The following is a 144,179-nucleotide window of genomic DNA, read 5'->3' as shown; positions in this document are numbered from 1 at the left end:
GCAGTGATACCCTTCACTTACTTTCTACTGTGTGTCTGAAGGGGAAGCTGGGAGAGTTCATGACAGCATGCACCACTGAGCAACGCACAAGGGAGTTGCAGGAGGCCCTTGTGCGCAGACTACTGGAAGCATTCCCCCAGCCTTCCACCCCCACTGTAACGGATTTTGCAACCCAGCATCAGGTGCCTGACATCGCCACCAGCAGCACAACAACTACCACCAGCAGCAGCAACTGGCGCCCCGGAGATCTGAAGAGCCTAAGCAAGAGCCTGTATGCAATGCAGCAGCCCACAGCAGAGGTGCCAGCCACAGCATCCACCTCCAACCAGCACCAGCAGCGAATAACCAGCATGGTGGCTGACTACATGGGGTCATTCAGCGGGCTCAATGACACCGACAGCCCCATGGACCCCTTGGAGTACTGGGTCAAGAGACTGGACATCTGGAGGGAGCTTGCCCAGGATGCCCTGGAACTCCTGTCCTGCCCCCTTTCCAGTGTCCTCTCCGAGAGATGCTTCAGTGCGGCCGGTGGCGTGGTCACCGAGAATCGCTCTTGCCTCTCCCACGCCTCTGTGGACAAACTCACCTTCCTGAAAATCAACCAGGCTTGGGTGGAAGGTAAGTTCCTGGCCCCTATTGTCGGACACAGGGGTACAAAAGTAGCTGCTGCAATGTGTTAACCATGCCTGCCTTCGAACTGACCGACCGCTTTGTCCTCCTGACTCAGTCACTACTAGTACTACTCTGCGTTCACTCTGCCCGGATCACGGGGCGCATCTAATTTTTGGGGCAGCACTATTACACTGTGGTACTACTACCAGTGAGTTGCCATGGTCCTTCTGTGCTGCTGAACTGACCGGCCACTTTGTCCTCCTGACTCAGTCGCTACTAGTACTACTCTGCGTTCACTCTGCCCGGGTCACCGGACGCATCTAATTTTTGGGGCAGCACTATTACACTGTGGCACTACTACCAGTGAGTTGCCATGGTCCTTCTGTGCAGCCGCTTTGACCTCTTTGACCTCATGACTCAGCCGCTTTGACCTCATGACTCAGTCGCTACTAAAGTCTGCGTTCACACTGCCCAGGTCTACTGACAACGCTGCTGTTATGTCATTGCTAATTGCTGCAAAAAAACCCCCAACAAATTACAAAAACCTCTCTGGGCCTTTTTGGCGTCAGCCACTCATCCTCCTCCAGTGGTACCATCACCGCCAAGTGCCATTGGGACTTACCTTCACCTCTGTGATTGCTAAACGTGTATTTCCCTGTTTAAAACCACTTATTACCAATTAATAGCCCCATTTAAAGTGTTGATTTCACTTTAAAATCCATTTCTAAAATATATATATATATATATATATATATATATATATATATATATATATATATATATATATATATATATATATATTTGGAATTTTTTATGTTGAAGTTGTAGCCCCTTATCACCTTGATAATCCATGCAATTTGGGGGATTGTAGCATGCATGGGGGCTTTGCTATTAACGTTAAAAGAAAATCCGGATCCGGACGTGTATCCAACCGTGATTGCGTCATTCACGGCCGAAAATCCACGTCGTGCCGTGGACGCGTATCGAAATCCGGATCCAATTTTGGGGGGCAACAGCCGTGGTTGCCAAATTCGTGGATCAGGACATCCGAGCATCATTGGTGATGAAAAAACTTTTCAGGTGGACGATGACTCCTTTGTAAACAAATTGTGAGGCAGCAGAAATTTATTGAAGATGTCCACAAGTAAAGCCAAGGTTTCGGGACCACCGCAGGTTCCCTTTATCAAGGCACAAGGCCATAAGTAGTAGTGGAAAAGACTCTTAACATCATCACTGTGTGCAATATTTGCTGCTGATACTAAAACCAAGCACATCAGTACAGTGGGAGGCTATGATGTGAAATGTGTTTTCCAGTTACACAGTTACACTGACATTGATTTATTTTTATTTTTTTGCCTTGATGACGTGACCTTGTGGTGTTCCTGAAATGTTGACATAACTGTTGATAATCCTCAATAAAATGTATTTATTGAAGGAGCACTGTCCCACATCATGGCTTCACAATGGGGTTAAGGCCAGGGGCATTCGTGTTTGCATGTGTCATAGCACTTAGACATGTATTTTGTGACATTTGCTATCATGTAGCAGTGCATGCACCAAACCTATGCCAATAGTGCCATGTAACACCTAACCTGACTGCTGTTGTTGCTGACTTTTAATTCTGGCTAATTACCTGCTCTGTGGCTGAACCTTTGCCTGCCCGACAGCCAATCGATGCTGAACTTTCCCTGGCTGACTATCTGCTCTGTTGCTGATCACCCGCTTGTAGTGAAGAGCTCCAATTTTACAAAGTTGTAATGTTGCAGTGAAATGGTAATGCGAAATGTTAAACTATATCAAAATAATTTTTATGCAATGGTAATTATAATCTGTAATTTCGCAATGACGCTTACTTTTGTGAAATTATTCCTTTGCCATGTCCATATGTGAAAATGGTTTTTATTATATTCTAAAATGTTTTTTTATATCCAATAGAGTTCAATGCATTTGTGCAAAAATTACATGAAATTATGCAAATTCAAGATTTCCTACATAATCATAACTTTAAAAATTATGTGAAAATTCACAAAACCAAAATAACTCATTACGATCAACACTACTTGATCGTATGTTTGACTATGCGAATTGTTGTTGATCCCTCCTTGGCTGACTACCACCCTGTTGCTGACCCATGGGATGCTTGAACACTCATTCTGTGTCTGATCTCTGGCCTGTATGGCCGCTCTTCAAGTGCTTTTGCCCCATAACACTTTGGCTCCCTTTTCCAAATCCAAGGATCTAGGACATTATGCTACAAGGGAGTCTTTCCTCACCACTAGTGTTGGGCGAACAGTGTTCGCCACTGTTCGGGTTCTGCAGAACATCACCCTGTTCAGGTGATGTTCGAGTTCGGCCGAACACCTGATGGTGTTCGGCCAAACTGTTCGGCCATATGGCCGAACTAAGAGCGCATGGCCGAACGTTACCCGAACGTTCGGCTAGCGCTGTGATTGGCCGAACGGGTCACGTGTAGTGTTGGGCGAACATCTAGATGTTCGGGTTCGGGCCGAACATGGCCGCGATGTTCGGGTGTTCGAGCCGAACTCCGAACATAATGGAAGTCAATGGGGACCCGAACTTTCGTGCTTTGTAAAGCCTCCTTATATGCTACATACCCCAAATTTACAGGGTATGTGCACCTTGGGAGTGGGTACAAGAGGAAAAAAAATTAGCAAAAAGAGCTTATAGTTTTTGAGAAAATCGATTTTAAAGTTTCAAAGGGAAAACTGTCTTTTAAATGCGGGAAATGTCTGTTTTCTTTGCACAGGTAACATGCTTTTTGTTGGCATGCAGTCATAAATGTAATACATATAAGAGGTTCCAGGAAAAGGGACCGGTAACGCTAACCCAGCAGCAGCACACGTGATGGAACAGGATGGCACAGGAGGAGAAGGCCACGCTTTGAGACACAACAACCCAGGCCTTGCATGAGGACAAGAAGCGTGCGGATAGCAATTTGCGTTTTGTCGCCATGCAGTCATAAATGTAATACAGATGAGAGGTTCAATAAACAGGGACCGGAAACGCTAACCCATCACAGATGTTCATTGTTCATGTTACTTGGTTGGGGTCCGGGAGTGTTGCGTAGTCGTTTCCCATCCAGGATTGATTAATTTTAATTTGAGTCAGACGGTCTGCATTTTCTGTGGAGAGGCGGATACGCCGATCTGTGACGATGCCTCCGGCAGCACTGAAACAGCGTTCCGACATAATGCTGGCTGCCGGGCAAGCCAGCACCTCTATTGCGTACATTGCCAGTTTGTGCCAGGTGTCTAGCTTCGATACCCAATAGTTGAAGGGTGCAGATGGATTGTTCAACACAGCTATGCCATCTGACATGTAGTCCTTGACCATCTTCTCCAGGCGATCGGTGTTGGAGGTGGATCTGCACGCTTGCTGTTCTGTGTGCTGCTGCATGGGTGTCAGAAAATTTTCCCACTCCAAGGACACTGCCGATACCATTACCTTTTGGGCACTAGCTGCGGCTTGTGTTGTTTGCTGCCCTCCTGGTCGTCCTGGGTTTGCGGAAGTCAGTCTGTCGGCGTACAACTGGCTAGAGGAGGGGGAGGATGTCAATCTCCTCTTTAAAGTCTCCACAAGGGCCTGCTGGTATTCTTCCATTTTGACCTGTCGGACTCTTTCTTCAAGCAGTTTTGGAACATTGTGTTTGTACCGTGGATCCAGAAGGGTATAAACCCAGTAATTGGTGTTGTCCAGAATGCGCACAATGCGTGGGTCGCATTCAATGCAGTCCTAGGCCGAAGAGGTCATAGCCTAGGGTCACAAAAACCTGTTTATTTGGGCTATTTCAATGGTAGTGATGGTGACGTACATAACTCTCAGCCATGGCCGTTAGCAACGTCTGAATTTCACGAAATGTCTCATGCAGGTAGAAGACATATTGTTAGACTTGGATTCCAAAGATGGGGTCCCTACATCTCTGCAAACCAGAGTTACAGGGGTCCAAAATTGGTAAAATCCCCCATAGGCTTTCATTGGGCCTCCTATTTACAGTTCCAAAATCTCACATCTTTTCAAAGGGCAATTGATCAGCAGTGGCAAATTTTCTAGCATTGTAGGGACCCTTAGGGGGAACATGACTGGTGAGTTTCGGGCCCCTAGGCCGAAGAGGTCATAGCCTAGGGTCACAAAAACTTGTTTATTTGGGCTATTTCAATGGTAGTGATGGTGACGTACATAAATCTCAGCCATGGCTGTTAGCAACGTCTGAATTTCACGAAATGTCTCATGCAGGTAGAAGACATATTGTTAGACTTGGATTCCAAAGATGGGGTCCCTACATCTCTGCAAACCAGAGTTACAGGGGTCCAAAATTGGTAAAATCCCCCATAGGCTTTCATTGCCTCCCTATTTCACTTTCCAAAATCTCACATCTTTTCAAAGGGCAATGGCTCAGCAGTACCAAATTTTCTAGCATTGTAGGTACCCTTAGGGGGAACATGACTGGTGAGTTTCGGGCCCCTAGGCCGAAGAGGTCATAGCCTAGGGTCACAAAAACCTGTTTATTTGGGCTATTTCAATGGTAGTGATGGTGACGTACATAAATCTCAGCCATGGCCGTTAGCAACGTCTGAATTTCACGAAATGTCTCATGCAGGTAGAAGACATATTGTTAGACTTGGATTCCAAAGATGGGGTCCCTACATCTCTGCAAACCAGAGTAACAGGGGTCCAAAATTGGTAAAATCCCCCATAGGCTTTCATTGCCTCCCTATTTCACTTTCCAAAATCTCACATCTTTTCAAAGGGCAATGGCTCAGCAGTACCAAATTTTCTAGCATTGTAGGTACCCTTAGGGGGAACATGACTGGTGAGTTTCGGGCCCCTAGGCCGAAGAGGTCATAGCCTAGGGTCACAAAAACCTGTTTGTTTGGGCTATTTCAATGGTAGTGATGGTGACGTACATAAATCTCAGCCATGGCCGTTAGCAACGTCTGAATTTCACGAAATGTCTCATGCAGGTAGAAGACATATTGTTAGACTTGGATTCCAAAGATGGGGTCCCTACATCTCTGCAAACCAGAGTTACAGGGGTCCAAAATTGGTAAAATCCCCCATAGACTTTTATTGCCTCCCTATTTCACTTTCCAAAATCTCACATCTTTTCAAAGGGCAATGGCTCAGCAGTACCAAATTTTCTAGCATTGTAGGGACACTTAGGGGGAACATGACTGGTGAGTTTCGGGCCCCTAGGCCGAAGAGGTCATAGCCTAGGGTCACAAAAACCTGTTTATTTGGGCTATTTCAATGGTAGTGATGGTGACGTACATAAATCTCAGCCATGGCCGTTAGCAACGTCTGAATTTCACGAAATGTCTCATGCAGGTAGAAGACATATTGTTAGACTTGGATTCCAAAGATGGGGTCCCTACATCTCTGCAAACCAGAGTTACAGGGGTCCAAAATTGGTAAAATCCCCCATAGGCTTTCATTGGGCCTACTATTTACCGTTCCAAAATCTCACACCATTTCAAAGGGCAATGGCTCAGCAGTGGCAAAACTCACCAGTCATGATCCCCCTAAGGGTCCCTACAATGCTAGAAAATTTGGTACTGCTGAGCCATTGCCCTTTGAAAAGATGTGAGATTTTGGAAAGTGAAATAGGGAGGCAATGAAAGTCTATGGGGGATTTTACCAATTTTGGACCCCTGTTACTCTGGTTTGCAGAGATGTAGGGACCCCATCTTTGGAATCCAAGTCTAACAATATGTCTTCTACCTGCATGAGACATTTCGTGAAATTCAGACGTTGCTAACGGCCATGGCTGAGATTTATGTACGTCACCATCACTACCATTGAAATAGCCCAAATAAACAGGTTTTTGTGACCCTAGGCTATGACCTCTTTGACCTAGGGGCCCGAAACTCACCAGTCATGTTCCCCCTAAGGGTCCCTACAATGCTAGAAAATTTGGTACTGCTGAGCCATTGCCCTTTGAAAAGATGTGAGATTTTGGAAAGTGAAATAGGGAGGCAATGAAAGTCTATGGGGGATTTTACCAATTTTGGACCCCTGTAACTCTGGTTTGCAGAGATGTAGGGACCCCATCTTTGGAATCCAAGTCTAACAATATGTCTTCTACCTGCATGAGACATTTCGTGAAATTCAGACGTTGCTAACGGCCATGGCTGAGATTTATGTACGTCACCATCACTACCATTAAAATTGCCCAAATAAACAGGTTTTTGTGACCCTAGGCTATGACCTCTTCGGCCTAGGACTGCATTGAACGCGACCCACGCATTGTGCGCATTCTGGACAACACCAATTACTGGGTTTATACCCTTATGGATCCACGGTACAAACACAATGTTCCAAAACTGCTTGAAGAAAGAGTCCGACAGGTCAAAATGGAAGAATACCAGCAGGCCCTTGTGGAGACTTTAAAGAGGAGATTGACATCCTCCCCCTCCTCTAGCCAGTTGTACGCCGACAGACTGACTTCCGCAAACCCAGGACGACCAGGAGGGCAGCAAACAACACAAGCCGCAGCTAGTGCCCAAAAGGGAATGGTATCGGCAGTGTCCTTGGAGTGGGAACATTTTCTGACACCCATGCAGCAGCACACAGAACAGCAAGCGTGCAGATCCACCTCCAACACCGATCGCCTGGAGAAGATGGTCAAGGACTACATGTCAGATGGCATAGCTGTGTTGAACAATCCATTTGCACCCTTCAACTATTGGGTATCGAAGCTAGACACCTGGCACAAACTGGCAATGTACGCAATAGAGGTGCTGGCTTGCCCGGCAGCCAGCGTTATGTCGGAACGCTGTTTCAGTGCTGCCGGAGGCATCGTCACAGATCGGCGTATCCTCTTGTACCCACTCCCAAGGTGCACATACCCTGCAAATTTGGGGTATGTAGCATGTAAGGAAGCTTTACAAAGCACGAAAGTTCGGGTCCCCATTGACTTCCATTATGTTCGGAGTTCGGGTCGAACACCCGAACATCGCGGCGATGTTCGGCGAACGTTCGCGAACCCGAACATCTAGGTGTTCGCCCAACACTACTCACCACCAAGTCTCCCATTAGGAATGCCCTCCATCCCCAACTGTTTTCCTGTCTGTAAAATTTGTACTTCTGATTACCTTGTAAATTAAAGGAAACCTTAATAATGAGGCCACTCCCCTAACCTGGGTTTCATGGTGATATTGAGGCTTCAAAAGTATCTCAATGACCTACAACAAGTATGAAACCAATTTTTGCATAGTGGGATCAGAACATGTGATGTGCATACCAGTTTTGTATCGGGGATCCAGAAAGTAGTAAAATTACTAGATGCGGAGGATTAGCAGAACAACCAGGCAAGTAGCTTTAAGTCAGCAATGGCAGCCTCCACATTTGTCTCACTTCAGTTTGCTTTTAAATGTTTGAAGTGAACATGGTTTTATTTTAGTGCAGTTTCCCTATGCTATAACAAAACAATAACAAGGTTTTATTTAGTAGACTACTGCACACTGCCAATCAGTTGCATCACTTTTGACCTAGCTCAAATTGTGGCTATGCAGCCCTAGTGGTCAGACGTAATAGACAGTACCTCTCCAACTGCACTGTGCATTTATTCAGTACATGCATGAGAATGAGCTATGAAGCTCTGCTGACAGATGGAGGTCTATATATATGAGCATCTGTTGCTTATGGTGACAAACCAGGAGCTCCAGAAACATTTAGCTTGAGAAAGCATATGGACAGAGACATTTGGTGCCAAGCAATCTCCCCCATTATTTATAGAAGTAAACACATAGTATAATTGTGACTATGAAAGTAGAAATAATTATTGAACTAGAAATTCTTGTACTAACAGTTCATGCCTTGACAATTATGTTTTTTGCACACATTCTCTGTTATAAATCCTGCAGCAGAGCTGTTAGGTAAAACGGAAAGAGAATAAAACTTAAATTAAACCTGTGAAAAAAAGGCAAAAGTTAGATACTTACCTCAGTAGAGGGAAGCCTCTGGATGATCCTGAGGCATCTCTGATCCTCCTGCACCCCATCACTGCTTTCCAGGACCCTCTTGTTCTTCACGACTGAGCTCCCATCTGTGTACGAGCGTAGCTGCACTGCCCAGACACACTGACGGCTCACACCTTTCATTAGCACGGAGCTACCCGTACACAGAGGAAAAAGCTGTGCTCCATGCGCTCGCTCCATATGCTCGCTCATAAACAGACACAAGTGCAGCAACGCAAACATATTTGACAAGCCCTTGTCAAATATGTTCAGAGGGTCCCAGCGCTGGATCAGTGGAGACAAGGAGGATTTGAGAAGCCTCTGGACTGTCCATAGACTTCCTTTTAACCACTACAGGTGGTATTCCCCAAATGGACCAGAGCAATTTTCACCTTTTAGTGCTTCTCCCATTCATTCGCCAATAACTTTATCAATAGTTATCACACCAAAAAAATTGAGAATATAGGAAAAAATGCCAGGGATCTTCATACAGCCATATTGCAGCTGTATAGCGATCCCTGGCCAAAGCGATGCGGCTGCGTATGAACCCCTGGAAACCCCGTCAGGAAATGTATTGCTCTTTCTTTTGATACATGTAAAATTACACTACCGTTGCTACTAAAAGTGACATTTACCGCATTTAAAAGAATACTTTTATTCTTCAAAACTTTAAAATCGATTTTCTCAAAAACTGTAAGGTCTTTTTGAAAAATTGTAGTTTCCTCTTATTCCCAATGATCTCCTTAACATATCTGGCAAATTTAGGGTTTCTAGCATTTAAGGTGGATCTGCTATTAACCGTTAAAGTCGGCGGGTTTTTAAATGTGTATTTTTTTTCCTTTGAAACTTTAAAATCGATTTTCTCAAAAACTTTTTAAATTTTTTTCCCCTCTTGTAGCCACTGGGGGCCCCTACAGGCTCTGGGGCCCTGGAGCAATTGCCTCCTTTGCCTCTATGGTAGCGCCGGCCCTGCTTCTAACAGTATGAAAGCACACGTTTTTAGCACCATCTATTGGCCAGCACTACATTGAAGTTTTCCTAATGTGCCATGTAAATGCTCTATGCAATACCATTCTGTGTATTTAAAAATGCTCCAGTATTATATCTATTTCTGCTGTACTGTAAGTAAAAATAATACATTTCTTCCATCTTGTAAAGAGTCTTTTGGTGTATTTACTCTTATGTAACAGGCTAATTGTCTTTTCTTTACCTCGGGCTCTCCCCTTTGCGCTCCCCTCCAGCATTGAATAAAGAGTATGCAGGGGGCGGGGCAGTGGCAGATACATACCTTCCGTACGCTCCAGCGCGGATGTTTCTCCCTCTAGTGTCTAACGCGACTTCCTGTTTATACAGGAAGTCGCGTCAGAGGCTAGAGAGAGGAACATCCGCGGAGCGCACGGAAGGTATGTATCTGCCGCTGCCCCGCCGCCTGCATACACTTTATACAATCCTGGAGGGGAGCGCAGAGGGGAGAGCCGAGGTGAGGGAGGGGGGGGGGACCGTCCCCCCTCCCCACCGATGTGCCACCAAGCTCTCCCCTCATGCTGCGACCCCTCCAGCCCCCCAAAAACGGGCCCCCCAAAAGCCCACTCAGAATTTCTGCAGGGGGGCCCGGCAATTCCTAGTTACGCCCCTGATTATAGTCTTCCCAACATAAAAAGGCAGTATGCTGTATAGTGGGTGGAAATTTTGCATTACCTCAGAGAGACATATACTTCAATATCCTATATGGGAGATGAGCTAATTTCCTGACTTCTCTCCATGCCAAGATGGTGTCTCTCATTAGTAAATTATACTTAATTTGCACCGGTAAACTACTTTGCTTTGTATGAAGGAGACCTCTTAAAGTCCAGTGCTCAGCTATCGAGGCCTCTAGAAATTGGAATTGGAATTGGAAAACGTATTAGTGCTGTCAATCCATTCTTTAACATGTCTCAGCAAGCATGCTAAATTATAAAGTTGCAAGTTAAGAATAACTAGTCCTCCCCATTCTTGAGCTAATTCTAGTTTATGTAACGCAATACGATGCTTCTTTGCTCAGAATTATTTTATTCTAAATGCATTTTAATGGGAATAATAAAAAATCATTATTTCTCAGTTTTCAGCCATTATAGTTTTAACATAAAACATGCTACTGTGGATAAAACCCACACATTTTATTTGCCCATTTGTCTTGGGTTAATACAACATTTAAATTATGTCCCTACAACAATGTATGGCGACAATATTTTATTTGGAAATAAAGGTGCATTTTTTTTCAGTTTTGCGTACGTTTGAACTATATCACTATTTACAAACCCTTATTTGCAAAAGTAATAGTAATATACCCTCATGACATACATATTAAAAAGTTGAGTGCCTAAGGTAACTATTTATGTATTTTTTTTAAATGTCACTTTTTTATTATAAGTGTTTTATTTTGGTAACTATGGGAGAGCGGGGAGGCAAGGGGTTGATTAATGGGGGATTTTATTTATATTTATTTAATGTTATCAATGTAGGTGTAATTTTACTATTTGGCCACTAGATGTTCCCCACTGTATTGAGACATACAGGAAATGTTGTGTGTATGTTTTTACTGTCAGTTGTACTGTACTGTCAATTACCATTGACCACTGGTGACTCAGTGATCAGCTGGTGATCATTGATCAAACACACTTTGATCAGTGAATGGGAACATGTGGATAACACCGAGAACACGATCAAGTGCGGTGGGCGGTTGCATCGTGCTACGTATATCTACACCCCTGGAGCTAAGATGAAGTCTTAAGGGGCGTAGATATACTGAACCCGTTCCGAGAACAGGTTAAAGAACTAAGTATCTAGCCTTTTTTTTTTTTTTTTTCCAGACTCAGCGTATTATCATGCCCGGACTTCCATCAACATGACTTCACAGCCGTGCTCCTGTGTCCCTGGGCGCATCTTCACATCATAGTCTGAATCCACTTATATAGACATAACACAACAGCAACAACAACAACAAAAAGAAGAAAAATCACACGAGGAAAAATATTATAGTTGAATAGAATAAAATAAAAAGAAATAAATAAATGAAAAAAAAAAAAAAGTATCTAGCCTTTGCTTTTTTTTTCTACAGGTACACTTGTCTGGTTGAACTCGATGAACGTATGTTTTTTTTTTCAATCCAAATAACTATAACTTTAAACATTTTATAAAAATTGTAATAGGATTAGCTTTTGGGATCCGGTCTCCTTAAAGTGTACCCGAGGCGATATGTGACATGATGAGATAAACATGTGTATGTATAGTACAAATTTTTTTAATAATAAGGCTGTTTTACATGTTTTATTTTGCTGCATAAAAGAGTTCATTTCTAGACATGGAAGTGACAGCTTCTGTCTTGTCTGTACCTTGTCGTTAATATAGTAAACATCACTGATAAGCAAATTACAGTGATGGAATACAACTTCTGAGGGCAGGGAGAGGTACAATACATGAACTATTGACCTTTTTCTACCTCTGGGACACTTAATAGGCTGCCACTGATTAGAAACAGTAAAACAGTTAACCTACTTTGTAAATGTTAAAATGTAAAATAAAACCATGAGATATCTAAAAAAGTCATTTTTAGGCGTAAGAGGCTAAAGATAATTGTTTATCTCATCAGTTTATTTTCACCTTGGGTTCACTTTAAAGAGAACCCGAGGCAGAATATTATAATCTTAATGGAACTCAGAGGCATGTCATGTGCCCAATGACATGCCTCTGTGTCTCCCTATTGCCACCGCCAGCCCCCCCTGCGCTCTGCTGTCCCCCCTTAAAATATCGCCAAGCTAGCGACAATCTGCTTGTCGCTAGCCTGCTTTGTTTACCTCGCATGTGTCAATAATATTTCCAGCATCGCCTCACCACAGCGTAGCCACCCCCTCGTAATTCTTGTTATTACTGTGCTGCTGTAAAGGGTCTATTAGACCTATAACAATGCATGCACTTTAAATACGAAAATGCAAGTTATGCAAGCTATCTACAAGTTCTACAAGCTATATAGATAGCACCCTGTTGTCTGCATAGCATGTACAGAGCTCTCCATACTCTCTGCTCATACTCTCTACTTAAAGGGAACCTAAACTGAGAAGTATATGGATTTTTCCTTTTAAAGAGACTCTGAAGCCAGTTTAAAAATGGCTTTTTCCCTTTTATTCATGTGAGGCATGTTTGCCTCTGTTAAAACGCCACTATCCCGCAGCAGAACGGGGGTCTTTAGCCCCCAAATCCCCTGGGGCACACTCGGGGAGCGCTTCCTGTAGAGGCAGAGCTTTCAGCAGCAGTTCTGCCTCTCCACGGGTCTATCAGCGTGGATCCCCGCCTCTCCCCGCCCCTCTCAGTCTTCCTTCACTGAGAGGGGCAGAGGAGAGGCGGAGATCCCCCGGCTGATAGACGCGCATGGAGGCAGAGCTGCAGCCAAAAGCTCTGACTCCATGAGCAGCAAAATCCACGACCAAGAAAGTTGTGAATTTTGCAGTAGGGATTTGGGGGTAAAGACCCGTCGTTCTGCCGCGGGATAGAGGCATTTTAAAAGGGGCAAACATGCTTCACGTAAATAAAAGGGAAAAAGCCATTTTTAAACTGAGTAAAATTGAAAAAAATGGCGCTGGTGGTGGTATACCTTAACCACCCTGGCGTTCTATTAAGATCGCCAGGGCGGCTGCGGGAGGGTTTTTTTTAAATAAAAAAAAAACTATTTCATGCAGCCAACTGAAAGTTGGCTGCATGAAAGCCCACTAGATGGCGCTCCGGAGGCGTTCTTTCGATCGCCTCCGGCAGCCAGAACTAACACGGAAGGCCGCAATGAGCAGCCTTCCGTGTTTGGCTTCTCCTGTCGCCATGGCGACGAGCGGAGTGACGTCATGGACGTCAGCCGATGTCCTGACGTCAGCCGCCTCCGATCCAGCCCTTAGCGCTGGCCGGAACTATTTGTTCCGGCTGCGCAGGGCTCAGGCGGCTGGGGGGACCCTCTTTCGCCTGCGGCGGCGATCGGGCAGCACACGCGGCTGGCAAAGTGCCGGCTGCGTGTGCTGCTCTTTATTTGAGCAAAATCGGCCCAGCAGGGCCTGAGCGGCAGCCATCGGCGGTGATGGACGAGCTGAGCTCGTCCATACCGCTGAGATGGTTAAAGAGACTCCGTAACAAAAATTACATCCTGTTTTTTATCATCCTACAAGTTCCAAAAGCTATTCTAATGTGTTCTGGCTTACTGCAGCACGTTCTACTATCACCATCTCTGTAATAAATTAAATTATAATAGTACAGAATGCGCCCACCCACTCAGCTTTCCTAAAATTGGTTAATAAATGTGTCCACAATAAGTTCAGAGTCTTCGCTATCATCAATCCACAGACCAGTCTATTCATATATATGCAGACAGCGCTCCTCTTCTCATATCACAACCAGATGTAATCCACCTCACTTTTCAGGTGGGTCTCTCACATGAATCAATAAGCCAACGAACTAGCAGCTTCAAATCTTCAAAAGAGTTTAATCCAGATTCCTCTTAAAATCACAATAAAACAACAAGGCCAACATAGCGTAAAACCGTAAAACATTAGCAGCCAATGCCCTGCGCTAAAATGCACTCACGTCATATGGATGGGTTATACGCATATCAGGCTCGTATGAGCCTTGCGGTGTCACCTCCAATGCGGTTTCGGCGTCCCGTCTCCGCTGCAGCGCTTCCGCTCGTATGTAGCTTGTAGCCGGCTCGCGTTCCCCAGTTTGCTCCCAGTGACGTCAGGCACTCCAAGCTCCGCCTTACGCGTTTCGTCCGTCAAGGACTCATCAGAGTCAGTTGTACTGTACTGATGAGTCCTTGACGGACGAAACGCGTAAGGCGGAGCTTGGAGTGCCTGACGTCACTGGGAGCAAACTGGGGAACGCGAGCCGGCTACAAGCTACATACGAGCGGAAGCGTATAACCCATCCATATGACGTGAGTGCATTTTAGCGCAGGGCATTGGCTGCTAATGTTTTACGGTTTTACGCTATGTTGGCCTTGTTGTTTTATTGTGATTTTAAGGGGAATCTGGATTAAACTCTTTTGAAGATTTGAAGCTGCTAGTTCGTTGGCTTATTGATTCATGTGAGAGACCCACCTGAAAAGTGAGGTGGATTACATCTGGTTGTGATATGAGAAGAGGAGCGCTGTCTGCATATATATGAATAAATTAAATTATCTCTCTCTTGTCAGACTTGTCAGCCTGTGTCTGGAAGGCTGCCAAGTTCTTCAGTGTTGTGGTTCTGTGATGCATCTCCCCCCTCCAGGCCCCTCTCTGCACACTGCCTGTGTATTATTTAGATTAGGGCAGCTTCTCTCTTCTCTCTTATCGTTTACAAGCTGGATAAATCCTCCTCTGAGCTGGCTGGGCTTTCACATACTGAGGAATTACCGTATTTTCCGCCGTATAAGACGCACCTTTTCTCCCCAAAAAATGGGGAGAAAAAGTCCCTGCGTCTTATACGGCAAAGGCAGGGAATCCCCGACTTCCAAACGCCCGCCGATAGAAACCGCGACCCGCCGACACGTCGGGGATTCCCTGCACTGCCCCGTGTGTGCCCATTGCTCTCCGTGTGGTCCGCAAAACACCCGCCGCCGCTTGTCACTATGTTCCCTATGTGGTCCACAACTGCCGCGTATATGTCCACAAACACCCGCCGCTTGTGTACATGTCCCCCCTCTGTGGTCCGCAACTGCCCGCTTGTGCCCTCACATGTGTCGCCGCTTTCCCCCTGTGTAAATAGCTGGACCCCGCTCATCTTACCTAAGTCAGTGCCTTCTGCGGGGATCGGAGACCTGTCTTCACACACGCGGCTCCCCCAAGTGAAGGCTTCTGCTGATGACGCAGCAGAAGCAATTACTAGAGTGGAAGTGCGGAAGTGAAGACAGGTCTCCGATCCCCGCAGAAAGCACTGACTTAGGCAAGATGAGCGCGGTCCAGCTATTTACAGCGGGAGAAAGCGGCGACACAAGTGAGGGCACAAGCGGGTCTCCGATCCCTGCAGAAGGCACCGACTTAGGTAAGATGAGCGGGGTCCAGCTATTTACACAGGGGGACAGCGGCGACACAAGTGAGGGCACAGGGGGGACATGTACACAAGCGGCGGGTGTTTTCTGACATATACGCGGAAGTTGTGGACCACCCAGGGGGAACATAGTCACAAGCGGCAACGCGGGTGTTTGAGGACATAAACACGGGGAGGTACACGGTAGGCAAAATGGGGACACCTAGGGACAGAAAGACACACACTAGGGACATAATGAAGACAGCAGGACACGTACTGGGGACATACAGGGAACACCTGGGGACAGCAGGACATACACTATAGGGACAGCAGTGAACATTCTGGGGACAGCAAGACACACTAGGGACATACTGGGGACAGCAGGGTATGTACCAGAGACACACTGGAGACCTACTGGGGACAGCAGAACACACATTAGGGACTTACTGGGGGCAGCAGGGGACATACTGGGGACAGCAGGACACACATTAGGGGCATACTGGGGGCAGCAGGGAACATACTGGGGACAGCAGGACACACACTGACATACTGGGGACAGTAGTACACACACTTGGGACAGAAGGGGACACAGGACGACACCAATTGGGGGAGAACATCAACAAGACGCTCCTGGAACATGGACGCACCAGGTTTAGTATATTTATTTTTTTCCTTGTTTTTTGCCCCCTAAACCTAGGTGCGTCTTATATTCCGGAGCGTCTTATACGGCGCGAAATACGGTACATACAGGCAGAGCTGTCTGCACTCTGCAGGAAGAAACAGCCTGACACTTCAGTGGAAGATAGCTGCAGGGGGAAAGAAACACACAAATGATCTCTTGAGATTCAAAAGGAAGGGTGTATACAGCCTGCTTGTGTATGAATGTATTTTCTATGTGTGGACATATTGTACATCAACCTACTTCCTGTTTTGGTGGCCATTTTGTTTGTTTATAAACAAACTTTTTAAAACTGTTTTTAACCACTTTTAATGCGGCGAGGAGCGGCGAAATTGTGACAGAGGGTAATAGGAGATGTCCCCTAACGCACTGGTATGTTTACTTTTGTGCGATTTTAACAATACAGATTCTCTTTAAAAAGCTGTGTGTTAATGAAGGTTCCTCCAACCTTCTACATCAAGTATTGCACAAATAATATATCTATAAACGCGCTACACACCCAAATGGTTACAAATTTATGAACTTTTAATAGCAATTTAATAAAATGCAGAATTGCATGCAAGACACCGTTCCTGCTTGTCTCTCTCACACAAACACACCTCATACACTCACAGAAGCAATTTAATAAAAATGCAGAGTTGCATGCAATTTAAACATGATATCGTTCCTGCTTGTCTCTCACACACAAGCACATCCCATACACTCACAGAAGGGCCCTTCTGATCTATAATGCTGTGTTTTCTAGAAATGTAATAGTTTCCTAAAGGTAGCCATACACTGGTCGATTTGCCATCAGATCTGACCAACAGATAGATCCCTCTCTGATCGAATCTGATCAGAGAGGGATCGTATGGCTGCCTTTACTGAAAACAGATTGTGAATCGATTTCAGCATGAACCGATCACAATCTGTGAAGCTGCCGATGCCATCGCCCCCTTCCCCCGCATACATTACCTGCTCTGGCCGGCGCGTGTCCCCTGGTCTCTGCGGTCTTCTCCGTGTTCGGCTCCTCAGACTTCACTGAACTTCCTGCCGGGGAAGTTTAAACAGTAGAGGGCGTTCTACTGTTTAAACTTCCTGCCAGGACAGGAAGTTCGGTGAAGCTGGAGGAGCTGAGCACGGAGAAGGGACAGCGGAGACCAGGGGACATGTGCCGGCCGGAGCAGGTAATGTATTGCCGCTAGTGTCAGTCGTCGGGCATTCGAATGCCGCCATCGACGCACTCCCGACCCGCCGGCGATCGAGCGAAATCTTCCGCACGGACGGATCGATGGGAGTTGATGAGAACGATTGATTTTGGACGGAAATCGATCGTTCTGTCAGCGTTTTCGCAACAATTTCACAGCAGATTAGATTACAGTGAAAGAATCTGCTGTATAGCAGCGGGAAAATCGTTAGGTGTATGGGCCCCTTTACAGATATTGTCATTTTTGTATTTGTCTTAGTCTTACCACTGTTAATAATGTTTGGCTAATAGAAAATCCCCTGCTGTTATGCAAGTTCTCTGTAATTAATTCAATCAAGCTTGCTTCCACATAGAGATCCTGATGTTAATCAATATCACCATCGAACTCACAGTTAGTATGATAATCTCATGATATTAGAGGACTTTCCAATTCCAGTCTCTTGTTATAAAAGACCAAACACTCACCGCTGGATCTTTCTAATATAATCCTGCGTCTTACAGTTTAGTACTTCTCCGATCCTCGCCGTGCCTCCCTCTGCTGGCGGGCCTCTTGCGTGTTTCCCTGGTCGTGTGTTAGTCCCAGAGTCCCGCTCGGCTGGTTCCAGTCAGTGCTTTATTCAGGTGACATCACCACTCACAGGTTGATGGATTGTTGGATTCCAACAACCTGAGAGTGGTGACGTCACCTGAATAAAGCACTGACCGGAACCAGTCAAGCAGAAGTCTAAGAAGCAGGACTCTGGGATTAACACATGACCAGAGAACCACCGGCAGAGGGAGGCAGGGTCGAGGATCGCATTTTTAAACTGGCTTCAGTGTTTCTTTAAAATAATACCAGTTGCCTGACTCTCCTGCTGATCCTGTGTTTCTAATACTTTTAGCCACAGCCCTTGAACAAGCATGCAGACAGGGTTGCCAACCTAATTTCTATTTTTTTACGGACAAAAGGCCCAAAAAAGCAGGACACCCAAAATTTTGGACGGACGGGGGGCGGAGTTGGGGGCGGAGTCAAAAGCGCAGTTTTAAGTAGAGTTGTGGGTAGCGCTAAGCTCTGGGCATCATCATTATTTTTAGTATTTATATAGCCAGGGCTGTGGAGTTGGACTCTGGCAGTCAGGTGACACAGGGGAGAGATGAAATTACATCTTGTGATTAGTCACAGATGAGGGAGGGGGGATTAGACAGGCTAAACTCTCTAAATACATACAGTGAGCATTTCTCTCTGTTTTCCTTCTGTCCTGTGCAAAAGGTCAGGTCCACTTTAAGTTCCAGCAGTGTGCCTGTGTTGTTTATAGAAGGGGGAGCACTGTGTGTGACTGAATAGGATGCAAGCAGCTCAGTGACACAGAAAGCCCCAGGTTGCCCATTCTCTCACTGTCCCTCACCTCAGTATAATGGTGGCGGACCAGCATGCCATGCTTACCCTGTCCCCGCCCCAAGCCCCAACCAGTCCCATAGACTCCCAGGCTCCCACTCCCAGGCCAGCCCCAGCCCCCAGGGGTGCCTCTCTCCCTCAGAGACTCACAGTTAGTGTGCTGGCTCCTGGCCTGGGTCGACTCGGCTGTTAGTGTTTTTCTCCTTCCTCCTTGGCCTGGTCTGGTCGCTCCTCCTGGCTGCAGTGGCTGGACCTGGCTGGCAGATGGCAGCTGCTGGGCTGTGTGGGGGTGGGGCGGGCTCCAGTCTGCTCTGCTCTCTCTGCTGTAGGAGACTCACTCTGCCAAGGCTCTCAGAGCTCAGACTACTCAACTCGAGTCAGGCTGCTGATCTCCTTCTGTGGCAGCTCGCAGCCTCGCACTGCTGCTCGGTCGGTCCTGCTGCTGCAGCTGATCGGCTCCTCCTGAGTCCTGCCCTGCTGCGTGGTGGCTCGGCGGCTGTGCTGTGTGTGTGTCCCCTGAGTGAGTGTGCTGTCTGTGTGCCGTGGCTGTGCTGCGACCTCATCCGACCTGGCTGGCTGCCGCCCGTGTGACGCACACTCCTCTCTCCTCGTGACACTGACTCGACTCGCTGGCTGCTGTGGGCTCACTGGGCTGGGCCAGCTCCCTCCCGGCTGCATCTCTTATTGGGCAGAGAGTGGCACCAGCGCCAAGAAGAGGTGAGCTGATTGGAGCAGCCAGCAGGGGACACCCGGGGAGGAGAGGGCGGCCGAGGGGAGACTGAGGGAGGGGGGAAAAAGAGCGCGCGCATGCGCAGAACAGATTAGAGTAATTTATGCAGTTTTAGACGGACGACTGCCCAGGAAATACGGGCAGTACGGACAGCTCCATTTTGAGAGCTTTTGTACGGACAGTCCGTCTTTTGACGGACGCTTGGCAACCCTGCATGCAGATCAGGTGCTCTGACTGAAGTCAGACTGAATTAGCTGCATGCTTGTTTCAGGTGTGTGACCACTATTGCAGCCAAAGAGTTCAGCAGGACTGACAGGCAACTGGTATTGTTTAAAAGGAGACAACCATATCCCTCTCACTTTAGGTTCCCTTTAGGTGGCCATACACTGGTCGATTTGCCATCAGCTCAACCAACAGATAGATCCCTCTCTGATCCAATCTGATCAGAGAGGGATCGTATGGCTGCCTTTACTGCAAACAGATTGTGAAGCGATTTCAGCATGAAATCGATTCACCATCTGTGAAGCTGCCGCTGCTGCCAGACCCCCCCCCCCTGCATACATTACCTGATCTGGCCGACGCGAGTCCCCGGGTCTCCGCTGTCTTCTTCTCCGCTATGGGCTCCAGCTTTACTGTACTCCCTGTCTGGGGAAGTTTAAACAGGAAGAAGTGAAGCCTGTCGGAGCCCAGCGGAGAAGGAGCAGCGGTGGCAGCAGGGATACATGCCGGCCGGATCAGGTAATGTATTGCCGCTAGCGTCGGTCATCGGACATTCGAACACCGCTATCGACGCACTCGAGCGAAATCTTCCGCACGGACGGATCGACAGAAACGATCGATTTCGGGCGGAAATTGATCGTTTGGTCAGCGTTTGCGCAACAATTTCACAGCAGATTCGATCGCAGTGTTCGAATCTGCTGTATATCGGCAGGAAAATCGTTAAAGGAATACTATCGATTCACATATTTTTTTCAATTGACACAGGAATTGTTTGGGAAGTGCTGCTAAGTACTGGTGTATACATTTTAGTAGCAACTTCTTTGTTTACTGTTAGTAAAATACTTTCAAAGTTTACTGACGCCAAAACTGACTGACTGAGCCATGAGGAGAGGGGAAATTCCCCTCACACTTGATCAGTTAACTCTATGTGTAGCTCTGAGTGTGACAGAGAAGAGAGCTCCCAACAGCTTAAGCTCCTGTGTCCTGTGTTTCTGACTGAAGTGAGCAGAGGAAATGTAACTAATTCTCACACCTTTTTCATATTGTTTTTGCTTTCAGAGTTTGATATGTTTGATATTTGCTTTCTGTAGTCTGATATGCAACTCTGGCTGTGCATTGAAGCAGACACCCCTTCTGCAATTTATTTGTCCCAATATAGCTAAATCCTACCCTCAATAAAATACAGTTTTTGCCTCTGATATTTAACATGAAAAGTAGGAAAATGTTTACACAGCTACTTAGACATTATTTGCACACTGTCATTTTAGAACACTTGGGTATCGATAGTATTCCTTTAAGTGTATGGGCCCCTTTTAAAGGAAACCAGAGACAATAAAATAAAAAAAATGTATAAGTACCTGGGGTGCTTCCTCCAGCCCCATCCACATGGATCTCTCCCACGCCTCCGTCTTCACCCTTCTCCTGCTTCGGTACCAGGTCCTGTAACTTTAGCCAGTCGCGACCAGTCTGACGCAAGTGAAGTGCGCTCTCTACATACCTCTCCAGTGGCTGCCAGAGAGAATTGTAGAGAGCGCACATCTCTTGCACAGACTGGCCGTGACTGGCTAAAGTTACGGGACCTGGTACCGGAGCAGGAGAAGGGTGAAGACGGCGGCATGGTTGCGATCTGTGTGGATGGGGCTGGAGGAAGCCCCCAGGTACCTATACATTTTTTTTTATTGTCTCTGGTTTCCTTTAAGTAGAGAGTATGAGCAGAGAGTATGGAGAGCTCTGTACATGCTATCAGACAACAGGGTGCTATCTACTGTATATAGCTTGTAGAACTTGTAGATAGCTTGTAGAACTTACATTTTCCTATTTAAAGTGCATGCATTGTTATAGGTCTAATAGACCTTTACAGAAGTACAGTAATAACAAGAATTGCATTTGAAATAGTAAAATAAGCACTTTGTTTTACGATACATTACCATACAAAAAACCCTCTATAGATACATTTAAAAAATCCCTAATAGGCATACAACTGTGCCCTCACCCTCTGCTGGTTATGTCTGATATTGCATTCAGGGACACTTTCTGTGTGGCAAGCTTTTACCTCTGACATCACTTTTTACAAAAGAAAAAACTCTATACATTTTAAAAATCTCTAAAAGGCATACACCTTTGCCCTCTGATGGTAGTATCAGGGTAATACATGCAGGGACACTTGTGTGGCTACCTCTGACATCACTTTTTGAAAATCTGCTCATTCAGTACATTATCAGAGGTTGCTAAGCGTCCTGTTATTTTGCTGATTCATATGCAGACCAGAGAAAACAAAGGCAACTCTTAAATAAAATACTATACACCACAATATCAATACTGAATGGCTTGTATTAATCAGAAATAACCAGAAGGCAAAAAAAATATTAAAAACAATTAAAATTGCCTAACGTTGAGCAATACATCATTATAGTATAGTAACATGACCAGCACTTGAGAGGGCAATAACATACAGACAACCTGAGTACAACCTGACAAAGAAAAGATGTAAGGAAAAAACATTGATAAATATATGTGTAAACGTAAATGTATAAGGATTGGTTCACACTAGAGGCAAGAACAGAAATGGAATGAACCAAAGGACATTTTGATGGATTCTATGTTAGGCATGGGATCCATTCAGACATGTGGAGACATTTTGTCCTGGTGACCATTGCGCCTGGTGTCCATTGCAGTGACAAAACACAAAGTCCCGGACGGCTATGATTTTATCAGATGGAAGTCAAGGGTGTTGCTATGTAGGAAATGTCAGATGCAACAGACACAACATGCCTTCTGAGAACAAGGGGGTCGTGCTATGGACATTCACATTGCATCCACTGTCAATATGCACAGCAGGAACCCCTCATAGTGTGGGCCCAGCCTAAGGCTGCAGACCAGTGGTACATACTGTCCTGCAGTACACGATTGCCAACAAATCACTAGTAACTCTATGGAAGCAAAAGGTGCAAAAAGCTGACATTCAGTACAGCAAAAATAACAGCTATACCAATGTATACTTGCAAGTTCCTCATGATGAGGATTAATCAGGTAGTGGCACGTCATGGAAAGAAACTCTTAATTTTTTATCTAAGCACAACTTCATGTTGTTGTTGATCAATATAACCTTTTAAGTGCTGGCATTATGAAGTTTGCTATTTTGTTCAAGGGGTTCCTTTATTACAATAGCTTGCAGGCCTAGATTTACATCGCAGGAGCCTATAGGCACATATGTCCCAGCACCCTAGACTTCGGCCCTCCATAAACCTACAAACTCCCACCAAACTGCACCTCAATTGTGCTGGCTGTCCCAGCTGTCACTTCTCCCTTACTTCCCTTGCCCATCATAAGTAGCTACATGTGCCCCTTAGTATTAGGTAGCCAGAGGTACCCTCAGTATTAAGTTGCCAACTGAAGGGAGATCTGGTCAGAGGAATGCAGAGAGCTGGGTGAGTAACCTCTTATTTACTTTCTGATCAGGGCACTGCATAGGGAAGGACTGAGGGAGGAACTCAAGGAGCAGAGTGAGCCGCCTTACTATCATCAGGCGCCTGTAGGCACGTGCCTACATTGCCTTATGGTAAATCCGGCCCTGATAGCTTGCATTGCTACATTTCATCCTTTCAGGAATTAAACAATACCTTGTTTAGCTTGCTGGTGGCTGTAATGATCTGCTCAGCTGCCTGTGCAGGCAGGCAGCTTTTTGACCATTGTTCAGGTCTGCATTCTGCAGGTCTCTGGAAGAGAGACCTTTTGTCAGTTTTTCAGCTTGCTGCTGCTGAAGAATTTGCATATGTTTGTCATGCAAATTGCCTAGCCACATCCCTTGTAGGCTTGCTCTATATATACCATGTGATATCACAGACCTTGGCTGGTCATAAGGATTCTTCCTGTGAAACACTCTGGAGAGTGTCAGCCTTGCTCATTGTTTGAATATCAGCTTAGAGTAATTCCTGGGACTGCACTAGGCAGGTTTCTCTAGTGCAGTTAGGATTGCTTATCTGTTTTGTTTGTCTGTTGCGATTGTCCTGTCCCAGCGGTGGTCGACAGGAAATCGTTCTGTGTGTCTGGGTGCTAACCGGAACAGCGGTTGTTACTGGTAGCCCCTTCTGATCTGTCTTCCTGGATCGCACCAGCCTCTTGCGCTAGTGCTGTGGAACCTTCTGGTCTGCTACTCTGTACTTGGATCGCACTAGCATCTTGCGCTAGCGGTGTGGATCCTTCTGTTCTGTCTTCCTGGATCGCACTAGCCTCTTGCGCTAGTGCTGTGGATCCTTCTGTTCTGTCTGCCTGGATCGCACTCGCCTTGCGCTAGTGCTGTGGATCCTTCTGTCTCCCTGGATCGCACTAGCCTCTTTCGCTGGTGCTGTGGATCCTATCTCTCGCCTGTTCCTGTTTTCGTGTGTCTGTCTTGTCTGCTACGAACGCTTGCTGGAGGCTCGGTGAGGTAACCGTTAAGCAAGCGCTCGCGTCCTCTGTTTCATGTTTGTCTGTTGGTGGTTAGTTAGGCGTGCTTGTCCCTATTGTGCTTATCACGTGGAGACCGCGCATAAACGCGATCACTGTTGCGAATGAGTGCGGTGTTCGCGTTTAGCTAGCGTTTGTTATTTTCCGTATATCCTCATTGTATGATTTGCTGTGCCTTTGCTACTCTCGTGTTCTGCCTTGCTGTAGCCTTGTGTCACGTCTGGCGATCGCACCTCTCGCGATCGCGTTCCTACTTCATATCTGCTGTGGTGTGTGCACCGTCGCGGGTTGGCGACTAGTTTGGTGCACACACATACAATCTGTCTCTGTGCTCATTCTCAATCGCCTCTCTTGCGATTGCGTTTCTTCCCTTCGTACAATTCCTGTCTGGCGTGTGTGGTAGGGCAGAGGAGCTGTTCCTCTGCACTCCACAGCTCCACCTGCCGACAGGAATTTCCCTCTACAGGTGCAGTGCACCTTTTGCTGGGTTCCCGCAAATTATACGCTTGTGGAGGATTTCCGCAGTGTCAGCGCACGTCTTGTGCACTGATCACGGAGAGAATTCCACAATCGTTACAGTGGCACTGTGTGCTTGGATTGTGTTTGACCTCTGCTGCCTACAGGCCTGTGGCCTCCTGCAGAGTCTGAACAGACTTGGAGTTCATTGCTTCACCTGTTGCAAATCATCAGGAGCTTGAGTTTCTGTAAACTTAGTGTGTGTAGGGATGAGTGAGTGAGAATACAAACTTCTCAGTGAGAAAGGCCCAGTGATTCGCCATGCAGTCGCTTTCTCGTGGAACATTCACAGTCAAAGTGTAAGGATGTAAGATCCTTGGTTTTCAAGCGGTGACAGAACACCAAGACCCAGGCTGCAGCGTGGACTTCTGGGTCTCGGCGAGCCGCTGACGTCACTGGAGCGCAGAGAAACCCTCAGACTGTATTGGAAAAGCGGAGGATGCGTTCCCAGTACGCGCTCCGCAGATGTAAACATTAGTTCACGTGTGGCGGCGTTCAGTGATTGGTTTAGATTCAATTCTGCTTTGTGTTGATTGGTTAGTCCTTGTATTTAAACCCAGAGAGCGCCCCCAATGATCGCCCGTGATAGCATTAGCTGTGGCTTGTTGCTGGGTATGCGCTCTCTTCCTGATTGATTCCTGTTGCTGATTACTGCTTGTATCCTGACCTTGCTAACCTCTGATTGATTCCTGTTGTCGACTATTGCCTTGTATCCTGACCACGCTAACCACTGATTGATTCCTGTTGCCGATTACTGCTTTATTCTGACCACACTAACCTCTGATTGATCCCTGTTGCCGACTACTGCCTGATACCTGGACTTCGCTTGCTGGCTGCCTGGATTGACCTCTGCTTGGACACGGACTTGCATGAACGCTTCCTGTACTGACCTCGGCTTCCCTTGACTACGCTGTCCCTGGAAAGTATATCTGGACTGCCTTGTCACTCTGGAACATCTGTCCCTGCAGTCATCTGACTCATTCATCTGGATTTCCTCATCACCTAGGCCTCAGGTGACTATATACATATATAGTTGTGAATACTGTGCCCATTGCATGGCTAAGTTATCAGGTTCTGTTGGTGGATTACTATCTGTCAGTTTGTATGCTTCATCTACCTGCAGGGTGTATTGTAGTATTGTGTTAGGTAGGAGTTTTTGCAGGTGTTACGGGCTGGGCTATAGGTCAGTCATATGGGCATACAGCCTGACCTATAGTCATTGACCAGACAAGCCTGACAAAGGAAGTGTGGAGGGAGTTTTTTGCACTCCATCTTGGGTTGTCTGTGTGATAGTAGATAGAAACAGAGACAAGGAGAGAAGTGCATGCTTCAGGGAGAGATCGGATGGCAGTTAGATCTGTTTTACCGACTTACTGTGATTTGTAGGGCATGTTGTGTTTTGTGCAGAACAGTTATACGTAGGTTAGAACTGTGTGTGTGTTTAGTTACAGTTACAACAAGGTACTTGTAGTGCTACAGTCTGTTTGCTGTCTGTACACTGCACCTAGTACGGTAGGAAGACCTGTCTGCTATTGCATTCCCTGAGGCCGGTTTCACACTGTAAACTGGCGGCAGCTATGCGGTGCGTTGCTTCCGCCGCATCGCACCACGAGAAACAGGCCTTCGTTGCACACTTGGCATTGGGCCAAGCAGGAAGTGATGCGCGCTTGCAGTCACTTCCTGCTTCGGGGTATGCAAAAGTGCACGGAAACGTATTGTAAAAATAGTCTTCCACGTCCACACGCCACATCGGTTATTTTTTTAAAAATCCCTGTGCTGCTATAAACTAACATGACGTCCAGGCTGACGCAGATCGCTACAAGTCGCCATAAAAGACGCACGATAACGTAGTTCTGGATCTGCATTGGGGATGTGGCGAAAACGTCACTTCCGTCGCGTCTTGCCGTAACATGGTAGTATGAAAGTCTCCATAGACTTTCATTGCCCGGCAGTGGGGTGCAGTAAAAATACCACACCGCCCAGGTGTGAAAGGGCCCTAAGTGTTACTGTGCTGAGGTATAAGTTTGTGTACACATTGGTTAGGCATTGTACTACTGTAGGGTCATATTGGCCCACATTAACTTTTTCTTCTGAGTTTTCTCCTAGGAGAGATTTTTTCATCTTCTATTTAAAATAACTTCAGCACTTTGTAATTGAAAAAGTATCAAAAAGTAGGGGAAAAAGTACTTTCAAACTTATTTTGAGTACTTTCTTGCTTGCTGATAGTTTCAAAGGCATTTTAGTGACAAGTTTAAAAATATCACCTAGGAGCAGTGGCGTAGGGCCCGCGGTCGCGACGGTCGCCTTGGCAACCGGGCCCGGCTCCTGAGGAGGCGGGGGAGGGGCCCGGGGGGCCCATGTCCGTTTGGAGGGCCGTGTGGCCCGTGCGCGCTATTGGGAGGGGGAAGCCGCAGCCGCGGGGAGGGCAGCCCGACCTCTCCCTCCCTTCCTTCCTCTCCCCGGGCCCCCCCCCCTCAGATGCAGAGTGAGCACGCACGGAAGCGCTGTAGGCAGAACTCACCTCCCTGCGTTCCAATCGCGCTGATCTCCTCTCTGCATAGAAGCTGATACACACACTGCTTCTGGCTAAACATGAAGCAGTGTGTGTATCAGCATCTATACAGAGCGGGAGGAGATCAGCGGCGATTGGAACCAGGGACGGAGGTGAGTTCTGCCTACAGCGCTTCCGTGCGCGCTCACTCTGCATCTGAGGGGGGGGGGGGCCCGGGGAGAGGAAGGAAGGGAGGGAGAGGTCAGGCTGCCCTCCCCGCGGCTGCGGCTCCCCCCTCCATTATGGGGGGCACCTACCTACCGACCTACCTACCCTATCCTATCCTGGGGGGCAGCTACCTACCTAACCTATCCTGGGGGGCAGCTACCTACCTAACCTATCCTGGGGGGCAGCTACCTACCTAACCTATCCTGGGGGGGCAGCTACCTAATCTATTTGCCCCTACCTAACCTATCCTGGGGGGGCAGCTACCTACCTAACCTATCCTGGGGGGGCAGATACCTAATCTAACCTATCCTGGGGGGCAGCTACCTAATCTATCCTGGGGGGCAGCTACCTAATCTATCCTAAGGGGCAGCTACCTAACCTATCCTGGGGGGCAGCTACCTACCTAACCTATCCTGGGGGGCAGCTACCTACCTAACCTATCCTGGGGGGGGGCAGCAACCTAATCTATCCTGGGGCGGCAGCTACCTAATCTATCCTGGGGGGGCAGCTACCTACCTAACCTATCCTGGGGGGGGAAGCTACCTACCTAACCTATCCTGGGGGGGGGGCAGCTACCTAATCTAACCTATCCTGGGGGCAGCTACCTAATCTAACCTATCCTGGGGGGCAGCTACCTAATCTATCCTGGGAGGCAGCTACCTAACCTATCCTGGGGGGCAGCTACCTAACCTGTCCTGGGGGGCAGCTACCTACTCTAACCTATCCTGGGGGGCAGCTACCTACTCTAACCTATCCTGGGGGGCAGCTACCTAATCTATCCTGGGGGGCAGCTACCTAATCTATCCTGGGGGGCAGCTACCTAATCTAACCTATCCTGGGGGGTACCTACCTAATCTAACCTATACTGGGGGGCACCTACCTAATCTAACCTATACTGGGGGGCACCTACCTAATCTAACCTTATACTGGGGGGCAGCTACCTAATCTAATCTATCCTGGGGGGCAGCTACCTAATCTATCCTGGGTTTGTGTACACATTGGTTAGGCATTGTACTACTGTAGGGTCATATTGGCCCACATTAACTTTTTCTTCTAAGTTTTCTCCTAGGAGAGATTTTTTCATCTTTTATTTAAAATAACTTCAGCACTTTGTAATTGAAAAAGTATCAAAAAGTAGGGGAAAAAGTACTTTCAAACTTATTTTGAGTACTTTCTTGCTTGCTAATAGTTTCAAAGGCATTTTAGTGACAAGTTTAAAAATATCACCTAGGAGCAGTGGCGTAGGGCCCGCGGTCGCGACGGTCGCCTTGGCAACCGGGCCCGGCTCCTGAGGAGGCGGGGGAGGGGCCCGGGGGGCCCATGTCCGTTTGGAGGGCCGTGTGGCCCGTGCGCGCTATTGGGAGGGGGAAGCCGCAGCCGCGGGGAGGGCAGCCCGACCTCTCCCTCCCTTCCTTCCTCTCCCCGGGGCCCCCCCCCCCTCAGATGCAGAGTGAGCGCGCACGGAAGCGCTGTAGGCAGAACTCACCTCCCTGCGTTCCAATCGCGCTGATCTCCTCTCTGCATAGAAGCTGATACACACACTGCTTCCGGCTAAACATGAAGCAGTGTGTGTATCAGCATCTATACAGAGCGGGAGGAGATCAGCGGCGATTGGAACCAGGGACGGAGGTGAGTTCTGCCTACAGCGCTTCCGTGCGCGCTCACTCTGCATCTGAGGGGGGGGGGGGCCCGGGGAGAGGAAGGAATGGAGGGAGAGGTCGGGCTGCCCTCCCCGCGGCTGCGGCTCCCCCCTCCATTATGGGGGGCACCTACCTACCGACTTACCTACCCTATCCTATCCTGGGGGGCAGCTACCTACCTAACCTATCCTGGGGGGCAGCTACCTACCTAACCTATCCTGGGGGGGCAGCTACCTAATCTATTTGCCCCTACCTAACATATCCTGGGGGGGCAGCTACCTACCTAACCTATCCTGGGGGGGCAGCTACCTAATCTAACCTATCCTGGGGGGCAGCTACCTAATCTATTCTGGGGGGCAGCTACCTAATCTATCCTGGGGGGCAGCTACCTAATCTATCCTAAGGGGCAGCTACCTAACCTATCCTGGGGGGCAGCTACCTACCTAACCTATCCTGGCGGGGGCAGCTACCTAATCTATCCTGGGGCGGCAGCTACCTAATCTATCCTGGGGGGGGCAGCTACCTACCTAACCTAATCTGGGGGGGGGGAGCTACCTACCTAACCTATCCTGGGGGGCAGCTACCTACTCTAACCTATCCTGGGGGGCAGCTACCTACTCTAACCTATCCTGGGGGGCAGCTACCTACTTTTACCTATCCTGGGGGGCAGCTACCTAATCTATCCTGGGGGGGGGCAGCTACCTACCTAACCTAATCTGGGGGGGGGGGGAGCTACCTACCTAACCTATCCTGGGGGGTACCTACCTAATCTAACCTATACTGGGGGGCACCTACCTAATCTAACCTATACTGGGGGGCACCTACCTAATCTAACCTTATACTGGGGGGCAGCTACCTAATCTAATCTATCCTGGGGGCAGCTACCTAATCTATCCTGGGGGGCAGCTACCTAATCTAACCTATAATGGGGGGCACCTACCTAATCTAACCTATACTGGGGGGCACCTACCTAATCTAACCTATACTGGGGGGCACCTACCTATACTGGGGGGCAGCTACCTAATCTAACCTATACTGGGGGGCACCTACCTCATCTAACCTTATACTGGGGGGCACCTACCTCATCTAACCTTATACTGGGGGGCACCTACCTCATCTAACCTATACTGGGGGCAGCTACCTAATCTAACCTATACTGGGGGGCACCTACCTATCTAACCTATACTGGGGGCACTTACTTATCTAACCTGTATTCGGGGCACCTGGCTAGCCTATACAGGTGGCAACTATACTGGCTACCTATATTGGAGGCACCTACCTAACTAACCTATACTGGGGGCACCTACCTATCTAACCTATGCTGGGGGCAACTATTCTGGCTACCTATATTAGAGGCGCCCACCTAGCTAACCTGTACTGGGGGCACCTATCTATCTAACTTATCTAACTTATACCGGCGGTGCCTGCCTATCTAACCTATACTGGGGGCAACTATACTGGCTACCTATGCTGGAGGCACCTACCTGGCTAACCTATACCGGGGGCAACTATACTGGCTTACCTATGCCTGGCTACCTATACTGGGGGGACCTATAGCTGGCTATAGGGATTCGGATATGTGTGTGCGTCGGGTGTTGCCGGGGGAGGGGGGGCTGTTGTTGCCGGGGGGGCCCACATCCAGATTCCGCATCGGGGCCCAGAGGTTTGTAGCTACGCCACTGCCTAGGAGAAAACCCAGGAGAAAATGTTAATTACATATGTCAGAGAACTGTCATTCCTAAAAGTTAGTGAATGCTGCTTAAGCACATATTTACTTACTGTACAAGTCCAACACAGAATTGTGTTATACTGTGTCCAGTGCCCACCCAAATAAAAATTACCTTCATTTCATTCCATTTTTAAATTTTTACTGAAGGTGACTGACTGTTACATTTTGAGGCTTTTAGGCCTCTTTCACAGTGGGACGTTGCGTTTGATGCTTCGTTAAAGTCGCACAACGTGCCCCTAACGCAGCACATGTAGGTTATGAAATTGGACATTATTTTGCACTGCGTTATGTGTCTCTTGGTGCGCATTTTTCGTTGCATACTAATGGAACGGAAACAGCGCATGCGTTACATTTAAAAAAAAACAAAAAACATTACTGAGCATGTGTAACACACATAACGCAGCAAATTTATTGCTAAATGCACAGCATGCAGCACTTTCTAAATATTGCTACACGTTACACACAACGCAACGTGTGCACTGTGAATGTCGCACAGACTTTGTATTGCTGTGCGTTAGTCTGCGTTATAATTTTTTATAACGTGCGACTTTAACGTCCCACTGTGAAAGAGGCCTTAGTGTTTTACAGATTAACCCCCAAATATAACACCTCTGGCAGGTGTTAAAAAAATACTGCACATTCATTTATTTCAATGTTTAAGACACAGACATGTTAAGCTAAGTAATTCCCCGGTCACGGAAACGACAAGTGAATGTTGCAGTTGTATAGTGTTGTACCAGCATTGATCGCACCAGACAAGTCTTTGAAAAAATTATACATTTATTTATTTTAGGGCTAGTTCACAGCAATCTGTTGTGTTGCAGAATAATTCTGCATGTCACCTGACTGCCCATACAATTTTATGGGGCTGTTCACTAACTAGGTAAAACAAACAATACAAATTCTCTGCACTAGAAGGAGTACATATATATATATCCATGTGGGAAATATATAATCGTAGCTCCACAAGATAACTGAACTAGAAAGTAACAAGACCAGGAATATTATTCACAGTATCAAAGGACCCAGTAACAGCTTAGACAGAGCTGAAACTATGATGAGCGAGGTCTAAAAGGGGAAGGCAGACTTTTATGCTGGCATCAGCCAATGGATGCAAGCATGCAAATCTCCACACAGCTGAATGGTAATCATTCAATCCTGAGCTGGCTTGCTTACCATTTGCTAGCTGAAAGACTATCTGTACCAATGCATGCAGTCCTATGCAACAACATGCATGCAGGAAATCCAGGGCTATCTGGCTGCAGCTCAGCTGTAGTAAGCCATTGGTGGAATGATGACAGCATTCTGAGCTGCCCAGAACTGCAGAGCAATTGCAAATGACAATGTGACTCATTGCGAATGCACAACCAAATGCAGGCTGACAAACCAGAACTGTCCGTTTGCGGCTCCACCGCAATGGACAGAACACGCCACAGGAGGAATCCTTACAATACACTTGTAAGCAATCAACAATAGAAAGCTCCTAAAATCTGTCTGTAGCAAAAAAACAAAATAGTGTCTTGTAAAACAATATTTGGCATGTCTCTCGCTGTTGAAAAAAAATGTATATTCATTGAGTTCAGGCTCCATCTCAGGTCCTCCATCTTTGGACCTAATGTCACGTGCTACTTTTAGACACTTTTATGGGTGGCATTCATTCCAGATGTCCTGCAATTCATGATGCCAGCTAACACAATATGGTCTCCTGTTGTATGGATGGCAAAGAAAGACTGCTACTAGTGGGATGAGCTGACATGTAGCACCTCTGTTTCTCAATCTCAGGTCCTGCTTCCATGGCCTAATATGTTCGCTGCCTTCTTTACACTGTCCATCATGCACAATTTCTATTTGCCTGTTGTCACTATAAAGTGGACCTGAACTCTTGCACAGGACAGAAGGAAAACATAGAGAAATGCACCCAGTATGTATTTAGAGAGTTTAGCCTGCCTAATTCTCCCTCATCTGTGTCTAATCACAAATTGTAATTTGATCTCTCCTGTGTCAGCTGACTGCCACGACAGATAAGCTCATTTGAAAGCACAGGTTGTTAACGATATGTCTACTTCCATGAAAGCAGGAAGTAGAAAGTAACACTGTAGATTTATTGTAGAATTTGTATCGGCTGTAACAAAGACATTTTTTTTAAAGTTATTATGCTGTTGCGTATCTTTTAGAGCAGAGAGGAAGTTTTGAGTTCAGTTCTGCTTTAGGAATTTTCAGTAAAACCCACAAGGTCTTTTGGAACTTGTATTGCCACGGCTCTCCTACACATAACAAGCAAATTTGGCAGTTCTAACATGTATAGGTGCTTTGCTATTAATTTTTAAAATCAGCCCATTGATTTTAATGGAACTTGCAAATTGGCTTCAGTGCAGAAAAAACGAAAGTTCAAGGACATTTTTGAGAGACTGCCAGAGGCATTCTCGCTCCTCCCTACTTGTATCTGTCCATCTGTAGGGATACCCCATTATCCATGGGATTCATTATGTAACATCTGTGGACCACTTACATATGGCCTCCTTCATACCTCAGAAGTTACTAGAATATTCAGTTGTTTGGTACTGAGTTCTAGACAACCTGCTTCTGTACCCTAAATTTATCTCTGTCACATAGCTTACCTGGCTCTGACCTTTTATTATCAGATAAGTACTGGTAGTAGTAGTAGTCAATTAGTTGTTGAGCCCTGTCCAAAAAGGTCCATCAACAGCAAAAAGAGATCCAACAGCAGCGGAGGGTTACTTTATTTATTTATTTATTTTTAAGAGGCTAACGGTGCAAAATGCCATATGACTGTCAGTGCAGTGTTCATCTCATTTAATTTTCTTGCTTTCCAAACCCCATATTTTTAATAATAACCTTCATAACGTACGGTACTTCTTGGGCACCATAAAAACCATAAGCATATTGAAGGAATTCCAGGAACACTTTGTGTTGGGAAAAGTCCATGACCTTTGGGCAGCAATCTATGAAATTTAGTTTGTGTAATGGCAATATGTTGTCCTTGTCAGGAGGGCTTTCATATTTAGCTCTGCACAACAAAAATGTCCCTGTAGATCAATGGATTTGTTGGTGGAAAATGTCTACAGCAATGAGAATGCATATAATCCATAGGTTTCCTCACAGTGCAGCTTTTGCATGATTGCTTATACAGGGCTGCCCATAATTATTCATATTCCTGGCAAATTTTGACTCTAAGTTACTTTTATGCAACCAGCAAATAATTTTTTGACATGAAATGACATAGGTGTCTCCCAAAAGATAATAAGATAATGTACAAGAGGCATTATTTTGGAAAAAAAACAATTTCTAAGCTTTTATTTATATTTGAGCAAAAAGTGTCCAGTCCAAAATTATTCATACCCTTCTCAATAATCATTAGGAAAGCCTTTATTAGCTATTACAGCAATCAAACGCTTCCTATAATTGCAGACCAGCTTTTTGGTCTTTTTCACAGGTATTTTTGCCCATTCATCTTTAGCAATGAGCTCCAAATTGTAACGTTTGGGGAATAGATTTCGCGGCCAGCGCACGGGATGCACACTGACACAACGAAAACCCTCCACAAGCGTATAATTAGGTGAACCCAGGCTAGGTGCAATGCACCAGCAGAGGGCAATTTCCGACCGGCAGATGGCGCTGTGGGGTGCAGACGAGCACAGCCTCTGCATGGCCACAGATGCCAGTTGGGAATTGTACAGATCTAAGGCAATGCAAGGCTGAACAGCCCTTAAAGAGAAGAGCACAGAGATAGACTAAATGTGTGTTCCCCAAACTAGTCGCCACCCAGCGACGGTGAACACACATTCGCAGAAACAAAGTATGAACGCGATCGCGAGAGAGGCGATCGCCAGAAGTGACACAAGACTGATCAGAACAGAACACAGGAGTAGCAAAGGCACAGCAAACAACAATGAGAAAATAACGAAAATAACAAATGCTAGCTAAACGCGAACACCGCACTCATTCGCAACAGCGAACGCGTTTACGGGGCGGGCCCCGCACGAAAAGCGCAACAGAGACAAGCACGCCACCCTGACTAACCAATGACAGACAAACACGAAAAGAAATAACGTGAACGCTTGCTAAACGGTTACCTCACCGAGCCTACAGCAAGCGTTCGTATCAAACAAGACAGACAAACGGAAAACAGAAATATGAGAGGAAAGATCCACTGCTCTTTCCACCAGAGCGAGTGCGATCCAGGTTCAGGAACAGAATAGAAACGATCCACTGCTCTTTCCGCCAGAGCGAGTGCGATCCGGGAACAGGAACGGGATAGGGAAGATCCACTGCTCTTTCCGCCAGAGCGAGTGCGATCCGGGTACAGGGACAAGAAAGCAGTTCAGAAGGATCCACAGCCGCTACCGCTAGAGGCTAGTGCGATCCAAGCAAGACAGATGAACAGAAGGGGCTACCAGTAGCAACAGCTGCTCTGGTTAGCACCCCAGACAGACAGAACGATTTCCTGATGACCACCGTTGGCGACAGGACAATTGCAGCAGAGAGGCAATACAGACAAAAACAGATAAGCAAGCTAACTGCACTAGAGAAGCTGCCTAGTGCAGTCCCAATAATTACTCTAAGATAACTTTAACAACCAACAGCGAAGGCTGACACTCAAGGAGTGTTTCTCAGTAACAAACCATGAAAGGATGACCAGCAAAGGATTCTGGGAAAACATGGGCTTTTATACTGCCAGCCTTCAAAGGAGGCAGCTAGGTGATTTGCATAACCAATGTATGCAAATTCCTCAGCAGCAGAGCAGATCAGAAACTTGCAAAGGAAAGACAGGTCTCTCTTCCAGAGACCTGCAGCCCACAGACTAGAGGAATGGTCAAACAGCTGTCTGCCTGTGCAGCCAGCTGAGCGGATCATTACACAAATCTTTCAGGTTGGAGGGTCTTCTTGCCATCACTCCGATCTTTAGCTCCCTCCACAGATACTCAATTGGATTCAAGTCAGTACTCTGGCTGGGCCTCTCCAAAACGTTAATGTTGTTGTCTGCTAATCATTTCTTCACCACTTTTGCTGTGTGTTTTGGGTCATAGTCATGATGAAATGTCCATTGGTGGCCAAGGCCAAATTTATCTGCAGATGCCTAATGTTGTCATTGAGAATCCTCATGTATTCATTTTTTTTCATGGTGCCGTTTACAGTGATTAGGTTCCCTGGTCCAATGGCTGAAAAAACAACCCCAGAGGAGTAGGTTCCTACTACCATGTTTCACAGTGGGGATGGTGTTCTTTGAGTTGAAGGCTTCTCCTTTTTTACACCAAATTAAGTAAACATCATTGTGACCAAACAATTCAATTTTTGTTTCACAGAAGACCAGAAGTCTTCTTCTTTGTCCAGATGAGCATTTGCAAAGGCCAAGCAAGGTTTTGTGTGCCTTATCTGGAGAAGAAGTGTCCTCCTTGTTCTGCATCAGTGGAACCCGGCAGTGTGCAGTGTTCGTTCGATTGTCTGCTTTGAGACATTGCCACCAGCAGAGCCCAGATTCACCAGGAATGGCCTTGGGTTCTTTATCACCTCTCTCACTATCCTCCTGGCCAGCACAGGTCTCACTTTTGGCTTCCGACCACGTCCTCTGAGATTTTCCACAGTGCAGAACATCTTGTATTTTTTAATAACACTTTGCACTGTAGCCACTGGAACGGGAAAACATTTAGAAACGGCCTTGAAGCCCTTTCCTGACTTGTGAGCAGCCACAATGCGCAGCCACAGGTCCTCACTGAGCTCCTTTGTCTTAGCCATGACTATCCTCAAACCAACTGCAGAGAGCTGCTGTTTTTCACCTGTTGAATTGATTAAAACAGCTGTTCCCAATTAATAAGTGTAATTAAGATGCTTTAGAAGAGCTTGGGCTATTTGGAATGGTATAGAACTTTGGATTTTCCCACAGACTGTAACAGTTTGTGAAGGGTATGAATAATTTTGGACTGTACACTTTTTGCTCAAATTTAAATAAAAAATGAGAAATCTTTTTTTCCACAATAATGCCTCTTGTACATCTTCTTATTATCTTTTGGGAGACACCTATGTCATTTCCCATAAAAAAAAATTACTTGCTGGTTGAATAAAAGTAACTTAAAGTCAAAATTTGCCAGGGGTATGAATAATTATGGGCAGCACTGTAAATGTAGGTGTTAGTGGTTTATCTGCAATATAAAATGAGCGCAGCAATAAATGTATTTTGTGTGTGTGTGTCATTAGCTATAAGTATATAATAAATAAAATAACTTCTATGTGATTTTTTTCCAATCTCAGTCTTATTATAAGTCTGTATGCTATACCATGTTAGAACCTGTCCTTGAGAACACTTTATTTTTGTATATTTGTATCTGTGGTTCTGACATCAAGAAATTGTTTGATGACCACATTTATACTATTTAGCTATGGTGTTTGTACTTTTAACAAAAACCCTTTTGAACACTAAACATATATCTTTTTTTTAAGCGGATACATAGAAAATAAAACTGTGGAATGCTAAGAAAAAGTAATTTTTAAGAGTAGGAGAATAGATACTATTGATTATCTCATCTGTTTATTTTAGATGTGACTGCTGAAAGCACCGTCATCAGAAGTTTTTAGGATGTGGAAGCTGGGACAGAAGAGTTCCAACTCCCAGCCCCCAAAAAACAGTAATTGTGAAACATGGGCAATTGTGAAACATGATAACCAAGGGCTGGTGCACACCAGAAGAACTTTTCTGAGCGCTTTGTGATTTTAAAAGCTCCTTGCTAATGTTATCCTATATGTGTGTGCACACTGGAGCGATGTGATTTTGTAAAAATCCCCCTTAGCATTGCATTAGCAAGAGCTTTTAAAATCTCTAACGTTTAAAATGCTCGTGTGGTGTGCACCAGCCCTAAGAATTGATGTAAAATAAGTTATATGTATAAATTAATATATCTTTTTTTAATCTGTGCTGTCCATAGAGAGGCCACAGAGAGGTGCTTGTGATGTAATCTACCCTACTTCAGATGCAGCACATTTCTTTCCAGAGTACAAACAGCTCCAACAAAAACTTAGGTGTTGCTTAGATTGTACCTGCAGGTCTATCCATTGTCTATAGCAGTGATGGCTAACCTTGGCACTCCAGCTGTGACAAAACTACAAATCCCATCATACCTCTGCCTCCCTGAGTTATGCTTAGATCTGTCAGAGTATTGCAATGCAATGCCTCATGGGACTTGTAGTTCCACCACAGCTAGAGTGCCAAGCAGGCTCGGACTGAGCCGCCGAAGCACCGAGGAGGTGGAGAGGGGATCGGAGGGGGGGGGGGGGGGCAGGCTGAAACTTTCGTGGTGGGCCCTTAGTGTCCCAGTCCGACCCTGGTGCCAAGGTTAGCCATCACTGGTCTATAGGTAGCATAAAGCCTGCAGTGCTGATGCCTATTTCCAGAGTATATATATCTGGATTGTTAAAACATAATGAGACCAGACATTTTACGGTCCATATGCGTGAACGTTCTGTTGGCCTGATCCTCTCCACTCCTGTCAGAGGTAATTCCATTCATGACTTTTAGCCAGCAATACAGGACGTATAGGGAATACTGTACTATTCTGCAGGCCTCTCAGCTAATGTAAGTGGCCAGTCAGATCATCTTCTGTTGACAGATGCAGCAAAATCCCATTTTCTAATCTCATTTTTCTGTTATTGGATCTTTCTGTTTTTCCTTTTTTCCTCCAGCGAATAAAATGTGAGTGCTTCCAGCACAGATGCCACAGCGTACAGCAGCCTGAAGCATCAATTACTCTAATTCATGTTTTGCAAATTCTGCCTAGAAGTTATATTTCAATGCCAATTCCATCCTGACTGAACTTGAACATTTCTCAACCAGGCAGTTAAGCTTATGAGGCTGCATGCAAAGACTATTCCTCTTATAACATCCCTCAAGACATGCAAATCACTAAGGTCAAGGTCCCAAATCACTAAGGTCATAAGTACCCTTATTAATGCACATTATAATGTGGGTTTTTGCATGTGTTTTCACATGCACTTACATGCATTTGCATTTACCGTATATCATCATTTTTCTGCAAAATAAAAAACATTTTGTATTTATTACATAAGAGTGAGGCACCTTTCACACTGGGGCGGTGCGTTACCCTGTTTTGCCACAAGGTAATGCTACACCAATGCAAGTCTATGGGACATTTTTCGGGCCTTCTTCTTTGCGGGGCGCATGAACAGAAGTGTATTTTTTCAATACACTTCAGCGCAATTTTAATTCCGGCCACAGTAAGTGAGCGCTAGAGAGCCTCACATCCTGCTTGGATTGCAACCAGAAGGGAGATTACCGCGCATTGTCATTGTAATCTCCAAAGGATATTTTTAGTGTTGCGAATTGCGATGCAAGTCTGATCCCAGCCTGAAGGTTTCACAAAGCAGATGCGCAGACAATTTCCAAAAAACACTAGTTACTAACTAGTAAAGTTCTTTCTGACAGATACACTGAGATGGCACTTAACCTGCACAGGAAACTTCAGCACCTACTGTATACAAATGACACCCTAATTAAACTGATACTCACTAGACTGTAAGCTCGCAAAGGCAGGGCCGGCGCTACCATAGAGGGAAAGGGGGCAATCGCCCCAGAGCCTGTAGGGCCCGACAAGGTGTCTCTCCCCAACTTAACTGTTGCTCCCCAGGGCCCCTACACAGTCTTTGGCAGAGTCAGGGGGTGTCAGCCTCTGGCTCAGGGGTCCTATGGGAAAATATGGCTGTAACAAAAGGTCTCTACTGCTGCTTTTTGGTTAAGGGGTGGGGGGGGGGGGTATCTATTTGGGGGCCCCCAGGTTAATTTTGCCCAGGGGCCCCATTGTTACTAGAACCGGCCCTGCGCAAAGGCATGGTCCTCCACCTAGTGTTTCTCATTTATATTGTTGCTATCTAGTTAGTTATATTGATGCTATCAAATGAACATGTACCTATAGAGCTGGATTGCCCATAACACCACCAAGGCAACTGCTGTGGCTTTCATAGGGTCAAACTGGGCAATTGCCAATGGCTCCAAACTCTTTAGGGTCCTTACAAGTCAGGGAATGTGGAGGTCACAAGTTTAGCTCTGGCATTTGTAAGCCTACTGAGATGTTGAGACTTGTGCTTCCTTTCTTGCACAGCTGGGGATTGTGGCTCCTTGGCAGTTGGAATCTGGAACACTCACTTAGAACTCCCATAAACACACCAAAGCTGCCTGCAGCTCTCTTAAAGAAAATCTGTAACTTAAAAAAGTTCCCCTGGGGGTACTCACCTCGGGAGGGGAAAGCCTCCAGATCCTAACGAGGCTTCCCCCGTCCTCCTGTGTCCCACGGCGGTCTCGCTGTACCCCTCCGAACAGCGGAGATGTAAATATTTACCTTCCCGGCTCCAGCGCAGGCACAACATCAGCCTTCCGCTCGGACATAGGCGGAAATAGCTGATCTCTGTCGGGTCCGCTCTACTGCACATGCGCAAGTTTCCTGCGTCTGCGTAGTAGAGCGGACCCAACAGAGATCGGCTATTTCTGCCTATCTCCGTGCCTAGAGCCACAACAGCGCCCCTGCTGGAGCCAGAGAATGTAAATACAGTATATCAAGCCTTGTCAGGCTTGTCGAGCCAGGATTGCGGGACGCTTCGGGGGAGCCAGCGCTGGATTACCTGCAGATACAGGGGAGGGGGAAGCCTCATTAGGACCATGAAGTTTCCCCTCCCAAGGTGAGTACCCCCCAGGGGAATTTTTTTTGTTACAGAGTCTCTTTAATCTGCTCCACATATTGCCTCAAAGTTTAATTGTTTTGAACCTTCAAATACATCTGTGAGCAGATAGGACCCAAAATACAGAGGAATCGTATTTATCATGTCCCTGGTAACAGCTAGAACCCATCAGAAAATGTGGATCAATGGATTGCTGAGATTTAATGTACCCATGACCCCTGACCTGGTCCCCGATACTTTTAATATATTTTGCTCCTGGTGCTGTGTGACTAGCATACAGCACCATCCTCCCCACTGCAGCGCCCCCTGCGACACCGTTCTGACAATAAATATGTGCGGGGAGGAAGCCAAGCTTCAATAACTGCTTCTGGACCATGCTACCGTATATACTCGCATACAAGCCGAATTTTTGACCCCCGAAAAGGGGGCCAAAAGTTGGGGGGTCGGCTTGTATGCGAGTCGTGGGTGGTGGTCCGTGGTCCGCGTCCCCCGCCCGCTCCCTCCCTCCGCGGCCGCCTCTGCTATTACCTGCTTTAGGCAGCGGCCGCTTCCTAATCCGGGTTCCCCTCTTCAGTATGCGCACACCGTAAGTGTATCACAGCAGCGCGCTCGGCGCTGCTGCTGTGACGATGCAGGGGGCAGGAAAAAGCGGTTCCCCTGGTAACGGCGATACACATTGCCGTTACAGGAAGCCGGGCTCTTTCCTGCCCCCTGCATCGTCACAGCAGCAGCACCGGGCGCGCTTCTGTGATACACTTACGGTGTGCGCATGATGAAGAGGGGAACCCGGATTAGGAAGCGGTCGCTGCCTAAAGCTGGTAATAGCAACGGTGGCCGCGGAGGGAGGGAGCGGGCGGGGGGGGCGCTATACTGGGCACTATACTGGCTATACTGGGCACTATACTGGGCACTTTACTGGCTATACTGGGCACTATACTGGCTATACTGGGCACTATAATGGGCAGTTTACTGGCTATACAGGGCACTTTACTGGCTATACTGGGCACTATACTGGCTACTATACTGGGCACTATACTGGCTATACTGGGCACTATACTAGCTATACTGGGCACTATACTAGCTATACTAGGCACTATACTGGCTATACTGGGCACTATACTAGCTATACTGGGCATTATACTAGCTATACTGGGCACTATACTAGCTATACTAGGCACTATACTGGCTATACTGGGCACTATACTGGCTATACTGGGCACTTTACTGGCTATACTGGGCACTATACTGGCTATACTGGGCACTATACTGGCTATACTGGGCACTATACTAGCTATACTGGGCACTATACTGGCTATGCTGGGAACTTTACTGGCTATACTGGGCACTATACTGGGCACTATACTGGCTATACTGGGCACTATACTGGCTATACTGGGCAGTATACTAGCTATACTGGGCACTATACTGGCTATACTGGGCACTTTACTAGCTATACTGGGCACTATACTAGCTATACTGGGACACACTGGGGGGATCACGCGCCTGCACCAATCCAGCATTCCCTACCCCCTGGCTTATATGGGGGTCAATCATTTTCCCCTGGTTTTTTAGGTAAAAGTTGGGGGGTCGGCTTATATGCGAGTATATACAGTAATTGAAGTCTACGCCTTGTTTGAGACCGGTTATCCCTTCCAGGTTGTAGATTTCAATTAGCCCGCCGCACACACCCGCCGCTACCGCACCTCTTCTGCAACTGCAGCCTACTCGCCCTGCTGTCGGTATGACAGCAGAGCTCCGTGAGATGGTCAAGAGCTGATTTCATTGGCTCCTGATCCCGTGATCACTGTGAGCCAATCTCATTGGCTCACATTGATCATGGGACCCTCTCCTGACCGTCTCAGGAAAGATCTATTCAGAGCCATATAATGGATGCAGAAACAACCTACTGCCATGGGCTGACCTCAAGGCAAATATTGAAGAAGATATCTTGGACATCCTCTTAAACCTTCACCAGACTACTTGTGACCATTACAAGCAGGGAGGTTTCTCCCCTCTCTGAAAGAGGCAATTTTCAGAACCCTACTGAAGAAACCATCCTTAGACCCAGATGCTATGAGCAGCTACAGACCCATCTCCAACCTCTTCTTTCTAGGAAAAGTTACTGAAAGGGCAGTCTATCTGCAACTTGAAGCCAGAAATAACATCTATGACCCGGGTGGGTGGTTACATCAGGCTACCTAATACTATTTGGGGCCATATTTGTCTACCTAATACTGCTATTAGGGTTAAAGGGATGGGTGGACTTACAGGATCATCTAATACTGCTAACTGGAGGACACGTATAGCTATCTAATACTGTTACTTAGAGGCATACCTAGCTACCTAATACTACTTTTAGTTGGTGATGGGGACTCATGGACTATCTAATACTGTTAGTTCTGGTAACAACCTCTGCACCTTCTATTGTTATGCCACTTATGCCAACTTCCTTGGTTTTAAAGTGCACCTATAGGTGATAAAAACCATTATACTTACCTGCACAGTTTGTAAGGTCTCCAGATACTGCATGAACCCTTACTGTGCCAACTTCCCCTCTGTTATGCTGTCGTAGGCTCCATTCCCATCTGGATTGTGCTCCTGGACAGCTGTGCAGAGCAGACATTACAGAGAGTGGCCTGGACACTCCTGGCCGAGGTTGCTACACACAGCCCTGAAGACGAATAGAGGGGAAGCTAGAGCCAAATTAATCCATGCCATGCACTGATGAGGATCAAACAATCCGAAACAGTCTGTATGCATGTTGGATTATTATGGCTCTGTACAAATTAACAAGCTGACACATCATTGCATTCCAGCGGTTCTGGAGGTGTGTTTAGCTTCTTAGGGTACAATGGTTAATTTGCATATATTCAGCAGTGTTGCTCTGGGAGACATCTCAAGGTCACTCCACCCTGAATTATCGCAAATTCTTTCTGTTTTAGGAAAGCAAACTTTTGTTTTTCTTAACATCTTAGTAAGGGGGCTTTTAGGACCATTGTAGTCCCTTACACACTCCAATGAGTTCTGGGTCACCATGAGCTTGCTGGTTAGTCTGTGCCTCTCGGATTTACAAGCCCTACTCCATAGAGCCAAATTAATCCATGCCATGCACTGATGAGGATCAAACAATCCGAAACAGTCTGTATGCATGTTGGATTATTATGGCTCTGTACAAATTAACAAGCTGACACATCATTGCATTCCAGCGGTTCTGGAGGTGTGTTTAGCTTCTAAAGGTACAATGGTTAATTTGCATATATTCAGCAGTGTTGCTCTGGGAGACATCTCAAGCTCACTCCAACCTGAATTATCGCAAATTCTTTCTGTTTTAGGAAAGCAAACTTTTGTTTTTTTTTGGGCACAATAAGGGAAGCCCTTATAGATTATGAAGGTATGTATAACTTTAAAAAAAAATCACCTCAGTTTTACTTTCAGGTACAGACCTGTATGTCAGACATTTGTCTCAACCCTATAGACATTTTGTCCCTAGGGAACAGACTAATGCTCCTTGTGTTAATGTTTTTTGATTTTTTTTAAATATATATATTAAAATGCAAATATTATTATTTGACTGGCATGTTGGGGCATCAGTCTCTGGCAAGTTTGATTACAGTCATCTAATCTGTCAGGAAAAATCAACTTGTGTATAAACACCTTCAGGGCTTGTTCACACTAAGGGCCTTTTTTCCAGTGCAGGCGATTTTCAAAATCACCCACAAAACGCTTGTGCGATGATTCTCTATGAGAAGGTTGATATCAACACGTTGTGTCTGCTTTGCGGTCTGCAAAGCAGTGCCTGTACCATTTTTGGGGCGTTTTTGCTATAATGGAAGGTATAGGAAGAGTGCTAAACACTCACAAAACCGCTTTACATGGCAACTGCATTCACGTTTTTTTAGAATAAATACATTGTAGTTATTATTTTCTGGGACAAAGAGTTCACTTCCTGACTAGTGTCAGGGAGTGAATTACAAAACTGCTCTGGAAAAGCGCTTAGAAAAGCACTTTTACCAAAAACGCAGCGCACAGTAGAGCGCCAGGAGGGGGAAAAAAAACAGTGCACCAAAACGCTTGCGTTTGCGTTTTTGTTTTTAGGTGTGAATGAGGCCTATCTCCATGAGAAAGCCAGACCAGTCTATTGTTAAAGAGTACTTCCCGTATAAAATAAAAGGCCATTACTCTTCCCAATAAAATACCTTAAAGAGAACCCGAGGTGTGTTTAAAGAATGTTATCTGCATACAGAGGCTGGATCTGCCTATACAGCCCAGCCTCTGTTGCTATCCCAAACCCCACTAAGGTCCCCCTGCACTCTGCAATCCCTCATAAATCACAGCCGTGCTGTGAGGCTGTGTTTACATCTGTAGTGTCAGTCTCAGCTGCTCCCCCGCCTCCTGCATAGCTCCGGTCTCTGCCCCGTCCCTTCCCTCCAATCAGCAGGGAGGGAAGGGATGCAGGCGGGGACTGGAGTTCTGCAGGAGGCGGGGAGAGCAGCAGACTGACACTATAGAGATAAACACAGCCAGCTCTGACAAGCTGTTTGTCAGCAGCGTGGCTGTGATTTATGAGGGATTGCAGAGTGCAGGGGGACCTTAGGGGGGTTTGGGATAGCAACAGAGGCTAGGCTGTATAGGCAGATGCAGCCTCTGTATGCAGATAATATTCTTCAAACCCACCTCGGGTTCTCTTTAATGTAGGTTCAGGGAATATAAATCACCCATTTGCTAGGACATTACCATAACTGTTAAACTCTGCCCCTTTGTTGCAAAAAAATGACAGTTTTTGCCTGAAGCCTGCCGGAAATTCAGGAGCTCTGTGGCCATCTCCACTGTGTTGCTGCATCCCGTCCCTGACTCGGCAACCTAATATGCAGCCATGGTGGTGCGGAAACACAGTGTGGGTTTGACAACATAGCTTCAGAACCTTTAATGGAGCGGCTTCAAGTTTTCAACCAGGAATGAGAAAGAGGGGGGATTACCAATTATGGTAATTTCCCAGAAAACAGGTGGTTTATATTTCTGTTCATTTGTGGAACTTACATTAGGATACTATATGGGGAAGAGTAATGGCTTTTATTTATATCTCCAATTTCACTTTAAAGGGTACCTGAGACGGGCGTTATAGCTGTATTAATACCTACCTGCGGATTCCTCCAGCTCCATGAGGTGCATGGGGTCCCTCGCCGCCCTCTCCTTTCTCTTGCAAATCCTCCCAGTAATGCGGCCATTCATGCGCTTCTGCATGCATTACTCGCCATGCGTACACCGCCCCCGCTGCGGGAGCACTATGAGAGTGCATGCATGGCTGAAGAGCGCTGCCAGCCAGACTACCAGGAGGATTTACAAGAGAATGGAGAGGCCAGAGAGGACTGCGGGGGACAGAGCAGTGCTTTTAAGCGCAGGAAGATTTGGGCAGAGTCGGCGCCACCATAGACTGTAATAGGAATTACAGCTATAGCGGCGCTCAGTGAGTAATGCTGAAGCTGCTTTTAAAACACAATAACTCGGCCTCCAGCAATAGCTGGAAGACGAATTATATCACTCCCCAGCATCCATGGCGGCCTGTAGGGGGAATAATAATTAACACGGCCGGGACTTGTGCAGGAGCAGGATAAGCCATATACCGGCTGTATCCTGCTCCCATGTCTTGCCGATTTCAAATGTATGCCGCGACTCGCAAGGGACCCCACACACCTCATGGAGCTGGAAGAAGCCCTAGGTAAGTATAAATACAGCTACAATGCCCAATCCGAGGAGAGAGGAATATGAAGGCTGATATATTTATTTCCTTTTAAACAATGCACATTGCCTTGCTGTCTTGCTGATCCACTGCCTCTAATGTTAAGTACACAATGCCATACCTCCCAACATTTTGAGGTAGGAAAGAGGGACACTTAAGCCACACCCCGACACACCCCTAGTCACGTAAACCATAAAGATTTTATAAGAAAAATATTTGGTTTTATAATTCATACCTTCTATCCTGGTTGTTTTTCCTTTATAGTAACACATGAAAATAAGAAATATATCATTTTAAAGGATGGGAATCAAGTTTAGAGTCAATTTAACAAATTTTTCAGTAGAAAAATACATATATTTACATAGGTCTTTACATCAGTCCTGAAAGAGGGACACATGAGGAAAAAAGAGGGACAGTGGGACATGGATCCCAAAGAGGGACTGTCCCTCCAAAAGAGGGGCTGTTGTGAGCTATGCAGGGCCGGCGCTACCATTAAGGCAAAGGAGGCAGCTGCCCCAGGGCCCAACAGCTTGTAGGGGCCCCCAGTGGCTACAAGAGGAAAAAAAATTTTTCAAATCGGCCTTATAGTTTTTGAGAAAATCGATTTTAAAGTTTCAAAGGAAAAAAAATACACATTTAAAAACCTGCCAACTTTAATGGTTAATAGCAAATCCACCTTAAATGCTAGAAACCCTAAATTTGCAGGATATGTTAAAGAGTAACTGTCAGGCTGCAGAAGCTAATTTAAACCTCTATTCTCCTGTGTTAAACAGTTTAGAAGGAAGCCATAAAGCAATTAGTGAAGATAAAAATCTCAGTTACCTTTGATGTGTGCTTATCAGAAAGGCTGTTATAGAACCATAAGGACGCAAGCCGCATACTAAACTGCAAAGCATTCTGGGGCCCTCCCCTCGGCTGCTAATGAGACGGTACAGGAGCTTCTAATCAGTCCAGCGCGTAGCACTGATAAATATCCGGGCAGAGTACACTGCAGGAGTCAGCTATTGTTCCTAGCCACATGGCTCATTAATATTCACTGCACACTGTGTTGTTCAAGTAGGAGCTTTTCTGTGATCAGGAAGCAGGCAGGACATGACGACACATTTGACAGAAAAACATGGAGCCTGCCATGAGCTGTCAGGAGCATCTATCTCTGCATATACTATATACAAATTCTGTGAAATCCAAACGTGGACAGTGAAATGCATATGTAATGTAAGTACAGCCAATCTTTAGCTACTGATATATGTGTTTATTTTCTCTGAGACCTTATACCTAACAGCTCCTCTTTACGGAGATCATTAGGAATAAGAAGAAAAAACAATTTTTCAAAAAGACCTTATAGTTTTTGAGAAAATCGATTTTAAAGTTTCGAAGGAAAAAAGTATACTTTTAAATGCGGTAAATGTCACTTTTAGTAGCAAACCTAATGGTAGTGTAATTTTACATGCATCAAACGAAAGCACAATAAATTTCCTGACGGGGTTTCCAGGGGGTCTATACGCAGCCGCAGCGCTTTGGCCAGGGATCGCTATACAATAGGGCTGTATGAAGATCTCTGGCATTTTTTCCTATTTTCCCAATTTTTTTTTATGTTTAGAGTGTGGGAATTAAAAAAAAAAATTATGTGGGGTCCCCCCTCCTGAAACTTTTTAACCCCTTGTCCCCCATGCAGGCTGGGATAGCCAGAATGTGGAGCTCCGACCGATTGGGACTTCACACCCTGACTATACCAGCTGCAAAAAAGGTCCCCTAATGCCGATTTTTGTTCCGGGGTATATGTTGGGGGGGGCAGGTTTATTTTGCCCTGGGGCCCCATTGTTGCTTAAACCGGCCCTGGCTATGCACAATGCAATTTCCCGTCATTAGTTCTCCTTCATTTAAAGTAAGAAATATATCAATGTACCGTAGATATTTGCAGTATAGTAAACAATTTTTTTCAGTACAAAAATACATATATTTACATGTATATGTAGCCCTGAAAGAGGGACACATGAGGAAGAAAGAGGGACAGAGGGATTTAGTCCCCAAAGAGGGACTGTCGCTGTGAAAAAGGGACAGTTGGGAGCTACATATGTCCATATGTCTCTCATCTTTGCCTTAGCGGCCCTTCCTGTCTCTTTTTCCTCAGATTGTTACTAGGAACTAAAGCTTTAGGTCACTTTGTGGGAGAGCTCGTTTCTTAGCTGCACAGTGTAACCTGGGAGACAGAGGGAAGCTGCATCTAGGACTATTTAATGCGAGTGGAAAGGGAAGTTATTGTTCCTGGTAAGTCTATGGTTTGTTACGTGTGCTGCTGTGTCTCCCCAGTGTCAACTCTGCCTCTTGTGTGCTGGGAGCAGCAGGAGCTCTTCATGTGTGACTGCAAATCGAGCAGTGTTCTCCCCAGGATTTTTTCCCAGCCGGGTGGCATGAAAAAGTAGCCGGGTGGGGCAGCACGGGGAAATTTGGCGGTGTGGAAAATTAAATATGCACTAATTATGTCCCACACATGCGCCCATGTGTACGATGGCAACCACGTGGGGCACGCATCCCGGAGCTAGCGGTGCACACTGACAGGTAAAGTATAGGGGCGGGGGGCACATTGCACATTAGGGGGGTAGGCGGCGGATACTTACAGGCTTGAAAGTAGGGTCTGTGCCCGATGACAACCTCTATGCGTTCCTCTGCAGACTGTCCGCTTAGCCTCGGGCGCTGGTCCTGCCTCTTACTACCACTGAGCCAATGACTGTACAAGCTCGCCGGGAAGCGCTGTGCAGATTCGGGAGCAGCGCGTGCGATAGCCGGCCACACGGTGATGGCAGCTGGGAACACAGCCAGCCGGGCGGTAATTGATTTTACCCGGGAGGCCCGCCCACTTGATTGATCCTGGGGAGAACACTGCATAATCCCCAAAAGAGATCAAGCACTTCCAAAAAAAACAGGAATCCAGAGACAATACAGCCCAAGTATGTGCTACCCATGTTTCCTTGGGCCACTTCTGTTTACCACCACATGCCAAAACATGCTAATATGGTAATTGGTTCCTTCACCTACATTGTGGTGGAGATATCAGACTGGAACATTAGATTGTGAGCTCCACTGAGGCACAGTTTGTAACATAACCATGGGCTCTAATTTAAAGTTCTGCAGGTAAATTCACTTAATACAGTAATATACGAGCACTGCAGAGATCAAACATCTCTGCTGTAACACCATTCCATTGAGCATCATTTGAGTAGGAAAAGCAATATTGCTTACATTGTGCAGTTTGTATGCAATCTTTAGTATAATTGAACATACAGCAAGTCAGTGGATTAATTAATAGATTTTTTTTATAACAATGCAAGTTCAATTGAACTGTTAGATCAGTTTCTTTAAACTAAAAAAACTGAAATGTCAGTCATAACATAAAAAGACAAGTAATGAGACACGTGGTTTGATTCTCAACCTCAAAGTCCATTGAGAGAAACTAAAACTATCCAGAGTAATATTTGACTGGTTTTCCTCCTCCTATTTACACCAGATGACTACTGTGCTGTAAGTATATACTGTACAACTCACTGGGATCTCCAATTGTATAGCTATATAAAGAGAAGGCAAATGTTCATAAGACAGACAGTGTAAAAAAAAATTCTGAAGCTAATCAAAGATCTTTCAATTGTATACTTTACATCTACAATTTCTGGGGGAAAAAAATCACACAAGTGATGAAAATATCCACCCACCGCTCCTCGCCGTTCGGGTTCCCCTGCTTTTGCCTGTCACCTGCTCACCGTGCAGTGAGCTGAGATGTCCCGCCCCCTATCCTCGTCCCCCCGAGTTTTCAAACATCCCCCGGCAGAGCAGAGTAGCAAATTAGTCCTTACCGGTAGCATACCGTGTCCGTCCCTTTCCTGCGCATACAGGCTCCATTAGCAGAGTGAACGGCGGAAGCTTTCACTCACCGCTCCTCGCCGTTCGGGTTCCCCTGCTTTGCCTGTCACCGGCTCACATCTATGACACTATGCAGTGGCGCCTCGCCACTAGAGGGCATCATAGATGTGAGCCGGTGACAGGCAAGCAGGGGAACCCGAACGGCGAGGAGCGGTGAGTGAAAGCTTCCGCCGTTCACTCTGCTAATGGAGCCTGTATGCGCAGGAAAGGGACGGACACGCTACGCTACTGGTAAGGACTAATTTGCTACGCTGCAGCGCTGCTCTGTGCAGATTCGGAAGTAGCAGCACGTGAGGTTTTTGCAGCGATAGCCGGCCACGTGGTGATGGCAGCTGGGAACGCAGCCAGCCGGGCGGTAATTGATTTTACCCGGGCGGCCCGCCCACTTGATTGATCCTGGGGAGAACACTGTCGAGGCTGCAGTAACTGTGTGTGCCTTATAAATGTTACACGCACATAACATGGTATATAATACAGGATAGATATACTGTATAAATAAACACAGTATACCTTAGCTCCATTACAACCTAAATGTTACAAGATAGCATTTAAAATACATATAAACATAGGAACATACCCCAGGGCTGGGCAAATCCTAGGAGGAGCCAGGTAGCTAGTTCTTTTATGGAGACAATGATTTGTTTACTTAGCACTTCAATAGTTCTCACAACTTTATGAGTGAAAACATAATGGTGTAAAAGACATGCCCTCCTCTCTCCCCAACACCCTCAGCTCGAGTCACACCTTTAGACCAGCACTTTCCTCTAGTGAATCGCTCCGAAAAAGCCTCAGATTTCACGTTTGCGATTTCAGCCTGTGGCCTCCGCCCCATTGACTTCAATTAGCCTAGCGCTTTTTGAATTACAGGCTAAATGCTCCCTAATGGGCTAATAGCCCTTACTGCTGATATTTAGGTGTTTATTACCTTACATTTTAAAAAAATATTTACCATACATGACAGGAACACAGGACAGGACAGCAATATCCTGCTATTAGCTGCTCTGACACACTCAATGTTGATATTTGTGTGTTTCTTTCCCTTACATCTAACAAATATTTAGCTAACAAGAAAACAGGACAGAACTGGTGCCAACATTGAATGCCCTGTTCTAATGAATAAAATAATACTAGTAATTTAGCCCACTACTTAACAAGCTACCCCGCACACAACTGCGCCCACCCCCACATGCTGGCTTGCGCGTCCTGAAATAGATGCAGATTGCTGGGCTTTTATTAGGTAGGATAATATAATATCTAATATAATAATAATTTGCCACTAATAGCAGCAGTGATTATTGCGTCCCGGTCGACGGACATAAGCTCCCCAAAAATGTATCTTCAGTTTTCAAATTAGACCAGTCCTTACTTTAATTAATAATTTTCCTTAAATTAACAAGATTTTTTGCACCATACCATTCTGTACAGTGTACCGCATATGGTATGCGATCTGCAATTAAATTAAAAAGGTCATACGATTTACATTAAAGTGACAACCTTACTAAGCATTATGGACACAACTGCATGCATTTGTACTGCTGTGTGGGGACTGAACCGTGGAAAAAATGTGGGGCCCGATATTGTTTCTCCTTCTAAGGCCCCCCCTCCTGTCCCGGTAGGCAGAATAACTGCAGTGATGGGATTTGAGGTGGAGCACCTTACCTCCTTTATTATAATTATTATTTAGTATTTATATAGCGCCGACATCTTACGCAGCGCTGTACAGAGTATATTGTCTTGTCACTATCTGTCCCTCAAAGGAGCTCACAATCTAATCCCTACTATAGTTATATGTGTATGTATGTATCATGTAGTGTATGTATTGTAGTCTAAGGCCAATTTAGGGGGAAGCCAAAACCACTTAACGACCAGCCAACGCCCATAGGCGTCAGCAGGTCTTAAGTGGGTTACCATGGAAACGGCCGCTCTATCCCATGTCAGTTCACGGAGGGTGTCTCCGTGAACAGCCAGAGAGCCGCCGATCGCGACTCGCCGGCAAAATGTAAACACGCGGGGAAGAAATCCCCGCTGTTTACACTATACAGCGCTGCTGCGCAGCAGCGCCGTAGGGCAGATCGGCAATCCCCGGCCTCTGATTGGCCGGGGATCGCCGTCATTTTATAGGCTGAAGCCTATCCTACAATGCGCAGGACGGATATCCGTCCTGCGCACTTCCCAACCAGAGCGAGAGGGCGGAAGAGGTAAGGAGGGCGGAAAATGCTGCGGAGGGGGGCTTTGAGGAGCCCCTCCCGCTCGGTCACACAGAGCGGCGGCGATCAGACCCCCCCAGCAGGTCATCCCCCTAGTGGGGAAAAAAGGGGGGAAGTCTGATCGCCCTGCTGTATTCACGATCTGTGCTGCGGGCTGCAGAGCCCACGCAGCACAGATCTCTAAAACACAGCCCGGTCCTTAAGTGGTTAACTTATCTGTATGTTTTTGGGATGTGGGAGGAAACCGGAGTGCCCAGAGAAAACCCACACAGACACGGGGAGAACATACAAACTCCTTGCAGATAGTACCCTGGCTGGGATACGAACCTGGGACCCAGCGCTGCAAGGCAAGAGCGCTAACCACTACGCCACCGTGCTGCTCCTTTAGCACTGTCTCCCATCCCATCCATCATCTTTGGGTCCACTCACTCTCTGCTTTCTGGTTCTTCTGCATGTCATGTGATTACATTATTTAAATTGTCAGTTGTATTTAAGAGACGATCTTATTAAATGTTTTCATTTTCTTTTTCTCTAAATACATGCACGCTTTCCATCTCCTGTTGTGATTTGCTGTATAAGTCCACTCTTTGCGCACATTTGCAGAATGCATTTAAAAGCAAGGGGCCATATACCATTTTCTTTTTTACCTGAGTTTTCTCCTAGGAGATAATTTTTCATCTACTATTTAAAGAGAATCTGTACTCTAATATTCTTACAATAAAAAGCATACCATTCTATTCATTATTTTCTCCTGTGCCCCTCTGTGCTGTTTCTGCCACTCTCTGCTGCAATCCTGGCTTGTAATTAACAGTTTTAGGCAGTGTTTACAAACAAACTAACCAGCTTCTAATAGGCTCAGCTAAGCATAGTGTGTGAGTCATTCATAGTATGCAGGGGGCCTGCAGAGGGTGTGTATCGCTTCTACCAATCACAAGCAGCCCTGCACATTCCACACAATCAAGCTTTAGCCCGACAAACAGGACAGAGGAAAGATACATTGATTTATTACAGAGACAGTGCAGTTAGGAAAGACCGCAGTAAGCCAGAGCAGATTAGAACAGGCATAGGAACTTATAGGATAGAAGAACTAAGGCTGAAAAATTTGTTACAGAGTCTCTTTAAATAACTTTCCAGCATTTTTCAACTAAATAAGTACCATAGAGCAGGTGAAAAAGTACTATCACAATTATTTTGAGTATTTTCTTGCTTTCTGGTGGCTTAAAAGGCATTTTATTGACAAGTTTAAAATATCACCTAGGAGAAAACTCAGAAGAAAAAGGGAATTGCATATGGGCCATGGGCCCATATGCAATTCACTTTTTCTCCTGAGTTTTCTCCTAGGTGATATTTTTACAACTTGCCATAAAATGCCTTTTAAGTCACCAGAAAGCAAGAAAATACTCAAAATAAATGTGATAGAACTTTTTCAACAACTTTTGGGTATATTTTCAATTGTAAAATGCTGAAAATGTTGTTTACAGAGAAGATGAAAAATATCTCCTAGGACAGCGTTTCCCAACCGCTGTGCCGCGGCACACTAGTGTGCCGCGGCATGTTGCCTGGTGTGCCGTGCGTTCCTACTGTATGTAGAACGCAGGAGGGGGAAAGCAGCGCTAGAAGGAGGGGCAGTGGAGGCAGCGGTGGGGAGGGGGGAAATATCCCCCCCCTCCCTCACCTGGGACCCCTCCTTCTGCCTCTCTCCCCCTCCATTTATGGGTGGCAAGTGCGGGGTCGGCGGCGGGGAGGCACGCGGAGAATTACTCACCACTTCCGCGTTCCAAGCGCCGGCAGCGTCATGTCGTCAGATCTCCGCCTTCAATGCCGCCCACTGTGCTTCCGCTAATCAGGAAGCACAGTGGGCGGCATTGAAGGCGGAGATCTGACGACATGACGCTGCCGGCGCTTGGAACGCAGAAGTGGTAAGTCTGCGCATGTCTCCCCGCCGCCGAGCCGCCCCGCACTTGCCACCGATAAATGGAGGGGGAGAGGCAGAAGGAGGGGTCCCAGGTGAGGGAGGGGGGGGGATATTTCCCCCCTCCCCACCGCTGCCTCCACTGCCCCTCCTTCTAGCGCTGCTTCCCCCCTCCTGGGCATCTATACTGGGGGCAACTGTACTAGCTATACTGGGGGCAACTGTACTAGCTATACTGGGGGCAACTAAACTAGTTATACTGGGGGCAACTAAACTAGCTATACTGGGGGCAATTAAACTAGCTACACTGGGGGCAACTAAACTAGCTACACTGGGGGCAACTAAACTAGCTACACTGGGGGCAACTAAACTAGCTACACTGGGGGCAATTAAACTAGCTATACTGGGGGCAATTAAACTAGCTATACTGGTGGCAACTAAACTAGCTACACTGGGGGCAACTATACTAGCTATACTGGGGCACTACCTACCTATACTGGGCACTATGCTAGCTATGCTGGGCACTATACTAGCTATACTGGGCACCATACTAGCTATCTGGGCACTATACTAGCTATCTGGGCACTATAGTAGCTATACCGGGCACTACCTACCTATACTGGGGCACTACCTATCCATACTGGGACTATACTAGCTATACTGGGGTAACTATACTAACCATACTGGGGCAACTAAACTCCCTATACTGGGGCAACTATGCTAGCTATGCAGCCGCACCCCAGCCCCCCCCCCCATAGCCTGCTACACACGGCACTGTCCACTAGGTCGCGCAAACACCCGCGCGCCCCCCGCCGTTCCCCGGAGAAAAATATGGTCAGAAAGTGTTCCCCGGGCCGGAAAAGGTTGGGAACCACTGTCCTAGGAGATAACTCAGGTGAAAAAATTAATTGCATATGGCCCATGGTGTCTTTACGCTTCCCACCAATACCACCAAAAGCTGTGAGCAAGCATCTTTTTTTTTAAGCGAGACAGCTGCTAGCTGCTTGGAGTTGCCACCCCCACCAGTCCACTCCCGCTGGCCTGGGTATCCCAGAACGAACATGTAACTTCCAGTTTGCTGTGAGCTGATTTGTGGAAAACAGTATACAGTACAGTTTGCTGCTCTCCTTTGCCACCTTTCTTTTATTGTAGATGACAGCATGCAGCCTTCCCATCCAGAGGAGCACACCAGTGCAGGGGCCGCCTTCAGGTATTGCACCTGATGTTTTTAGGATGCACACCGATGACCCCCTTTTTAAAGAGACTCTGTAACATCAAAAAGATCCCCTGGGGGGTAATCACCTCGGGTGCGGGAAGCCTCCGGATCCTAATGAGGCTTCCCACGCCGTCCTCTGTCCCACGGGGGTCTCGCTGCAGCCCTCCGAACAGCCGGCGACAGACCCGACTGTCAGTTCAATATTTACCTTTGCAGGCTCCAGCGGGGGCGCTGTGGCTGCTCTCAGCTCCGAACTACACGGAAATACCCGATCTCAGTCGGGTCCACTCTACTGCACAGGGGCCGGAAACTTGCGCCTGCGCAGTAGAGCAGACCTGACGGCAGATCGGGTATTTCCGTGTAGTTCGGAGCCGACAGCCGTCAGAGCGCCTGCGCAGGAGCCAGGAAGGTAAACATTGACGTCATCTTTCTCGGAGGGCTGCAGCGAGACCCCTGAGGGACGGAGGACGGCGTGGGAAGCCTCATTAGGATCCGGAGGCTTCCCCCAGGGGATCTTTTGACGTTACAGATTCTCTTTAAATTTGAATAAGTGTTGTGGCCCTCGACTAAGACAGTGTTTAAGGTTTTGGCCCGTTATGTGATTGAGTTTGTCACCCCTGCTCTTAGCCATTGTAACAAGAGAATAATTGTTATTTACAGAAAGAACTATTTTTTTTTAAAGAACAAGGGGCACCCATGCAAACCTAGAAAAAACAACAACACATATATAAGTAGATACTAGTTCTACTTACATAACAGATGTGTTGCACTGTCCACATTATGGTTCCTGTGAATTTTATAAAGGAAAAGCAGAGAATCCTATTCTAGGAAATTTCCATCTTTGTTACCTTTGACCTCCTGACATCATTTTTTCCCTCGCTTTTTTTCTCCTCTTGCTAATTGTGTATCCGTTACCCGCCCTCCTCCCAGAGTCTTCAGACACTCCCACTGAGGTCTATACTAGGAAGTGCACTGTTTTATGTCATTAGAAGAAGGGGGAACTAAAGGGAAGAGGAGGAATATATTCTAGATCAGGGTTTCTCAACATGCGGTACGCGTACCCCTGGGGGTACGCCAGACCATTGCAGGGGGTACGCACAGTGGCTTGTTACCCATGCCAAAAAATCTATTTATCTTCTCCTGCTCAGTGCTGCTTTTTACAGCTCCCCTCCAGCTCTGTGCAATGTCCAGTGCTATACGTTAGTGATTAGATAACATAAAGTTCAATCAGAGGAGAGAGGAACTATAGCAGAACCCCTGCCAGGCAGAATGAGCTCGTCCACCAGTGCCGCCACCTCAGGAATGTGGAGGAGGAGAAGAGAAGAGGAGAGAGATACACATTATCACGTGCTGCAATAACGGAGACAGACAGAGTGACAGAGCAGCGTGATTTGAAGCTGCTGCTTATTTGTGTGTGTGTGTGTGTTCTACTTGTGTATGCTTTGTGTGTGCTGTGTGTGTGTGTGTGTGTACTGCTTGTGTGGACTGACTGTGTGTGTACTGCTTTTGTGTGCTGTAATATTTTATGACTGTATGTATTGCTTGTGTGTGCTGACTGTGTGTGTGTGTTCTGCTTGTGTGTGCTTTGTGTGTACTGCTTGTGTGTGCTTTGTGTGTACTGCTTGTGTGTGCTGTGTGTGTACTGCTTATGTGTGCTGACTGTGTAATGCTTTATGACTGTTTGTATTGCTTGTATGTGTGTGTGTGTGTGTTCTGCGTGTGTGTGTTCTGCGCGTGTGTGTGTGTGTGTGTGTGTGCGCGCGCGCGCGTGTGTGCGTGCGCGTGTTCTGCTTGTGTATGCTGACTGTGTGTGTGTGTGTGTGTGTTCTGCTTGTGTATGCTGACTGTGTGTGTGTGTGTGTGTGTGTGTTCTGCTTGTGTATGCTGACTGTGTGTGCTGTGTGTGTACTGCTTATGTGTGCTGACTGTGTAATGTTTGCTGACTGTTTGTACTGCTCTTTTGTGCTGTAGTGTGTGTGTGTGTGTGTGTGTGTGTGTGTGTGTGTGTGTATGTGTGTGTGTTGACTGTTTGTGTGCTGTGTGTGTGTGTGTGTGTGTACTGCTTGTGTGTGCTGACTCTGTGTGTGTGTGTGTGTTGACTTTGTGTGTGCTCACTCTGCCAGTCTCAGCCAGCACCCTTGCCTGTCCCGCACCGCCCATCACCCTCTGCCAGCCTCAGCCAGCACCCTCACCACCCATCTCCCTCTGCCAGCCTCAGCTAGCATCCTCACCTGTCAGTCACTGCCCACCACACTCTGCCAGCACCCTCACCTGTCCTCTGCCACCCACCCTTCAAACCCAGCCAACACCCTCACCTGCCCCTCACCCTCTGCCAGCATCCTCACCTGTCTCTCCCACCCTTCACCCTCTGGCAGCCTCAGCTAGCACCCTCACCACCCATCTCCCTCTGCCAGCCTCAGCTAGCATCCTCACCTGTCAGTCACTGCCCACCACACTCTGCCAGCACCCTCACCTGTCCTCTGCCACCCACCCTTCAAACCCAGCCAACACCCTCACCTGCCCCTCACCCTCTGCCAGCATCCTCACCTGTCTCTCCCGCCCTTCACCCTCTGGCAGCCTCAGCTAGCCCCCTTACCAGTCTCTCACCATCTATCATGCTCTGCCACCCTCAGACAGCACCCTCACCTGTCCCTCACCACCTATCACCCTCTGCCACCCTCAGACAGCACCATCACCTGTCTCTCACCACCTATCACCCTCTGCCACCCTCAGACAGCACTCTCACCTGTCCCTCACCACCTATCACCCTCTGCCACCCTCAGACAGCACCCTCACCTGTCTCTCACCACCCATCACCCTCAGCCAGCACCCTCACCAGGTTCTCCCCACCTAGCACCCACATCTACCTCTCCACATCCAGCACCCTCAGCCAGCACCCTCATTCACCCAAGCATGTGCGCTTGCGCACACATTTGCGGGGGGTACATTGCCGAGATGGAGAAGCAATAAGGGGTACTTGGTTTAAAAAAGTTGAGAAACACTGTTCTAGATTAAAAAGACCCCCAGCATGCAACTGTTTGGCAATGGCTCTTAAACGGCCAGTGCTCCTAAGGTATGGAATAACTCTAAACCATAACTGCAGAAAAAGTTTTGAAAGTTATGAATGCAGGATTAGTATCTTTATCACTTAATACACTCAGACCAGTTGCTGTTGAAATTAGTTTTTTATGGTGGCAATCTCGCTTTAACCTATAAATGGTTTGATTGGTGTAAATTCCATCTCCCCCACATGGTGGTGATAGGGAGCTATATTTTTTCAGGTAGCTCTGCTGCTGATGAACAGTGCGCACCACTAGGCAACACATCTACGTGACCACTGGCCACTGTGAAGCCCCTCAGTTGAGTATATTTGAATAGGACTGCATGTCTTCTGCTACACACCTATCTACTGAATATCTCCTAGCCTGCATCACATGTTGTGCACCATTTAGCAATGTCTAGAGGTTTTTAAATATATCTTTAGATACCATTCATTTTTCAAAGCAAAAGTGATTGCTACAGCCAATTTCAGAGACTAAATACAAGCAAATGTCATTATTTTTGATGAAACAATGGGGTTGATACACTTATTGCTGGTAATATTGCTATGTGCATGCAGCGCACAGCAATAGTACCATTACTACCGCCAGTTGTGTACCGTGCATTATGCTATTAGTGCAACCCATGATACAAGATTAGGGTGAGCGTTGCTACCTGTTACTTGCGAACTTTACATTACCATAGTAATGCTCACATTAATCACGTACTGCGGGTCATGCTAATAAGTTAACACTCTATACACTGCTGGCAGTGGCAACACAGCAATATTACCGGCAGCTAGTGCATCAACCCCAATATCCCACTGTTGTCTATCCTTTCATTTTGAATTAGACACCTAATGGAACAGCTATTTGCCTATGGGCACCATTATGATGTTAATTGCATATGGGAACATGTCTTGAGCTGCCACCCCTCTTCCACCATAAGGACTCTTTGGTAGAGGGCTTTGCCCACATCGCCAGGCTCCCTGAGCAGGAGTATGATGGCTTAGTAGTCCTTATTGGGTTTTGCAGGAAAAAACTATATTTGCCATGATTTTTGTAATAAAAAGTTAGGACATGAATTGTTTTTACATGGGGTGGGGGGTGGTTGGTTGTACACTAATATAAAGTAAAACAGAAAAATAAAATAAACCTTTTACCACTTTAACATGAACTTGTTTGTAAATTAAAACTTTATCAGGTACCACTGCTGGCAGGATAGTGCACTGATTGAAGACACCACCTTTTACGCTGGAGACTGGGTTTCAAATCCTGCCTGCAGCCAGTTATCTATTCAGCAAGGAGTCCTTGGGCAAGGCAAGGGTGGCCTATTCAGTGCACACTTAGTGGCTGCAGCTCTCAAATGCTTTGAGAAAATCACCTATACAAATGTTGACATTATTATTAGAATCGCTGAACTATTTGCATGTGAGCACCAAACATAACAGGATTACTGGGTCCCAGACTTGTGATAGCTGGCCAACAGGAACAGCTTAGGGAGTGAAAAAGGAGTGGCCACAATTTACAACAAAGTATTCCTCTGTAATGCAATAGACACTGGTACACAATGGGGCAATGGATCTATGCTTTCTAATGGAACCTTTAATGCATCTCCTTTGCATATCTGTGCTCAGTGTTACAACACAACCCTGCACACTTTCCCTCACATGCAGCAAACACAGTACACATGTATGGTAACACATAGGGTACTTCTGGCATTTATCTTTTAATGAATATGTTACTTACAGTAGTAATTGTTCTCACTGTACAGCATATGGTCTTATCCAGTAAAATTGACAGAAACAAAATGCATTGCAGTTGATACGAAAATCTATTTGCAACTTGATGGACACTCTTGTCCATTTAAACTGATACAATAACAAAAAGAGATATGTGAAGAGAGCCTCACTCAATAAACTGATAGACACATGGTTCATGTTAAAGCAGTAGGATCAGCCATACTATGCCAGGGAAAAAAAACACATATATAAGTAGATAAATACTTGATCTACTTACATAACATGTGTATTATACTTTCCGTGTTTTGATTTCAGTGAATGCTATACAGTAAATTACAAGAATTCTGTTCCTGGTGGGGGCCATGTCTTTAGCCCACAGTTAAGGCTAACTCGTGATGTCATTTCTGCCCTTTAATTTTTTTCTTGTCTCCTCCAATCGCTGAGTCTCCTCAGCCTTGCCTGTAAACACAAGTGAGTAGGGGATTAGGTTTCAGATAAGCAGCTGGCAGGGAAATAAAGGGAAGAGGAGGAATAGATTATAGATAAAAAGAACCCCCAGCATGCAATTCTTTGGCACGACTACTAAAGGGCCAGTGCTCCTTAAGTATGTGATAACTCCAAATCATAACAGCAGAAAAAGTTTAGAAAGATTTGAATGCAGGCTAAAGGCTAGTACACACTAGCAATTTTGATTGACCAATGATTGCTCAATTTTACCACCTCCATGTAGTATGACCATTTACCTATATAATCTGCATAGAATTGAAAATCTGTTTGGCCCTCATACTACATGGAGGTAGTAAAATTGAGCAATCATTGGTCAATCAAAATTGCTAGTGTGTACTAGCCTTAAGTATCTTTATCACTTAATACACTCAGACCAGTTGCTGTTGAAATTAGATTTTTATGGTGACGATACCGCTTTAAGAAAGGTTTGCTTTACGTATGTGGACTATTTAAAAAGCAGCAATAGATACCCACACTTCTACCTGCCCAAAACCTCGTTAGCTTATTTATAGTAGACACCCAAGCACATCTTTGGTGAGCAGCTATACTGTCCTGTGACCACTGACACTTTTATCCTTTATGAACAGGCCGCTATATGAAGAGAAAGCATGTGTAAAAAGCTGGTGATATGAAGATTACAGGTAGTTGTGCTTATTTCTGTACAGAGACCATCAAGTCAGTAATGGATTGTGAAAAAGGTGTGCACATTTATCAATTTTATAAGTTTACACTGACACAATTTCAGCAAAGCAGAGGATGCCAAACACTTCACTTTGGTAACTGTTCCTCACCCAGGCTCACAAACTGAAGTGTTTAAAGAAGAACCATAATGACATATAGTAGAATGCAGTAAATTATTCAGGATACCTACTTGTACATTAAATATCCAATTTCAGCATCAGAAACACTTCCTGTAGCTTTATAGTGCTGTATATTGGTATATATCCCTGCCCTTCACATAGGCTTAAGGCTAGTACACACTAGCAATTTTGATTGACCAATGATTGCTCAATTTTACCACCTCCATGTAGTATGACCATTTACCTATATAATCTGCATAGAATTGAAAATCTGTTTGGCCCTCATACTACATGGAGGTGGTAAAATTGAGCAATCATTGGTCAATCAAAATTGCTAGTGTGTACTAGCCTTTAGTGTAGGAGCATTCTCGAAGACCAGAGGTTGTTTCTACTAGCTTTAGAGCTTGCAAGTAAACAAACATTCTGCAGAGATCACATGCCAGTACTAATGATGTCTGATACAATTTAGAATGTAAATCAGGGAGAAGGATGATTTTACAGTGGGCAAACCCTGAGTAAATAATTTATAAATGTATATTGTAAAAAATGCAATATTATTCATTCTGTTATTTTGACTACAGTTCCTCTTTAAAGGACAACAGTAGTGTGAGGTATAGGAAGGCTGCCATATTTATTTCCTTTTACAAAATACTGGTTGCCTAGCAGCCCTGCTGATCTATTTGGCTGCAGTAGTGTTTGAGTAACACCAGAAACAAGCATGCAGCTAATCTTTCCAGATCTGACAATAATATCAGAAACAGCTGATCTGCTGCATGCTTGTTCAGGGTCTAAGGCTAAAAGTATTAGAGGCTGAGGATTAGCAGGATAGCCAGGCAACTGGTATTGCTTAAAAGGAAATAAATATGGCAGCCTTGATATACCTCTCGCTTCAGTTGTCCTTTAACTACTTTGGCCTTTTGGACGTATAATATACGTCCAAAAGACCGCATGTGCGCCCCCGCGTGCTTCCTTGGCCGATCGCGTGCACGTGCGCCACCGGCCCGCAGTTCGATAGCCAGGGAATCAGTGAATCGGGACATGGTGCCCGATCACTGATCCCTTTCCCCGCTTAGAGTGACGTAATGTAAACAAACTCATCGTTGCCATCTTGTGGCCAAATAGTAAAACTACATCTACATAAAAAACAACAACACATATTTACATTAAAAAATTACTATTTACATCCCACCCTCCCAAAAATACCCAAATAAAATGTTTAATTAAAAAACAAACAAATAAAAAACAAAACAAAACATTACAGTAAAAAAAAGTAAATATTTACCTAATGGTCTAAACTTTTTAAATATCCATGTAAAAAAGAAATATTTATATTTGTTTTTTATTATAAGCTTATAAATAGTGATGGATCCAAACAGAAAAAATACACTTTTATTTCCAAATAAAATATTGTCGCCATACATTGTGATAGGGACATAATTTAAACGGTGTAATACCCGGGGCTATTAGGCAAATGCAATACGTGGGTTTTAATTATGGAGGCATGTATTATTTTAAAACTATAATAGCCGAAAACTGAGAAATAATGATTTTTTTTCCGTTTTTTCTTATTCTTCCGGTTAAAATGCATTTACAGTAAAGTACCTCTTAGCAAAATGTAGAGAAAGACTATTTGGTGGCAGAAAAAACAAGCTATAGATCAGTTCATTGTGATAAGTAGTGATAAAGTTATAGGCGAATGAATGGGAGGTGAAAATTGCTTGGATGCATAAAGTGAAACATGATGAGGGCTGAAGTGGTTAAGACGTAACATCAATACTGCAGTGATAACAGAGATTCTGCTCAGTGTTTAACATTAATGTGTGCTTTTACTTTTTGTTCCTCTCCCTGTATGACATGGGCCATCATATTGACTGATTAATGTTAATCTGTGCGTTCTTCTGACCTTTGCAAAGCTTATTAGTGAACACAGTGTGGAGTATCTAGCAGGAAATATGACTTTATAAGAATTGCTAATGATTAAATTGCTTTACTGCAGCTTACTTTGTAACACTAAAGCCTGCACTGATTTGAAACACCCTGTCATTTGAGGATGTAAGTGTATGTCTTTGTTGGTTATTTACTAATATTGGGGAACCATGTTAATAAGTAGTTAAGACTCATATTAACGCAATGGCGTTCCAGATTTGAATTGCAGTCAGGCCACTATCTTCTTGGGGTTTTTATGTTCTCCCTGTGTTTGCTTGGGTTTCCTCTGGGCACTCCAGTTTCCTCCAACAAGCCAAGAACTGGTAGGTTATAGCTTCCCCCATATTGTCCCTAGATGAAACCTGGCCACATATGGTGAATGAAAATCTAAGAACAAGCTATTTGTTTCATGAGATAAGGAAGTTATCAGCTTGTCCGGTGAATGATTGTACCATCAGCTATAAAGATAGCATTGTGTGAATGTATGTTGTAGTGTGAAATCATGCACCACAAACAACACAAAATAGTTTGATAAGTGATGTACCAATTCTCCCTGGACTGCCAGTGTGCTTGTTCACTGTTGTCTTCGTGTGATGGGGCTGTCACAAAAGGACAACCATTGTATAACATTGTCTACAAAAGACAAACATTTTCAACATACTTAACCTCCCTAGCGTTCAATTTCCGCAGGATTTCTGTGCTAAAAGTGGTTGAATTAATTTTCATGAAGTTTTTGCTTGCAACTTACTAAAATCCATCAAGCAAAGGGTCTAGTATCAATTTTGAGTATAATAAAAGTTTCAAAACAAAATCATGTCAAAAAATTAAAAAATTTCAACTTTTTAATCACAAATAGAAAAATCCTCCTCAAATATGGATGAAGAAATAAATCTACAGATACAGAAATAAATACCATACAGTGTTTGCCTAAAACATCTTTCTTGTGTAGTACAACTAAGGGCCAGTTCACACGCACATTTGCACCTCATTTACCGCCGTTTATGCAAAAGCAGCATTTTGATCTTTATTTTTTCCACTGTCTGGAAGCAGCACAGTCTGGTCGTACTGGCGTCCATTAGCGCCGCACTCGTGTCCCTCTGTGGGATGAAAAATGACGATCACTGGGAATCGCTGCTGAAAGTCAACAAATGCTTTTCTGCACGCTTGCAGCAGAAACCAGCCCTAAGGCTGCTTACACACCAAGACGTTACAGGCGCACGTTAGTGTGCCTGTAACGCTCCCCCAACGCACAGCAATGTAACACAAGTGGGCTGTTCACACAGCCCACGTTGCGTTACATGTAACGCTGCACGTTCTCCGCAAAGTGCAGCATGCTACGGCGTTGGAGCGGCTATAGCCGCGTTAGACTGTTTGCACATGCGCAGTGGGGGGCGGAGAGGAGGCGGGGAGAGCCAGCTACAGTAGCCGCGCACATGGCTACTTAATATTCACTGCACTGGCGGGCGCTGATTGGCCGGCGGGACCACGTGATGCGGAGTGTCTCGCTCCGCATCACGTGGTCCCGCTGGCCAATCAGCGCCACTCTGGGAGACATTATAGGAATCGAGCCGCCTAACGCGGCTCACTCTACCGTCGGCTCTTGCAGCACCATACGTTGTGTTAGGTGCACGTTATGCGACCTTAACGTGGCACCTAACGCAACGTCTTGGTGTGCAAGAAGCCTAAAGGTCCATACACACGCTGGTCTGAACTCTGAGTGGTGCACCATAACTATTGCCATGGCTGGGGTGGTCATTATGGTCAGACCAGCGTGACTACATCAGGCGCACAACGATTGCATGAAGATCTGGTGTGTTAGATTTTTAGCAATGCCCGAGCACAGCACAATAGCATTGTTCTCTCACCGCCAGAAACTTCTCCATTATGAACGCTCATCGTTTCTCCCCCCTGCATAGCAAAAGACGCATTGTGTGCAAAGGCTGATGACACTTCTGTACAGTATCGTTAGTGCACTGTCACCTTTGGCTGATGATGGTTCTGTTGCGATGTGCAGGGGGGGGGCGAAGGGATGATAAGCGCATCTGACTTAGCAGCTTCCAGCGGGTGGGGAGGTACAAAGAAGAATGCCATTGGGTCATGCTTATTCATAACTAAAGGTCCGACATGCCAGATCTTTAGGGATCGTCATTGGATCACTGTACACACTCTGGTCTGCTGCATAATTCTTAGCCATTGTGGTCGTTATAGTCTGTCACGGCCAGGGCCGGATTTGTACTTTTTACCGCCCAAGGCCAACTATACCATCTGTATGGTTGTTATCTCTGTGTGCCCCAATGATAATTCTCCTTACTTTCCATCATTGGTGTCACAGACAATAACTATTTTAGTAATATACGTATAGATTATAAATTATGTTTTGAACTTTTATGTTATGTTTGCCATCTTGTTAATGATGGACTTATTGTGTCACCATGAGAGTTAGGCTGATGTATACCGGCAGGATAGAGCTTACAGGTCTTGCAGGGATGACACAAGTACAGGAAAGAGAGTTCAAAGGTTAAAGCTGTCCTTGTAGATAGGGATGGCTGCATAGAACAGCTTTACTGTCCCTCACTGAGCCGCCCCTAAATTTCTGGTGCCCTAGGCCACGGCCTATGTGGCCTTGCCAGAAATCCGGCCCTGGTCACGGCCGAGTTCAGACGAGTGTGACAATAAGTGTCATTCTTTTACAATATACAGTTTGGTATTGGAAAACAGAACTTGAATTTTTTTGTAATGCTGCCTGTAATATATGCCTACTGCCAGTAGGTGGTGCACAAACACCATTATAACTCTTTCCAGGTGAGTTTTCAGCGTAGACGAACCTAGCTCATCAATACCGCTTGTAGCAAGTTTGTTAACAATGAGTCAGCCTCGTCATTACCACCAGGGAGGTTAATACTTTTGACCACCCATTGTCAGACATTGCACACAAATGCCAACAGTCAGACAGGCTTTCATTTTGCACAAAGTTGTTGGCTTTTTATTTACTGTATATGTCACCTTAAATAGGAACTCCAGTGAAAATAATGTAATTAAAAAAGTGCTTCATTTTTACTATAATTATGTATAAATGATTTAATCAGTGTTTGCCCATTGTAAAATCTTTTAAATCCCTGATTTTCATTCTGACATTTATCACATGGTGACATTGTTACTGCTGGCAGGTGATGTAGCTGCTGCTTGCTTTTTTGGCAGTTGGAAACAGCTGCAAACAGCTATTTCCCACAATGCAGCAAGGTTCACAGACAGGAAACTGCCAGGATCATGGTCCTCAGAGTTTCTTGTCCGAGGGGTTTCACCACAATATCAGCCATACAGAGCCCCCTGATGATCCACTTGTGAAAAGGAATAGATTTCTCATGTAAAAGGGGATATCAGCTACTGATTGGGATGAAGTTCAATTCTTGGTCACGGTTTCTTTTTAAGGTTGGGATATTTGTTTGCAAGCTTTCTCTAAGGAACATGTGAAGTGTTCAGTGTACTCTGTAAAGTGCTATAGAAAAAAGTGTCTTCATTATCCAAATGCATAGTAATAGTACAGTAGAATCCCTATTATCAGGCACAGGCAGGGATTGCCGGGTATGTGTTCTTGCCAGTTGCTTCAGAAGGCAAGCCATAAAATAAAACTAACCTTCTCTGTTGCTCAGCTTTGCACAGCAGAAGTGACTTACTGAACTTCCAGGCGCCCTCTTCTGTATTTCCTGCAGCTCGCAGCTGCTTTCCTGGGACCTCCATGGACGGCTCCCAAAGCGTACATGTGACCTGATGCACGTCACGTGAGATGCCGGAAGCCATGGATGCATGCAGGAAAGCTGCTGAGGACAATCTCTACAATAGACAAAATTACCGCCACCATTCCACCTTCCCCTTCAAGCATGTCGTTTAGTTGACACTGCCGGATGCCTGGGTTCCATTTATTCGGGACTTTACTGTATAATGTAAAACAAATGAAGCCAAAGCAGTTAAATAAAATGATTGCAGTGGACAAATGCATATAAGCATTGGATAGCAAAGCTATTTCTACAGATGAGTGTAGCTCATTGGCCCCTATTCAATTTACGTTTTCTCCTAAGTTTTCTCCTACGTGATAATTTCACACCTTATCAATAAAATGCATTTTAAGCCACCAGCAAGCAAGAAAATATCCAGAATAATTTTGGCAGTACTTTTTCACCTTCTTTTTGGTACTTTTTCAATTGCTGAAATATTTTTTTGAACAGAAAATGAAAAAGTATCTCCTAGGAGGAAATGATCAGTTGTGAGCAAATGATCATATGTCTTTTGTACCATTTGAGTGGAAAGCGTATTTACCATATGGGTCCTATTAGGTTTTTGGTTTCTTGATTTGAGTAATGTGGTTGTTTAAACATTGAGGAAGATTTTTTGTTACTAATAAAGGATATGTTATTAGTCTTCTAAGGTGTCCTCCCCTGTTACTTTTATTTTCACTCGTACTGAGAATTCTACAGGAACAGAGGTGACATTGGGGAGAAGCGGACAATGGTATTTATTGGAAGATCATTCATTGCATATAACTTATGGAGGTGTTTATGGATCTATTTGCACTGCAGTTTTGTATAGTGTTGTGGTCAAGAATCAGGTGTCCCAAAATGTTAGGGATCCACCATACCAGTCACTGAATGACATAATAATGCTATTGTTTGGTACCTCCTCGCAAATACCTGTCACAAGGTCATTCCTGTTTGTTTTACTCTGCTGTACAACCATGGTTCATAAAATTGTCATGCAGAATAGTCATCCACGGTTATTCATCCACAATCCCTGCCTGTGCTGGATAATAGGGATTCTACTGTACTATTACTATGCATTTGGATAATGATGTCATCAGTGACTGAGTGTCTGTTTTTTTTTTTATTAAATTCACAATAGAATAGAAAATAATTATAAGAGAAAATAAATTGGGGAGAAGGGCCAAAACAGAACACTCATTCCCTTTTTTACACATGCAAATTCCTGTGCTCACCAAAGAATCCCAACTCTCTGTGCAAGTTCTTATCATCCGCAAAAGAATCCCAACTCTGTGTGCCATTTTCTATCCTCCGCCAAAGCATCCCAACTTCCTATCCTTCACCAATGAATCCCAACTCTTTGTGCAAGGTCCTATCCTCCGCCAAAGAATTCCAACTTTCTGTACCAGTTCCTATGCTCCGCCAAAGAATCCCAACTCTCTGTGCCAGTTCCTATTCTCTGCCAAAGAATCCCAAATCTATGTGCAAGTTCCTGTCCTCCACTAAAGAGTCCCAACTCTCTGTGCTAGTTCCTATTCTCCACCAAAGAATCCCAACTGTCTGCGCCAGTTCCTATACTTCACCAATTAATCCCAACTCTCTGTGCCAGTTCCTATTCTCCACCAAAGAATCCCAACTCTCTGCGCCAGTTCCTGTACTTCACCAAAGAATCCCAGCTCGCTGTCAAAGCTCCTATCCTCTGCCAAAGAATATTTACTCTCTGTGCCAGTTCCTATCCTCTGCCAAAGAATACCAACTCTCTTTACAAGTTCCCAGGGCCACATTTACACCTTTGGAGCTTGTAGGCACTGATGTTCTAGTACCCTAAACTCTGCCGCTTAACTCAGGCCACACCCCAATTCACGCCCATTTTTTTCTTGGTGGGCTGAGGCTGTAGGCCTGGTGGTGGTGGTAGGACTAAGCTTCTAGCTAGTGGCCTGGTGGTGGTAGGCTGAGGCTAGAGGCCTGGTGGCGACCTGAATCTCTGTAGGTTCAGACCGGTGTTGGGCCCTGGCTGGGACAAGGTCACCTACCACCGAAGGCAAGGATGACCTCAGTCTCACACCCCCACATAATGTTTGCATGTCTGCAATGGATAACCATGAGACATGGGTGTAAAATACAAAGTGGGCTGAAACTGAACATTGAGACCAATATGAGGGCCAACCTAAATGTCTAGGGGCCACCACCCTCAATTATAAAATTTCCCTGACATCTAATGGCCCCCTCTCCCCCTCCCCTACACAGTTCCCAGGTGTCTAGTGGCCCTCTCACCCCCCCCCCCCCATACAGTTTCCTTGTGTTTAGTGGTCCTGTATCCCCTATAGAATTCCCTTGTGTCTAGTGACCCCCTTCCCTCCCCTAAACAGTTCCCTGGTGTCTAGTGCTTTTCCACTCTTTCTCCCATTTAGTTTTCCTGGTGATCTACACCTTTACCCACAAGGTAGCTCCACTGATGTACAGTCAACAAACACAATGCAGATGTACAGTACACACACACACACACACACACACACACACACACACACACACACACACACACACACTGCAGATGCACAGTACACACACACGTACATTGCAGATGAACAGTCCACACACACATACACTGGAGATATACAGTCCACACACACTTACACTGCAAATGTACAGTCCACACATACACTGGAGATGTATAGTCCACACACACATACGCTGCAGATGTACAGTCCACACACACATACGCTGGAGATGTACAGTCCACACACACATACGCTGGAGATGTACAGTCCACAAACACACCGCAAATGTACAGTCCACACATACACTGGAGATGTGCAGTCCATACACACATACATTGCAGATGCACAGTCCACACACACACGCACTGGAGATGTACAGTCCACACACACATACGCTGCAGATGTACAGTCCGCATACACACACACTCTGTAGATGCACAGTCCAAACACACACACACATGCTGCAGATGTACAGTCCACACACACACACACACACACACACACACACACACACACACACACACACACACACACACACACACACACACACGCTGCAGATGTACAGTCCACACACACACAGACACACACATGCTGCAGATGTACAGTCCACACACACACATACGCTGCAGATGTACAGTCCACACACACGCTGCAGATGATATAGTCTGTACACAAACATTCTGCAGATGTACAGTCCACACACATGCTGCAGATGTACTGTACACACACACACACACACACACACACACACACAGCAGATGCACAGTCCACACACACAAACAGTGCAGATGTACAGTCTGCACACACACGCTGCAGATGTGCAGTCCACACACACCCACTGCAGATGTACATTGCACACACACACTGCAAATGTACAGTCCACACACATACATGCTTTAGATGCACAATACACACACACACACACACACACACACACACACTCTGCAGATGTACAGTCCACACACATACATGCTGCAGATGAACCTTCCCTATACAGTAACCGTGCCTCCGTGCCACTTTATGGGAGGAGAGGAGGCCAATCTCTCTGCCTTTCTATTCACCGCAAAGGCTGACTCCCTCCACCCTGATCTCAACTCTACTTTCCACGGGGTTACAGCAGTTAACCCTCCTGGCAGTCTATTAAAAACCGCCAGGGGGCAGCGCAGCAGTTTTTTAAAAATTTTATTTTTTTAAATCATGAAGCGAGCCTAGGGCTCACTACATGATAGCCGCTGTGCAGCGGCATCCCCCCACCCGCTTCGATTGCCTCTGGCGATCTGCGATCAGGAAATCCCGTTCAAAGAACGGGATTTCCTGGAGGGCATCCCCTGTCGCCATGGCGACGGGCGGGATGACGTCATCGACGTCGTGACGTCATTGGGAGTCCTGATCTACTCCTCAGCGCTGCCTGGCGCTGATAGGCCGTGCTGCGCAAGGGGTCTGAGGGGGGGGGGGGGGTGGCGGTGCAGCGGGTAGCGGTGAATCGGCGCGGAGCGGCGGTGATCGGTATGCACACGCAGCTAGCAAAGTGCTAGCTGCGTGTAGCAAAAAAAAAATTATGCAAATCGGCCCAGCAGGGCCTGAGAAATCCTCCTGTGTGGCTTACCCGAACTACGTTCGGGGTTACCGCCAGGAAGGTTAAATATTAATAAACATTATTTTGGCCCCTTACATGATTGAGTTTGACACCCTTGATCTAAAAGAATAGGGAGGAACAAGAGCTGGGGTAGGATACAATATGCATACCTAGAGGCAGTGTGTTTTTAGGTTATTTAGTAAGGAGTACAACTTGGCCAGAAGTTGGCGGGAGAATGGACTAAGAGCATAAGCTTGTTGGAAAAAGTGAGTTTTAATGGAGTGCTTAAAAATTTCAAATGCTTGGAGAGTGATGTAACGATCGGTGTAACACAGAGAGGGTCTGATTACCGGTGATCTGCAGTATCACCGAGAATACAGATATATACCCGATTATTGATGATCTGCAGTATCACCGATAATCAGATATATCTTCTAACCTCTGAACACCTGAGAGATGAGTGTTTGGTGCAACAGTAATACTTTGAGGAAAGCACCTGTGAGATAGGTGCTAGACAGTAAGAGATACTGCTCTGGATCAGATTCCTTCCACAGGTCTGATGCTCCCCAAGGGGCGGAGCCAGGCTGAGAGAGTGGGAAGGACAGAACGTGAGTGACACCAAAGGGCAGTGTCACTAACAGATCTGTGAACTATCTCTTAACAGGAGATAGTTCTCGAGGTCGGACAGGCCAGGTCGTAAACACACGGACAGATACAGTACAGAGACAGGAGACAGATGCAGATTCCTGGGACTAGCAGAGTTTGGCAACAAGGTATCAGAAAGACAAAGGTACAGAATCAGAGATCAGAATAATGGTCAGGAAAGCAGAAGGTCATAACAGATAATCAACAATGCCTAGACTTGAGTGTGAGCGCCAAGATTCTCACACTCCAGGGACTGGACTAGATAATAACAACAATACAGATGGTACAGAATTCCTAGACTAAGGTGTGAGTTCCTTGGCCATCAACACCTTGGAAACTGGTCTAGATAAGAACACAGATAATAACAGAATTCCTAGGCTAAGGTGTGAGCTCCGTGATCATCAACATCTACGAAACTGTCTAATAACACAGATTCTGACAAGGTCTGAGTGCTACCACGTAGTGATCGCAACGCTAGACACCAGATGAATGACCAGCACCCAGTATATATACACTAGCGCTCTCCAGCGCCTCTCATAAGTGCTGGACCAATGAAAGTTGTTGAATTTGTCAGCTGACCGGCTTGGTCAGCTGACCCCCTTCTGACTGCCATAAAGGCCCTGCCTCTCTGCGTGCGCACGCGTCCTCCTAAACCAATGTGGACTATCAGTCCCAGCCACACCAGTCATGTGTTGTAATGTGCGGAAATCGCTGCAGCGCTGTCCGTGCGTGCGGTGTTTTCTCCGCATTCCGCATTACTGAGAGGAGCAGGCCTATGCGTGCAACTTGCCGCATTGGACGCGGAATCCGCCGCCCTGTTGTTTGAGCATGCGCCGGTTTCTCCGCGCTCCGACTGCGCACCAGCTGCCATGTTGAACGCGGAGTCAGCCGCCTCACTCTGAGTATTAGCGGCGGCTTTTCCGCGTTTTCTCACAAGTGACAGATGTGTTTTGAGAAGGGATTCCAGAGGTATCTGGTCCTATTTCAATTAAATTTTGTCCATACTTTTTCACATGGGATGTTTTCATCTGAATATACCATTTCAGTTCTCTGCAGGAAAAAAAATGCTTAAATTAAGTCATCCCAAATTAAAGTAAGTTTGGCATTGCTCTTACCTACATTTTAGTACTCTTTCACTAGTTCTGTGATAAAATGGTATTTTGTAGATAAGAAGAAAACTGTCCTGAGAGAAAAATCAACAGAAATGTTAATTGGCTGGGTAGTGTAGGGTTAAGAGCTCTTCCTCTGACACAGGAGACCTGGGTTTGATTCTTGGCTCTTCCTGTTCAGTAAGCCAGTACCTATTCAGTAAGTAGTCTTCGGGCAAGACTCCCTAACACTGTTACTGCCTACTGAGCGCCATAGTGGCTGTAGCTCAAGCGCTTTGAGTTTGCCAGGAGAAAAATGTGATATAAATGTAAATTTGTCTTTCTTGTCTAATTGAATGAGGACCCTTTTGTTGTTTTGCTTTAGATCTTAAAGCAGAACCGTAAAGAACATATTGTAATGAAAAACCTTATTCAACCTTAGAGAAAAGTGCAGTAACTGGTACTAGCCAATTAAGATGAATATTTTAACAACCTGCTTCCAGTAAGCCAAAATATTTATTTCGGTACTCTTTATACATTTTCATTACAGTTTGCATGATTTATGTAGTAAGGTGTGTGTGTATATTTTGCAGTAATGTATGATATAATCAAGCTGGAGATACAGATTAGATCTTTATTACTACAGTGGAAAAATGAACAATAACTTACAAGACATTATTAAGAAGCACATCTACAAATGAGGCTTTAGTGTGAATTGAATATGGGAGTAGATTTTAATATACTGCATTATTGTTTTTGGAAACCAGACAGCAGCCATCAGGGGGTCTCCTTCGCCAGCTTACTGTGCTTCTAATCCTCAGTGTGAATTAAGCAAGTCATGTTAATGGAATGATACAATTCCTGGTGTTCATGATGTGTCTTCATTATGCCATTGACAAGGTATAATTTAAAATCTCTGAAATGATCCTAAGTACTTCATCTCCTTACTTCATTTGTGCTGCTGAGTATCTGCCGTAAAAAACTGTAGAACATGATGTGGTACAAAGTCGTTCGAATGTATATTTCTGCTTTTCCACAAAGAACCCTGTATCATTTATTACCAGTACAGATTCCAAAACACTTTACATGAACCAGTTCACCACTGAGGGGTTTTTCCCCTAAGGGAGCAGAGCAGTTTTCACATTTCAGTGCTCCTCCCTTTCATTCGGCAATACCTTTATCACCTTGATGTATGTAATTTTTCAACGAACTATGTAACTTAACACATGGAAATTATCTATGGTTTTTTTTGCCACCAATTCGGTTTTGTGGTACAATTTGCTAAGAATTTTTGTAATTGTACTATTTGGCCACTTTATTCCTAGTGTGTACCGTGTACTGCATACACGTGAAATAGGAAGTAATGTGTGTATGCTTTACCTTCACTTTTGTCAATGATCATCGGCGACGCGGTGAGGTACGTATACCTATGTACCTGGAACGGGAACAGTCCTCCGGCAGGGCATAGATATTCTGTTGTGTTTTCAATAAGTGGTTACAATATTAGTGTGCTTATCCTTACATGTGAATACAATAACCTAAAATTATGCCTTCACCAATAATGAATTTTACTTGGTGGCTTTTGACATGGGAGACCAGGGTTCGAATCCTGGCTAGGATCAGTTCCTATTCAGTAAGGAGTTCAAGGCAAGACTCCCTAACACTGCAGGGTGGCCTATTGAGCGTGTCCTAGTGGCTGCAGCTATTGAGTGCTTTGAGTCTGATAGGAGAAAAGTGCTATACAAATGTTTGGATTATTATTACTTGTGTTACTGATTTTCATTTGTCCTAAAACACAAGCTTGTCAGTTGTGATCTCATGCATGCCCAGTTCCATGGGCTTTTTCACGGCAGCAGGTGCTTTCACTTAACTTGTTCCCAGTTGGTGCTGGTAATGAAGCTGGAATGGAGAAACAGGGAAGTCTGATTTGGGATCTTCAGCTGTAGGTCATAAAATGGGGTACACTTAATAGCAAATCAGATACCCTTTCACTTTCTAGAGGCTGAAAATGTGTGATAGTAATGTCACTTGCATTTCCACATTGATTGGAGGGTGTCTACTTGTGCTAGTTTGCTGGGAAACTTTTTAGTTCCGCTTTAGTGTTTTGACTTCACCATTTACAAAGGAAGAAAGGCACATCGGTAATACACCACCGCATGCCAGGTCATGTCATTCCAGAAATACCATCAAACGGATCCCAGTGAGGCAATTTACTAATCTTAAATGAAATTGTGCTGATAGCAATGATTTCCTTCCAGAAGCCAAGGATTTAGAAACCAGGAGTTTTTCTTGAGGTTATCTCCGGTGGATGGTTAAAAGAGCTTTTAAAATTGCTTCCCAGCAAGATAGATTCTTATCACAAAGGGAAATCCTTTTTTTTGTGCTATTTGCAATAACATTCAGACTGATTCTTTTATTTTTTGTACAGGATTTAGCTCGGGGCTTAGCAAAATGCACAACATGGTTATTAAACATATTCCTACAGTCTTTAGTGATTTGATTTACAAAGTATTTTATAACTAAGTCAAAGCAGCAAGTAAAAATGTGCCTATTCATATAAATCATCTCTGTAACTTTTTGGAGCTAAACTTTGACATAGTCCTACAAGTATGTTCTCTACTGGAAATCATATATGTGGATGTAAAGCATTTATTGTGTAGCTATTTAGGTTTAAAGAAAACCTGAAGTGAAAATACACTTATGAGATGATAAATTGTAAGTGTTTTTTTTTTAAATTAAATAGAACAAAGAACTGAGTCTCATTTTGTCATTCACAGTTTAAAGGACTTTCGAGGCGAGCATGGTAAAAAAAAAAAAAAAAGTTAAATATCTGTCTTGATGCTTCATCCTCAGGGGATGCCACCCGCGCCCTCCGTTTAATTCCACCATGGTTTTTTTTTTTGTCGCTTTTTTCCAGCCCCCGGTCGGGTCCCGACCCCGTCTTCTCCAGCTGCGTCCTAGCTCCCGGTGGTCTCCTTGGTGAGAGCGAAGACGCGGCTGGAGGAGGACTTAGAGCTGCGAAGCCGCACTCGCGGCTATGCAAACTGTGCAGGCGTGGCACTATTGGCGCTCATGTTTATTGGGGAAAAAACAGATAACCCCAGAGATGGGATCGGGACCTGACCGGGGGCTGTAAAAAACAGAAACACAACGGAATCAAACGGTTCAGATGGCGTCCCCTGTGGATGCATCAAGACACGTATTTAACTTGTTTTACCATTCTTGTCTGGTAAGTCCTGTAAGGACTTAATTTTAAGACTGAATTCTAAACAGCAGCCATGACAACTCTGCCTTGCTGAGCTGAAAAGCAAACAGAAGTTTTGGCCCTTAGAATTTACCAGCACTAAAACCTTATCAAAAGCATTCTCTCACTCAGACAAAGCTCTTTTGGCTTCTATTATTTATTTTTAAGGACATGGGTAGAATTCCACAAGCTGTCGGACAAGCTTATTTGTCACTTGTCACTTCAGATGTGCTTTGAGGCCACTTATGTTAAAAGAAACCTTCAGTGAGGAATATGGAAGCCACCATCCTTGCTCCTATTACTGACTTCAGCAACTTATGTGTTGTACATCTACAATAAGCATTGCAATCAGTGGAGTCAGACTTGGCTTGAAGCACATGATCTCTATATTACAAGGTCTTGCTTTTAGGCACTCCAAACTTACTGTCCACAGTATAAAGACTCTGTTTTGTATTTGATCTGAGGAAGCAGACTGTGCTACGCGAAACATGTTATCGTTTATAGTGTCTGATAAATAAAAAATCTTTGTTTGAAATTGGCATTGACCTTTTTTTTAGAGGTAAGCCATTTTTATAATTTTTTTATTATTATTTTTAGTCATATAATATAGAAATACCTGTGATCTACTACCACCTATTTTTGGGGCGCCTTCTCCCTCCCAGATGATCTGTATATTGGGTCAGAATAAGCGAGTCAGAGGGCTTCATTTACACAATCAAAGTATTGGATCCCTTGGCATTGTATAAATAAAATTATTAAGGAAAACAGCAGAATGTCCCCACGTCTTGGTCAGTACAAACCCTTGTGGCTTTTAACTCTGGGCCTTCCAACAGTAGATTTACTGTTGGAAAATTTGGTTGACATAGGTTATAATAATAGTATTATTATTAGCATTAAAGAACAATTATCATAAAAAAAGAAAGAAAACAAATATTCTGTACTCAAGTCTGCTATAGCTCTAACTGTCACCTTCTATGGGTATAGTGTTTTGTGACATTTCATGCATTTATATAAATTTTGCGCGCATTTGTTGCTTAGCAAAAAATTGGGCTTGATTCATGAAGACAAATAGCATGCCTTATCAGAGTTAACGTGCCTTATCAGAGTCAACACATCTTATCAGAGTTAACATGCCTTATCAGAGTAGCATAGTGAGCGCTACAAACTTATGCCTGCTAATTGGCAATGGCGAGAGCTCCACTCGTCCTGCCCTGACCCCCTGCGGGTCCAATCACTTTAAAGCACCCTTCCTCCATTAGTATGGATGGGTGTCATATACAGTAACTGCCAAGAAATTTATTATATCAGCTCTCTATAGTGAACAAATGCTGATTTAGATGGGTAAAAAGAATGATTTGGGCTGACAACAGTGATATACGGGGATCCCTGCATACAGAAGAAAAAGCCGAGCATGGTACTGCATTCCTAGGATTTACTTATGTTTAACTTTTGTTAATTAGCCAAAGTAAATCTGGAGAACACAGTAGATAAGAGCACACCATGTGTCTGCTATTTTTTCATCAGTGGGACAGAGCATATCTCTTCCTTGTCAGCCCAGGTGGTTTATTACCTCCTCTAGTGTGAGGGCCACTGGTGAGATGAAAGAAGCTTGTACACACTGATTTTAGGGCTCTTTTCCAGTATGAAACGCAATCGCAATAGTGTTTCAAACTAATTTCAACTAATGCAATTGAGCTATTATACTTAGTTCAGGAGCTCACTCGCATCCAAAATGCATCAGGACAACGATTGTGCTTGGGAAAAATTGCAACGCAATCGGATTGCAGTAATCGAAATGACCACTGGCGTTTCCCTTAGTTTTACTGTACCATTCCTTTTTGCGATCCGTTAGCAGTCGAAATCAGATCACAAAACACAGGGTAGTGGAAACCCTGGATCAGCACAATCTAAGAAGCAGGAATTACATCTACGGTACCTTTCTGACCCCACATGGTACGATCTGTTCCTTCTGAAGCCGTTCGTAGCTTCTGTGCACTGCAAGATGGTCTGGATTTTTGTTACACTCCACAGATTTAGAAAAACATGCTAACGTTTGAATAATGGAGCCACAGCCAAACCTGTAACAGTAATTATTAAAAAATCAATGTATTGATAGTTAAGGTGCTTGAGGTATGGATCGTGGTAGAAAAGTGATTGACAATGACTGCAGGTTTCTTTGTCACCACTTTCAGATAGAGTAAGATCAGGGTGATAGTCAGGAAATATTGACCGATGTTGGTACAGGACTGGATGTTTTTGCATCTTTTTGTAGCATACCCATTATTTGCCTATAAGAGGGGAAACCAACAAAGTACTAGTGGGTAGAGTTGATAAGGCATCCAGTTCAGGGACCAGGGACCTTCTCCTGTCTTAGCTGCAAAGTTTGCGGGACAATTATCAGGGGTAAGAGTATTTACCCAAACAAAGGGCCAACATTAAAGTCAAGGGAATATTCTTTTATGACTTTTTTGTTGCTTATGGCTTCAAATGCCTATGCGTAAAATGTGTGGGAAAAACTCATAGCAAAGTGAGACCTTAGATCCAGAATAAGAGAAGCATAAGTTACAATAGAACCTCGTTATATTAGTAAACTCTGATATAGCGATCTTCTGGCTATAGTAAACTCAGTCCTCAGGTCCTTGTGCGAATATACAGAGTTTAACCAATCCTGATATAGTAAACTTCTGATGTAGTAAACTACTTGGCCAGGTCCCTTGAAGTGTACTATATACTGTGTTATGTTAATGGTTATTAAATATTAGTGTTGAGACGTTTTGCACAAAACACAAAGCCCCACAATTGAGGTGGTGTGTTATTGACATCGTCCCTAGTTTCAGAAAGGGAGGTGACAGGAATAAGCTTTCACCACAGAAAGAATCCATGTGAATCAGCAGGCTTAATGTTATTAGCTCCAGGAATTAAAATATAAATTACATTTTTTCCTTGATACATTTTAATTTGGCTTATTGTCTTTACAGGATTGAAAATGGACGTGGGAAGGGGGTGGCAGGAGGAAGTCGCAGCTCACAGGTACAGGTTGTTCTGTATTCATGGCTAGTTCCACAGAATATATATACAAATACCTGTGGCAAGCCTACAAACTGCAGAAGTGACCATATGCAGATTAATGTTTGCTAAAACTGAGCCTCCACATCTCATTTATTGCAGGCATTTTTTAATCTGGCTTGAATGCAAGTTTCAGACCTATTTGGCACTTGCATTTTAGGATTTGCTGACAATCCACCTCTTTTTGAAGCTATTATTTTAACTGTCACATTGGCTTGCCTGTCGTCATCTAAGTTGTGTCACTCAGTTTCTCCAGTTTCACTGAAAGAAAATTATATTAAAGCTTCCTTATTTCTTCCCATGATGGCATCTTTTAGACCCCCAGCAAGCAAGAAAATACTTGAAAATACTTTTGAAGATGGTGTTCTAAGTATATGCATGGAACACATAGGGCCCGATCCAATTCACTTTTCTCCAAGTTTTCTCCTATGTGGTGTTTTCAATAAAATTCCTTTTAAACCCCCAGCAAACAGAAAAATACTCAAAATTATTTTGATAGTACTTTTTAACCTTCTTTGTGGTACGGTTTCAATACTAAAGTCCAGAAAAGATGTTTTAAAGAGAAGATTAAAAATTATCTCCCAGGAGAAAACACAGGAGAAAAAGCTAAGTGAGTATGGGCCCATGTCCTCACCTTTGAGGTCAAATGCAAAGTCTTCATTCTATGGACGTTATAAAGACTCTTCTGTAATGTCTCAAGTTTAACCAGGATTGCAGAGAAAGTTGGATTCTTTTTATTGTCCAGTTGGGGATATACAGGGGTTGGACAAAATAATGGAAACACTTTGGCATCATAATCTTTGAACATGAATCAAAACTTGACATATGTTAAATTTTGTTTGTTTATTATTTTTGTTATTTGATATGTTTAATTAAAATAATTGTTTTTTACAGGTATTTAAACCAACGTTGGTTATAATTTATAAAAATTGCAGATCTCTCAGACTTTCAAAGAAGCCAAATTGTTGGTGCTCGTATGGCAGGCGCTACAATAACAGAAACTGCTTGGCATTTCAGGAGGTACTGTCTCAAAAGCAGAGCCGTGCAGAGGGTCCTTAAGTGGGGGGTGCTCAAATTTAAAAAAGGGGCCTCACCCCCCCCCCCCCCCCCCCAATGCACATAGTACCAACAAGTGGTGGCGGACCTTACTCCCTTAACTCCCTTGGCCTGTAGTGACATGTGACCTCCACACATCCCCCGGCTCTACAATTGTCCCAAACCATCTCCCTGATCCCCTCTGCTTGACACAATGAGAAGAACAGAACACCAAGAGCCCAATATAGAGTAATTCAAAATGTAATACTCACAAACCAGGGTTACCATTAGGCAACCACTGTCAAGGCAGGTGGGGAGATTGTCCTGACCCCACTCAGAATTAAGAAGTCACTCTCTGTAGTAGAAGAAGAAAGTGGGTACAACCCTCCACCCAGAGTGGACTCAATGTAGCAATAAGATAACAGAGGCACCAAAAGGATAAAAGGGACTAAATTAGCTTAAAAAACAATTTGGTAATAAAGGGGGCAGTGGTGGACTTACCCCTCCAAGCAGAACACACGAGTGTAGATTTTCAGTCAAAAAACGTTTATTGGGTACTCCAAAGTAAAGTGCAATGCGTTTCGCAGGTTAAACCTGATTCCTCAGGCAACACAGATAGGGGTAAAAAAAAAAAAAGCATCTGCTAGTAACATCAAAGCTGAGCGCCTCAGAGGAGCTCAGCTTTGATGTTACTAGCAGATGTTTTTTTACTCCTATCTGTATTGCCTGAGGAACCAGGTTTAACCTGAGAAACGCATTGCACTTTATTTTGGAGTACCCAATACACGTTTTTCCACTGAAAACCTACAGTCGTGTGTTCTGCTTGGAGGGGGTAAGTCCACCACTGCCCCCTTTATTACCAAATTGGTTTTTAAGCTCGTTTAGTCCCTTTTATCTTTTTGGCGCCTTTGTTATCTTATTGCCTCTGCTTGACACACACATTCAGTCACAAAAGTGATGGCTGCAATCAATGATGTGGAGTCAGTCGGACCGGATACCGGTGGCCGCATGTCCCCCCCCCCCCCTCTCTTCGTTTCTGTCTCCTTGGCAGCCACGTCTCCGCTGTCATGACATCAAGATGGCAACAACATTACATGACACGCATGGTTGCCATGGAGATACCAAGCGACCAGTGAGTATAATTTATTTACTGCAACTCTGCTGCAACCCTCCAGTCCACTCCACACCAAAATGGGGCCCAGGGCTAGATAACACCTTTTGCCCTTCCCTGATGGTCACCTGGCTTATTTAGTTAGATTTGGTGGAGGGTAGCATCCAATAGGCCCCTAGACTCTCTCCAGGCCCCAGGCAGCTGCCTAGGTTTGCCTTGTGGATGATCCAGCTCTGTATGCCAAACAGCACATGCTGCCACTATGCACCTCAAATAAAAACAGCACAACACTACAAGTTCTGAAGTCATGTCCCCACAGAACAATTTCAGGTGTCATGTCCTCTAATAGCAGGATCAGATTATCAAACAAGACAGTCTCATTTCAGAATACTTTTCCACAAACATTTTGGGATATGTAAATAAGTTACCGCCTGTTAGAATAGGACTGGAGTGGGTATATCATAACATTGAAGGGCTGACATAGTGAGATGGTACAATAGTTTAACAATTCATAACCCATTCTGTTGATAAGCACAGTGTGTTGGTAATGTGAGTGAGACCAGATAAGAGAAGTAGAATGGAGGGAGGAAGGAAGGTAAAGGGTCAGAATTGATGACATGGATGTGCAGATAGATATTACAGGAATAGAAGCATAGTGGATAACACGATTGTATTAAAGTGCTGAGTCCTAGGTTTGAACATTGGCCATGGCAAAATCTGCATGAAGTCTCAATCTTCCCCTGGATTTCATTCAGGCACATCATATTCTCCTACAACCCAAAACATACTAATTAGTGGTTTCCCCCAAAACATTCCTATAGCAAAAATAAGATTAGACTGTGAGCTCCTCTGAGGATAGTTTGTGACATGACTACTCACTCAGTAAAGTGCTGCAGAAAATGTCAGTGCCAGAGCTGGGACAAGGTCTTCCAGCAGCCAATGCTGAGACACCAAAGTGTGCCCCTCCATCCCTCCCACTCCAGCTATGTTCCCTATAGTGTTGCAGAAGATGTCAGTGCTATATAAATACATAATAATAATATGGTAGGACATTACACTATGACTATGGTAGGATTAGATTGTGATCTCCTCTGAGGACAGTCAGTGACATGACTATGTACTCTGTAATATGCTGCAGAAGATGTCAGTGCTATATAAATACATAATAATAATATGGTAGGACATTAGACTATGACTATGGTAGGATTAGATTGTGAGCTCCTCTGAGGAGAGTCAGTGACATGACTATGTGATCTGTAAAGTGTTGCAGAAGATGTCAGTGCTATATAAAACATAATAATAATAATAATATGGTAGGACATTACACTATGACTATGGTAGGATTAGAGTGTGAGCTCCTCTAAGGACAGTCAGTGACTTGACTATGTACTCTGTTAAGTGCTGCAGAAGATGTCAGTGCTATATAAATACATAATAATAATATGGTAAGACATTAGACTATGACTATGGTAGGATTAGATTGTGAGCTCCTCTGAGGACAGTCAGTGACAGGACTACGTACTCTGTAATGTGCTGCAGAAGATGTCAGTGCTATATAAATACATAATAATAATAATATGGTAGGACATTAGACTATGACTATGGCAGGATTAGATTGTGAGCTCCTCTGAGGACAATCAGTGACATGACTATGTAGCACGACGTGGCGAAAAATGGGTGTGAAGGTGATGTGGGTGTATTTATCTGTAATGTAACAATGTGTGTGGACTGGTTGCTACTGGGTGGGGTGGAAGGGTGACACTGGGCACTACTGTGTGCTGCTTAGTGGGAGGGTGACACTGGGTGCTGCTGGCTTGGAGGATGACACTGGGCACTGCTGGGTGGGAGGATGACACTGGGCGCTACTGTGCGCTGCTGGGTGGGAGGGTGACACTGGGCGCTACTGTGCGCTGCTGGGCGGGAGGGTGACACTGGGCGCTACTGTGTGGGTGGGTGACTCTAGGCGCTACTGTGCGCTGCTGGGTGGGAGGGTGACACTGGGCGCTACTGTGCGCTGCTGGGCGGGAGGGTGACACTGGGCGCTACTGTGTGGGAGGGTGACTCTAGGTGCTACTGTGCGTTGCTGGGTGGGAGGATGACACTGGGCGCTACTGTGTGGCAGGGTGACTCTAGGCGCTACTGGGTGGGAGGATGACATTGGGCGCTACTGTGCGCTGCTGGGTGGGAGAGTGACACTGGCGCTACTGTGTGGGAGGGTAACTCTAGGCGCTACTGTGCGCTGCTGGGTGGGAGGATGACACTGGGCGCTACTGGGTGGGAGGGTGACACTGGCGCTACTGTGTGGGAGGGTGACTCTAGGCGCTACTGTGCGCTGCTGGGTGGGAGGATGACACTGGGCGCTACTGTGTGGGAGGGTGACACTGGGCGCTACTCTGTGCTGCTGGGTGGGAGGGTGACACTGGGCGCTACTGTGCGCTGCTGGGTGGGAGGATGACACTGGGCACTACTGTGTGCTGCTGGGTGGGAGGGTGACACTGGCGCTACTGTGTGGGTGACTCTAGGCGCTACTGTGCGCCGCTAGGTGGGAGGGTGACACTGGCGCTACTGTGTGAGAGGATGACTCTAGAGTCTAGGCGCTACTTTGCGCTGCTGGTAGTGAGGGTGACACTGGCTCTTAGCCCCCTCCCCCAATCCGTAATCTTCTGCTACTTGGGCTACTGGGTGCTGTGCTCTCCCCATCCCCTGTGACTTGGCTGCTGTCTTCAGAGATGTCTCGCACATAGACAACAGCAGCGTGCTGTTGCTGAAGAGGGGCTAGTCTGTAGATTGATCATATTATAAAATCAACGTCGGCTATCTATCTCAGTGGGGTTGATTATGACATCTTTCTTATGGTCAAAGCTTGCTATGGTGGTGCAGTCTGGTGTTGTACGCAAAACCTTCATTTTACTGCGAGGCGTCTTTCATATTTATTACTGAGAAACAAGCATAACTGATCTAATTTATGGATCGCCTGTATAGAAGTCTGCATTGTGCACTAATGAGTTCCACAAAGGAGATCAGTCATGCTTGTTTTTCAGTAAATTACCATATATAAAGAAAATACAGTACATGCACCTCACAATAAAACAAAAGTTTTGTGTGCAACTCCAGACTGCATTACACTAATCTGCACAGCATCAGCATTCATTTTGGTCAAAACTCCATCTATTACTCGAGCCAGCAGTTTGTGTGTGACATGCAGCCCTGCCTTGCCTGTCAGGGCCCTGCACATTATTATTATTATTATTATTATTTATTGTATTTATAAAGCGCCAACATATTACGCAGCGCTGCACAATAGATAAATGGGTTAACATACAGGTAGAACATACGGAAACTCACAACAAAACAAGATCATGCAAATGATTTGATAACAATACAGTGTCATAGGTCAAGATAGAGACTGTTCGAGTCTACAAGAAGGGTGGTTGTGAGTAAGATTGCATAATCAAGATGGATACATTAGGGAGGAGGGCCCTGCCAGAGGCTTACAATCTAAAGGGTGGGGTGGAGACAATAGGTGCGTCTTTTGAGAGGGGGTCTAACAGAACATATTATGATACTGGTGTAGGGGGGTATGCGAGCGTGAAGAGGTGAGTCTTGAGAGCTTGTTTGAAGGTATTAAAGGTGGGGGCGAGTCTGACGGCTGGTGGGAGAGAGTTCCAGAGAGTAGGGGCAGCCCTGGTGAAGTCCTGCAATCGTGCGTGTGACTGAGTTATGCGTGGTGCGACTAGGCGCAGGTCATTGGAGGATCGGAGGGGGCAGGCTGGTATGTGCCTGTGGACCAGATCAGAGATGTAGGTCGGGCAGGTCTTGTGCACTGATTTGTAGGCCAAGCACAGGATTTTGAAATTGATCCTAAAGCTGATGGGGAGCCAGTGTAGTGCTTTACAGAGCAGAGTTGTAGAGGCACTGCGGTGAGAAGAATGTATCAGTCTGGCTGCCGCATTCATTACCAATTTAAGTGGGTCAGTACGGTTAGAGGGGAGGCCAGATAAAAGAGAATTGCAGTAGTCTAGGCGGGAGATGACAAGGGCATGGATAAGGAGTTTAGTGGTGTCAAGTGACAGGTAGGAGCGGATCTTGGAGATGTTGCGGAGGTGGAAGTTGCAGGATCTGACAATACCTTGGATGTGGGCTGTAAAGGAAAGTTCAGAGTCCAGAGTAACGCCTAGACAGCGGGCTTGGGAGGTAGGGTGGATAGTAGTATTTTCAATAGTGACGTGCAGATCTGGGAGGGGTGCAGCTGTGCGGGGTGGGAATATTAGAAGCTCAGTCTTGTCCAAAATAAGCTTCAGGTACCTGGCAGCCATCCAGGAGGAAATGGATGTGAGGCAGGCAGAGACTTTGTCCATGGTAGAGGAGGAGAGATCTGGGGTGTGGAGATATATCTGGGTGTCGTCGGCATACAGGTGATAATTGAAACCCATGGAGGAGATGATTTTACCAATTGAGGCAGTATAGAGTGAGAACAGGAGTGGTCCTAGGACGGAACCTTGAGGAACACCAACTGAGAGGGGTGTAGGAGCGGATGAGGAGCCATTGAAAAATGTTGTGAAGGAGCGGTTGGAGAGGTAGGAGGAGATCCAGGCTAAGGCTAGGTCCTGAATGCCCATTAGCTGGAGCCCATAAATAGAAGAATTATGTGTCATCTGCTCCTGGCTGCAGAGGAGGTATATGAACCCCAGAGCAGATGACACAGTCTCACTGAGAAGCACATTGATACTTGGCTGGCTGTGGAGAAGAGGGGCTTTCCTGAACAAATGTATGCAGCTCTCTCTCCTGTTGCTGGCTGCTACTGCGTCTGCCTGTGCCTGGTCTGACTCTGCACTCTAGTCTGCACGGGAGACTGGGGGCGGGCTCAGTCAGCCGGCTGCCTCTCTCTTATTGGCTGGGGGAGACATCAGCATAAAAAAGGAATGCTACTGATTGGAGGTCGGGAGGGAAGTGGGGAAAAGAGAAGAAGCCTAATACTTCTCACTGCATGGCCCCTATTGCAGCCAGCTATTGATAATTTATTTTGATAAATGCCTGTCCCAAACGGACAGGCACTACAGACAGGACACATGTAATGTAATTTGGACGGACTTGCAATCCAAAGATGGACAGTGGTAACCCTGATGAGAAGGGGCCTCAGGGGCTATAGTTCTCCCCAGGGGGGGTGCTTGAGCACCCTAAGCACCCCTCTCTGCACGTGCCTGCTCAAAAGTAATGACTGCCTTTGAAAGAGAAGGAAAAACGTCCTCCGCAAAGCACAGTTATGGCCGAAAGTCAAAGTTGTCTGAAAGAGACCGTCGGTCTCTAAATCAAATTGTTAGAGAAGCTCGCAAGACCACGGCTCCTAAAAGCACTGCAGAGCTGAATGAACACCTACAGAACCCAGTTTCCACAAAAAAACGTTCGTCATGAGCTACACAAATCTGGATTCCATGGAAGAACTGCAATTAGAAAACCTCTGCTCTCAAAGACATTTTTTTCAAAGTGTTTAGAGTGGTGTAAAAACCACCAGAATTGGTCCCTCAAGCAGTGGAAAAATTTGATTTTCTCTGACGAATCATTGTTTACCTTATTTCCGACCTCTGGCCAAGTGTATGTTTGGAGACAGCCGAAAGAAGCATTTCATCCAGACTGCCTTCTCCCAACTGTAAAACATGGCGGGGATTCTGTGATGATCTGGGCTGCTATTTCTTGGAAATCCGCCGGGCCAATGATTTCCCTTCATGGAAGAATTAACAGCCAAGACTATTTAGGAATTTTGGGCGACTAAGTTCATCCTATGGTTCAAGAACTGTGTCCGGAGGGGAATGTAATCTTTCAAGATAATAATGCCCCAATCCATACAGCTAGAATTGTTAACCAGTTCGGCCTATCTGGACGAGCTTCCTCGTCCAGATAGGCACTGCTGCTGCCGCCGCCTCATGTGCGCGAATGGGCGCGCTCCCGCTGCCCGCCGCTAGCCCCCCGATCAGTGAATGGGAATATAATTCCCATTCACCGATCTATCTTCCCCGCAGAAATACCAACGCTTTCTCTCCAGAGAGCGCGGTATTTCTGCCCCCAGGAAACATTTCCCCTGCTTTTAAGTTCCTAGTTGCGAAATCGTTCGCATCTAGGACTTTTTACACTGTGGCCATCTTGTGGCCGAATAGTAAACTGCACCACAATTCATTTTTAATTTAAAAAAATATATATTTTACATTTAAAATTAACAGTTTCCCTCCCACACCAAAAATTACCCACATACACTTTTTTTTATTAAAAATAAAAATAAAAAATACAATTAAAAAAAAACAAAAACAACATAAATAGTTACCCAAGGGTCTGAACTTTTTAAATATGCATGTCAAGAGAATATGTTATTATATTATTTAAAATTATAAGCTTATAAATAGTGATGGACGCAAATTGAAAAAATGCACCTTTATTTCTAAATGAAATATCGGCACCATAAATTGTGATAGGGACATCGTTTAAATGGTGTAATAAGCGGGACAGATGGGCAAATAAAATACATGAGTTTTAATTACGCTAGCGTATATTAATTTCAAACTATAATGGCCAAAAACTGAGAAATAATGAATTTTTTTCATTTCTTTCTTAATTTTTCTATTAAAATAGATTTAGAAAAAAATTATTCTTAGCAAAATGTAGCACCCAAAGAAAGCCTAATTAGTGGCGTAAAAAACAAGATATAGATCAATTCATTGTGATAAGTAGCAATAAAGTTATAGGCGAATGAATGGGAGGTGAACGTTGCTCGGATGCATGAGATTTTCGGACTGCGGTGCTGAACCGGTTAAAGAATGGCATGAGGAACATTCTAATGAAGTTAAGCATCTCATCTGACCACCACAATCCCCAGACCTCAAGCCTTGTTGAGCATTTATGGTCGTTATTAGAGATTCAAGTAAGAAGTCGATTTCCGCCGCCATCGTCTCTAAAAGAACTGAAGGGTGTTTTAACTGAAAAATGGGCTAAAATTCCTTTGGAAACAATTCACAATTAGTATGAATCAATACCTCGGAGAATTGAGGCTGTAATTGCTGCAAAAGGTGGACCTACAACATATTAAAATATATTTTGTTAATTTTCAAGGTGTTTCCATTATTTTGTCCAACCCCTGTAGAAGTTTAGGTATCTGGATCTCCTTGATGTTTTATTTTTTTTTTTTTTTTTTTTTAATTCATGAAAGATGTAAGACTTTTACACACTGCATTGCTCTACTCCTGGAATGAGCAGGCCTCAGTTTTTTTTTAGACCTGATTTTTTCTTTTTTGCTGAGCTGCACACAGTTTCACAAACCAGGGGTATAAATATTTGCTTTTGTCACTAAGGGGCATAACAACCCTAGTGACAAAGTAGGTAATTTACCTGTTAAGCTGGCCCTAGTTATTGTATGGCCGGTGGATATTACAACAAAGGAGGCAGAAAGTTAAATCGCCATGAATCCCAATCTCTGGCCTCATCTTGAATTAAATAACAGGTAGCTGAAAAAATCTAGCCTGATGAATTGCTAGGTGTGTACAAAAAAATATTTATTCTGCCCCTACCCATAAACCTAAAAATATTGCTTAATAATGTATATTAGCTCAATCAGTTGATCAAGATCTCACCTTAGAAGGGGTACATGTGACTTCAGGTAAGCTTTAAATGCAAATTTTCAAATGTTCTATGATAGTACTACTATCATGGAACATTTGAAAAGTTGCATTTAAAGCATACCTGAAGTCACATGTTCAGATAAACATAGGTACATATAATACTATGCCTACTAAGAAATTCTCTGAAATTTTTTTTTTCATGATTGTGGTCCTTTAAGGAGGCAGAGTGTGGATCCCAAACTGCCACTGTGACCGCCTGATGAAATCTTAAAAATTAAGCCATTAAACTAAAAATTTCAATGTTGCTAATGTTCTATTTATCATCCATACTACACATAGAATTAATTATCTCATACGTTTATTTTCACTTTAGGTTGCTTTTTTTTTAACCTTGCTATGTTGTGTTTTTCCTTTTGCAGAGCTAATCAGGAGGAATTGCTGGAACACAACAAATCTGTGAACAGTGCAGCAAGCTACACAAGTGGTTCATTTGAATCTATTACAGATGAACCTAGCTGGAATTATGAAAGTGATTCATTTGAATCTGTTACGGATGAATCTGCTCCAGACTATGAAAATGATTCATTTGAATCTTTCTCCTCACATGTGGATTTTCATCATAGTTCAGATCCTGAGACCAGCAGTATCACATCTGAAGCATTTGAGGATATCTCAGAGAGTAATAAATCCGGTAATTAAGCTTTCACCTAACCACAGTATATATGTTAAAGATGGCCATACAGTATTGATTCTTTTTTCTACCTTAAACCACTTATTCTGCAGAAATACTTTCAAAAATCATTCACAGTTTTGCAGTTGCTACTGTTGTCCTGTGCAATGCAGTACCAGCTATGTGCCTGTCAATCCGCTGCTGTGAGCAATAAAAATGACTGCATTTTCTAATAAATCAGTCAAATAAGGTCCTAGTTTTGTTTTTCCTTATCAATCTAGTTCCTTTAAATAGGCCCAATCCAATTTACTTTTTTTTCCTAAGTTTTCTTCTAGGAGATAATGTTTCACCTTTTATATAAAATAACCTTTCAGCACTCTGAAATTGAAAAAGTATCGAAAAGTAGGTGAAAAATTATTGACAAAATTATTGAGTATTTTCTTGCTTGCTGGTGGCTTAAAGTGTACCTGAGATGAGGGGGACTAAAAGTTTTATACATACCTGGGGCTTCCTCCAGCCCACTCTTTGCAGATTGCTCCCACGCTGGCGTCTAAATCCTCCTAGATGCTCTGGTAGCATCCCCGTTCTCCAGGGATAGTCGGCGCAGTGCGGCCAAGCATGATCCCCCGTCTCGCTCCCGCAGCTGGGAACATTTTGTGCCTGCGCAGTGGTACCGCATGGGCGCAGTACGCGCCTTTCGAGAGGGGCGGGCACGCGCGGGTGCAGAGAACGGAGCTGCTACCAGAGCATAAGAGGGTTTAGACGCCAGCGTGGGAGCAATCTGCGCAAAGGCTGGAGCAAGCCCCAGGTATGTATAAAACTTTTAGTCCCCCCAGGTTCACTTTAAAAGGCATTTTTATGATAACAATTAAAAATATCACCTAGGAGAAAACTTGAAGAAAAAGTGAATTGGATCGGGCCCTATGTATGCATACGCCTAGATCAACAAGGATCAAATGGCTCAAGTAGGCACCAGATTACTTTGTTGCAAGTGATTAACAGGTAAAGGCCATTGAAAAAAGCCCCACAAATTACACTGAGAGCAGGTGATGCTGCAGTGTGGAAATGAGACCAGGGCCCCAATTCACTTTTTCACTTGCGTTTTCTCCTAGTAGATAATTCATCATCTTCTATTTCAATTAGCTTTTTAGCACTCTACAATGGAAAAAAGTACCAAAAGGTAAATGAAAAAGTACTGTCAAAATTATTTTGAGTATTAGTTTACTTGCTTATGATGTAAAAGGCATTTTATTTACAAATTGTGAAAATATCACCAAGGAGAAAACTCAGGTGAAAAAGTGAATTGCATATGGCCCCAGGCGAGGTCATGAAACCGATTTGTAGTAACAAGCTGGGGTCAGGGCAGGTGGTATTCAGGCAGTATCAAGGTCATCAAAGCCAGGTGTTACTGTTTGATGAACAGTTTCTGCAATGTCAATGTAACATTTTAAAAGTACTAATATAAGGAGACTGCAGTGTAGCCCATTTTTGGTATTCTTCTTTGCTAAAGTTGAAAAACTGTTGCAGCTTTAAAATGTATCATTGATATAAATTAACAAAGATGTATAAACATGAAACATATCTTAATGTATACACTGTACAATACTGTGCAGAAATCATCATAGTTACATCTGAAAATATACTGTAACATAGTTTGCCTTTAGTAAACTGGCTTTAGAGTATGGTGAACCTGTTACTATGGTACGGAGTAGATTGTGAGTTAGCTGTGCATTTGTGTACATCAACACAATGCACCTGCATTGCTCTCCATTGCAGTGCCAATCCTATTCAGTGAATGGGATAGCACTGTTATGCGAACCAAATGAATGCAGGAGTGCATTATCAAAACACACTGCTATGCAACATATAAGCGATAACATCACAAAGTGCAATCTATGCAGTTCTATCGTCCTTGCAAACTGCACACTATACGCTTTGCAGAAATGTGCATAAAATGAATCCCTAAGTCAGTTAGTGACAATGCTATATACTCTGCAAAGCACTGTGGAAGATGCATTGCTATATTAATGCACAAATAAATAAATAAATAGATATAGTGCACTAAGTCTGCACTTAAATTGTAGCAAGTTTTCTAGACTGCTTTAGTTAACCTATCTCATGAATACCAGAAATTGTATGCAATTATACCAAAGTAATGTGCTGCTGTGCGTAAAGCAAAGGTTGTTCACACTGAATATTTACTGTCTTATATTTACGCAATACAGTACTGCACATGCTAAGATTGTGACTAGTTGAGAAAAAGTTAATGTTTTTGAGCCTTGTGTGATAACCTACATAATTGGGCAGTTGTGTTAGTTGTGTGGATGTGCAACTAGATGGGTCAAGTGTAGTAAGGAGGCTTTTTAGTTCCTTTCAGCCCCTTTAAGACTCCTAGGAGTTCTGGTTCCCCAAGAGCTTGCTGGACAACCTGTATTCTGTATGTTTGAAGTCCTACCACATAGAGCCACGTTAATCCATGCCATCTGAAACAGTCTGTATGCATGTTGGATTATTGTGGCTCTGTACAATTAACAAGCTGACACATCTTTGCATTCCAGTGGTTCTGGAGGTGTGGCTAGTTTACAGGGACAACAAGGGACAATTTGCATATTCAGCAGTAATGCATTGTGAGAGACCTCATATGTTCACTCCAACCTTAAGAATTGCAAACACCTTCTGTTTTAAGAAGCCAAACTTCTATAATTATTTAAGATATCCAAATATATAACCTTGTGACACTTTTTGCTCTTGTAGGAAGGGACTTAATTGAGAAGTGGGTAGCAGTTCTTGAAAGGAAACTTCAATCACCTAATTCATATAAACGTCATCCTAACTCTGGTGAGTAAAAACATTATTTTTCAATCCCTGTGAAAACATTGTGTTTAATGATGGTGGTGATTAGGGATGATCAATGAGATGCAAATGGTTCCGAAATTATGCACATTTTTATGCAAATGTGTGCAGTTTGAAAATGGACCAATCAATTTGAACCCAGGTTTAAATTGATTAATCCATTTTCAAGCTGCATACATTTGCATAAATGTGCATCAACTCGGAACAATTTGCATATCTGTGATTATCCCTAGTGGTGACCCTTCATGGGATTTTCCTTTTTGTTATAATGGAGAAAATAAACTATAGTGTACCGATTGCAGAGAGAGAATATGGGAAAGTGATTGGTGGTGTAAAGGTGTGTCCCAGATTTCTCTCATCTCCATTTTGATCTGAAATCTGGTCTATGTAATATAGTAGCATGTGCTCTTCAGGGCTCTGCAAAGTCGTTAGTATACTTGGATTGATCCATTGCCTTAGTAATTGGATACATGTTTTTTGAATGTGTATGATATTTCGCTATGTACAGTACATTGATGGCCTCTAATGCATATTCATCTTTAGTTATCCCATTTCCTTTCCCAGTTACAGACTTTGTTCCACTTGAGCCTGTAGATCTTGTACCTGACTGGTCCTCCTTCTCTGATAGCTTACCAGGTCTACTTGGAGCCACATAATTGCCTGTGAACTCCGGAAAGTCTTCTTACCAGAAGACTAAATACGCAGGATAACAATGTGTGGCAGCCATTTTAGAAAGGGAGTCATTCTGCCGCAATGCTCCCTGGATTTGATCCTGGGACTCTGCATTGGTGCTAACTGGTGGTGAGCCACCTCTTCTTCTGACTGCAGCTTGTTAGTGTTCTGTCAGTGGGTCCCTACCATATTTACAACTACTTTTGATGGGGAACCATATATGATAATGTACTTATCCTGTGTTTGGGAAATCACAGCATGGGCTTAGGCCCCGTTTACACTTAATCGATTGCTCTCAGTTATAACTGAAAGGTCAACTGATTTTCACAGTAATGCAAATGTTTCCTATGGCACCTTTCACATTTAACACGTTTTAACTGAAATCTTTTTCACAATGCGCTGCTATAGAGAAGAAAAAAAGCGCGTACCGACTGATTAAGTTTAAATGGGGCCTTAGTCAGACCTGTCCAAATAGCTCTAACCATGGATTCCCGTACACACGCTAGAGTAAACCCGGCTGAGGTGACTGATAGCAACTACCTCTGTCGATAATCCGGCGTGTGCACAGCAGCCCCAGACCCCCGACAGCCACCCAGCCAGTGATCCGCTGAGTGGATCAATTCAGCTGAGCGATGGTCATTTTTTTTACCTGCTCAACCCCCTGCCACGTGACATCACCACCGGACAACATCCATCTAGTGTGTGTAGGGGGCTTAATTGTGATAACATAAATGAAATCACTGTCCTCTGTAAAACCCTCCTGAATTGTCACCAGAAAATCATAAATAAGTGCAGGGCAGATAAAGTCCTATAAACTGCTATATGCCTGTTTGCAGGTTGCACAGGGCAAGCAACAGACAGTTTACGGTTATAATGGTGTACTGGCAATGTGCTGCTTGTCTTCAATGGAGCCTTTGATAATGGTGGCAAATTAGGTTGCAAGTAAATACCGGATATGCCTCACAGTGTTTATAAAAGCAAAGTCACAGCTATCACAGTGACATTTTACCCATCAGTTACAGGTGTTCTCTTTATACACAGTACTTTTAATTGTCTTGTTTTCTAGTGCTTCACTTATAGTGTCAGGTAGAGAAATATCTTATCTGCCATCGGGACTCGGGTCAAATACGTGTGATACTGACTGTGCTCTCTACCTCTTTAACTACACCCAGTTTGCAGACTGTCAGATGAAGTTTTGTTGCAAATATATAGCTGACAAACAGCTGCGCATCTGGCAAATAAATCTCACTCCACAACCCTTCAGTAGTGTAGAACAGCTGGTGAAATAAACCTTAAGGGAAACCGCAGAGAAACTTGCATGGCAACACACCTTTGAGCTCAACACATGCTGTAAAGAGTCTCTGCCACCACGAGAGTGACACCCCCCTTCAGATCCCTGCTCACCCGCAGGCTTCTTGACAAACCAGCAGGTAAGTTGTCTTTTCCAAGTCCTCTTGACCTGTGTGAGTTGGTCTACAGTGTGTATAATGTGATCTCGAATGTCCTTCCTGACACTAGTCAGGGTTTTATTATATGGTAGTTTTCAGCACAGCTGCTCCCACTTAATAGTTTTCCTTTGGTGTATATGCAGAGCCTCTGTTTGGGTTCAAGGTGCGTTTGCAGTTTCTGGGGGGGCTCAGCGCATCTCTGAGCTGAGGCCATTCAGGGGCGGCCTGGTGATGCGCTGATCCCACTTTTTTTGAGCATAGGGAATATTGCAAGCGATTCTTGGAATTTGTAGATGGCATTAAGGGCTCTTTCACACTAGGAGCTGATCCATGCGTTTTAACGGATCACTCCCGGGATGCGTTTAGAAAGGTAACGTGTATTTGACTTTCATGTTAACTTTCGCATTACACAAAGCGTTTCAGAGCGTTACGTTGTATTGCATCTGGAGCTTCGTAATGTCCAGCGACTGCATTTTCCCGTCAGGTGAATTAGAGCTACTGCTGCTAATCAGCGTTGCACCACAACGTCCCGATGTCACGCCGCAGGTCATAACCCATGCACAAAATTGGTTCATTTACGCATTATGTAATGTGAAAGAGGCCTAAGGGCCCTTTTACACTGTAAATGCTGGATACAAGCTAGCGCTGACTGGTGAAGTGGGTGGTTTTGGCGTACGTCGCTCAGCGCCAAGTGCTGAAATTAGGCACCCCATAGCAGTAATGTAATACTGTGCGGGGTGTGTAAGGCGCTGGGCTCCAGCGAACGCTGGACCTTGAATTACATCTCCCTTGGAGTTGCTACAACTCGGAGGAGGAATAGTATTTTACGCCACTGGGGATTTGAGCAGCAGCAGGGAGAGCCGTCATTTGGCTCACCCAGGACCCAGTTCACCGGTGATGTACACCTGACTGGCTCTTAGCAGGTGCAGACTGGTGATTTTAGGGAGACATTGGCTGGCATTTTCTGTCAGGACTATCTGGTGCTATTATGACACATTGGCTGGCACTTTCTGTCAGGGCTATATGGCACTATTAGGAGACATTGGCTGGCACTTTTAGTCAATGCTATCTGGAACTATTAGCAGACATTAGCTGGTCAGTGCTGTATAACACTATTAAGACTTGCTGGCTCGCTTTTTTAGAAGGAACGGGCTGGCACTTTTACCAGGCGCTGGTTGATGCTTTTAATAGGTGCTGAGAGGTACTTACTTGGCTCTTTCACACTATACATTGAAAAACTGATGCATTTTAACTTAGTGCATTGTCAAAAAAGCTTTCAGTCAAAATTTTATTGTATTGTAAATTGTATTGTATAGTGTAAACTGAGTCATAAGAAAACATGGACATTGCTTACAAAATCAGTTGTCCTTCCACTTTTAACTAAGAGCAACTGATATAATGTAAAAGGACCCTAACACTTTCTAGTTATTTCACTGGGCAGCGTGTACCGCAAGTTACGCTATTAGGGTTACCTGTGGTAATCGAGTAGGGCGACTGTTGCTACAGTAACACGCGTTACTTAAAAGCATTGCCATTAGTAACGCGGATTACCACAATGGTCACATTAATAGCATGACTCGCGGTACATGCTGCCGGAAGTAAGGGTGATATTGCCATGTGTTTGTGCTATTTTATGCATCAGGCCCACTGGCACTAACAGGTATTACCATTGACTCCTGTGAAGGTATAATCTAGCTCCATAAATGCCCACAACAGGGTTTTATAAACACCATCTAACACCAAGCTTGCAGTATGAACTGGCTTCATTGATAGCAATGGAGCTTACATTTCCTAGAGTTATAAAGCTGCACTGAATCAGTAGCTCTAGCAATACTAGGACATTAAAAACATAATTGTTCCTAAAAAGTGCAGATTACAAAGTATGGTGCCGGCTGGCTTTGCTAAAAATCCTGCTCTGGGCTTTTTGGTAGCGCTGACAAGTGACTCAACCTTAATTGGAGTCAGTGGAATATGTCTGCACGCCCCTGCAAAATCACTAGCAAGCATCAGTCAGCACCATGCAGCGTCTCCCAGTGCCAGTTTATCACTGCTAGACAAACCATGCCCTAGATATACTAAAATCAGTCTTATTATGTATCAAAGTTAACTGATTTGGAAATAAAGTTAATTATCAAAAAGACCAATTCTTGAGAACAAGAATCCTAGAAAATCCTATTTGTACCTATTTAAAAATCTATTAAAACTGAGTTTGCCGTGTAAGGTAGGCATCAGTCACTATTCAATCAAATTCCAATCGAATAGGGAGCAATTGGCTTGGCATATCAGGCCAAAATTGACCTGTATATGGCCAGCTTATAGGTTTCTATGGCAATCAACTGAAGCTTTATTCTACTAGCACACTGACCACACTGAGTGGTATCATTTGAGGTGTCTTTCACAGCTCTGTACCCAGATGTATGAAATGTATACCATGGTATAAATGTTCTTGAAATAGTTACTCAAATACGTCACACATTTTTAATGCATGATTTTATCATTATATTTGTAATATTATTAAAAGATTTCCGCCCTCCCCCCTCCCCAATTGAATTTAGCGTTAAATTGCAGTTAAATCAATTATCTCGATAATCTTCAATTTCCAAGTGTTATAAGCATCTGTTTATTTTAGGCTTTCACCATTATCCTTTGGGGTTTAGTCTTCTCATTTCATACAGCAAGATAAAGCCTTGATTACCTCTTAATTGTTTGCTTCCTATAATATTGAAAATGATCTTGGTTAATACATTTAGCTGCATAATGAAGGATGCATTTGAAGAATATAATGAAGCACTAAGAGGCAGTTATTGTCAACACAACAGGGTTACATTCAGTTTACTCTTTAAAAGTCTTAAAATGTCCAGTCATCACTCCGGTACTGATGGATAATGTCTGTTGCTGCCTTGTCAAAAGCACAGTGAAGCTGTCTACAGTCATGTGAACGTCACTAGATGTATCCTTAGGTATTCTGTCGGCCCGGGGCTGTATAAACTGGGGCTCATGGCTTGCAACGTGCCTGTGTTTGCATTGCATATGTGAGGTGTGATGCATAAACCGCATTCTCAACAGAGTAACAATAACAACTGGAAAAATATGTTTATCTAGTCCAACTGCACTCTTGTGGCATATTATCAGTAACACATACAGGCGTGATATTTTTTGCCTAAACCAGCTGAAAATGGTTGAATCATGCAGATCTCATTTCTTGATTTTAAAGTGAACCGAGCATCATTTTTAACACCCAGGGCAGCTCTATAGCAAATAAAAAATGCATTCTAAAAATGTGGTTTATTATTAAAAAAAACTTTATTTTCACCTCATTTTTTTACATCTAAGAGTTAAATTAGCCACTTTGTCTGTCTGCAAAGGACCTGCGGTCGCTGAGCAGGAGATGGTGAAAACAGATAAGAAATTGCCTCTTTAGACTTAAAGAGGAACTCCAGTGAAAATAATGTAGTAAAAAAAGTGCTTCATTTTTTACCATAATTATGTATAAATGATTTAGTCAGTGTTTGCTCATTGTAAAATCTTTCCTCTCCCAGATTCACATTCTGACATTTATTACATGGTGACATTGTTACTGTGGGCAGGTTATTTAGCTGTTTCTAGCTGCTCTGTCTGTTACAGACAGCTAATAACAGCTATTTCCTGTCTCTGAACATTGTTACATTGTGGCAGTTTGCCAGCAGTACCGCGGTATTCAGAGCCTCTTGTGGGAGGGGTTTCAGCACAAAATCAGTCACACAGCGCCCCCTGATGGTCTGTTTGTGAAAATCATTGTCTTTCTCATGTAAAATGGGGTATCAGCTACTGATTGGGAAAAAGTTCAATTCTTGGTTGGAGTTTCTCTTTAATTGACCACAAACAAACCCCCATTGTACTTCAAACAGAAAACATCAGTTACAGTTGAAGAATGTCACACCTAGCCTGGACAACAGCAGTTGTAAAACAGCAGGGGTAGAGCTTCTGAACAATGGCAGCCCTTGCAGCTATTTGAAGCCAAGAGCTGCTTGGATCCCTTTAAGATGTTCTATTGCTATGGAGGAGAGAAGACAGGCAGAGGCATATCTAGGGTGTAGCAACCCCCTCCCCCCCCCCCCAAAAAAAAAACCCCACACAAACAACTCTGTAGGGCCCCATGCCTAAAAAAAATAGCCCCCCCCCCTAAGTGTGAACTATCTCTGTGCCCCCTGGGTCCATCTTAATGAGAGTAACGCAGCGTGCTCATATGTTGCCACAGTTATGCACCCTTCTCTTCACTCTGCAGTATAGCATGTACACCAGCTGTCCCTCGTAAGGCGGCGGTGGGTGGGGGTCAGGAGAAGGACAATGCACTTGGCCAAGATGATCCACCACCACATTGGTTGAGAACCCTCTAGGACAGGGATGCCCACACTTTTTCAGCTCGCGAGCTACTTTAAAATTTGCTGAGTCCAGGACATTTACAGTATAGGTAGCTAGGTATAGGTGTCTTCAGTATAGGTAATTCGGTATAGGTGCCTTCAGTATAGGTAGCAAGGTATAGGTGCCTTCAGTATAAATACAGTGGGATGCGAAAGTTTGGGCAACCTTGTTTATTGTCATGATTTTCCGGTATAAATCGTTGGTTGTTATGATAAAAAATGTCAGTTAAATATATCATATAGGAGACACACACAGTGATATTTGAGAAGTGAAATGAAGTTTATTGGATTTACAGAAAATCTGCAATAATTGTTTAAACAAAATTAGGCAGGTGCATACATTTGGGCACCACAAAAAAAATGAAATCATTATTTAGTAGATCCTCCTTTTGCAGAAATTACAGCCTGTAAACGCTTCCGATAGGTTCCAATGAGAGTCTGTATTCTGGTTGAAGGTATTTTGGACCATTCTTCTTTACAAAACAACTCTAGTTCATTCAGGTTTGATGGATTCCGAGCATGGACAGCTCTCTTTAACTCACACCACAGATTTTCAATTATATTCAGGTCTGGGGACTGAGATGGCCATTCCAAAACGTTGTACTTGTTCATCTGCACAAATGCCTTAGTGGATTTTAAGCAGTGTTTAGGGTCATTGTCTTGTTGAAAGATCCAGCCCCGGGGCAGCTTCAGCTTTGTCACTGATTCCTGCTGATTCTGAATGGAATCCATGCGTCTCTCAAGTTTGACAAGATTCCCAGTCCCTGCACTGGCCTCACAGCCCCACAGCATGATGGAACCACCACCATAGTTTACTGTAGGTAGCAGGTGTTTTTCTTGGCATGCTGTGTTGTTTTTCCCTCCATGCATAACGCCCCTTGTTATGCCCAAATAACTCAATTTTAGTTTCATCAGTCCACAGCACCTTATTCCAAAATTAAGCTGGTTTGTCCAAATGTGCTTTAGCATAACTCAATCGGCTCTGTTTGTGCTGTGGGTGGAGAAAAGGCTTCCTTTGCATCACTCTCACATACAGCATCTCCTTGTGTAAAGTGCACCGAGTGGTTGAACGATGCACAGTGACTCCATCTGCAGCAAGATGATGTTGTAGGTCTTTGGTGCTGGTCTGTGGGTTGGCTCTGACTGTTCTCAGCATTCGTCGCTTCTGTTTATCCGAGATTTTTCTTGGTCTGCCACTTCGAGCCTTAACTTTAACCGGTTCAGCACCGCAGTGCCGAAAATCTCATGCATCCGATCAACGTTCACCTCCCATTCATTCGCCTATAACTTTATTGCTACTTATCACAATGAATTGATCTGTATCTTGTTTTTTCTGCCACTAATTAGGCTTTCTTTGGGTAGTACATTTTGCTAAGAATTATTATTTTCTAAATCCATTTTAACAGGAAGATTAGGAAAGAAATGAATAAAATTCATTATTTCTCAGTTTTTGGCCATTATAGTTTGAAATTAATATATGCTACCGTAATTAAAACTCATGTATTTTATTTGCCCATCTGTCCCGGTTATTACACCGTTTAAAGGATGTCCCTATCACAATTTATGGTGCCGATATTTCATTTAGAAATAAAGGTGCATTTTTTAATTATGGTAGCACGTATTATCTTAAACTATAGTGGCCAACAACTGGGAAATAATGTTTTTTTTTCTATTTCTTACCTGTTATTCCCATTAACTTCCCTGGCAGCCATTCTCCTTCCTGTCCTCCGAGGCTCTGAATCACTCCGGTGAGTTCCCTCTCAGTGATCTCACTACAGAGTTACAGTGCCACCTAGAGGATGGAGGGAAAATTGCAGCGCTGGAGCCCAGGGAGGTGAATGAGTGCAGGGGCTGCTGCAGGCTTTCTGGCGGCATGATTTTTTTTCCTGATTTTAGGGTCTGAAACGTGCAGAAAAGCCCCTAAGGTCCGGAAATAATCATACCACCTGGGAGGTTAAAATGCATTTAGCAGTACCACCCAAAAAAAGCCTAATTAGTGGCAGAAAAAAAAAGTATAGATCATTTCATTATGATAAGTAGTCATATTGGTGAATGAAAGGTAAGGAGTGCTAAAAGGTGAAACTTGCTCTGGTCCATAAGGGTAGAAATGCTTGAACAGAGGCACCAATGAAGAATAAAAACGTCTAAAAAAAAAAAAAAAGGTTAAAAAAGGGTAGTTGTGGTGGACTTACCTGCCTTATGGACAGACACATCTGCTATTTTTGGTTCAGAAAATAACATTTATTGGGTGCTCCACTTTGCATCACGTTTCGCAGATACAGTCCTGCTTCATTAGGCAAATTACAGAGAAAAACTGGGGAAGAAATACCAGAGAACAAATGGCTAAGGAAAAACCCCTCAGTGGTGAATTGGTTAAAATGAGTGGAGCTCCACAAATGTTTCAAATGCAAATGCCTTTGCATCTTCAAGGTAATGCAGGAGCATGCATGGTGTCCAGCACACTGTACAATGTCTGGTCATAAAACTACAGACTGTTCCACGCACCTGAAATACATTTCTGAATAGCTCATGTGTTACCTTTTCCTACTGTTATTAGACATTAGTCTCCAACACCCCCTCTTCTTCAGTCACACTGCACAACAGCAAACATGATTTCTTGGTCTCTGTGAAACGATGAAAGTCTAAAGGAGTTAAATAAAAAAACCCAATAAGTGTGCCTCTTCGAACATTGCTTTTCAACACACTGCTTTGCAAAGGAAAGTTTGATGCATTTATAAATAATCTTGTTTTCTTTCAATGTGCAATGATGTATAAAGTGCTATCAATATTATTAATGTTGGGTGGGCTGCACTCCTGGATTGTGCTGTTCCTTAGCAACATAGAATCTTCCGGCACTTGCTTTACAGGGTAAGTCTGCTAGCGATCCCATGGCTGTCATTGGTGGAGTGCATAGTGTGCTGCCAGACCCTGGCATCGGGGACCTCCACAATGGAGATGATCATGCTGTCATCACCTTCCCCCAGAAATTTTTATAATTTCCTATTTTTTTCTTTTTCTTTTAGCACAGGAATGAATAAGAGCAAACTCAGTGTAACATGAGTGCTGTATCCAGGGGGCTCTGCATTGCTACAAGTATGCAGCATACAAATAATACAATGCTGCGTGATTTCTCCAAGTAATTTAGATATTGTGTAGGCATCTATGTAAAGGATGTGCAAAATAGCAGTAATATTCTATTGGTAATTTTAGCAAAATTCTACTTTGCCTCTCTGTATAACTGGAACCTAACTCTTACATGAACCCTCCTCATTGATGCCTAATAAGAACCCTCACCTATTGATGCCTAACAAGACCCCTCACCAATCTATGCTCAACAAAAAGCCTCCTCATTGATGCCTAAAAAGAACCCTCACCTAGCAATGCCCAATACTAATCACCCCCTACCTACTCCTAACACTAACCACCCCACACTCGCCGCTATTTTGGAGTTAGGATACAGTGAAGCTGAACTCCAGTGAACTACTGTTCCCAGCATGCCCCCACATCTCCTGCACTGTAGCAGAACTCTGCCGCTGCTATTTTTCTCCGGCAGACTTCCTCTACGCTGTAGCAGAACTCTGCCGCTGCTATTTTTCTCCGGCAGACTTCCTCTACGCTGTAGCAGAACTCTGCTGCTGCTATTTTTCTCAGGTAGACTTCCTCTACGCTGTAGCAGAACTCTGCCGCTGCTATTTTTCTCCGGCAGACTTCCTCTGCACTGTAGCAGAACTCTGCTGCTGCTATTTTTCTCAGGTAGACTTCCTCTACGCTGTAGCAGAACTCTGCCGCTGCTATTGTTCTCCGGCAGACTTCCTCTACGCTGTAGCAGAACTCTGCCGCTGCTATTTTTCTCCGGCAGACTTCCTCTACGCTGTAGCAGAACTCTGCCGCTGCTATTTTTCTCCGGCAGACTTCCTCTACGCTGTAGCAGAACTCTGCCGCTGCTATTTTTCTCCGGCAGACTTCCTCTACGCTGTAGCAGAACTCTGCCGCTGCTATTTTTCTCCGGCAGACTTCCTCTACGCTGTAGCAGAACTCTGCCGCTGCTATTTTTCTCCGGCAGACTTCCTCTACGCTGTAGCAGAACTCTGCCGCTGCTATTTTTCTCCGGCAGACTTCCTCTACGCTGTAGCAGAACTCTCCGCTGCTATTTTTCTCCGGCAGACTTCCTCTACGCTGTAGCAGAACTCTGCCGCTGCTATTTTTCTCCAGCAGACTTCCTCTACGCTGTAGCAGAACTCTGCCGCTGCTATTTTTCTTACGCTGTAGCAGAACTCTGCCGCTGCTATTTTTCTCCGGCAGACTTCCTCTACGCTGTAGCAGAACTCTGCCGCTGCTATTTTTCTCCGGCAGACTTCCTCTACGCTGTAGCAGAACTCTGCCGCTGCTATTTTTCTCCGGCAGACTTCCTCTACGCTGTAGCAGAACTCTGCCGCTGCTATTTTTCTCCGGCAGACTTCCTCTACGCTGTAGCAGAACTCTGCCGCTGCTATTTTTCTCCGGCAGACTTCCTCTACGCTGTAGCAGAACTCTGCCGCTGCTATTTTTCTCCGGCAGACTTCCTCTACGCTGTAGCAGAACTCTCCGCTGCTATTTTTCTCCGGCAGACTTCCTCTACGCTGTAGCAGAACTCTGCCGCTGCTATTTTTCTCCAGCAGACTTCCTCTACGCTGTAGCAGAACTCTGCCGCTGCTATTTTTCTTACGCTGTAGCAGAACTCTGCCGCTGCTATTTTTCTCAGGTAGACTTCCTCTACGCTGTAGCAGAACTCTGCCGCTGCTATTTTTCTCAGGTAGACTTCCTCTACGCTGTAGCAGAACTCTGCCGCTGCTATTTTTCGGGTGCCCTGTGACAAAATTTCCAGCTGTAGATGGTATTTTCATAGGTGTCAATGGCACACCCAATTTTTCCTGGTTCTGCTTGATTCCAAAGTGTCTGTTTCGATTGTAAAGACTTAGGGCCTGTTTCCACTTGTGACGCATGCGTCTGCGAGACGCGCAGCGTCACTTCCTGGTGTGCGGAGACGAATCCCATCAGCCGAGCCATGTATAGCTATGGGATTTGCAGCCTTCCGCACCATTTTGGATGTAAATATCGGCCGAATCGTTAGCACAAGCAATTCGGCCGGCGACACCATTATACCATTATACTCTATCTGCGGATTTGGCGCGGTAGCCACAGCAGTGGAAACAAGCCTTTATGACTTCTAGTTGTGTCTCTTGTTAAATGCCCTGGAGTCATGCTACATTTACTGGTTCACAAAATGCCATAGCTTTCTTTTAGTTTGATTATATGGCTCTGTAAAATGAATAGTCTATACTATAGCCAGGCATTCTCATTGACTTATTTGAAGTGATGCATAAAAAAAGTAACTTTGAGCTTATGTGGTATCAAATATTTGCAAAGACCTTCTGTGTTATGAAGTCAAAATGATACTAGGCATATTATTTTTGTAGTGTGTTTTTCTTTTAGCCCTCTATGAAATCTTAGTAGTTCTGAATCTCTCCGACTTTACTCCTGTAAAATTCCTCCATTACCAAGTTCTAGAGCCATATCAATATATGGCTTGCACTGATAAAGACCAATATAGCCTGAAACCGCTGTCTGCAAGTTTGCTTATATGGCATTGTATAATTACCGTAATAGTCTTTAGGCATGCTGAAATCCATTGCTCTAGATGTATAACTGCTTATCAGGGAAGGGACATTAAGGAATAATTTGCATATGCATCAGTATTGCTTATTGAGGGTCTATCGGTATTGAGAATGACATGAGAGAGTTTATTTGAAAAATGCACTTACTATTCTAGCTGTGAGTCTGATTGGTTTCTTATAATGAGCTTTTTTCTAACCTTTGTCATTAGCTCATTGCGAACCTACAGCAAATGAAAACCCCAATTTGCAGTCTTATTGCACAAAGAAGATACAACATCTCCATCAACGGAGCACAAGAAAACAGAAAAAACAGCATCCAGCACCACCTCTGAGGCGTTCAGCAGAAAAACACCCTTCATGTCACATTCCCAATCAGCTTATAAATAGATTACAACTTCAAAATTTCAAGCACACCATGGAGCAGGTACAGATCCTTTCACATTAATATGGTGGCTTTTACTTGAATCTATACAGAAAGGTACACAACTGTATAATTCTGCTTTAACCACTTCAGGACCACAGGCTTACACCTCCCTAGTGACCAGGCTATTTTTTAAAATGTAGTGCTCTGCAACTTTAAAAGCTTGCTGCAGAGTCATACTACGTAGCACAGCAGTGATCTCCCCTCCCCCGTTTCTGCCCACCAACAGAGCTTTCTATTGGTGAGCTCTGATCGCTGCTGCACACTGTATTAATTTTTTTTGTTAATTATTATTATTATTTGATTTTTTTAAAAATAAAAATGTTTATTATTTTAATTATTTTCCCTCTCCCTGACAGCCAATCACAGCGATCAGCTCTCATAGGCATCTGCTTATGAGAGCCAATCGCTTTCTGAGCCTCTCCAGGGGACAGCCTAATGACAGGGGCTGTCCCTAGTATAGCGCTGCCATAGATCGCAGCGCTGTACAATGTAAATAGATGGCGGTTTCGCCGTCTAACAGTCTCCTAGCGGGCGATCTCCACTGGTAGACTGATGACGGAGCGGTGCTCTGTCACTCAAGCGGGGATGCGCGATCCCCTGCAAACCACTCCCCCAGGACTTAACGCCAATTGGCGTTACATGGTCCTGGGGGAGCCACCTTGCGACCACCAATTGGCGTTAGGCGAAAGGAGGTTAAAAGAAACCCCAGGTGAAAATAAACTGATAAGATTAATAATTGTATTCATCTGCCTACTCCCAAAAACTTTTTTAAATGTTTAAATCCTACAGTTTTATTTTCTGTGCATCAGCTAACAAAGTTTGTTTAATGTTGTACTGTCTCATATAACTGATACATTCTTTCATTGACCTGAAGGTAAAATATATGAACTATTGACCTTTTTATGCATCCCCTGCACTCAGAAGCTCTTCTCTGCAGGAAAGAGTTTTATGGTTGTAATTCCTTATCAGTGAGGATTACCTTATAGTCTTTTTTTTTTTGCAAAAAGGGTGTGCGCATCAATCACCAAGTGAACCCTTAAATACCTGGCTTAGCAGATGAGGCCTAATTAGCTTATTAAATGAGGCATAGCTCCAGCAAATCTGCATTCACTTTCACATGCCATTTGCAGGGTTTTGCCAACGAATTCACCGCAAAATGTTTGACCTGCGGGGGATTAGTTTGCGCAGCATTTATCACTTATCCAGGATCGCCACGTGGAGGCCCCCCCAGGATCCCAGGAAAAGGGGGGCCAACAGGGCACTCCAAGCACTCTCACTGCTCAGAGACCCTGCAGCCGCCCCCCTGGGGGGGAGGCTGAGAAGCGCGGGCGGCCCCCCCAAGCGCTGCCACCGCCAGAGAGAGCCGCCTCCCAAAGGATAGGACCTACCTTATTTCGTACTGCGTCCAAGTGCATTATTATGCCAGGCAAAATGTGCGCAACTTGGGAGCACTACGAAAGGGGGGGAGTGGAACAGAGGTCACCCCAAGCCAGATAAAGCTCAGGGGTGACTCTACAGCTCCACAACCCAATGGGGAAGCAGGCTGCAGACAGCCCTTGGAGAGGGTCATCCACCACCTGCCTCCAGAAGAAAGAAACAAACAACATTTTGCAAAAAGGGTGTGTGCATCAATCACCAAGCTAAGCCAGGTATTTAACCACTTGAGGACCTAGGGCTTTCTACCCCTTAAGGACCGGCCACTTTTTTTCCATTCAGACCACTGCAGCTTTCACGGTTTATTGCTCGCTCATACAACCTAACACCTAAATGAATTTTGGCTCCTTTTCTTGTCACTAATAAAGCTTTCTTTTGGTGCTATTTGATTGCTCCTGCGATTTTTACTTTTTATTATATTCATCAAAAAAGACATGAATTTTGGCAAAAAAATGATTTTTTAACTTTCTGTGCTGACATTTTTCAAATAAAGTAAAATTTCTGTATACATGCAGCGCGAAAAATGTGGACAAACATGTTTTTGATAAAAAAAAACCCATTCAGTGTATATTTATTGGTTTGGGTAAAAGTTATAGCGTTTACAAACTATGGTGCAAAAAGTGAATTTTCCCATTTTCAAGCATCTCTGACTTTTCTGACCCCCTGTCATGTTTCATGAGGGGCTAGAATTCCAGGATAGTATAAATACCCCCCAAATGACCCCATTTTGGAAAGAAGACATCCCAAAGTATTCACTGAGAGGCATAGTGAGTTCATAGAAGATATTATTTTTTGTCACAAGTAAGCGGAAAATGACACTTTGTGAGAAAAAAAAAAAGTTTCCATTTCTTCTAACTTGCGACAAAAAAAAATGAAATCTGCCACGGACTCACCATGCCCCTCTCTGAATACCTTGAAGGGTCTACTTTCCAAAATGGGGTCATTTGTGGGGTGTGTTTACTGTCCTGACATTTTGGTGGGTGTTAAATTGTAAGCACCCCTGTAAAGCCTAAAGGTGCTCATTGGACTTTGGACCCCTTAGCGCAGTTAGGCTGCAAAAAAGTGCCACACATGTGGTATTGCCGTACTCAGGAGAAGTAGTATAATGTGTTTTGGGGTGTATTTTTACACATACCCATGCTGGGTGGGAGAAATATCTCTGTAAATGACAATTTGTTAATTTTTATAACACACAATTGTCCATTTACAGAGATCTTTCTCCCACTCAGCATGGGTATGTGTAAAAATACACCACGAAACACATTATACTACTTCTCCTGAGTACGGCGATACCACATGTGTGGCACTTTTTTGCACCCTAACTGCGCTAAAGGGCCCAAAGTCCAATGAGTACCTTTAGGATTTCACAGGTCATTTTGAGAAATTTCGTTTCAAGACTACTCCTCACGGTTTAGGGCCCCTAAAATGCCAGGGCAGTATAGGAACCCCACAAATGACCCCATTTTAGAAAGAAGACACCCCAAGGTATTCCGTTAGGAGTATAGTGAGTTCATAGAAGATTTTATTTTTTGTCAAAAGTTAGCGGAAAAAGACACTTTGTGAAAAAACACAATTAAAATCAATTTCCGCTAACTTGTGACAAAAAATAAAATCTTCTATGAACTCGCCATACTACTAACGGAATACCTTGGGGTGTCTTCTTTCTAAAATGGGGTCATTTGTGGGGTTCCTATACTGCCCTGGCATTTTAGGGGCCCTAAACCGTGAGGAGTAGTCTTGAAACGAAATTTCTCAAAATGACCTGTGAAATCCTAAAGGTACTCATTGGTCTTTGGGCCCTTTAGCGCAGTTAGGGTGCAAAAAAGTGCCACACATGTGGTATCGCCATACTCGGGAGAAGTAGTACAATGTGTTTTGTGGTGTATTTTTACACATACCCATGCTGGGTGGGAGAAATACCTCTGTAAATGGACAATTGTGTGTATAAAAATCAAAAGATTGTCATTTACAGAGGTATTTCTCCCACCCAGCATGGGTATGTGTAAAAATACACCCCAAAACACATTATACTACTTCTCCCGAGTACGGCGATACCACATGTGTGGCACTTTTTTGCACCCTAACTGCACTAAGGGGCCCAAAGTCCAATGAGTAACTTTAGGATTTCACAGGTCATTTTTGTTTCAAGACTTTAGGGCCCCTAAAATGCCAGGGCAGTATAGGAACCCCACTAATGACCCCATTTTAGAAAGAAGACACCCCAAGGTATTCCGTTAGGAGTATGGTGAGTTCATAGAAGTTTTTATTTTTTTGTCACAAGTTAGCGGACATTGATTTTAATAATTTTTTTTTTACAAAGTGTCATTTTCCGCTAACTTGTGACAAAAAATAAAATCTTCTATGAACTCACCATACTCCGTACGGAATACCTTTGGGTGTCTTCTTTCTAGAATGGGGTCATTTGTGGGGTTCCTATACTGCCCTGGCATTTTAGGGGACCTAAACCGTGAGGAGTAGTCTTGAAACCAAATGACGCAAAATGACCTGTGAAATCCTAAAGGTACTCATTGGACTTTGGGCCCCTTAGCGTACTTAGGGTGTAAAAAAGTGCCACACATGTGGTACCGCCGTACTCAGGAGAAGTAGTATAATGCGTTTTGGGGTGTATTTTTACACATACCCATGCTAAGTGGGAGAAATATCTCTGTAAATGACAATTGTTTGATTTTTTTTACACACAATTGTCCATTTACATAGAAATTTCTCCCACCCAGCATGGGTATGTGTAAAAATACACCCCAAAACACATTATACTACTTTTCCTGAGTACGGCGGTACCACATGTGTGACACTTTTTTGCAGCCTAGGTGCACTAAGGGGCCCAACGTCCTATTCACAGATCATTTTGAAGCATTTGTTTTCTAGACTACTCCTCGCGGTTTAGGGGCCCTAAAATGCCAGGGCAGTATAGGAACCCCACAAGTGACCCCATTTTAGAAAGAAGACACCCCAAGGTATTCCGTACGGAGTATGGTGAGTTCATAGAAGATTTTATTTTTTGTCACAAGTTAGTGAAAAATGACACTTTGTGAAAAAAAACCAATAAAAATTAATTTCCGCTAACTTTTGACAAAAAATAAAATCTTCTATGAACTCGTCATACACCTAACAAAATACCTTGGGGTGTCTTTTTTTCTAAAATGGGGTCACTTGTGGGGTTCCTATACTGCCCTGGCATTTTACAGGCCCAAAACCGTGAGTAGTCTGGAAACCAAATGTCTCAAAATGACTGTTCAGGGGTATAAGCATCTGCAAATTTTGATGACAGGTGGTCTATGAGGGGGCGAATTTTGTGGAACCGGTCATAAGCAGGGTGGCCTTTTAGATGACAGGTTGTATTGGGCCTGATCTGATGGATAGGAGTGCTAGGGGGGTGACAGGAGGTGATTGATGGGTGTCTCAGGGGGTGGTTAGAGGGGAAAATAGATGCAATCAATGCACTGGGGAGGTGATCGGAAGGGGGTCTGAGGGGGATCTGAGGGTTTGGCCGAGTGATCAGGAGCCCACACGGGGCAAATTGGGGCCTGATCTGATGGGTAGGTGTGCTAGGGGGTGACAGGAGGTGATTGATGGGTGTCTCAAGGTGTGATTAGAGGGGGGAATAGATGCAAGCAATGCACTGGCGAGGTGATCAGGGCTGGGGTCTGAGGGCATTCTGAGGGTGTGGGCGGGTGATTGAGTGCCCTAGGGGCAGATAGGGGTCTAATCTGATAGGTAGCAGTGACAGGGGGTGATTGATGGGTAATTAGTGGGTGTTTAGGGTAGAGAATAGATGGAAACACTGCGCTTGGGTGGTGATCTGATGTCGGATCTGCGGGCGATCTATTGGTGTGGGTGGGTGATCAGTTTGCCCGCAAGGGGCAGGTTAGGGGCTGATTGATGGGTGGCAGTGACAGCGGGTGATTGACAGAGGCGTAGCTAGGGCTTTCAGCGCCCGGGGACAAAGACTATTAACCTCCTTGGCGGTATGAAAAATACCGCCAGGAGGGAGCGCAGCAGTTTTTTAAAAAAAAATTTTTTTTTTTATCATGTAGCGAGCCGAGGGCTCGCTACATGATAGCCGCTGCTGAGCGGCATCCCCCCGCCCGCTTCGATCGCCTTCGGCGATCTCCGATCAGGAAATCCCGTTCATAGAACGGGATTTCCTGGAGGGCTTCCCCCGTCGCCATGGCGACGGGGCGGGATGACGTCACCGACGTCACTGACGTCGGGACGTCATTGGGAGTCCCGGGCCACCCCTCGGCGCTGCCTGGCACTGATTGGCCAGGCAGCGCTGGGGTCTGGAGGGGGGGGGGGGGCCCGCGCCGCAGCAGATAGCGGCGATCGGGCAGGGGCCGGCGGCGATCAGAGTGCTGGCGCAGCTAGCAAAGTGCTAGCTGCGTCCAGCAAAGCAAAAATTATGAAAATCGGCCCAGCAGGGCCTGAGCGGCACCCTCCGGCGGCTTACCCCGTGTCACACACGGGGTTACCGCCAAGGAGGTTAATGCGCCCTGTAAGGAGGGACCTGCCGCTCCTAAAAAGGGGCATGGCCATGCAACAGAATGTGGGTGTGGTAATGGGTGTGGACAAATATACATGACCTTAGCAGTGGTGTAAAAGGTCTGCCAGGGAAGTTTGAGCTCTGCCATAGTGTTTCCCCCAAAATACATTTAATCTGACAGCATTTCACCAAAACTACATGTCATTTGGCAGAGGTTCCTCCAAAATACAGATAATTTGGCAATGATTCCCCCAAAATAGACATAATCTGGCAGCAGTGGTTCCCCCAACATACATATAATCTGGCAGCTGTTCCCCAAAATACACTTAATCTGGCAGCAGCGGTTCCCCAAAAATACAGGTAATCGGTGCCCCCAGTATAGGTAACCAGGTCTATAGGTGTCCCCAGAATAGGTAGCCAGGTGTATATGTGTGCCCACTATAGGTAGCCAGGTGTATATATGTCCCCAGTATAAGTAGCCAGGGGTCTATGTGCCCAGTATAAGTAGCCAGGTGTATATATGTCCCCAGTATAAGTAGCTAGGTGTATATGTGTCCCCAGTATAAGTAGCCAGGTGTATAGATGTCCCCAGTATAAGTAGCCAGGTGTATAGATGTCCCCAGTATAAGTAGCCAGGTGTATAGATGTCCCCAGTATAAGTAGCCAGAGGTATATGTGCCCAGTATAAGTAGCCAGGGGTATATGTGCCCAGTATAAGTAGCCAGGTGTATACATGTCCCCAATATAAGTAGCCAGGGGTATATGTGCCCAGTATAAGTAGCCAGGTGTATATATGTCCACTGTATAAGTAGCCATGTGTATATGTGTCCCCTGTATAAGTAGCCATGTGTATATGTGTCCCCTGTATAAGTAGCCAGGTGTATATGTGTCCCCTGTATAAGTAGCCAGGTGAATATATGACCCCAGTATAAGTAGCCAGGTGTATATATGTCCCAAGTATAAGTAGCCAGGGGTATATGTGCCCAGTATATGTAGCCAGGTGCCCCCCCTTCCCCAGCGGGAGCGCAGAGAAGAGGGAGAGCTGTGGACACAGCGATGGGGAAGGGGGGAAGTCTCCCCCCCTTCCCTCACCTTAGGACTTACCTTCTCTCTCGCTCCCCCTGCAGATATGAGCTGCAGGCGGCAGAACACTTACTCCATTCGCACGGAGAAGACAGATCTGTGCTCCACTGATCTGGTCTAGACTAGACCAGATTAGCAGAGCACAGATCTGTCTACTCCGCGCGAATGGAGTAAGTGTTCTGCCGCCCGCTGCTCATATCTGCAGGGGGAGAGAGAGGGAGAGAGGGTGAGCCTTAAGGTGAGGGAAGGGGGGGGGGGGGAAGACTTCCCCCCTTTCCCATCGCTGTGTCCACAGCTCTCCCTCTTCTCTGCGCTCCCGCGCGCTGGGGGGAAAATAAATAAATAAAAAAACACAGGTCACGGCAGGGTGCCCACTGGCGAACTCAGGGGGCTATTCCGGGTGTCTGGAACCTCCCCCCTGCACTGAGCTGTGTATTCAGCCAGGGAAGCCCGCATAATATAAACAGCCTCATTCTCCCTCCCTTCTTACTTCTGGTGCCTCCCTCCAGCTAATAGAATGAGAGAGGCAGCCGAGCTTCCCTCACAACCTTCACAAGAAGATGCAGCCTGCAGTGAGAGAATGTTGATTATGGAGTCCTGGACTCTCCACAGCACAGAAGTGTCAGACATGATGAAATTAGAGTGCAGGCAAGCTGGTAAATATGCACAGCATGATGCAGAGCTTGCCTGGACTCAGGGTCTGTGGGGAAACATCTGTCTGGTCTCTCCCCATTGTTATAATGACTGCATGTGTGGATAAGGTGTGGATAACAAGCTGAAAAGTTTTTGACAGTCCCTAGACTCCAGGAGGGCTTGTGAGAGACTGACAGGGACAGGAGTCCGATTACAGGCAAGTAGCCTGTGTGATGTGGGACTTCAATACAGATAAGTTCTCTGCTCCATCTCAGGCTATTCTCAATTTCTCCACTCCTCTCTCTGGGCTAGTGCAACGCCAAAATGACAATAGCAATCGCTAGCAATTTGTGAGTGTGATTTTGTGAAGTGATTTTCAGAGCGATTTTTGAATGAATTGCTCAAAAACATGCTACATGCAGTATACCTGCGATTTTGAAAAAATCACAACGCTGCTGTGGGAACACCCACATAGGGTAACATTAGCCAAGCGCTTTTCAAATCACTGTTGATTTGAAAAACGCTCAGAAGCACTCTTGGTGTGCACCAGCCCTCCCTCATTCACCTTTGTTTCCCTCTTCCCCTAGAGCTGGCTGTGTGTTCTTGTCTTACAGGAAAGCTAAATAAAAGTGCAATCCTGGTGAGGCAAAATATTATTATTTAGTATTTATGTAGCGCCGCCATCTTCCGCAGATGCATATATCCCTGCATCATATGGGTATCGCTTGCGCTATGTGACACTATGTAGCATATTCCACTGAATTGTCTAAACTAAGTCTATCTCCTGTTCCTCTCTTGGGGAGTTGTGCCAGCGCTGTACCCCGTTCACATTTGCTGCTACCTGAAGCCCTCAGAAACACTTCGTGTCCTTGAGTACTTCCAAAGATAGGCAGCTCCGTAATACGCCAGCGCACTTTTGTGCATGGGCAGTATGGAGCCACCTGTATTCGGAAGCACTCGGGGACATACGTGCTTCTGGACCTTTCAGGAACCCCCCCCTTAAAAATCCTGCGTTTGCCCCTGGTGCCCCTAGGGACCCAGCGCCCGGGGGCACGTGTCCTACCCCGCCCACCCCAAGCTACGCCCCTGGTGATTGATGGGTGGCAGTGACAGGGGGTGATTGATGGGTGGCAGTGACAGGGGGTGATTGATGGGTGATAGGTGATTGGCAGGTGATTGACAGGTGATCAGTGGGTTATTACAGGGAAGGACAGATGTAAATATTGCACTGGCGAATTGATAAGGGGGGGTCTGAGGGCAATCTGAGCGTGTAGGCGGGTGATTGGGTGCCCGCAAGGGGCAGATTAGGGTCTGATCTGATGGGTAACAGTGACAGGTGGTGATAGGGGGTGATTGATGGGTAATTAGTGGGTGTTTAGAGGAGAGAATAGATGTAAACGCTGCGCTTGGGTGGTGATCTGATGTCGAATCTGCGGGCGATCTATTTGTGTGGGTGGGTGATCAGATTGCCCGCAAGGGGCAGGTTAGGGGCTGATTGTTGGGTGGCAGTGACAGGGGGTGATTGATGGGTGATAGGTGATTGGCAGGTTATTGACAGGTGATCAGTGGGTTATTACAGGGAAGGACAGATGTAATTAATGCACTGGCGAATTGATAAGGGGGGGGGGGGTCTGAGGGCAATCTGAGCGTGTGGGCGGGTGATTGGGTGCCCGCAAGGGGCAGATTAGGGTCTGATCTGATAGGTAACAGTGACAGGTGGTGATAGGGGGTGATTGATGGGTGATTGATGGGTAATTAGTGGGTGTTTAGAGAAGATAACAGATGTAAACGATACATTTGGGAGGTAATCTGACGGCGGGTTTGCGGGCGATCTAATGGTGTGGGTGGGTGATCAGATTGCCCGCAAGGGGCAGGTTAGGGGCTGATTGATGGTGGCAGTGACAGGGGGTGACAGGGGGTGATTGATGGGTGATAGGTGATTGGCAGGTGATTGACAGGTGATCAGTGGGTTATTACAGGGAAGAACAGATGTAATTAATGCACTGGTGAATTGATAAGGGGGGGTCAGAGGGCAATCTGAGCGTGTGGGCGGGTGATTGGGTGCCCGCAAGGGGCAGATTAGGGTCTGATCTGATAGTAAAAGTGACAGGTGGTGATAGGGGGTGATTGATGGGTGATTGATGGGTAATTAGTGGGTGTTTAGAGGAGAGAATAGATGTAAACAATGGATTTGGGAGGTGATCTGATGTCGGATCTGCGGGCGATCTATTGGTGTGGGGGGGGTGATCAGATTGCCCGCAAGGGGCAGGTTAGGGGCTGATTGATGGGTGGCAGTGACAGGGGGTGATTGATGGGTGATTGACAGGTGATTGACAGGTGATTGACAGGTGATCAGGGGGATAGATGCATACAGTAAACAGGGGGGGGGGGTGGTCTGGGGAGAATCTGAGGGGTGGGGGGTGATCAGGAGAGGGCAGGGAGCAGGGGGGGGGGGATAAGAAAAAATAGCGTTGACAGATAGTGACAGGGAGTGATTGATGGGTGATTAGGGGGGTGATTGGGTGCAAACAGGGGTCTGGGGGGTGGGCAGGGGGGGGGGTCTGATGGGTGCTGTGGGCGATCTGGGGCAGGGGGGGTAAAAAATCAGTGTGCTTGGTGCAGACTAGGGTGGCTGCAGCCTGCCCTGGTGGTCCCTCGGACACTGGGACCACCAGGGCAGGAGGCAGCCTGTATAATACACTTTGTAAACATTACAAAGTGTATTATACACTTTGTATGCGGCGATCGTCTGGTTAACATCCCGCCGGCGCTTCCGTATGGCCGGCGGGATGTTGCGGCGGGTGAGCGGCGCCAGGCGGAGGCGGAGGATCGCGTCACGGATGACGCGATCGCTCCGCCCATGCCCCTACAAGGACCGCCGCCATTTGTCAATACGGCGGTCCTTGCAAGGTGCACTTGCCGGCCGCCAATTGTACATACGGCGGTCGGGAAGTGGTTAAGGGTTCACTTGGTGATTGATGCACACACCCTTTTTGCAAAATGTTACCTTATAGTCTGCCTGCATCCCAACTGTAGTGAAACTGTCACTTGCAAACCTTATTTTTAATTGTTTCAGGATAAAAAAAAGAAGAAAAGGAACACATCCTAGTTAGTTGTATGCTTCGAACTGTACATTCACATGTCTATCTCATCATGTCACATGTCACCTCGGGTAGCCTTTAAGTACTACACCTGTCTCTCACGAGCACTGGCATTCCCCTCTTTATTATACTCTTTAATCAATGATCATTTCGGTGCTTGTAGACGATAGCACTCCACTTCTACTAAATAGGAGCAATAAAGATGATGTTTTATTTATTCTCCTTGAAATCTCTATATGAATGAATAGTAATGATGAACATTAGAGGATCTGGCTAGTGAAAATCTGTCACTTGACAGACAGCCTATTGGGCCATTCAGAATGCGGGATCAGGTCTTTTAATGTGACTGGACCCGCTGGGACTCAGGGTGGGAGGAGTGAAGCTGAGGTTAAGTTACTAGCATTCGCTATGCTGCAATTCAGCAGCATAGTGTGCGCTAAGTGCCCACTCCCCGATTATGCCCACTATGCTGCCAATAGCGTGCGTATAGTGCAGGAACACTGAATTAAGGAACGCTGATCCACTAGCGCATAACAGTAGCTAACTCACGCTGTTACGTGGCGCTTTGCTTAGTGAATCAAGCCTTTTATACTATTAAGAGTGCTTGCTGACAGGGGCGTAGCAATAGGGGTTGCAGAGGTTGCGACCGCATCGGGGCCGTTGGGCCAGAGGGGCCCCAAAGGGCCCTCCCTCAACTGCAGTATTAGCTCTCTATTAGTCCTGTGCTCATAATAATCACTTCTATAGATACTTTGAATATTGGTAATCATTAACAAGCTGTTCCCCATCCCCTTCTTGCACCTCTGACACTGTAGTTGCCATTGGCAGATTTCGGTGCACCGTATCAATTATGTATAGTGTGCATGGGGGGCCCCATGTAAAACTTGCATCGGGGCCCACAGCTTGAAGTTGCTGATCCTTATCCTACAAATCTCCATAGCTTCAGAATGCAACACTAGCCTGGAGGGAATTGAGCCCTGTACTGTCACCCCATCCCTGTATGTGAAAGGAATTGAAAGTGTGTACCAACCTTAAAGGGATACTGTAGGGGGGTCGGGGGAAAATGAGCTGAACTTACCCGGGGCTTCTAACGGTCCTCCGCAGACATCCTGTGCCCACGCAGACGCTCACCGATGCTCCGGCCCCGCCTCCCGTTCACTTCTGGAATTTCTGACTTTAAAGTCAGAAAACCAGTGCGCCTGCGTTACCGTGTCCTCGATCCCGCTGATGTCATCAAGAGTGCACAGCGCAGGCCCAGTATGGTCTATGTCTGCGCAGTACACTCCTAGTGACATCAGCGGGAGCGAGGACACGGCAACGCAGGCGCAGTGGTTTTCTGACTTTAAAGTCAGAAATTCCAGAAGTGAACCGGAGGCGGGGCCGGAGCATTGGGGAGTGGCTGCGCCAACACAGGATGTCTGCGGGGGACCATTAGAAGCCCCGGGTAAGTTCAGCTCATTTTCCCCCGACCCCCCTACAGTATCCCTTTAACTCTTGCTGGTAATTAGTTAGCACTGATAGTGCATTTGTGGCTATGAAACATTTCTGAGAGCAGGGAAACAATAAAAAAGTTCACTATGTAATTCAAGATTTGTCTGTGTGAGAACTGAAAATCATTATGTTATGTACCTGAGTCAGATGTTTGGAGATATAGTTTGACCTTTAAAAACAAAATAAGTCTGTGGGATCCCAGTAAAGTCCTATTTAGGATTAGGACTATAGATACAATTGTATACCTGTTCAATTTATTTTCACCTCAGGTTTGTTTTTGGTCATCATGCTTATACTGTACTGATGAAAAATTAGACATGTATATTTGGATTTAGAGAAGTTATACTGACCTAATCATGTTGAGTTTTATATAACTCAGTTGGTTTGTTCTTTCCACTCAGGTAATACACGCGGAGATGCATGATCCAAACTCCTGTCCAGACTGCAGCCTGAAACAGGCAGAGTTTGCCCAAAGTCGTTTTGTCCGGATGAGGAAAACTAAACTGGAAGCCAGTTTGCTGCAGATAAAATTGGAAGAGTACACCTATAGCAAAGTACAGCTATATTTGTGTGATTACCGTATATGTTTAGATAAACAACAACAAATTGCGAGATAAAAGTGTGGAAGGGTATGACCCGATTGATCACAAACTCATTTCAATATGTTGCAAAAATATCCAAATCTTTATTAATACATCAATATATCACTAAAACCATTCAGGCTGCATTTCCACTTGTGCGGTGCGAATCGCTGCGGTAAAAATGCGCATGCGGATGCGAATTTTCGCATGCGGGTCTCTGCGAATTTTCTTGGAGGACAATGTATGCGAATTTAACCATGGCAGTGCTGGTGTGCTTTTCCATTGTTTCTATGCGAATTTTTATGCGAATTCGCAAGAAAATTCGCATACCCAAACCTCATGCGAATTTCCTATTAAATACATTGTATGCGATTCGCATAGCGGTATGCGATATGTGAATTCTGATGGCTCTGTCATGCGAATTTTTTCTGCACAGAAAAACACAAAGGAATCCTGACAAGTGGAAACAGTCCCATTCACTTGTATTGCTATGCGAATTTGCATGCGGAAAACGCATGCGAATTCGCAATAGTGGAAATGGGCCCTCAGGGCTTGTTTCCACTATTGCGGTGCGGAATCGCCTGGATTCCACCGCTGATGAAATCGCATGCGGATGCGATTTCCCATGCGTTTTTTGCGGCGAATTCGCATGCGAATTCGCATGGGTGAAGGTATATGCGATTTTAACCATGTCACTGCCTGTGTGAATTTACATTGGTACCTATGCGAGCGAATTCGCATGAAAATTCGCATACCATAGCCGCATGCGAATTTCCTATTAAATACATTAGCGGCGATTCGCATGCATTCCACTCGCAGGCGAATTCGTTGGCTCTTTTGTGCGTTTTTTTACCGCTGAAAAAAACGCACCTCAACAACGCTACAGTGGAAACAGGCCCATCCACTTGCATTACATGTGCGAATCCGCATGCATTGGACGCATGCGGATTCGCGATAGTGGGAACGAGCCCTCAGACACATAAAAATGTGCCAGAGGCACAATCTCTCATTCTCCCAAGCGACCTCCTCACCCCACCGGACCGCCCCAAAAAACACCCACTGGATCCAGCAGGTAAGCTTCAATTGTAGTGACATCACTGTACCAGGCTAGCCATAGAACCCTGTTATAATGTCCATCATTCAAAGATGCATAGGATAGTAATATCTATTCAACTGAATAAAGTTCCACAAAGGCAGCAGTGTGTGGTATGTTCCACAATACTGTCAATAATCATACGGGAAAAATTGAAGCAGCTGTGTTGTTATGAACCAAGGTCAACCGACACCAGGTTTAACATCAGGAAGATACAGTGGGTTGCAAAAGTATTCGGCCCCCTTGAAGTTTTCCACATTTTGTCATATTACTGCCACAAACATGAATCAATTTTATTGGAATTCCACATGAAAGAGCAACACAAAGTGGTGTACACATGAGAAGTGGAACGAAAATCATACATGATTCCAAACATTTTTTACAAATAAATAACTGCAAAGTGGTGTGTGCATAATTATTCGGCCCCCTTTGATCTGAGTGCAGTCAGTTGCCGATAGACATTGCCTGATGAGTGCTAATGACTAAATAGAGTGCACATGTGTGTAATCTAATGTCAGTACAAATACAGCTGCTCAGTGAGGGCCTCAGAGGTTGTCTAAGAGAATATTGGGAGCAACAACACCGTAAAGTCCAAAGAACACACAAGACAGGTCCAAGACAGGTCAGGGATTAAGTTATTGAGAAATTTAAAGCAGGCTTAGACCACAAAAAGATTTCCAAAGCCTTGAACACTCCAAGGAGCACCGTTCAAGCGATCATTCAGAAATGGAAGGAGTATGGCACAACTGTAAACCTACCAAGACAAGGCCATCCACCTAAACTCACAGGCCGAACAAGGAGAGCGCTGATCAGAAATGCAGTCAAGAGGCCCATGGTGACTCTGGACGAGCTGCAGAGATCTACAGCTCAGGTGGGAGACTCTACCCATAGGACAACTATTAGTCATGCACTGTACAAAGTTGGCCTTTATGGAAGAGTGGCAAGAAGAAAGGCATTGTTAACAGAAAGCATAAGAAGTCCCGTTTGCAGTTTGCCACAAGCCATGTGGGGGACACAGCAACCATGTGGAAGAAGGTGCTCTGGTCAGATGAGACCAAAATGGAACTTTTTGGCCAAAATGCAAAACGCTATGTGTGGCAGAAAACTAACACTGCACATCACTCTGAACACACCATCCCCACTGTCAAATATGGTGGTGGCAGCATCATGCTCGGGGAGTGCATCTCTTCAGCAGGGACAGGGAAGCTGGTCAGAGTTGATGGGAAGATGGATGGAGCCAAATACAGGGCAAACTTGGAAGAAAACCTCTTGGAGACTGCAAAAGACTTGAGACTGGGGCGGAGGTGCACCTTCCAGCAGGACAATGACCCTAAACATAAAGCCAGGGCAACAATGGAATGGTTTAAAACAAAACATATCTATGTGTTAGAATTGCCCAGTCAAAGTCCAGATCTAAATCCAATCGAGCATCTGTGGCAAGATCTGAAAACTGCTGTTCACAAACGCTGTCCATCTAATCTGACTAAGCTGGAGCTGTTTTGCAAAGAAGAATGGGCAAGGATTTCAGCCTCTAGATGTGCAAAGCTGGTAGAGACATACCCTAAAAGACTGGCAGCTGTAATTGAAGCAAAAGGAGGTTCTACAAAGTATTGACTCAGGGGGCCGAATAATTACGCACACCCCACTTTGCAGTTATTTATTTGTAAAAAATGTTTGGAATGATGTATGATTTTCGATCCACTTCTCACATGTACACCACTTTGTATTGGTCTTTCACCTGGAATTCCAATAAAATTGATGCATGTTTGTGGCAGTCATGGGCGTCCGCACATATGGCAAAACCGGGCATCTGCCCGAGCCTGGCCGCCCGCTGCCCCCCCCTGGCCGCGTGCCCGTGCAGCCAGCAGGAGGGGAACAGCGCAGAGAAGAGAGAGAGCTATAGGCACAGTGGGGAAGGGCGGACGTCTCCCCTCCCTTCCCTCACCTTAGGGGGCTCTCTCTCCCTCGCTGTCCCCTCCGGAATGAAGTGTACAGCGGCTGGCAGCGGGCGGAACTTACCTCCTCTCGCTCCTGCGCCGGAAGTTCTGGTGCTGCACTCTGGTCTGGATCAGGCCAGAGTAGCGGCTAATCCATCCGGCGCGTGCGATGAGAGGAGGTAAGTTCCGCCCGCTGCCAGCCGCTGCACACTTCATTCCAGACTCCGGAGGGGAGAGCGAGAGAGGGAGGGAGAGCCCCCTAAGGTGAGTGCCCATAGCTCTCCCTCTTCTCTCCGCTGCTCCCCTCCTCCTGCACACATGGCCACTTTTTCTGGGGACATATCCCCCTGGCTACATATACTGGGACATATACCCCTGCCTACATATACTGGGACATATTCCCCCTGCCTACATATACTGGGACATATACACCTACCTACATATACTGGGACATATACCCCTGCCTACATATACTGGGACATATACCCCTGCCTACATATACTGGGACATATACCCCTGCCTACATATACTGGGACATATACCCCTGCCTACATATACTGGGACATATACCCCTGCCTACATATACTGGGACATGTACACCTGCCGACATATACTGGGACATATATCCCCTGCCTACATATACTGGGACATATACCCCTGCCTACATATACTGGGACATATACCCCTGCCTACATATACTGGGACATATACCCCTGCCTACATATACTGGGACATATACCCCTGCCTACATATACTGGGACATATACCCCTGCCTACATATACTGGGACATATACACCTGCCTACATATACTGGGACATATACCCCTGCCTACATATACTGAAACATATACCCCCTGCCTACATATACTGGGACATATACACCTGCCTACATATACTGGGACATATCCCCCTGGCTACATATACTGGGACATATACCCCCTGCCTACATATACTGGGACATATACCCCTGCCTACATATACTGGGACATATACCCCTGCCTACATATACTGGGACATATACCCCTGCCTACATATACTGGGACATATACCCCCTGCCTACATATACTGGGACATATACCCCTGCCTACATATACTGGGACATATCCCCCTGGCTACATATACTGGGACATATCCCCCTGGCTACATATACTGGGACATATACCCCCTGCCTACATATACTGGGACATATACCCCTGCCTACATATACTGGGACATATCCCCCTGGCTACATATACTGGGACATATCCCCCTGCCTACATATACTGGGACATATACCCCTGCCTACATATACTGGGACATATACCCCTGGCTACTTTTTCTGGGGACATATACCCCTGGCTACTTTTTCTGGGGACATATACCCCTGCCTACATATACTGGGACATATCCCCCTGGCTACATATACTGGGACATATACCCCCTGCCTACATATACTGGGACATATACCCCTGCCTACATATACTGGGCACATATACCCCTGGCTACCTGTTCTGGGGACATCTCTACCCCTGGCTACCAGTTCTGGGGACATCTATACCGCTGGCCACCTATTCTGGGGACACCTATAGACCTCGGGCTACCTATTTTTGGGGAACCACTGCTGTCAGATTGAGTGTATTTTGGGGAACTGCTGCCAGGTGAGAGGTGTCTACATATTAAGGGGGCATTCTGCCTATTTATGTGAAAAGCTGTCTATTTATGTGCCTCATGACTGCTGAATTTGTCTTGTTGCGGGCCTCATGGTTACTGACTTTGTCTTGTTGGGGGCCTCATGATTTGTTGGGGGCCTCAAGATTGCTGAATTTGTCTTGTTGGGGGCCTCATGATTGCTGAATTTGTCTTGTTGGGGGCCTCATGATTGCTGAATTTGTCTTGTTGGGGGCCTCATGATTGCTGAGTTGGTCATGTTGGGGGCCTCATGATTGCTGAATTTGTCTTGTTGGGGGCCTCATGATTGCTGAGTTGGTCATGTTGGGGGCCTCATGATTGCTGAATTTGTCTTGATGGGGGGGGGGCCTCATGATTGCTGAATTTGTCTTGTTGGGGGTCACATGATTGCTAACTGCGAGACTATGGAAAAAGCTGAATCATCATCATATGAGACAATAGCATTAAACCTACTTTTTCCGCTTTTTAAAACAGAATGAAACTGGGAGGCTCTAAAAAAATGAATAATTTTTTTCAGGAATGCGATGGATGAAATTGTTTATCTTCACAGTTTATTTTCAACTTAATTTTCCATAATGTTCATGTATGAGTTAAAACGTTTGTATTTAGTTTAAATTGCTGTTGCCACTTTGTGATAGTAAAGTGACTTTGCAGTTTGGACACTCGACCTCCAAAAGGTTCGCCACCACTGTCCTAATCTAATGTCCCACCATTGCTTAGTTCATGTAAACTTGTCTCCACCCACGACCACACCCACATTCTGGTTCATGACCACACCCATTTTTCGGCGTAGCTCCATTTTTTGGCGCGCGTAGCAGCAGCCCAAATCGCCGCCCCGCTTTTTGCTCCTCACTTTTTGCCCCCCCCCCCCCCCGGAAAATTTTCTGCGGACGCCCATGGTGGCAGTAATGTGACAAAATGTGGAAAACTTCAAGGGGGCCGAATACTTTTGCAACCCACTGTATAGGCCCAGCAGGAGATTATAGGCGATGTGAGTATTCACTTCCAAAGCACTGTCAGTATCTCCAACAAAAGTGGAAGTAAAACTGGCATGAATATAGCATAAATCAGCCAGCAAACACAGTTCAGGAGGTGCTATAGCACAGGTTCTTAACACGAAACAATGTTAATACAAAAGGCCATTTCTGCATTTCCACACAGCAATCGTAGCAGACACTGTGGAATACATCCAATCCATAATATTCATGCAAAACTGGAGACTTAGCATGTTTCACACACAGTATAGTTCATAACAGCAATTGGATTATTCTCTCCATGTCATAGTGAGATACAGATGACTGGTGGATGTCTGCGCTGTGTTGGACCAAAGTCAGCATAATGGCCGTTCACAGAGAAAGTGCAGGATACGTGCTGCGCATTACCCAGGAGGCTCTTGTTAGTCTGCCAGCATCAGCGGGGGCTGAAGCGGTCCATCTGCGGCTCACGGGGAGGCATAGCAGCGATCCCCAGGGACATGGTGGAGGAGCTTGGCGACCTTCACCGGTCTCGCCTGACTTCTGGCTTCTATTTGTCCACCTTACTTATATATGTGTTTAGATTAAACATGGATCATGTGACTGGCCTTAGCAATATAGACATCTTGTTCAATAGCTTTACGGATGGGAGAGTAGGGTCATTGACCGAACCACAGCAAATCTCAATAGGGAACGAAACGTATTGATTTTTCACTTTGCATTCCACTGTAGAAGAATTTGTAAGACCAATTAACTTCTTGAAAGTGTAAAACATTGTGTCCTTGTGTCCCACTGTAGAGCTATCTGTGCAGCTTGTACTGCATATCTCATTGTACATACTGAAAAGAAGATGTGAATGTGCAATGAAATCGGCTGTGATTCGCTTATTAGATATTGTTGCTATTTATTGCATCTGTTTTCCATCATGTCCTCAGATATGCTAATGCTGCTCTTTTATGTTCCTCACAGGACTTGCTGACTTGTATTGGGGAAATTCACCAATCGTTGCCTAATCCTTCTGATGTTTGCCCTGACATCTGGCAGAGACTGTATGCAAAATCAAAGTCATAATTTCATTATGTATCTTTTATGGACAGAATTTGGTCTTGACTCGTGGATTAGCACTGGGGTGCAAGGCAGGAAGTACTGAAATAAGTGATCATGCTGGGAACAACAGAAGAGTGATTCTATAAATAACACAACTGAAAAAGCCAACAAGGTTATTGTAACATAAATCTATGGACAAAAAGCTATAGGCATGCAGCAGCTCATTCAGAGAAAACATCAGACCAGGCTGTGGGCTGAAACAGGACCACAAGTTTCAGATACTCGTTTTGCCCTGTTGATAATGTACATTAAACAGTGGCTAGCAGTTCCACAGACAAAAGACACTTGCTGTTCGTGCAAACAAGTCCAATCATGCAAACTATTTGAGAATAATATTCAGGGGTGGCAGCAATCACGCTGTGTTATAATAGCCCCCAGTGATTGGCTACATAGGTCAACCCACAAGATTTTATGTCTCTGGGCAACTTTGATGCCACTATCATAGTGAAGAAGCCTAGTTGTGAAGCAAAATTATAGTCATATCACATGCTTCTGCAAAGTTCCTCTAAATACAGTAAATCTTCTGGATTCATCAGGACACAGTTATCTTTAGGATGAGGAGTTGTAACTCGCTGAATACTTTCTGTACATGAGTTGCTGACAGTGACAAGTGCTGTAGCAAGAAAGCAGGGGATAGTAGTGCTATATACATTAGTGTTGATCGAACACCCAGTTATTCGGGTTGGCTCGGCTGAACATGGTCCAGATGTTCGGGATATTCGGCCGACACCGAGCCTGATGAAAGGCAACAGGGACCCGAGCATGGCTGCTTTGCAGGCCTGAAAAAACGTGCAAAATGAGGGAAACTTCTGCAAAATGGGTTGGAAATAGTGGGGGGGGGGGGGGGGGGGGGGGGGCATTTACACATAGATCTTAGGCTCAGAATAAAAGCAGGGACTCATGTTTGCAGAGCAGTGCGCCAATTATACTTGACTGCCAATAAAACAAATAAAACATACATAAGGCATACGTGTATGGGGAAAAACTCCACGCTTAAGGCCGATGCAGTTTATCGCCATGCATTTATACATTTTATACAAATGAGATCCTGAAAAGCTGTCCTAGTACCAATGGGGCCGGCAACGCTAACCCAGCACACATGATGGAAGAGGAGGTGCAGGAGAACAAGGCCACGCTTTGTGACACAACCCAGGCCTTGCATGAGGACAAAATGCATGCTTAAAGCAATGCATTTTGTCGCCATGCATTGATAAATAAAATAGAAATGAGATATTCCTGAAAAGCAGTCCTACCAATGGGACCGGCAACAATAAGCAACAGCAAAATGCAATAAAGTGTGTTTATTTTATGGGCACAACTGATTCCAGCTGGCACTGAAAGTAATGTTTTTTTTTCAACAATAAGCAACAGTAAAATGCAATAAACTGTGCTTTTTTTATGGGCACTGTGGCTGCTGCCAGTGGTGAGGCAGGGGCACTGTGGCTGCTGCCATTGTCTGGCAGTGGTGAGGCAGGGGCTCTGTTTCTGCTGCTGGCAGTGGTGAGGCAGGGGCTCTGTGGCTGCTGCTGGCAGTGTTGAGGCTGGGGCACTGTGGCTGCTGCTGGCAGTGGTCGTGAGGCTGGGGCACTGTGGCTAGCCTGGCTGGCAGTGCTGGCACCTACCTAACCGCTACGCTAGCTCTGTCTCCTACCTACCCCAAGCTAAACCCCAATGCGAATGGCAGAGCCAGCTGCGCGTTCGGGTATTTATATACATGAACACGTGACCCACTCGGCCAATCACAGCTATGGTCACAGCCAGCTAGGCTGTGTGACCATAGCTGTGGAAAAAGCATCGTTGCCGCTTATTGGATGCCTGCAAAGGCGCCAATAAGTGAGGGGAGGAGACCGAACAGCGCGGCCGAGCTCCATGCGGTGCTCGGCTGTGTTCGATCCGAACCCGAACACCCTAATGTTTGGGGAATAACGAACAGTATTGAGCACTGTTCGATCAACACTAATATACATATCCGGATGTGAAGAAGAAATTGCTCCACATGGAATGTTTTCACTTTTTCTAGCCAGAGGTATTTATTCTTTATTTCAACAATATGTATAGCTGTCTACTATAGTGTAATAAAATCATGCAGCATTTACATTTTACAGTCCATCATGTAACTGAAACACAGATTTCCATCTGGAAAAAGTACATTCACTGTTACATCTTTCACTTCCTTAAATATTTAAAATAAAAATCAATTGCAAATAATTAGGATAATGTGAGAAAGGATCTTGGTGGAACCTGACTTATTTTAATCTCAGACATTCATTAATATGTGCATCTGGGAAGGCATGTAAAAAGAATGCCAAACGATTGGACGTCAATCATTCCACCGGCTGGGAGATCATGTACAAATGAATAAGATTTCAAACCCATTTTATCTCAAGAGAAAAATAAAAAAGAAACATAGAAATCATGAAGAACTCCAGATATTCCACATGTGACTTACTCTCTTGTGAGGTACTCCACATGTGAAGTACTCTCTTGTCACTCTGAAAGCCAGGTTGTTTGAGCCTACCACTAGCAATGCACTGACTACACAAAACCAGACAATACATCAAGACAAAACTAACATCTGCTTGTGAGTAGAGATGCGGCGAACGGTTCCCGAACCGTTTGCCGGCGAATATCTCCAAATCCCTGGGGCTTTTACTACTTCCAGGTCGCACTGACCCGGAGTAGTATGCCTGCGCTGCCCGGCGGAGCGCGTCCTAGATCGCGCTCCTGTTGCCGGGCACTTTCTGCGCGTGTGCGTGACGTCATGAACGACGTCACGCTCATGCGCAGAGAGTGCCCAGGATCAGGAGCGCGATCGAGGACGCGCTCCGCCGGGCAGCGCAGGCGTACTACTCCGGGTCAGTGCAACCCGGAAGTAGTAAGAGCCCCAGAGATGTTCGCCAGGCGAACAGTTCGCCGCATCTCTACTTGTGAGCACCTGGACTTCTGGAATTATGTGTTCTGGAAGCAGGGGGCAATGACAGCTTTGTCTAGCTGCAATAACTAAAGATTGTGAAAAAAATTACAGAATTTCACCATAAAAACTTGATTCTATAAAGCACCGTGTGGGAAAGGTGTGATCTTAGGGTTATTTTCTGTATTAGAGCCTGGGTTGTTGACAGTGGTAGAATTTATTATGACTTGTTTACTCTATCATAGAGAGCATGAGAATAATTTGAGATCCACTGACGTTTAGCTGGAAAAAAGGACATTGCAACATGACAATGGGGCTAATGAACTATACCTCCCAAGTGCCTCTAGGGATTGTCCACACTTATCCATTGCTGTTTTCAGCAATGCAATGCTAGTGCGATCTACAATGATATCGAACAGGGTGTAGACAGCACTGTCTGATGCAGTCTTTCTCAACCTTTTTTTGGGCCGAGGAAACTTTAAAAAAAATGTAAAATCTCAGGGAACCCCTGCATGAAAATGATGCAGAGAAACATCGCCATCGCCAATCACCCCACATAGAAATTGCACTAATCTACTACCTTAGCAAAAGCAGTAATCTCTCCCTCCCAGCACCCATAATGTGCCCTGCCCCCCCCCCCCCCCCCCACACACACACACACACACCTTCAGTTTATACTCAGTGTCTCCACCTACTTGCTAGAAGGTGCTTTTACTCTCTTCCCACAACAACCAAAACATGCTCTTGCTCTCTACCCCTGGCACCCAGAATGCCCCCCTCCCAAGAGCCCTCACTATAATCCCCCCCCCCCCCAGTACCCTCAATGTGCCCTCACTTTTGCCCCTCATCACCCTCAATGTGCTCTCAGCCATTTGTAGACTCTTAAACAGAAGGGCACCATCACCTTTACATAATTGTGGTATCTCAGGGGGCGACACTGCCACTTGTGATATGTGGGAGGCACACTGTTAACTAACCTTAAAAAATTGTGGGCAAACAACTACTTAATACCAACATCCCTAAGGTTTATAGCCTCTTCATTTTGATATCTGGGGGCATAGGCCTGCGGTAGATGGAAAAGATGCCATAAATGTTAAAGAGTTGATAAAGACGCAATTAGTTCTAATATTTTAATTCCTTCTGCGAGTTGCTTGAATACCTCAGTGTTCTTCAACTGCTATCTTGATCCATTACTGGATGGGAAGCCCCTTATGCTGATTGCAGAGCTAAACGCCTCTGTATTGCATGCCGCTTTCTAGTTTGCTTAACCTCCCCAGGGTTTAATTGCCCTGCAGTGTTTATATTGTAAGCATTTTTGCGGACGGCTTGCAAGTTGCAGTCTTGCAAGCTGCCCGCAAGCATGCGTACAATATAAAATAAGCACTTTTTTAATTATTATTTTTTTTTACTTTAATGTTTGTTGCTATGGGCAGTAGTGCTGCCCATAGCTTTTTTTATTTTTTTATTTTTTTCAAAATTTTTTTACTTTCAATTTTTTTTACTTTCAAATTTTTTATATTGGATGCAATATAGAATTTTGTATTGAATCCAATACACAAACGTTGAATCTGCCGCCTGAATTGATGACGCTGCATGCGCCCGACACAAGGGACACACAGGAGGAAGCGATTGCCGGGGGGGAGGAAGAAGAGTAGGAGGATCGCCACTAAGAAGTCGGGAATCCACGCACTGGGAAGCTGCAAGGTGCTGGCGAGGGATAGCACACGCCAGCGACGCCGCAGGTAAGTAACAGGAATTACTGGATGAGCTGGACTCGTCCTTAATGATAGTAGCTAGGTTTTTTTGGACGAGTCAGGTAGTGTTGGGCGAACAGTGTTCGCCACTGTTCGGGTTCTGCAGAACATCACCCTGTTCGGGTGATGTTCGAGTTCGAACCTGATGGTGTTCGGCCAAACCGTTCGGCCATATGGCCGAACTAAGAGCGCATGGCCGAACGTTCCCCGAACGTTCGGCTAGCGCTGTGATTGGCCGAACGGGTCACGTGGTTCGGGTGAATAAATACCCGATCCACGTCATTTCTCCGCCATTTGTCTGTGGGTTTAGCTTTGGGTAGGCAGGCAGGGTAGTTCTCTCTCCAGCCAGGCTAGCCAGGGTCCCCCCAGTCATTGTGTCGCTGCCGCTCACCCACACTATATAGCATTGTGTTTACTGCCACTCTGTGTACACCGCTCACCCACCACTGTATAGCATTGTGTTTACTGCCACTCTGTGTCTCTGCTGGGAACAGTAGTACACCGCTCACCCGCCACTGTATAGCATTGTGCTCTGTGTCGCTGCTGGGAACAGTAGTACACCGCTCACCCACCACTGTATAGCATTGTGCTCTGTGTCGCTACTGGGAATAGTAGTACACCGCTCACTCACCACTGTATCGCATTGTGCTCTGTGTCGCTGCTGGGAATAGTAGTACACCGCTCACTCACCACTGTATCGCATTGTGCTCTGTGTCGCTGCTGGGAACAGTAGTACACCGCTCACCCACCACTGTATAGCATTGTGCTCTGTGTCGCTGCTGGGAATAGTAGTACACCGCTCACCCACCACTGTATAGCATTGTGCTCTGTGTCGCTGCTGGGAACAGTAGTACACTGCTCACCCATCACTGTATAGCATTGTGCTCTGTGTCGCTGCTGGGAATAGTAGTACACCGCTCACCCACCACTGTATAGCATTGTGCTCTGTGTCGCTGCTGGGAACAGTAGTACACCGCTCACCCACCACTGTATAGCATTGTGCTCTGTGTCGCTGCTGGGAATAGTAGTACACCGCTCACCCACCACTGTATAGCATTGTGCTCTGTGTCGCTGCTGGGAATAGTAGTACACCGCTCACCCACCACTGTATAGCATTGTGCTCTGTGTCACTGCTGGGAATAGTAGTACACCGCTCACCCACCACTGTATAGCATTGTGCTCTGTGTCGCTGCTGGGAACAGTAGTACACCGCTCACCCACCACTGTATAGCATTGTGCTCTGTGTCGCTGCTGGGAACAGTAGTACACCGTTTACCCACCACTGTATAGCATTGTGCTCTGTGTCGCTGCTGGGAATAGTAGTACACCGCTCACCCACCACTGTATAGCATTGTGCTCTGTGTCGCTGCTGGGAACAGTAGTACACCGCTCACCCACCACTGTATAGCATTGTGCTCTGTGTCGCTACTGGGAATAGTAGTACACCGCTCACTCACCACTGTATCGCATTGTGCTCTGTGTCGCTGCTGGGAATAGTAGTACACCGCTCACTCACCACTGTATCGCATTGTGCTCTGTGTCGCTGCTGGGAACAGTAGTACACCGCTCACCCACCACTGTATAGCATTGTGCTCTGTGTCGCTGCTGGGAATAGTAGTACACCGCTCACCCACCACTGTATAGCATTGTGCTCTGTGTTGCTGCTGGGAACAGTAGTACACCGCTCACCCATCACTGTATAGCATTGTGCTCTGTGTCGCTGCTGGGAATAGTAGTACACCGCTCACCCACCACTGTATAGCATTGTGCTCTGTGTCGCTGCTGGGAACAGTAGTACACCGCTCACCCACCACTGTATAGCATTGTGCTCTGTGTCGCTGCTGGGAATAGTAGTACACCGCTCACCCACCACTGTATAGCATTGTGCTCTGTGTCGCTGCTGGGAACAGTAGTACACCGCTCACCCACCACTGTATAGCATTGTGCTCTGTGTCGCTGCTGGGAATAGTAGTACACCGCTCACCCACCACTGTATAGCATTGTGCTCTGTGTCGCTGCTGGGAACAGTAGTACACCGCTCACCCACCACTGTATAGCATTGTGCTCTGTGTCGCTGCTGGGAATAGTAGTACACCGCTCACCCACCACTGTATAGCATTGTGCTCTGTGTCGCTGCTGGGAATAGTAGTACACCGCTCACCCACCACTGTATAGCATTGTGCTCTGTGTCGCTGCTGGGAATAGTAGTACACCGCTCACCCACCACTGTATAGCATTGTGCTCTGTGTCGCTGCTGGGAATAGTAGTACACCGCTCACCCACCACTGTATAGCATTGTGCTCTGTGTCGCTGCTGGGAATAGTAGTACACCGCTCACCCACCACTGTATTGCATTGTGCTCTGTGTCGCTGCTGGGACCAGTAGTACACCGCTCACCCACCACTGTATAGCATTGTGCTCTGTGTCGCTGCTGGGAATAGTAGTACACCGCTCACTCACCACTGTATCGCATTGTGCTCTGTGTCGCTGCTGGGAATAGTAGTACACCGCTCACCCACCACTGTATAGCATTGTGCTCTGTGTCGCTGCTGGGAATAGTAGTACACCGCTCACCCACCACTGTATAGCATTGTGCTCTGTGTCGCTGCTGGGAACAGTAGTACACCGCTCACCCACCACTGTATAGCATTGTGCTCTGTGTCGCTGCTGGGAATAGTAGTACACCACTCACCCACCACTGTATAGCATTGTGCTCTGTGTCGCTGCTGGGAATAGTAGTACACCGCTCACCCACCACTGTATAGCATTGTGCTCTGTGTCGCTGCTGGGAATAGTAGTACACCGCTCACCCACCACTGTATAGCATTGTGCTCTGTGTCGCTGCTGGGAATAGTAGTACACCGCTCACCCACCACTGTATAGCATTGTGCTCTGTGTCGCTGCTGGGAATAGTAGTACACCGCTCACCCACCACTGTATAGCATTGTGCTCTGTGTCGCTGCTGGGAATAGTAGTACACCGCTCACCCACCACTATATAGCTTTTCTGTACTGCCACTGTACTGCTGCCAGTCAGCGTGTACTTTAAGGATGAGTGAAATGAAGAAGAAATCATGTGAAAGAGGGAGGGGCAAGGGAAGAGGTGTTTCCCCTGACGGTTCACGTACAGGCCACAGTGGAGCACCGAAGAAAACCCACTCAATACCGCCCATGTTGTCCAGGAAATCAACCCTCACAAATCCAAAAGAACAGGACCAGATAATTAATTGGATGACCTCTCAAGCGTCCAGCAGTGGGTTAAGCAGCACCAGCACATCACGCACGAGGTCCGAGTCCTCAGCCAGTTACAAGGAGCCAGTGGGCACAAAGCTGACACAACCGGCAGCGACACCACGCACACAACTGCCAAATAACCAGTCCGAAGAATTTCCTCAGGACACAATGGGGTATTCGCAGGAGCTATTCCCAGCCCAACAAACTTCCACCTTTCAAAGGTCAATGGAACAGCCAGAAATGTTGTGCCCGGATTCACAAACATTTACTGTGGGAAATGCACCGCGCACTGAAATGCAAGGCGAGTCCGAGGACTTTGAAACCCAAATCCCAGAGCAAGTTAGGCAGGAGGGGTTTCAATTGCAGGAGGTCGCCCGAGAAGATCTGGAAGACGACGTTGGAGTGAGCTGCGCAGAGGTTGTTCTGGGGAGCTCTACTCCACGGCGGCGGCCCACAATCACATATGACGAGTTTGAGGAGATGGAAGAGGAGGTTTTGGACAATGTGGACAGAGACCCAGATTTTGTATGTGAAGGAGAACATCGCCGTCGTAGCAGCACAGATGAGTCTGTTGAAGAACCCACTGCTGCACGAGTTCGCCTTGTGCCACAAGGTAGGCGGCGCGAAATTTCAGGCACCACAAGCGTGGACGTTCAAGTGAGACGCAAAAGAGGTGCAAACAGAAATCGCCAGCAAGGCAGGCGCTCCAAAGTCTGGCCTTTCTTTGAAGACTGCAGTGAGGATGGTACCATGGTGATTTGCAAGGTGTGCAAGACCCGCCTGAGCAGGGGGAAAAATATTAACAACCTCTGCACCACCAGCATGACCCGCCACATGGTATCCAAACATCCCACTCTGTGGGCAAACGCGGCAGGACAGGGTACCAGCAACACTGCCTCCCTTGGGGTCACCAGACTCACCACCAGACCCTCCTCAGCAGCAGCAGTAGCCCAGCCATTGCGTGGTTCACAACAACATTCACAAACATCAGACGACGCTGACACTGTCACTTTCCGGAATAGTGCTCTTGAGGTCTCCTAGTCTTCATCAAACACAACAACCAACAGCCCTTCAGTGTGCAGCCCTACGGTTCAGTTGTCTGTCTCGGAGATGTTTGAGGGCAAGAGGAAATTGCCAGCAAATGACCCCCGGGCCGTGGCACTAACAGCCAGCATAGCCAAGCTTCTGGCCTGCGAAATGCTGCCATATCGAGTGGTGGAGACAAACAGCTTCAAGGGCATGATGTCAGTGGCCATCCCACGTTACGTGGTTCCCAGCCGCTACCACTTTGCGCGCTCTGTAGTGCCTGAGTTGCATGAGCACGTGGTCAGCAAAATAACCCGAAGCTTGAAGAATGCCGTTGCCTGCAAGGTTCACCTCACCACTGACACCTGGGCGAGTGCGTTCGGCCAGGGTCGATACATCTCCCTTACCGCGCACTGGGTGAACCTTGTGGAGCCTGGCAGCGATTCCTCACCTGCTACGGTGCGGGTGTTGCCCACGTCGCAAACAGCTGCACCGCCGTCCCTCCCACTGGATAACAACAGCAGCACCTACCTCTCTGACTCCTTCTCCTCCAACGCATCTCAAAGCTGTACCTCATCCGGAAACGCTAACCCAGCAGCAGTAGGATCATGGAAGCAGTGCAGCACAGCTGTTGGCATGCGTCAGCAAGCGTTGCTGAAGCTGATCTGCCTTGGGGATAAGCAGCACACAGAGGAGGAAATTTGGAGGGGAATAACGGAACAGACGGATTTGTGGCTGCCACCGCTGGACCTGAAACCGGGCATGGTTGTGTGTGATAATGGGAGTAATCTCATTCGCGCTTTAAGGTTGGCTAAGCTGACACACATCCCTTGCCTGGCGCACGTGATGAACCTAGTAGTTCAGCGGTTCCTGAGGACATACCCAGGCGTGGCCGATCTTCTGTTGAAGGTGCGACGAGTGGCCAAACATTGTAGAAATTCCAGTACTGCTTCGGGGGCACTCGCCAAGATGCAGGAGCGCTTCAATCTCCCCCACCATCGCTTGCTGTGTGATGTCCCTACGCGCTGGAATTCTACGCTGCACATGCTAGCCCGCTTTTGCGAGCAGAAGAGTGCAGTGGTCCAGTACATGACGGCGCAGTACCGAGGCGCATCCGGACAGCTGCCAAGCTTCTGTGGATCCGATTGGGCCAACATGTTGGACTTCTGCCAAGTCCTCCAAAATTTTGAGCAATCCACGTTGCTTGTGAGCAGTGACAACTCTTCAGTCAGCATTACCATACCACTGCTGTGTTTACTGAAGAAGTCAATGTTGAAAATCAAGGAAACAGCTGTCATGATGCAACTGGGGGAATCTGAAGGAGAAAACGATCAGCGTGATGATACCAACATCAGGCCATCTGCCTCAGGAAACGCTGGCCCCAGCAGCTATGACGAAGAAGAGGAGGAGGAACAGCTGGAGTTGGAGCAGGAATTTCATGCCACCACTGACGAGGGCCAGAGCGGTGCACGTTGCACTTCCACAATTCAGCGCGAATGGTCAGCAGAAGCAGACCAGGAAGAAGGTGACGACTATGATGCATCACAACAACTATCACAACGCTCACAAGAGGATGATGAGGATTCTGGCAGGACTCTGGCACACATGGCTCAATTCATGCTAGACTGCATTGAACGCGACCCACGCATTATGCGCATTCTGGACAACACCAATTACTGGGTTTATACCCTTATGGATCCACAGTACAAACACAATGTTCCAAAACTGCTTGAAGAAAGAGTCAGACAGGTCAAAATGGAAGAATACCAGCAGGCCCTTGTGGAGACTTTAGAGAGGAGATTGACATCCTCCCCCTCCTCTAGCCAGTTGTACGCCGACAGACTGACTTCCGCAAACCCAGGACGACCAGGAGGGCAGCAAACAACACAAGCCGCAGCTAGTGCCCAAAAGGGAATGGTATTGGCAGTGTCCCTGGAGTGGGAAAATTTTCTGACACCCATGCAGCAGCCCACAGAACAGCAAGCGTGCAGATCCACCTCCAACACCGATCGCCTGGAGAAGATGGTCAAGGACTACATGTCAGATGGCGTAGCTGTGTTGAACAATCCATCTGCACCCTTCAACTATTGGGTATCGAAGCTAGACACCTGGCACGAACTGGCAATGTACGCAATAGAGGTGCTGGCTTGCCCGGCAGCCAGCGTTATGTCGGAACGCTGTTTCAGTGCTGCCGGAGGCATCGTCACAGATCGGCGTATCCGCCTCCCCACAGAAAATGCAGACCGTCTGACTCAAATTAAAATGAATCAATCCTGGATTGGAAACGACTACGCAACACTCCCGGACCCCAACCAAGTAACATGAACAATGAACATCTGTGATGGGTTAGCGTTTCTGGTCCCTGTTTATTGAACCTCTCATCTGTATTACATTTATGACTGCATGGCGACAAAATGCATTGCTATCCGCACGCTTCTTGTCCTCATGCAAGGCCTGGGTTGCGCCTGAAAGCGTGGCCTTCTCCTCCTGCGCCTCCTCCTGTTCCATCACGTGTGCTGCTGCTGGGTTAGCGTTGCCGGTCCCTTTTTACGGAACCTCTTATCTGTATTACATTTATGACTGCATGCCGACAAAATGCATTGCTATCCGCACGCTTCTTGTCCTCATGCAAGGCCTGGGTTGTTGTGTCTCAAAGCGTGGCCTTCTCCTCCTGCGCCGCCCTCCTCCTGTTCCATCACGTGTGCTGCTGCTGGGTTAGCGCTACCGGTCCCTTTTCCTGGAACCTCTTATCTGTATTACATTTATGACTGCATGGCGACAAAAAGCATGTTACCTGTGCAAAGAAAAATGACATTTTCCGCATTTAAAAGACATTTTTTCCTTTGAAACTTTACAATCAATTTTCTCAAAAACTATAAGCTCTTTTTCAAATATTTTTTTCCCTCTTGTACCCACTCCCAAGGTGCACATACCCTGCAAATTTGGGGTATGTAGCATGTAAGGAAGCTTTACAAAGCACGAAAGTTCAGGTCCCCATTGACTTCCATTATGTTCGGAGTTCGGCGCGAACACCCGAACATCGCGGCCATGTTCGGCGAACGTTCGCGAACCTGAACATCCAGGTGTTCGCCCAACACTAGAGTCAGGCTCGTCCTTAACGCTAGGGAGGCTGTGTTCCCACTTGTGTCAGTGGATATTTTTTGTCTTCTTATGCCATTTATCTGTTAATTTTTTGTCCGTTCTTATGCCAAATGTTAAAGGGGTATAATGAAGGCTCATGTTAACATAAGGCAGTGCAGGAGTACTTATCTAATCACCCCATTATTGGGACTATCAGCATAATAAACCCTGTGCATTCATTGCCTGGCACACCACCAGGGCTGCTCATGCTGTAGTTCTTGTTTTGCTTTGTTTTCTTGTTTTTCTCAGAGTAATATATTCAGCTCCTTGGGAAGCTTCTACACTGCAATGGCTGAGCCAGAAAGCTCAGACAGGCACAACAGAGCAGTGTTGACCCATATTGCACCAGCTTACATGTGAGAGAAATCTCAAATTAGTATGAAGCAAGCCAGGATGCTGGTTATTACAAGCTACAATGAACTTTTACCCAGGGGCTTAGCAATAGGGGTTGCAGAGGTAGCGACCGCATCGTGGCCCTTGGGCCAGAGGGGCCCCGAAGGGCCCTCCCTCAACTACAATATTAGCTCTCTATTGGTCATGTGCTCATAATAATCACTTCTATAGATGCTTTGAATAGTGGTAATCATTAACAAACTGTTCTCCATCCCCTTCTTGCACCTCTGACACTGTACTTGCCATTGGCAGGTTTTGGTGTGCCATATCAATTGTTATGTATAGAGTGCTTGGGGGGCCCCAATGTAAAACTTTCATCGGGGCCCACAGCTCCTTAGCTAAGCCACTGCCTTTACCCTTTCCAATCCCTATTTCTGATTGCCCAAGTTCCCTCCAACACTTTTTTCCAGCATGCTGGGGTAGTGACATGGGTGGTCGGGAATTGTGGTGACGGTGGTGATCCAGAGGGTCTGCACCTCCCCCCCACCCCCCGCACTAGAGCACTAGAGCAAAGAAGTGGCCCGGGGATCAGTGGCGGGGACAGCACCCCTGCCCCCTTGCACATGCGCCAGCGTGATTTTCTCATATGCTGCGCTGCAACAGCTGTGTCCTGTCCTTGTGATGGATGTAGAGTGGCATGTGTCCCCTCCAGCATATGGAGATCGGTGCGTGCTTAAGCTCAGCCAGGAATCCTCTTTAACTTCCAAAGCCCATGTCACTGCAGCAGCACGGTCCGGTGAAGGAGGGGGTAGAGGGGGGTTCAGTCCCGTCTCATTGCTATGATGCCCTCTAGTGGTGTCTCTCATCACATGCACTACTGCAGGGGTCATAGAGAAGCAACTGTACTAACAGGCTAAGGATTGCATTGACTGTTAGAAGCACACACCACGCTGTATATGCAAAGCCCCCCTGACCATGGTGCTGCAGTGACCTGGACCTCGGACATTAAAGAGAATAATTGGTGACACGGATCTTGGAGTTTAAACAGGAACTTCAGTGAAAATAATGTAATAAAAAAGTGCTTCATTTTTACAATAATTATGTATAAGTGATTTAGTCAGTGTTTGCCCATTGTATAATCTTTTAAATCCCTAATTTACATTCTGACATTTACTACATGGTGACATTTTTACTGTTGGCAGGTGATGTAGCTGCTGCATGCTTTTTTGGCAGCTGTAAACAGCTATTTCCCACAATGCAACAAGGTTCCCAGACAGGAAACTGCCAGGAGTACCACGGTCCTCAGAGTTTCTTGTGGGAGGAGTTTACCACAATATCAGTCATACAGTGCCCCCTGATGGTCTGTTTGTGAAAAGGAATAGATTTCTTATGTAAAAGGGGGTATCAGCTACTGATTGAGATAAAGTTCAATCCTTGGTCGGAGTTTCTCTTTAACCTCCCTGGCGGTAAGCCCGAACTGAGTTCGGGCTATGCCGCCGGGAGGCACCGCTCAGGCCCCGCTGGGCCGATTTGCATAATTTTTTTTTTATTACACGCAGCTAGCACTTTGCTAGCTGCGTGTAACCTCCGATCGCCGCCGCTACCCGCCGATCCGCCGCTATACGCGTCGCCGCAGCCGCCCCCCCCCCCCCAGACCCCGTGCACTGCCTGGCCAATCAGTGCCAGGCAGCGCCGTGGGGTGGATCGGATTCCCCTTTGACGTCACGACGTCGATGACGTCGGTGACGTCATCCCGCCCCGTCGCCATGGCGACGGGGGAAGCCCTCCAAGAGATCCCGTTCTTTGAACGGGATCTCTTGATCTCTGATCGCCGAAGGCGATCGGAGGGGCTGGGGGGATGCCGCTCGGCAGCGGCTATCATGTAGCGAGACATTGTCTCGCTACATGAAAAAGAAAAAAAAATTAAAAAAAAACGTATTTGCTGCCCCCTGGCGGATTTTAATAAACCGCCAGGGAGGTTAAAGAGAGTCTGAAGCGAGAATAGATCTCGCTTCAGACCTCATAGCTAGCAGGGGCATGCGTGCCCCTGCTAAAACGCCGCTATAGCGCGGCTTAACGGGGGTCCCTGTCCCCCCAAACCCCCTCCGTGCAGCGGGGGAGCGCTTCCTGGTTGGGGCAGGGCTAACCGCCGCAGCCCTGCCCCATGCGCGTCTGTCAGACGCGTATCTCCGCCTCTCCCCCGCCCCTCTCAGTCTTCCTTCACTGAGAGGGGCGGGGGAGAGGCGGCGATGCGCGTCTGATAGACGCGCTGGGAGGCAGGGCTGCAGCCGTTAGCCCTGCCTCCAGGAAGAAGATTACCAGCGACCATTTTACGACCAACTTTTGCGGGGGGTGGGTTGGGGGTGAAGGGACCCCCGTTAAGCCGCGGGATAGCGGCGTTTTAGCAGGGGCACACGTGCCCCTGCTATATATAAGACCTGAAGCGAGATTTAGTCTCGCTTCAGTGTCTCTTTAAGATGCATGCACCAATGTTCATGCACCGGAGGGGACACATGCCGCTTCACATCCATCACATGCACAGTGGGGGGACAACACAGCTATTGCTGCACAGCTCTCCTGTGCCTGTGGTGGGGGTGAACCCGGGGGGGGGGGGGTTACAATCGTGCATATGCCCAGGCCTGCCCCCTGATCGTGGTGCTGCACTGAATTCAGATCCACACTTCTGTCTCTGGTAAGGACTCAACATCCCTGTCTGGCAAGCCGTGGTTGCACTTCTATTATTATTTACTATTCATTATAATATTTACTTTTATTATTATTTACTATCAATTATAATATTTACTTTTATTATTATTTACGATTACTGTATTTTATCTATTACCGCAGACATATTCAGTTGCTCTATTGAGGCAGTAGTTCTCCATTTATTTACCACTCTTATAGGCAGGATTGCTTTAACTGTATTGTTGTTGTTTTTTAACAAACATTGTTTGTTTTGTTCTATGTACTTGATGCCAGCTCATTGAAACAATTATGCACAATTACTTATTTTCTCTAATTTTTGTGTTCACTATTAAAGAAAACACAAATTGGCCATCATTAAATCCCCCCTGAAATTCTACCAGCTCTGCACCATTTCCTAACATTGGCTTATACTCAAGTCAATAACTTTCCCCATGTTTTTAGGTAATGGGGGGAGGGGGGGGGGTGTCGACCTATACTCAGGTCGGCTTGTACTCGAGTATATACGGTACATGGAGTATTCTTGATTTCTCACATGACTGTGTGTGCATGAAATGGCAATGTAAAAACTAGGTTTTGTTAAAGTGCACCTAAAATTTTGCACAGGACACAAGAAAAACAGAGGAATGCACCCTGTGTGTTTTTAGAAAGAAGAGCCTGTCCAATTACCCATCATCTTCAAGTAATCACAAGTGTAATTTGATCTCTCAGATGTGTCAGCACAGAAATTCAGCACTCCTCGACAGACACAGCTAATATGTGAACACAGGATATTAACCCTTTGCCTGCTTTTATGAAAGCAGGAAAGAGACCAACTACAGATTTATTGCATGAGTACTGTAAGCTGTAACAAAGGTTTCTCTTAAATGTTATTTTGCTATTGGTTTTCTTTTAGAGCTTCATTACAACAGATTCTAATACCATAGTTTTTGGAAAGATGAGTGTGATGTTGGTACTCCTAGCAACTGTCAAGGTGTGCTTTCATTTCTCAGTGCAGTGTCTATGAATAGGAAAAAACCTGAGCAGTGCCACAGGCTGATTGCCTCCATGCCACGCCGCATTGAAGCAGTCATTTCTGCAAAAGGATTCCCGACCAAGTATTGAGTGCATAACTGACCATAATTACTTGAAGGTTGACTTTTTTTGTTTTAAAAACACTTTTCTTTTATTGGTCGGATGAAATATGCTAATTTTTTGAGATAGGAAATTTGGGTTTTCATGAGCTGTATGCCAAAATCATCAATATTAAAACAATAAAAGGCTTGAACTACTTCAGTTGTGTGTAATGAATCTAAAATATATATTTTAGATTCATTACACACAACTGAAGTAGTCCAAGCCTTTTATTGTTTTAATATTGATGATTTTGGCATACAGCTCATGAAAACCCAAATTTCCTATCTCAAAAAAAAAGTCTAATGTTTATCAGTACATTACAGAAAATAATGAACTTCATCACAATATGCTAATTTTTTGAGAAGATCCTGTACATACCTGGGGCTTCCTTCAGCCCCCTCCATGCTGATCACTCCCACGCCTTCGACTTTTCGGTCGCCTGCAATTGGACCCGGAAAGTCCTCTACCCGGAACCAACTGTGCATGCGCAGCCTGGCCACACGCGCGCCACCCCCCCCCCCCCCCCCCGTTCACATCGCAAGGAGCATTCTGCACAGTCGCAGGACGCTCCCAGCGTTGGAAGTGAGACGGGGGAGCGCGCCTGGTTGGGCTGTGCCTGCGTAGACTAGGATTTTTCTGGGGCCAGATGCGCGTGAAGAAGGAGGCGACTGAGGATGACAAGGGAGCGATCAGGCTGGAGGAAGCCCTAGGTATTTACCGTATAATTTTTTTTTGTGGCCCTAACTCAGGTAAACTTTAACTTGATCTGCCAAGATAGCTGAATACTGTTGACCTGAAATAGTACAATATGGGAGGAAAGTCTTGCCATGTGAACCTGAATACTTGCAAATTGTTTTCTGTTTTAGAAAAGGCTAAATTGTAAATTGTAAAGTATAAACCAAGCCTCTCATTTTTACATGAGAGAACAGTTAAAAATGGCTTATTTATCTATAAACCAAGGGATGTTTACATATAACATGTTTACATATAACTCCACTGAACAAGTTCCCATTGGTTATGCAACCAGTTTTGCCCCTGTTGCCAGGATGGAGGTCTCCTCTACCATTACTATTACAGTTGTGGAGAGCACAGTGTAGTGACTCCTTCTCTGTCAGTCCTTGTATCCAGGAATGTAGAGCACATAGGGCTTTGATTCACAAAAGGGTGCTAACTTAGCATGCCTAAAGGCCCCTTAGCATGCCTAAAGCACTTTAAGACGTGCAAAGTTTTGCGCTGCGCGGTGCGCGCAAAACGTCGCACCGTGTGCAACTAAAAAAGGCGCACCGGGTGCCCCTAAAATGTTGCACCGGGTGCACCCAAAACGTTGCACCATGCAACTTTTGGGCACACACGGTGCAATGTTTCGCGTGCACCGCGCAGCGCTAAACTTTGCACGTGATCAATAAAACCTTTGGGCGTGCTAACTGCTTAGCACCCTAGTTAGCACGCCCAAAGCTTTTAGGCGTGCTAACTGAGTTAGCACCCTTTTGTGAATCGAGACTATAGAGTGTCATCTGTCTCTTACCCCGTCCCACTTGGCCTGGTTCTTCACTGGTGATCCTGAACAAAGCTGGAGACATGGTGGCTTACAGACAGCAGTGAATGGAGGCATCGGTTGAAGAGAGGAGTCCAGCTACTTGAAATACAGGAAACGTAGCTATATACTAGCTCTTCAGCATACTTCACTGCTCATAGACTCTGCAATAAGGGGAACACTGCGCGGAAATCTTTTTTTCAGATGGCAAGTTGAGAGGGGGTGTCCACATTCCTGGATATAGTGAAAGGTTGTCTGGGAAGGACAGGGAATTGCTCTACTGCCCTTTCTGCATTAATGTTGGTTTTAAATAATTGGCAGTTTTTTAAACCAAAAATCGCATTATTTATTCTTGTACAGTGGGATGCGAAAGTTTGGGCAACCTTGCTAATCATCATGATTTTCCTGTATAAATCGTTGGTTGTTACGAAAAAAAATGTCAGTTAAATATATCATATAGAAGACACACACAGTGATATTTGAGAAATGAAATGAAGTTTATGGGATTTACAGAAAGTGTGCAATAATTGTTTAAACAAAATTAGGCAGGTGCATACATTTTGGCACCACAAAAAAGAAATGCAATCAATATTTAGTAGATCCTCTTTTTGCAGAAATTACACCCTCTTAGCGCTTCCAATAGGTTCCAATGAGAGTCTGAATTCCGATTGAAGGTATTTTGGACCATTCCTCTTTACAAAACATCTCTAGCTCATTCATGCTTCCGAGCATGGACAGCTCTCTTTAACTCACAGATTTTCAATTATATTCAGGTCTGGGGACTGAGATGGCCATTACAGAATATTGTGTACTTATTCCTCTGCATGAATGCCTTAGTGGATTTTGAGCAGTGTTTAGGGTCGTTGTCTTGTTGAAAGACCCAGCCCAGGAGCAGCTTCAGCTTTGTCACTGATTCGTGGACATTGGTCTCCAGAATCTGTTGATACTGAGTGGAATCCATGCATCCCTCAACTTTGACAAGATTCCCAGTCCCTGCACTGGCCACACAGCCCCACAGCATGATGGAACCACCACCATATTTTACTGTAGGTAGCAGGTCTTTTTCTTGGAATGCTGTGTTCTTTTTCCTCCATGCATAACACCCCTTGTTATGCCCAAATAACTCATTTTTAGTTTCATGAGTCCACAGCACCTTATTCCAAAATGAAGCTGGCTTGTCCAAATGTGCATACCTCAAGCGGCTCTGTTTGTGTTGTGGGCGGAGAAAAGGCTTTCTCTGCCTCACTCTCACATACAGCATTTCTTTGTGTAAAGTGCGCCGAATGGTTGAACGATGCACAGTGACTCCATCTGCAGCAAGATGATGTTGTAGGTCGTCGCTTCTGTCTATCCGAGATTTTTCTTGGTCTGCCACTTCGAGCCTTAACCTGAACTGAGCCTGTGGTCTTCCATTTCCTCAATATGTTCCTAACTGTGGAAACAGACAGCTGAAATCTCTGAGACAGCTTTCTGTATCTTTCCCCTAAACCATGATGGTGAACAATCTTTGTCTTCAGGTCATTTGAAGGTTTGTTTTAAGAC

At 45.5% G+C, this 144,179-nt stretch overlaps 1 protein-coding gene across 9 annotated transcripts; it reads left to right on the top strand.

Moving 5' to 3' along the window:
* The first annotated feature begins 48,472 nt into the window (after window positions 1–48,472).
* On the top strand, window positions 48,473–125,701 carry C8H8orf48 (chromosome 8 C8orf48 homolog). 9 transcript variants are annotated; one of them, XM_068249636.1, is made up of 9 exons: window positions 48,501–48,548; window positions 58,812–58,889; window positions 61,405–61,461; window positions 79,325–79,376; window positions 89,582–89,853; window positions 92,587–92,670; window positions 105,069–105,283; window positions 117,928–118,080; window positions 124,749–125,701. In XM_068249636.1, the coding sequence occupies exons 3-9, from the start codon at window positions 61,446–61,448 to the stop codon at window positions 124,848–124,850; spliced, it is 894 nt and encodes a 297-aa protein (XP_068105737.1). In that variant the 5' UTR covers window positions 48,501–48,548; window positions 58,812–58,889; window positions 61,405–61,445; the 3' UTR covers window positions 124,851–125,701. The 9 variants fall into 9 exon arrangements, with proteins under 9 accessions (XP_068105738.1, XP_068105734.1, XP_068105731.1 ...); XM_068249634.1 differs by lacking the exon at window positions 58,812–58,889 and adding an exon at window positions 55,467–55,524 and having other exon boundaries at window positions 48,502–48,548; XM_068249638.1 differs by lacking the exon at window positions 58,812–58,889 and adding an exon at window positions 55,467–55,524 and having other exon boundaries at window positions 48,503–48,548; window positions 61,405–61,458.
* Window positions 125,702–144,179: the final 18,478 nt, after the last annotated feature.

Source organism: Hyperolius riggenbachi, chromosome 8 (genome assembly GCF_040937935.1).
Source record: "Hyperolius riggenbachi isolate aHypRig1 chromosome 8, aHypRig1.pri, whole genome shotgun sequence".
Taxonomy (NCBI): domain Eukaryota; kingdom Metazoa; phylum Chordata; class Amphibia; order Anura; family Hyperoliidae; genus Hyperolius; species Hyperolius riggenbachi.
Note: the sequence above shows the minus strand (reverse complement) of the source record. Positions and strands in the feature narration are given on the sequence as shown.

What these genes read in the sequence shown, in the direction of transcription:
- C8H8orf48 (XM_068249630.1), top strand. Translation starts at nt 61,446, where the DNA reads ATGAAGATTACAGGTAGTTGTGCTTATTTCTGTACAGAGACCATCAAG. An exon ending in AGTAATGGATTGTGAAAAAG is followed by an intron (nt 61,516 to 79,324) that starts GTGTGCACATTT and finishes TTGTCTTTACAG; the next exon opens with GATTGAAAATGGACGTGGGA. An exon ending in CTCAGAGAGTAATAAATCCG is followed by an intron (nt 89,854 to 92,586) that starts GTAATTAAGCTT and finishes TTGCTCTTGTAG; the next exon opens with GAAGGGACTTAATTGAGAAG.